Source organism: Atractosteus spatula, chromosome 5 (assembly GCF_055471065.1).
Source record: "Atractosteus spatula isolate fAtrSpa1 chromosome 5, fAtrSpa1.hap1, whole genome shotgun sequence".
NCBI classification, from domain to species: domain Eukaryota; kingdom Metazoa; phylum Chordata; class Actinopteri; order Semionotiformes; family Lepisosteidae; genus Atractosteus; species Atractosteus spatula.
In genome coordinates, this window is record NC_142710.1 from 17,737,717 (window position 1) to 17,881,895 (window position 144,179).

A 144,179-nucleotide genomic window follows, 5' to 3' on the forward strand; every position below is an offset into this window, starting at 1 on the left:
GCATATTTACATCTCACATATAGTATCACTGTAGTTATGAACTTCAAAATATTGTTTGTATGTATTGCATACAGTATGTCTAAGATTTATTTTCTGATGGAAAATTATGATTTCCAATTGAATAGCCAATGAAAACGAGAGCTGTAGAGCATGCTCTAGAAAAGGCACTTCAGGTTTCCAACTCAGTAATTCTACTGACACCAGATTTACGCAGTTGTGGGGCAAATATGGTAGGATTATTTTTAATGATGACTTTAAGTAAAGCCTTTTGGATAAGAACTCAAGGATTGCAGGGATTTTCAAACAAACCAAGAAACTGCCAATTTAGCGTTAAACTGTGTCTGAAACATCTCATTTTGCAATACCAGAGAATTAAATGGCTGGTGGAGGGCACACAACGATATATTTAGTGCACATTTGCGGATACTGACATGGTGATCTGAAAGCAACATCTCAGCATTGTGTTCAACAGAGAACAGAAGCAAAAATAGTCAATTCTGAAGTACAGTTTATGAATAGTGAAGAACAAAGTCTCGGTCAGCCTTATTGCCAAACCAACCTTTGGTTTGTTTTTGTGGTCTGCTTGAAATAAAAGAAGATGCAAGAAAAGAAAGAAAATCATAAATGTCACATACTGTATATACCAAATAAAGTATGATTCTACAGTACAATGAAGATAGGATCCTCAAATGTAGTTACCAATCAATACTTCAATAAATACGTTTATAACAGTGTTGAGTTAAGAGACCGAATAGACTCAGGATAGGTGCTATTCTGGAGCTGCTCTGCTCTAGATTTGAACTATCTTAACCTTCCTCCCGAGGGAAGGATTTCAAACAAGGGAGAAGGTGACTGGGAGTGCTCACTGATAACCTTTCGAATTTAAACGTGTTGCGTATATGGAAGCAACAGGTGGTCAGTCACAGCCAATAATTTTAAAAGCAGAGTGGACCAATCTCTTCAGCTGTTTCCTTTCCTGAGTGAGTTCCCCAACCAGACTGTCATAGAGAAAGTTAATATGCTTTCAGCTCTCAATTGTTGTCCTGTTTGTTGCCATGGTTAAGGATGGCAAAATGAACAACAAAAACTGCTTAATGAACGTAATTAAATTACTCCCCTCCCACGTTTTATTAACTTATCTATTATGTACTGTTTTTATGCTTTATTTAATTAAGCCAGCAGCCATATCACCCTGCTACTTACAAATGGTAGCCCACTGAAGCTAAGCAGGTGTGAGCCTGGCCAGTACCTGGATGGGAGACCTCCTGGGAAAAACGAAGGTTGCTGCTGGACGAGGTGTTAGTGGGGCCAGCAGGGGGCGCTCACCCTGCAGTCCATGTGGGTCCTAATGTCCCAGTATAGTGATGGGGACACTATACTGTAAACAGGTGCCGTCCCTCGGATGAGATGTAAAACCGAGGTCCTGACTCTCTGTGGTCATTAAAAATCCCAGGGTGTTTCCCAAAAGGAGTAGGGGTGTAACCCCAGTGTCCTGGCCAAATTTCCCATTGGCCTTTACCAATCATGGCCTCCTAATAATCCCCATTTATGAATTGGCTTCATTCTCTCTGCTCTCCTCCCCACTGATAGCTGATGTGTGGTGAGCGTTCTGGTGCACTATGGCTGCTGTCACATCATCCAGGTGGGGCTGCACACTGGTGGTGGTGGAGGGGAGTCCCCATTACCTGTAAAGCGCTTTGAGTGGAATGTCCAGAAAAGCACTATATAAGTGTAAGCAATTATTATTATTAATGCACCTGTATGTGATTTTATGTGATTTTTATGTTTTGCTTTGTGTGTGTCTGTTTGATGTACTGTACTTCTTATGGGCAAAGCCAAAGACAAATTTTCACAGTTGTGGATAATAAAATATCTATCTAAATGCAGTTCCAAATAAAACAAAACAATAGCTGTCCTGTGAAAATGGACCACAGCTTCCTGGGACACACCAATCTTTCTCAGCTGCCTGATGTGCCAAGAAATATAAAGGTCCAGTTCCTACCCCCTCCACTACCTGACCAGCAATCATGAGAGGTTGTAATTCCTTCCTGTCACATCTGAAATCAAACATTACCTCTTTGGTTTTAATAACATCAAGCTGGAGAATGTTGTGACTGCACCAGCTCACCAAAGCAGTGACTTCCTTCCTGTAGAGCGATTTGTCTTTTTTTGTTATTAGCCCTGCCAGAGTGGTATCATCTGCAAACTGAATTCATTTCACAGATTTAATAGCAGATACACAGTCATTAGTTTTCAAAGGGGTACAGAAGTAGTGACAGAAACCTTGGGGGGCACCTATATTTAGAACCAGTGGCTGTAAGACCTTCTGATGTACTTTGACCACATGACTACATTGCCTCCTGCCTGATATAAAATCTAGAAACATATTGATTGATTGATTTACAACCTTGTCAATTAGCTTATAAAAACGTCTCTGGGGGACTACTGTGTTAAAGGCAGAGCTGTAATCTACGAACAAGATATGTGCTAAGGACCTCAAGGTGCTGAAAGATGGAGTGAAGGCACAGAAAGACTGTGTCCTTAACAAACCTGTTAGCTCTGTACCTAAATTGGTGTGTATCTTCCTGGATGCTGGACAGATACTTACAAAATAGCTTCTCAAACAGTTTCATAATGGCTGATTATGAAACTTCTGGCCTGTAATCATCTAAATTTGTTATGTTCAATTTCTTTGGCGCTGGGATAATAACAGCAGACCTAAAATAAGCAGGAACCCCAGACTGTTGTAGTGACACATTATAAATCTTAGTAAGAGTGGGTGCCAGCTGATCTACACAAGATTTTAAAGTTGCACCTGAAACATGATCTGGGCTCCCAGCTTTCCTGCCATTTTGTTTGCAAAGCAGAAGTCTATCCTTCTGTCCACAGATGATAATGGGAGTACGTAGGTGGTTCTAGAGGTGTGTTAACTGTTTGTTGATGGCAGTTCTGTACCCCATATCTACCACAGAAATTATTCAGTTTATCTGGGAGCTCTGGATTATCATCAAGAGCTACTTCTGTTTCCTTATAGTCTGTAACAACGTGCATTCTTTGGCTGAGGGACCAAATATACACCAGATATCTTTCACACAGAGCTCACACATACAGTGCTGTGCATGCCAGAGACTGAGTGCTTCACACCTTCAATTTTGATCTGTCATGTACATGATTCATGACAGCCTTTACATCTCAGACACTGTTATAGCAGGTATTTGGTCAAAAAATAAAAAAAAAGTTGAATGCCATTCTAATTTTTTAACTTGAAATAATTCTTTGCATCCATACTAGTCTCCCCAGAGTTATTGCCCTCTGACTCCAATACAGAAGTCTGAAAATACCTTTGTAATACAATGGAGGTCTCCTGTGTCTTGTTCTCTGCTGAAGAGAAGATTGCCGTATAGCAATATATATTAAAAAATCAACAAATCACCTTGTTGTTTCACATGAGACTCCTGTATCTTGGCAACGTCTCCTTTTTGCTGTGCAATTAAACATTCACTTGTTCCACTGCAGCCAATGCAAACTGACATAGCTCTCCACTATAACAACTAGCTTTTTCCTTCTTCTAAACTTAATCCTTTAAAGTATACCACCACCCCACCTCTCCTCCCCACAGGAACAGAGAGACTCTACCCAAACAAAAACCCCAAAGAGACGCCACACCCCATGACATCACTGCCCCACTCTTACAATCATTAAAACATCACAACAAAACATTCCTCATTTGTTTCAGCACAAAAGGCTTAGGACAGATGCTTAGCTACAAGATATTAATGCTAAAATAGCATTTATTAGGAGGCCATGATTGGTAAAGGCCAGGAAGGAAATTTGGCCTGGCCAGGGGGGTTAATGGAATAGTGGCAGCTCAGACAGCAAGTGTGTCTAGCTCCTAACCAGAAGGTCCCAGGTTCGATCCCAGGTAGGGGCAAGCAATGTAATTTGTTCTAATTCCTTCCAGATGGCTCCCAGGTCCACTCAGCCTGCTTTCCCAATGAGTACCAGGGGTTAATCCTTCTGGGGGTAATAGGCCAGCCGGAGCGTGATGCTGACCACATCACCTCCACCTCCAGTGTCGGATGGTCAAGAAAAATGGTGGCACTTGCCCCCCATTCCTCATGTGCCTTTATGGCCTGAAAAGGGGACCTACCCTAACTACCTAATGGGGTTAACACCCCTACTCTTGTCTAAAAACACACTGGGATTGAAGAATAGCCCCTTTTTTACAGTATGGTGTACTATACTGGGGCATTAGGACCCACAAGATGAGTGCTCCCTACTGGTCCCACTAACACATCTTCCAGCAGCTACCTTAGCTTTCCCAGGAGGTCTGGCCAGGCATTCAAAGTGTAAGTGAGCCAAAGGAAAAAAAAGGACTTTTAGATCAGGACTTGCATTTACTTTCTTAACTGAAATGTAGTTCATCGTACATTTGAAAAGAGACATGAGTGACATTTCATAAATGAAAAATCTGAATGGCACCTAATAGGCTGAATAGATGTGTCAACACCCCTGAAGAAGGCTCCACAGCCGAAACGTTGTGTTGCTTTTCTTCTCTTTCGAGCACGGAATAAATCTTTATTTGTTCCATGTCACCTAATATCCTAGCAGCTGCTGTGAGTGCAGTACCATGAGTGACATGGTGGGAGGGCAGACAAGGACTGAGAGCAGACAAGATGGAATGAAGGCCTGGGCTGACATGACTGCCAGCTGGAGAAGGGCAAGGACAGGCTCTGGCAGTGCAGTAAGTGTTGCAAGTGCTAAGTGATAGATTTCACCACTGTGTAAACATGGGGATTGTGGCAATATTTTGTGCAAAGTCAGCAATAAAAGAAAAAAAACTGCTTCTAACAGATACTTGAAACTAGTGACTCCAACATGCTCACATTAAGACAGAATTCATTTTTTCCAATTGTTTGCCTCAGTATCAGCAAGGGCAGTACAACAGCAATGGAGGAAGATTTAAAGACCTTTTGAAAATACTGTAATGTTAGCAATAATATGATAATATTTCATAGATGGGAAGCATCCAGGTGATAAGGGTAGTGCCTGGTTAACGGACACCACTGGCCACAAGTCATCAAACACTGCAACTTAAGAAAGAGAAACACTGACGGAGACCAGTGCAAAAAGATGAGAGTAATAAGGGGGAAAAATGCTTCTAAGGGTCAAGTAAAGCTTTCATGTTGCAGAGGACGAACCCTTCCTACTGTTATAGGACTGTAACAGAAGCGTATATAATACGTTTTTTACTAATTGTATCTTGTAAACTCCTATATATATAAACACACACCAAATATATAGTATTCCTGCACAGAACACATCCCGCATAGAGTCTAAATATTAATGCTCTCTCAGTTCACAATTCAATAGTGTCTTATGCTTTTAATTACAGCCTCCTTTTTCACCTCAGGACCTTGGTTAACAGCTCAGGGTTACTGCACTTTAAACCACACAGAATTCGTTCTCATTGAAGGTAATTTATTTGGCAATTGGGAACAGAGGCTGTGCTACTGTCTGCAGGAGGAATCCAGACGTTTTGCCAATGTATGTCTCTGAGGAAGAAAATGCTTTTGAGAAATAAAACATTGTGCAAGATTCTTTACAAAGATCCCCCTTTTAAATAAAACTATAGACCAGGATGGGGTTTTAAACATTGTTTAAAATTAAATTTCATAGTCATTTTCTATGAATATTCTAAGAAAATAACTTTTTAGACAAATGTATGTATTATCAGTATTTTCTGTGTTCCTTGCTCCAATATTAATGCTACATGTTTTAGCTGAATGTCTTCTCCTTAAAGGGCAGACTTAAAAACCAGTTCTCTTTCAAAATGCCTCAGTTTTTGAGTGTAGTTTTACGACCACTGTGTGTGAGGAGAAGAGCAACACCTCAGGTTTAATTGTGGCATGGGTGAAAATGTGGCATTTCTTTATATGTTAATACTTAATAATACTACATAATTATGAGGGACTTCTCATCCCACGGGATCCCTACACACTTTTTACACAGGGGGGAATCGACCTCTTCCACTACTTAAGTGCAGCCTCTCCTGGGTGACACGCAGCAGCCGTTCTGAGCCAGCGGGCCAGGCAGAGCAGTGGGAATGTGCTTCTTCATTCAGAGAGAACTTTAGGACAGACTATATAAGCCCAGAGTGAAGATCAGCCAGGACACAGTGGCTAATCCTGCTCTGAGGAGCAGTGCCATGGGAGTGCTGATGACAGAGCAGTCAGGATTTAACCTCTCATCTGAAGGAGTGCGCTCCCTACAGCACACGATCCCACCAACTACTGGTCCACCAACATCCTCTACAGTGTCCAACAATACCTCTTAGTGACAATATGTACCTGTAACTTGGCTTTCTGTGTATTGTTTTTTTTTTCTTTAAATTCCAGTTAAGTACAAAACCGGACACAACATAACATTCAGACCAATACAGATCTGTACATATGTAATGCATTTTGTTTTAGAAATAATGTAGTAATAGATCCCCCCCCCCCCCCCTTATATGCAGCATGGTGCATACGCAGTACTAGGAACAGAATAGCTCGCTGTCTGCATTGTGAAGGATAACAAATGAACTGCTGATGTGGCAGACACAAACAAAACTCTCGCGCTGTGCCATTGTGGAGGAGCCAGGACTAGAATTCCAGGGGCTGTCAGCGCGCCGCTGAAACGTCAGTTCTGCACATCCCCTAGAAAAGGTAACCACAGCACTTGCTGCACATACTGTATTAACAACATGCAGAGCAAACCAGCTGTGTAATATTTAAACTTGTCGTACGACGAAATATGTGTGTTGTAAGCTAAGCCTACGTGCAACAGTGCATGCTTGGTACGACGTAAACTTAAATAGGAAATGAATATCCTTTCTCTTATTGGGTGATATTTACGCCTTTTGCATTGCTTTTTTACAGGAACATCATGGGATGTTTGCCGCCGTGCACGTTACTCACCACATCACGCACCAAGACCTTTGCAAACATTTTTTTTTTGTCATCATCATTTATTTGTGCACCGTGGAAGAGGTCTACTTTTCTAGACCCCCACACCTCTGTGCTAAAGAAAGTCGGAGCCTAACGAACACACCCACCTGGCGAGGCGACAGCGGGAAATTGTTATTGGCTTTTGAGCTGTCCTGCCCCCTCTTCTCTTCCTCTAGCTCTCCCACTGCTGGCCTGACGTCACCTGCGACTGTTAAGAGGTTACTATGAGTCACAACTCCCCTTGGAAGTTCACCAGCCGCACAACAGCCTATAACTTCTGATCACAACAGAACCAATCAGTTACTGGGCTAGTACTTGTGTGATTCACTCTCGTCCAATCCGGTGCTCGGTAATTTTAGAGAGCCAGATGCGAATACCACTATGTAAATGACTCTCTTCACACTTGGTCGCTTTTGTGACAAGCATCCTTTCATAATACACAGACGCGTCGTGAAACGGCGCTGGCAGTCCGGCAGGAATCATTAGTTTTAATTCAGGTGCAAGCAGTTCTGGGAAAACTCGTCAGGGCGTTTGAGGTGCCCAGACTGAAAACGGCTGCCAGTGCAGCTTCATACCCGCTGCTAAGTAACAGTAAAATACAAACTGGAGATTCACTGCATCCCTTGACCATTTAAACGTTAGTTAAAAAAATATAGGTATTAAGCCTTGATTTGGAGACGCTTTCCAGGCAACATGGAAATTACGAGAGAAAAACACTCTCTATTAAACTATTCACGGACAGTTTCGTTCTTATGAAGTTTTCAAGTTTGGAATAAATGAAAAGGCAAGGGAATTTTTCTTTGTGTGTGTGTGCCAGATCTTTAATTTTCATTAAATGTTAAACGAAGTTCGGATTTTTTTCTCCTTGAAGCATGTGAAATAAGTAACGCGTTTTTCCCACACCAAAACACTTAACAGAACATTGCAGAAGTATTCAGACCCTTGAACTGTTTTGACACCTTGTTGCTGTCAAGATGCTAATATTAAAATCTGTTACATACACAACCTACTACACATATTCAGACCAAAAATAAGAAAACTGATTAATGATAATGGGGTATGCAAAAGTGTATCTTGAATGCTATAGTTGTTACTAGAGTTGCTTTCTTTAGTGGGATTATTTTAATCTTAGAGGAGTAACAGAGTGAGCGCAGGTCTGTCTCCCAGGTATTCTAGGTAAACCTGCAATTCTGTAAACTGGCATTCATAAAGTCTAAAAAGCAAATAACAATAATAATAATAATAATAATAATAATAATAATAATAATAATAATAATAATAATAAACTGTCATGAACTGTATAAAACATTATTATGAAAGGTCTTAATTCTCTGAAAAACCAGTGCTCACGTTTTATCTAGAATCTTGTATATCTTTTCCGAACGAAAAGGTTTGCAGGGTCATACCTGGTCAAGACTTTGTTTACATTAAACACTACTGCAGCAATGAACATTATGTTATGCATATCAGATGATTTCTTTATTAAAAGTCCAATGTACTCAGTTTGGAGCACTAATACTTTTCGGAGAAGCCTTTTAATTTCGGAGACCCACGGGTTTCTCGTTTCCTCAACTTTTAAATGTTTCAGCATGTTACAAGTTCCTTCTGACCTAGGAAAGGCTTTACACCCCTCCTCTCGTGCAGTTTAAGGTGGACCGCTCCACATCATGAGAGGGTGCACTTCCCTTTAATTTAGGCTGTATGGTAAAGGCAGCTGAAGACACACCCTGTAATTTCTGCTGCTGCAGATTAAAAAATATCAGTGGGTAGAGCGAAGTGTTGATTCCTGACTGATTAAATGTGCAATGAGGCGCTGTAGGGAGCCTCAAAATAAATAAGCCCTTATCCCGGATAGTCTGATTGCAAACCAGAAGTCTTTTAATACTGTGAAAGATGAAACAATTTAATTGCTGTTTGATGTTTTCTGGAGGCATACATTCGTTTTAATCTTACTTGTGTGAATACAAGAATGGGTGAAAACAAAAAAATGGTCCTTTTATGTACTACGGAGAAGGTGAAAACTATCCTGAGAAGGAAACAACTACAAATTGCCAAATGCAATAAGACTCTCAAGAACTTAAGAAAGGTTGCTAATAGGAGGTCATTCAAACCTATTTGTTTGCTAGGACCTACTTCATCTGAGAATCTATTTCAGCTATTTCTTGAAAGAGGTCAAGACATCAGCCTCTACCAGCATGGCTGGGTAGTTTCATACAAACTCCTACCATTTCTGTGCAGAGTAGTGTCCCCTTTAAGGCCACTTCCCATTATTTTCCACTCATATCCTCTGGTTCATGTTTCACTGTTCTTGTTCAGCTTCATGTGAGAAAGTAGATATATGAAACTAAAGAAATATGAAAATGTGAAAAAATAAAGTAACAAAAACTGAGCTATGGACTACATACGTGTCATAAATTCACTGCTGCTTTGTGATAGAAATAATGACATTGACCGAATTATGGGAGATTATACAGCCACTCAACTAATCTATACTGTTATCAAGTGTGCCGAGAACCAGGAGGAGTGACGGTTTTGAAAGCGGAAAGATAAATCAGTTGCACACAAGTCAACAAGTCAGATGGAAATTAGTGGAAAGCTCTTTCTTCAGACAAAAGCTTCCTGAATCACAAAAAGAAACAAACGCTTACAGTGCAAGAAGTAAACGCACGGTATTGACTGTCATCGGTGAGACAAACAGTACGATATCTTGCCTCTTCCTTGACAATTACAAAATCAGAATTGACTGATTTGCTTGTTTTTTGTAGACTTGCAAATTACATGATATTCCCCCTGTGTTAAAGATTCAGAAGATTTTCAGTGCTTTTGAGCAACTGTACCCTTTGTTATGGTTTTGCCATTGATTTTGCTTTGGCTCGGTACTTGTGCTTAAAACGATGAAAAAGAATCAATGCAGAAAAGACGGTCTGCATGTAATTATAATAACGTTTTAGCATTTTCTTTACCTTTTACTTCTTTTGCTTTCACAACATAGTTTTCTCCTTTAAATCATTGATTCAAGAACTGGAGATCCATATACAGTACGTAAGTGAACGACAGACCATTTTCCTCTGATTGCTGCATTTAATCTTTCACCTCTGTTCCTTATCGCTTTGATTATGAACAAATTATTTGTATCATCTTATGGAAGTGTTAATTCAATTGTGATGATTATATTCCAGGGAGGTACTCAATTCTGGTTTTAATGATAAAAAACACTGCCTGCACCAGCACACTGTTTACCCATACACGGATGCAGTGGTCTGTGTCTCCACCTGCTGTTCGTCTTTTAGTACAGCAGGACAAGGCATTGCGTCAACATTCAATCGAACCACGAGCCTAACGAGCATGCGGATAAATGGTGATTATCACCACTAGTCTGATGCCTTCCTACCAGATTATTTTTCTTTACTTTATGGTATCTGTTATTAACTATTTCGGATCCTATTTTTTGTATATTAAAATTCTGGAAATGTTCGTCTGCAGTACTACCCTTCTAAGGTATGATCGACTTATAGATTGCATTTATATATTGCTTTTATGAAAGACTTAGCCATGCCTTGTTACCCCTTTCCAGGGCCACCTTACTTTGACAACGGACCATAAACTGGACCTGCTTCTACGGCGATGGACCAGGACCTACGAGGGTACTGATACAAGTATTCCAGATCCTAGGTAACAGTCTCTCCAGTGGAAACACGGACACATGTGGAAATTACGTGGTATTGTATTTAAAGGAAAGAACAGGAAATACTTTACCCCAGGGGGTGTGGGACTGTGGAACAATCTACCCAGCATGTCGTTAAAATTGTTACCCCAGCTTCCTTCGAGAAAGACCTAGATGAGCTCTTGGGAGCAATAGGCAACTCACTACCAAATGGCGCGGGAAGAACGGTCGTTTGTAGCCGTTCTTCTATTATTACACGGTGGATTTCATTATTATAGTTTTGTTGGTGTTGCCTGAATGACAGGAAATTGACCCTCCAACTACATACAGTATGTTGAAGTCGGCGACTATTGTGATTTAATGACGCGGAGCTTGTTCTTTTGCCAAGAGTAGTGAGGCGCAAATTAATCTTATTTCGGTCTGTCGTATTACCTACTATTTTTGGTCATTTTCATTGCGTTTTAATATTTACCCCTTTCAGTAGATTTGTGATTGCACTGTCCAATTCTAATTCCCAGGCAGTATGTTTTAGAACAGTTCAATTCAGCTGGTGGTACCAGTTTTCCGCGAGCTTGCTAGAGTGTGCGCCATGTAGCTCTTGCTATCTTTACGGTTTTGAGTGGAAGAACCTCAACAAGTTTATGAGTGTGCGTTCTTTCCCTAATGCTCTAGGTCATGTTGTTCACTGGCTCCTCCTGGTGGTGGGTTTGTCGAGTCAGTGCCGCGAGTTACCCACCCTTGCTGTAGAAATTAAGAATAAGGAGAGTAGCCTGAACTTCGCTGGGGGTGCTGTTAGTACAAGGAGCTCTCTGCATAGGAGCGGAGTGACAAAATGTAATGGAAAAGGAACAGCCAACAGCGGGAGGATGGAAGGAGGGACTCACGGGAGGTGTCTAGAGCTGGGATCTTGGTCCTGGGGAGCCGCAAACCAGTTTTATAGATCACACCGAATCACCTGCTTGTTAAAGATTAGGTCATCTGCACAGCTAATGGAATTCTGGTTATGTAGTACTGAAGTGTCTTCAGATTTGTTCCAAATGATGCCTAATTTATGTAATTAGATAAAAGGAATGCCCATTTAACTGATCCCAGTCGAAGTTTCCCAGGTCCAGGTTTGCCTTTGCTTATTACGATCTGCATAGAAAAGGAGTTGTTTGTATCGGAGTTTCGGTGTAATTAACGCGTTTTCCATGGATTAGAGTAATATAAAAAATTGCCGCCGCCATATGAATGAAAGCATAAATTACCGTTACACACGACAGGGAACCCGAAAGAAATCATACACAGACTATGTGCAACTTTCATCCTGTTGTCTTACATATAAACCTTTTTATATAGAGAGGATGAGAAAAATAACATGCCGCTGAGATAAACGCGTGTTTCAGAGGGGGATACAGATTTCCAGGAGATACCGAGTTGGACGAGACGCCGCGCCTCAGGGGAATGAGGTCCCGTCACCTTCTTAAAGCGAAATGCTAAAAAATGCTAAAAAAGTTTCGAACTTGACTTAACAGACTGAACATTTTTACAGTATGGATCAAAAAAGGTAGAAGAAACAAAAAGTCAACTTTTTTGATTTGATAAATTAAAGTCGATGTAATACCTTTCCGCTTTGAGTCCTTTTCACCTGGGCAACCAAGGGATATTTTTAAAACTCTTTAAACTCTTTAAACAGCAAAAACCAAGATTGTCCTGGATAATGTATCTGTTAGTTACTTAATTATTTAAGAAACCGAATGTCAAGCCGGATAGAAAACCAGCAGACGAGGTTACCGACAAAAGAAAGGATTGTATTGGTTCTCAGTACAGTAACAGGTACTGAGCTCTAACCCTGTTTCATATTAGCACAACTTTATATCGTTGGCAAAACCCGCACTCAGCTCATTGATTATTATATTGATGATGATAGGTTATTTTAAGCATTTGAGTACTAAACATCTATGCTCGCTTCATACATGAAAAAAGAACATCAACAGATACCGATCTTAGTTTACAGTCATTCGTATAACAGTGTCACAAAGCGTTAAGGCCTATGACTATATGAGTATACACATTTAAAGGTAAATTATATTTATTGTGCTGCTGTTATTGCATCTAAAGTAATAAAAAAACGTTTTCCAAAATATTGGTCTCCCTTTGCTCAAAAGCTTAGTTATATACGGGTATGTTGAAAAAGTGGGCACGTCTTCTTGTAGTTTTTCAAAACCGTCTCCTGCGTGACTACTTTTCACCACTAGAGGTCCATCTACTTACATGTGTGGAACCTGAGGGAATGGACCGGGCTTGGCAGAAGTTGTAAATGAGCACATCAAAGAAGAGCAGCCTGCACGTGATTTATTGATCGGCTGTCTTTCCGCAGCCGATTCCACGAGCTTGCTTTGCGGGTCTTTCTGATCGTTTTAAAGGTTCATCTTTCAGAAACCGTCAAACTGCTTGGGGTAGCTTCAAAGTTTATAGTGGTAATTGACTTTCTGGGCTATGCTCGATCTGTGCTTTCATTTGTCAATGTATGTATCTGTTCTCAATATTATTTTTAGGAGGAAGATATTATTCCACCCCAGTCTCTGGCCTCCCTGTCTATACAATTACCTGTATGGTGTCTATACACACTGTACACTTTCAACAGTGGGCAGATCTGTTACAACACTCACTGTTTTTGTAGTTTTTATTAGCTGTGCCACCAGTTTTTTAAAGAAAACCCCAGGAGAAATATCATAAAAGGAAAACATCGAATGAGAGTTTTATGGTTTATCATAACATAAAACACGTATAAACATTAAGAAAATACAAGAAATAAAATAACACTGAGTCAAGAATCCTCAAATAAAGGCTATCTGCATCAGATAATATAGGGCCAACGCGGGGTGAAGACGGAAAGAACAGTTTTCGATTTCACGAGAGATGCCAGACTTCGTTTTTCATTTAGCAAGATGCATTTAGGGAAAATAACCTTGAATTATAGAAATAATCTTTTTTTTTTCCTTCTTGCCGGGCTCAATAAAAGACAATCTTGACAATAGTATACTAATGAATTTGCACCCTACGGTATAATGGGCGCTCAAATGACTTTGTGCTAATCCTTATTTGCACACAACAAATCAAAGCGAATGGAGCCTTTAGCTGCTTAAAAGGTCACCCGAGGGTCTCACGAGAAAGGAGCCCGGGTAACAGTGAGTTAAAGAAGCGCGCTAAGACTTCAGGTGGGACTGAAACTTGAAACACGACCAAGCTCACCTTTTTAACACATAGAAGTTTTTATAATAATTTTGTAAATATTTTTAAAAATTACTCCTAATAAAATACATCCCTTCATTTACTATTTATAGAAGTCTTTCGACGCTGCAATCGTTTATCTGATCTCACAATTCGCCGGCCGACACACATTGAGTCCATTACTAGTCTATTGATATTATTATCTAACTGGATCAGTACTAAAAATAAACAGCTGGCTCTATTTGATTTTGATATTGCTTTTTCATAGTTTGTTCACATTTAGGGTCTATTTGTGTTTTCATTCGCGCGTTGCCATCACCGTACATATTTAATTAAAAAACAATATCCTAGACATGTAAGCTATTTCCACTTAGAAGCATACTTTCCACAAAGTAGCGTTCATGTAGTTTTCACGTCTAAATTAATTACCCTAACGAATTAATAGCCCTAAATTAACTACGTTTGTTTAAAATAATCTCAAGAGCTTTTTAGTCATAAAATGTTAAAGATTCATCGACATGTTTCGCACTTCACAAAAACTTCCTTTCTTTCTTATTCTCACTGACTGATTCTCCAAAGACTGTAGCGGACGTGAGTAACTTAATGCTACCTTCATCAAGAAGAGAGATCTGTACCTTGTATTTAAATACGATTTCTTTCAGTAATCGCCTTTCCCAGCTGCTTTAATAGTCGAACTTAGTTAACCGATAGTTAATTGTGTAATTGTTTCAATTACAGAAAAAATATATCCATCGAGATAGAAGCAAAATATTGCTCTAAGAAATACAGGATTTTTGCTATTTATCTACGAATTCATTACAAGCATACAGTTAATCACGATTAAAAACAAGTATTTTTCTCATTATGAGACTCATATATAAAATGTGATTTATTCGGAGAAACCACACTTATTTTTTGATAGAATATTTAATTGAATGGGAGAAAAGCCGCTGATATATTACTTACTGGAGAGAAAGAGAAAAGCAAAACGCAGGAGAATGTTACTTTAGCTATAGACTAAAACACCTTACTGCTTAAATCAATTTTATATTTTCTGACCCCATATAGCTTTAGTGAGATATTTCGCTGTGGTTTACGACGTTTTGTCCGATATGACACAACTCTTTACGTCTTGCTGTCTGTAATTATTGGTACAGCACTGAAAATATGTTAGTTATTTTTCCATGAAAAGAAGAATTCCTAATATATTCCTACAATATATTGTTTTCTATTGTTTTTTTCAATGAGACAAAGATTCAGGTCACAAAAAGCAATCTCACTAAAAGAAAGCCAGCCAAAAAGGTATTGACATGAACTCTTCTCGATCAGCTTAAAAGAGATAAGCCACCCTATGGATAACTAAGCGTCATGGGAGAGATTTGACAGCTTAAAGTCATGCTGCTGCGCTACTCTCACCATATTTTCTACTTGCTCCATTTATTATTCCCCTTTAAAGGTTTTGCCTGCCTTGATCGATCCATTTTGACTTTTAAGTCATTTGGAGACTAAAATGAAAGATACAGGTCTGTTAGTTCTTTAGGTGTCGGATGTTCAAAATTTTCTTAAAATCTGTTGTTTATGTCAATGGTGAGGGAAGACCTAGAAATATAGGCTTTATAGTGGCTCAACACTGCCTCAGCCTTTTCGATGTTGAGCCTGGTGAGGGAGTTACACCCAGACGCCTCGATATCCAAACAAACAGCGATGAGCTGTTTTGCATTCAAGATTTTTGTTGACGGTCAACTATCAGTTGTAAAGTCGATCCTATTCCCTCTATCCTGAAAACTACTGTACAACCGCTGATCCAAAATGACATTGGTGCATCTAAATAAAAAAAATCTTTTGTGTATTCTCTCATCGTTATCTGCTAGAACCATACACAACCCTTTGGGGACTTTGTGTATTGTGTAGGCGAACTTTTAAACCAGGGCTCGGGGAGACCAGTTATCCTGTTTTGATTTCTTAGTAGTTTACTTTGGCTGTTAGAGGCTGCCGTGCGGAGAGGCTCTTCTCGGGGTTTGGTGTTTTTTGCCTCCAAGGAGCCCAGGGTGCCCTTCTGATCAATTCAATCTCTCTTTGGTAGTTTAGCCCTGATTGGCTGGAAGACTTAGAAGGAGAAAATCTTTAATTAAGCAGATAATCTCTTGTTGGGATAAGAGGAGCTCCATTTCATAACCCCCCTCGGCTCTCACATAAACCCTTCAACCTCCTAAGTAGTGAATGTAGGTAGACATCCCCTCAGCGAGACAGCCACCGGGTTTCCACATAGACTCCTGGGATACTCTCTCTTCAGGATGTTTCTACATTTGGATTTGTATTATTACATGTTTATTTTGATGGCCCACATGAAGACATGTTGCAGTTGGTAAGAATGTTTTGTTTTCTCACCCTTTTGGGGATTTTGGATTCAGACATAATGGAAATGAAATGAACACACCCAAATGTTCAAATTGGCTTTAAACAGTACTGCGCATCAAAATATCGAATTGATTTTAATACTTTATATAGAGGTTCCCTTCTTTAACTCCCTTCCAATTGCGTTTGCGCATAAAGGTTCATGGATTTTTTTCACTTAAAGGACATGCCACAGACGTGTTAAATGTAAGATACTTATTGATGTTGCGTTAAACGACTGTACAGTACGTAGCCTGCTTCAGAAACAACTGGGTAGAAGAACGACGGATAAGAAAAACGAGTCACAATATTTCATTTTCCTGAAAGTCTTCTTCACGTCAGTAACGTCGCCTTTCACTTTGGTTCATTAGTATTTTGATTTATTTGAGAGGCCAAAGCACAGATGATATTCTTTCTTAGTTGAATCAAACCCTGTTAGACTTTCAAAATAATTTTGCTTATATCAACACCTCGAAGTTTAACGATTAAGGAGAAACTCGATTTGTGAGCGAGATTCGGAAACATGAACCATTCCTTTCCGCTGTGATTCGGATTGCTTTTAATCTTATTAAATAATTTCCGTTTTTTGGTCCCTCAGAAAGCTGTTATTTGGGTTTCACATTGCTAAAACGAAAAAAGAAAAACTTTTTAAAATAGGGAATCAGTAAACGTATTAATAATTGTGGAATTAAAAATAACCTTCAGTCCACCAGTAACAGAGTTACATAAATTTCTTATATATAATATAGAAAAATATATATAATTTTATATAAGGCTTATAAATTGGAAATTTTACTTGCAAAAAATTTCACTTTGATAAGAACATCTTAGGAGTCACATGCTGCTAAAATATAAAATGGTAACTTTTGGTTATGTGCTATTGTTTTGCTTTCACATCCCAGATGATGCTACTGGAATAAATATATTAAACAGTGTAGTCAACGAAGCTGTGAAATTAAAACCTATACCTTATACCTATTTAAATTAAATATAATGAAACGCAACAAGTGTTAGGACCAGCAGCGCTTGTCTCGCTGTCTGGCTGATGACGGTTTAGCCTGGCGTTTATTTATGGGATGCTCTTCTATTGAAGTCCAAATCTAGGAGGAAATTTCCAAAGGTAATGAAATCTGTAACTTCCGCGAATTTGATCGATGTATTCGATAGAGACTGAGACTGTCATCTTTGCTTAGCGTATTTTTTTTAAACACTGAATATTTCAAATTGTTCAAAAAAATCCCCGAAAGCAGAAAACGTTAAAATGTAGCTACAGTATGCTACTTTCCTTGCAAAGAATATTTGCACGGCAAGTAGCACATAGTGGTTACATCTTGGAATTTTCTACTTTCATGCCCTCCACGAAATATGCCTTTTAACCTAAATTGAGTCATTAGTGAATATGTATTACATTGTGTTAGCTTTTATAAAGTTGACAAAATCTTATGTTCTTAAATTCCAGTGCTCATATTAAATAACAATGAGACCACAGAACACCAACTACATAGAAGCAACGTCAGACTTAGTGCTTTCCGTTTTTGTCTGTTTTATATTGGCTGTTGCACATACCACTACAAAAATCTGTTCCCGCAAAAAATAAATACATTTCAAATATATCAATTATTATTCCTTGAAACTCCAAATGCATTTTGATTTTAATATTTTTAGTGAAAATTGTGTAGGTAAGAATCCATTCATATCTTCACATTTTTTTGTCCTAAGAACATCACAGAGAACAGAATTATCCAGAGTTTTTCAGGTGCAGATATACTGGGGTTACATTGACAAAAAAAAAGAGTAAAGGTGAAATTGCACAGGATTGGTGAAGGACAAATTTAGCTTCTGCAAAATAATCGGTTGTTTCTTGTCTTCCAGGTCAGTGAATAATTTTCTGATGACGGGCCCAAAGGTGAGCCATTATTCTTTTGATCTTTAGTTTTCTAATTCATCAAAAAACAGAAGATAGTTCACAGAGAGTGGAAAACGTTAACATTTGCATATTCTATATTCTTTCTAAAGGGAACAGTAATGTTTAAGGTGGTCTATCTCGATTTTAAGACCTTAAGATATACTCCTTTTCTGGGCTGTACTGAAGAAGAGACTGATGAGATGGTTTGGCATTATTTTAATCCTGGTCTTTGTTCCAGATTGTTACACGTAATGCCAAGTGACTTCTTCTTGGGAACTTAACATACATCACTTGAAGAACCTACATCTACTTGGGATTAGTGATCGTTTTGAAGTGACGCCTTTAATTGCATGCTTGGTTAGAGCTCTCCCAGCAATGTAAAACAGTGAGGGCTTTACACATTTTCCAGTTGAAAAGCGAAATTTCTAGTGCCTAGGAAAATCTTTCTAATTGTACACATCCAAGATAGGAATGGACACGGTGGTTTTGGTGGGTGGTCATCATTAGCACGCGGATTCCTGTGAGAGGAGGAGCTGCTCTGTCTCGCTGGGGCTACTTGAGACTTATTAGCACGTATCGCTTGCTCTCTCATTGTCAAAGGCGAGGTTCAACCGGCAAGGGAGAGCCAAGTTAAAAAGCAACCGGTTTAATCAGTAACACAGCACCAGCTACTGCCTACAGCACCAGTTACTTAATAAAATTCAACTGGCAAAATGTAACTAAGCTCTCAATGGAGATACTTATGACTTACAGGCTTATATTTTCTGTTCCTGGGTCATTCAACACAAAACACATGGTTATTTTAGGTGGTTCGCTCATTGTTTGCACTTACTGTTCACAGCTTTATGAGCCTTTCTTTTTCTCATGTACTTCTGTTTCCAAAATCACATTTTGCTTACCCATCAGTAAGGAATAATAGGGGTGTCAGGCTCAATCCCCTGAGTGCTTTCTGGGTTTTGTTCCACCCACATTCTCAGTTACATAGTTTTTATTAATGAGTATTTAATTAGTTATATCATTGCAATACTTATAATTAGGCTCTGAGGTGATATATGGGTAACTGTCTTATTGAATAAGGGTGTCTTACTGAATTAGGGTGGCACAGTGGTGCCATGCAACACAGGGGTCCTCCTGAGATCAGTGCTATCTGTGTGGAGTTAGTATGTCCTCCAAGTGTTTATGTGGGAGTCCTCCAGGTGCTCTGGTTTCTTCCCACAATCCAAAAACATATTGGTGGCTTAATTGAACTCTGGGAAAATTGGCCCTGGTGTTTGTGTATGCCAACATGTGTCTGGGTCTCTGTGTGCGCTGTGATGGACTGGCATCCCGTCCAGGGTGTAGCCTGCCTTGTGCCTGTTGCTTGCCGGGTTAGGCTCTAGTTGTCCTGTGAGCAAGTGTTGTACAAAGCTGTTAGAAATTAATGGATAGATGTACTGAAATAATTAACCAAATGCCTTGTATAATCAACTATAAAAGACCTTAAAAAATCCTATATATGTCTTCATTAGAAAATAATTAGGTTAATTATTTAATTGAAACATCAGGTTGCAAAAAAAAAGATGCTAGGCCCTCCAGGAACTGAGTTTGAGACTTCTACTCTAAACTGAACCTAGCTGAAAGCCTAGAATTAATAATACAGTCAAAGGGCATTCAGAAAATCTCTGAGATTATTTTATTTTCTAAAATAAAAAGAAGTGAAGTTACTTTTCTAGGTTTATTTCCTGGAAATAATTTACAAATCCTGCAGTTAGGGGTAGAATGCTGGCCTCAGATACATGAGAAATTATTTTGTAGAGGCACACCTAATATTCTACAACTGAAGAACTGAATTCGCACGGATTTAAAGTGATTTCATTATTAAGGCTAATGTGAAATATCGGTTCCAACATCAAGGAAGCTTCTGGGAACGGGTCTTTGTCCGTGCATGCATCATTGACCTGGACTGGTCTCTTCCTCTTCGTGTTTTGTCTGTTCTAGCTGTTCAAGATGGGCTTCGTTCAAGGCTGAATCACTGCCACACTGCCAGAGCAGGAAGGACTTTGTGATTCACAAAGTCTGGCATGCATGCTGGTCTTCTTATGAAGAAACTTGATCAGGTCTGTGCCCTGTGACTCAGGTGTTGAAAGCACAGAGGCTGTGACTGTGGAAGTGGCTCATTGTCTGATAGAAAGTGGGATTGAAACTGGGATTGACTCCACCTGCTGCTCCCTCTCAATCTCCCCTCAAGCACCTGCAACAACTGTGACCACCAATTCACTTCCTCCAACCAGCTCCTTTCAGTTTTTAGGATGTATGGATCACAGCAGAATCTCAAGGTTAACGTCTGTGTTTCTTTCGGCTTCCAGGCTTATCTGATCTACTCGAGCAGCGTGGCAGCTGGAGCTCAGAGTGGCATCGAGGAGTGCAAGTATCAGTTTGCCTGGGACCGCTGGAACTGTCCGGAGAGGGCCTTGCAGCTGTCCACACACAGTGGCCTCAGGAGTGGTAAGAGGAGAGAGGGCTGTGCTGGGAAAAAGTCCAGATGTGTACAAAACACCAAGGATAATTAGTTCAGGCTCACAAATGACATATCTTGCTGAGTTTTGATGTGGTGACCAACTAAACGTCAACAGGCAACTAATTTATACGATTACATTGAGATTTTTGTTCAATCCAAATGTTTTTTTTAAGTACAGTTTCTATTGACTTCTGCTTCTCTTGAGACCTGGAAGGCTTGTTAGGCTACGACAAACTGTACTAGAGCAACGCACCAGCCAGACACACATCAGCATTAAACTGCTCACATTCACAGTGTGCTGTGTTGGACAAGCACAACAAGCTGAAAGTGTATTTGCAGCCTACCCATGGTCCTTTTCAGAGTAGGTACTGTACACACATTTATCTTGTTCAGTTAAGATACTATATTTCTGTTTAAGAACAGGAAGGAAAGAACAGGTCGGTCCTCAGACTGATTTTATTATTTTGAAAATGAACTTTTATTCGTCCTGAAAGAATGAACCATTACTGGATGTTTTCTCAAATTAAGGGTATCTATTGCTTATGTGAGTATGCAGAGCACTGGAATAAACCTTTGTTTGATTTCCTGTGCAGATTTCTGAAATTCTGACCAGGTAATACAATATAGAGACACGAAGAAGCACTATGCTTTGTATCTGTTGAATGTAGTGAGCCCAAAACCACTATGAATGATTTGGACATTCTGACCCTTGCTTGCTTGTATTCATGAGTATCCACATACTGTAAAGAATTAACTGATCTAACAGGGATAAGAGTCGGTAACTCATCCCTTTTCTTGTCTTGAAAAAAGATTGATGTAAAGGGGAAAATATGCCATTTTTTAACTTCATGACCATCACCCATGACTGTCAAATCAGTCAATAAAATGTAAGATAACCTTGAAGCCAGAAGCAGCTTAAGGTGGATATTCACGCTGTGAATGGTCACGTCTGAAAAAGTAAAAGACTTTTTTAAGGTTAACCTATGAAAGTGCTCTATCGTCGGATCTTCTGTTAACTGCACTGCAGCTCATTGTCCTGGTCCGGCTTGCCCCACCTTACACAGTGACTTTGCTCCCAGCCAACAGAGAAACAGCTTTTGTCCACGCAATCAGCTCTGCTGGAGTCATGTACACCTTGACCAGGAACTGCAGTTTAGGAGACTTCGACAACTGCGGATGTGACGACACTAGGAATGGCCAGCTTGGTGAGAGACACGCCTGTCCTGTCAATAATTGAGAACACTGTGCCACTATATTAACATATCATAAGCTTAAAGCAAAAACTAAAAATGTGACAAGGGTCATGTGAAGAGTCTTGACATCTTGACAACCGATATCCTTGTAAACTACTCAAAGGATGTGTTCGCTGAAATCTGTAGTGTAGGCAAGTCCTGAGAGCTGACTACTTGGGGAAGACAGATGCTGACACGTGCTTTTCAAGTGAAATGAGAATAAGTATAGATGGAATGAATAAGAGATAGCGATGTAAAGGCCACACATAAAAGGTTGCAGCTGTACAGCACAGATCAGCGTAGTAAAAAGCACAGTGACATGGCAAAATCATCCATGGAAGGTTAGGACATACTATTATGTACATCATGGGGAACAACGACCAGGTAAGTGCAAAGCACAGGCATAGTAAAACCATAGGAAAACTGTACATTTACCATACATGAAACATGATGAACGTCTGTACGGGCAATTCAGAAACACCAAGTGTTTTAAAACTTGTAACAGTACCAGTGCTGTCGTTTGACCCGGTGATCGGGCCTGTTCCTGGAAAGAAGGTGTGTTTTTTCCTGTCCTCTGCAGGGGGCCAGGGATGGCTGTGGGGGGGATGCAGTGACAACGTTGGCTTTGGGGAGGCTATCTCGAAGCAGTTTGTCGATGCCCTGGAAACAGGACAAGACGCCAGGGCTGCCATGAACTTGCACAACAATGAAGCCGGGCGCAAGGTAGATTCCAGTTTCTTGGCCGCAAAAGAGGTGGTTGTCCAACAGCATGGGGGGAGACCGCAGATAGGCAGGTCTTCTGGGTATGTGCTACAGCAATTCCCCATTGCACAGAGAAGCCCTTCAAAAGTTCCAAGGAACTGAACTGTGCGCATTCTGATGCACTGTCATTAAGATTTAAAAATAAGAGATAAAAATTCACAAGGCCACCTACACATCATTGAAGAGAAAGTTCCTTTTATTGTTTTCTTCCCTCAACAAACACTATGTACCACCCAAGAATCCTATTCAGACTCTTATTAGTAAGGTGCCACTCTTACCCACAACACTGTGTGCGCTGTACCAGAAGGGCCTATTACTAGTATTGAATGTCTTTTATGACAAGATTTCAACTCAAGATTCTTGGGCCCAGTGGTGCAAGTCTTAATTAGGAGACCCAGGGAGCCATACATTAGAAAGCTTCTTTATTATCTGGGGTTTAAATAAGTGTTTATTTTCACTCTTGCAATAAGGATCTTACATTTTATATTGGTCTTTGTGACACTTAAGAAAGCCATGGTGATCACTGCCATGGTACTTAAGTGCTCTTTGTTTTTACTGCCAGTGCTCTCCCCTCCAGTCCTGTATGATTCCCATGGCACCTGGGGCATCATTGGAGGAGAAAATGTACCAAAGAAACCCTTTTTAACTTCCTCCTCAAAAGAGCTTCTATTTAGTCTTCTCATAGCAGAAACATATTGACAATGGCCATGCTAAATAAATTCTCCTTTTTTCACAAGCAGAACAATCTTTCTCAATGTGAAATTCAGATCCCCTCCGCCCGACCCCCCCCCCCCCCAACTCTTCTCCTTAGAAAGCACTGTGACAAAAAGAGAACGTCTCCTTTTCAAAAGACCAGCTGTTTGTTTCGGCTGAAGTCAAGAAATATCCAGGAAGTGTAAAGAGTGAGACGGACCTCAGACTGAACCCTGACTCTGCTCTGCTTTCTTTTATTTCATTCACTTCTCTTTTTTTTTAAAAAAAAAGCACAGAACAATTCCCCACCTGACTGAAGAATGTGCAAATTCAAGAACCAGTGTTGCCATCATGAAATAACAGGCTGAAAAGCTTTGCTTCCCAGGGACAGTTTCTTTCAAGTTCACCATTAAACACAAGCACCACATCTATTAATTCCTTATCCTGGATTTCCACTTCTAGATGGGTGACAGAAAAAGCACCTCTGGGGCTCAGCTGTCGTTAAATAGCGTGTTTTTCTATGGGCGACACTGGGGTCTATGCTGTCCGTGATTGTGGCTGAGGCTGTGTTAATCAGAGACGTCCCCCCCACCTCCGTCCCATCCCATTCCTCCTGCAGGCAGTGAAAGGGACGATGAAGAGGACCTGCAAATGTCACGGCGTCTCCGGGAGCTGTACCACCCAGACCTGCTGGCTGCAGCTGCCGGAGTTCAGAGAGGTGGGCAACTACCTGAAGGAGAAATACCACAAGGGCCTGAAAGTGGACCTCCTCAAGGGGGCGGGGAACAGCGCCGCCAGCCGGGGGGCCATCGCCGAGACCTTCAGCTCCATCTCCAAGAAGGAGCTGGTCCACCTGGAGGACTCGCCCGACTACTGCCTGGAGAACCGGACGCTGGGCCTGCCGGGCACGGAGGGCCGGGAGTGTCTCCGCAAGGGCAAGGGCCTGAGCAAGTGGGAGAAGCGCAGCTGCAAGCGGCTGTGCGGCCAGTGCGGGCTGGCCGTGGAGGAGCGGGAGGCCGAGACGGTGTCCAGCTGCAACTGCAAGTTCCACTGGTGCTGCGCGGTGCGGTGCGAGCAGTGCCGCAAGACCGTCACCAAGTACTTCTGCGTCAAGAGGGAGAGGAGGGGTCGCAACGAGAGCGCCGGCCGGAGGAAGGGCGCGAGGCCCGGGAAGAAGCACTAGGCCCCGGCCGCTGCGGCGCTCCTATGGCGAGGCCCATGGGGGGGGAACCACGGCGACGACCCGCGGGGGGCTGCAGGGGGGCAGCGCTGCCCGCTGTGCCCCCGGGCCTCTGGCTGAAGGCAACAGCAGGGCGGCAGCGCGACGGCAGTGTGGGGCAGAGGTGGGGAAGGAGGCTCCCTACTCCCCCGTTTGTGTGGCGTCCGGGACTCAGGGAGGTCACGCAAACGACAGCGGTGTAGAAATAAAGGCCCCGTGTGTAAATTTTTGTTTTTGCAAATGTAATTGCTCTGGGAAACTGATGGAAACCAACTAAGTTACAAAAGTGGGTAAAGCCAATATTAAATGCATTTTTTGCATGCGTTACACAGAACTGGCTTTGCTTTGCTTAGCGATCTACGGTCTGTCAGCTTCCTTTCTGTAAGTAGTGAGAAAATCTGTAGAGGAGTATCGGACCGTCTGATAATTATGCTAAGACGTCTATGAAGCAGGTACTCTAACAAGAACCTGAATGCACTGTGTAGAGTAGTAACTAGCAGTAGACAAGCTCAATTCTGAAAGCCAGCAGGAGGCCAAGAAAGGAAACCTTAGAGTGAACACTAACATCTGTTGTTTTTTAACTGTTTGTGTTTCCCTTAAAGCGCACACACATATATATATATATGCATACAGAATCTCCATTATAACTGCACATTCTCAAATAGTTACCAGAACGCAGCCTCTTTCTTATACTGTACATCACCTCATCATTTAGCTTCATGTTACTTAATGTATCTTCCACCGCAAGACTCTTTCACGTGTCTGCTGCTCAGCTATAAATTCAGATGTACAGTAACTTGAACATAATGCATTTTCTTAACCGGCAGACATGTTATGCAAACATGGATATGCTGTAAAGAATCAAAAAGCTTCCTGGTTTTTCACACTTCAACCTTTCAACAAAGAGGAGAGCAGGTCTGCAGATGCAAGCTAGCATATCACTCTGACTGACACCTACAGTAGAAAGGGGTTTAGGAGCAGTTTAACAAGATTTCACAATGACAAGTTGCAAACAGTGCACCCTCCTCTTTCCCATCAGAGTATTTAATTGTACATAAATTTAAGCACTTTGTACATTGTTAATTTATTGCAGTTATTCTGAAGTTTGTTTGTTTTATTTTTGTATTTTTTTTTGTAGTTGAACTTTTTCATTTGCTTGTAAGGGACACATATAATGGAATATTACCTCTTAAACGTCTGTTTCTTAGTAGCAAGTTGTATTCCCAGATGCGTATACTTTACCTGTAACAGTTAGAGGTCTATAAGACTAAAAGGTTGCCTGTTTTTCAATAAACAATTGTAAGTGATTGAACTGTAATCTGGATGTGCATTGTGTGGTGAGACAAACAGACAGGCACTATCAGCCAGTTAGAGGGGAGGTGAAGATCCTGACTTGTGTTCCATATCGCAACACAGGTATCAACATGTTCCATCCTCAAAAATTATATTCCAGAATAAATTTTTTTTGTTGTTGTTTTAGGTTGGTAGCTTTACAGAATATTTACAATTACCTATTGCGATTGTATTTACAATTGCCAATATTGTGGAAACCCAGTTAGTACATAATATAATTAAAAGGTCAAGAAGAGGATAATTCCACATAGAAAAGTATAGAGAGAGTAAAATGCATAATAGCTGTGGAGGTGCCTCAATACTGAGGCCTTGTGCATTTCACTCACAGATCCCTGCTCATCTGTGATGATACATTATAGTAGCACAAGAATAAAGAAATAATACTCCTTCCATTCTCTAAAGTCCAAATCCTCTAGTTACAACAAAATTGTTTTGTGTTCTGTAGGAACATTCTGAGTTATGTGCCTTTTCACCTATTGTTTGCAGGGACTATATTTTCACCTATAGTTTGCAAGAACAGGGTGTATCTTTACTATCAACAATTATTTCTTCTAGCAGAACATTTACATTTCGACAAAATACTTCATTGGGAATGAGTCTAAAATTGGTCAGTTGTAGTTTATGCAAATGCTTCAATAAAGGCATATTAAATAAAGAATAAGGACTCAAAACTTAACTCATAAAATCTGATGAATTACTGAAGAACTTGCTTGGCAAAAGTCAATGCACCAGAATTTGTACAATGAACGTGCAAACATTTTTTTCAAACTCTTACATTCTCACCAAAACTAATCTAAAACCTCATTTCAGTATTTATGGACACATCAGTTCCTTAATAGTAACTGTGATCGCACAGGATAGCTGCAGTTATATAATCAGGGTGAAAAGACTAACATTTTTATACCTATCCACCTTACTGTACCATACTACTGTTTAATATGAAAATAAAACAACCATCTGATATCCTATCCAAGGATATTTTTATTTATAGAATTTCTTTTTGGCTTTATGTAAAGAATTTAAATTTCAGGTAGTGGTCACTTTGGTATCAGATAACCCCGGGGCAAAGCAACAAGAAGAAGAAAAAAAAAAGCTTTAATAATGATCTTCCTTCCTTAGTGCCTTTCTCAATTTCGCCTATACAAATTCCTTCTCTTTGTCCCATCGTGGTAATCCTCAAAGAAGCCCTGACGCTTTGCTGATTGGAAGTTTCTTTACTGTTTAATACTGGTTTAATTAACTTTGTCGGGATAGAGAAGGGATCTGAAGGAAAACTTTAAACAAGTTACCCTTGAATCCTCCTGCCTCTTCATTTTGTATGCTAATCTCCTTTTTCACGCCACCGTCTAAAAAAAAAAATGTTGGGAAAACTTCTTCTTGCCTGCCTTGGGCTTCCTGTGGATTTCTTATTCCTGGCCCACCTAACTGGCTCTTGTCACTCCTCCAGGGCCTTCCTTTGCTCGATTTAACAATGAATGGCGAGCTAATCAGCCTCTCCGAAACCCACAGCCACTGAACAAGCTAATCCCCCTCTCCTCTTTTTTCAATGGGCCGTCGCCTTCAAAAGGACTTTGGGAAAAGACTTTGCACGGATTCACACTGTTTTGTGAATAGAAGTTAGTTCAAGTATTGTACCCAAACAAGTGGGTTTTATAAACAAATACTTGCCAACAACCGCCCCACCTGCAAAAGCGCCAACCCCACAGCAACACACCGAGACAAAACCCGGGCCCTTCAAATGTGATGTGATCTGAAAAGGAGATTAAAGTTCCATTGACTGAGGGCAGTGCATTTCAGCAAAGGCCTAGTGAAGTGACAAGGAAGTACCTTATTGACATCTTACTTACAAAAATACATTCAAAATCAAAACTTCCCTTCACAACAGCTCTTAACGACCGGGGTGAGGAATGTTTTTTTCCCTCCAAACTTGAAGTTGACCCTTGATGGCTCAGTGGGGGGGGGGGGAGGGTTGGTGCTTTTTCCAGGTGGGCTCAAAAGAACAAATGACATCGGAGCAAAAGTCCGGAACGTCAGCTAAAACTGCAGGTTCTGCTCTGAAACGTTCAGTAGAACCTGACCTAAAAGAGCTCAAAACTGAAGAAGGAACCCGTGCTTAAGTGCTAATGATCACTATCACATTTGTACCAGAACCGTTACAGCTGAGGCTCTTCTCAACACTAAAAAACCTCACACCCGCTCATTTCCACACATTACATACAAGGTGAACAATTAAATAAAAAAATAACATTTTTATATTCATTTTCTCTAGCACCCCACTACAAAGACATTTGAATGCAACAATCTTCACGCATGCTTTCATATACTGTTTCTTGTTAGAGGATTCATAGGCTCCTGAATTATAATTATTAGTTTTGATAAGAGCTCTTTCCAAGAAGTGGTTCACCACCAGCTCAAGAACAGTCTGCTAGTGACAGTGAAAAGAACCCCTAGTTGTACATCACACAGACTGGGGAAAAAAAATAATAATACGCCCTTATTTACGCCCTGTGAATGCTGACATTCATAATGTTGACATTACCAGGGACTTGTCCCTGTCTATTAAATGCGAACCTTATAATCAATTCATTAACACTCACTTTGTAATTGACCATATTTTGCGGTAAACACATCCAAACCTGCCCTTTGGGGAAAAAAATCCCTAATGTAGATGACCGCAGTGAATATTTTCCTTTGTATATGAAAGCATTTTTTTTTGTGTCATGAACAGCACTTAAGAGGTTCGAGTGAGAGATCAGTTCCTCAGAATAACAGCTTGGGTTCAGTTCAGCAATACAAAACAATCCCTGAACAACCTAGGCTTAACCTCATACCACCTAAAAGCAGCAAGGCAAAAACGACTCGTTCACATAGCCGTCTGAGACAATGCTTTATTTGAAAAAAAAAGTTCCATTACATCACTGAATGACAATATTGGTGGAAATCTGGTCGTACAAATAAGGGCGCAGAAGAGGGAGCATGGAGGCACTTGTTTGCCTTCAATAACTGTAACTGTACTCTCCAACAAGTGACTGCCCAGCTAACATTGACCTAATAGCTGGACTGCATCTATTTTTTAACTCAGTGCCAGATTTCTGAAGAGCAGAAGAATCTGAAAAAAGCAAAAGCTCTTCCACTGCATTTTAAAGGGGCAAGCAGTGAAATACTCCTTCTAGTAGGAAAGCAATACTGTTGTTACAAAAACAACAATTCTGTTACAGACAGAAGTTACCTCTTATTTTATCAAGCACTGACAAACTGCTTGGGATAACTCCTGAAACAAAGATGCTCAACACCATTGTAATTTTCCTCAAATTCTACATGGAACCAGAGCTAACCAGCTGACCAGGAGGAAGGGCTTGTGGTCACACTGTGGGCCATTCCGACAGCTCCTCGGTTTTTAGGTTAAATACAGGAACTTCACCAGGTGGACAAAAGCCTGATGTCAGGATTTTGTGCAACAGCTGCCTTTAACATTAATAAGTAAACTGTTGAATGCATTACAACATTCATTTGTAACAAGCTGTAACACACACTTCAGATGGGGAAAAGAATTAAACTGTAAAATTAATTTCATAAATATTTACTGCAGTTGATGCACAAAATTCCTAGGGCACATTTAAATAAATATGTTCTTAAATGGTGCTTGATATTTTCTTAAAGAAGGCCCAAATCTCACTGAAAATAATTTTCATTCTAACTTCCACTGGAATTTCAGCATTGTAAAGCCTAGCCTTGGAAACAGGTGTGAAATCCACAATGCATCAATACTTTTAAATTTCCTCAAATAATCTATATGTAGGAATGCACAAACAACATCTCAAGGTGCCCACTGCTGTTTCAGTGCTGCAGAGTGTCTCAAGGAGAAAAGATGTGACTGTACAGAAAGTATATAAGAGACCCCACAATAATAAACAGCTAATCAGGTCTCAGTGAAGCAACTTACTTTCACGTTCGTATCAAAACTAAATGAAAACAAAGGGGTTCACCTAACAGTTCTGATAACTGAAAACTGCAGAATCCAAAACTGGCAACATCTCTAAAGTTACTCTCCGAGTACATTAAACATACTATGAGAAACCCAGTTCTTTGACTGCGAATGCCTGTATACAGAATGTAATCTTTCAGGTTTTGCATTTCTGCTCTTTTTTAATATATCTGGAGAAGCTTAATTGCAAGTAAGGTCATTAGTTGTCAAAACCCTCAGTTAAAAAAATACAGTAAGTAAGCTTTTGTGATCTCTAGAGTACCAGGCCACCTCCCACAACAGTAAGCAAACAATTCACCTAAGAAAAGATGTCTACTATCTGGGTATACCACTGTGCACATTCATACACGATCGTTTTGTATTCCATTAATGTTATCTAGATTGTTTAGATTTGAGCAGCAAACCTCAGTAAAGCTCCCGACAGGAAATGGCACATTTATTTTTTCTTTAAAAAGTTTTTTAAAAGATTTTTTAATGCTATAAATCAATAACAATCAACTGGTCTTGTGCATGTAGGTATTCTTTGTATATTTTCAATAAGCAAATTCTGTATACCTTAATATCCCTCTCAGTTCGGAAATCTATTCTGCCACAAAACTGAACTCTTTGCCACAGCCCAGGCTCGGCTGGGGGGAAAGAAGACTAACATGGATCCTCTAGGATGAGCATCTCCATACCCTCCATCCTTCCATTCCCACGGATTGGAGGACTAAGGGCAGATTAAGTGGTGCTCAGTCTTGTTCGGATTCATCCTACACTGCCTGATCCTTTTCCTTCTTTTATCAAATTCATTAACCGACATCTGATTGCACTTCACTGAAACGCACGAGTCAAAAACCCAAAGGGTAGCTGGAAAACGACATGGAAGGATAAAGGCGGGGAACAGAATGGGTGCCCTCCTTCCCCCCACAAAAAACACACAAACTGGTAAACGCCACACACGTTTTTTTGCGTGAGACAACACTGCGGAAAACAGGAGTGGATATAATGAAGAGTCGGCACGGCATTGTTCAAAGCACATTTGTACAGGTCAAAAATATAGATAATTTAAGTATCTCTAACACTGGACTACTGTGAAGACGTCAGTGGCTTGCACTGGCTCGACCTGCTTCTCCGCGGTCAGACGCCGAGCTTGTTCGCGATGGTCATCACCACCTTGAGGACCGGCATGAAGGCGGAGATCTCGCTGAAGTTGCTGCTGCTGACGATCTGGGTGTGGACCGCCAGGGCCTGCTGATAGTTGCGGCCCTCGATGCAGCGGCCCACCTCGTGCAGCCCCGCCAGGATGCTGGGGGAGAGCTGGAGAAGGAGAAGGCGAGCGAGAAGTGAGGATTTCCAGGGCAGCGCTTCTCCCGGGGGACTACCAGTGGCGTACCAGCTGGGCTCAGTATTGGACTCGGCAGCGATATTATTAAGTACTTTGGGGGGGGGATTAAAAAAAAAGACACCACTCACGGCGTGCTCTCTCAGCTTGTCGTACAGGTACTCCAGGCGCTTTGAAGCATCGTCAAGTTTCCGTTTGGTTTGCTGCAACGCGAAGAAGGTTTCAAGTCAAAGTAATGTGATATTTCCATTCATTATGTGAGTTTTGGGCCTTCGATTCTGATCAGTTGCCTGTTCCGACATGAGCACCCCCGATTATTTCTGTTATTCCATCCCCAGCTGTTTGTTTGTACTCCCTGGTTACTTTCGTTTCCACTTAGTTCAATGGGGAAAAAATCCCCAAACTGATGGCACGTTATACTTTTCTCAGAAGAAACCTGTTTTAATAGGGGGCCAGTTCTGGCATGCTCACCAAAAAAGAATGAGATTTAAACACAAATTGGGTTTGGAAAAAAACACACCTTATAACCTAAAATTGCCCACTAGCTTCTTTACATTTGCATTATCTACGTTTCTCGAAACCCTCCTGGATTTGGAACGTGGCTCAGTGTCAATTGGTAGCTACGACAACTGCAAAGGAACAAGTAAAGGTTTATTCCAAACTGAAAAGACAAGAGACGCAACGTTTCTTTTCATTTCAGCATGGAATGAACCTTCACCTGCTCCACTGCTCAGTGTCCGCCTGCTCTCAAGACGGATGTGTGCTCATTCAAGTGGCCAGGGGGGCTGCAGGGGCGCCTGGTCACCCCGAAGCCGACCGAGCAGCAGGGTGAAGGACATACCGGGTCTCCTGCCGCCAGCAGGCAGCGCTGGACCAGGCTGTCGAAGGTGGTCTTCAGCACCAGGTGTTCTGGGGGGATCTCTCGTTTCTCAATCTTTTCCGCAGGCAGTTGATGGAGACTCTAGAGGGGAAGGCAACAGCAAAAAGGAATCAGCCTTGGGTCTCCACTCCACACCTTTCCGACAGGTGTGTCGTGTTAATTCAGTGGCTTGACATTTCAACTGATATGTTTCATGTTGTAACCGTTGAAGGTTGATCACAACCAATGCTTGTGAAGATTCTATCTGCTTTGGACCGTGGTACAGTCTTAAATGATCTATCGGGGGTTTTTCTGATATGAATAGACATGCTTGCCCGAAAAGTCTGAATTCTTAAACAATCTGCTCAAAAGCATCACGCACACCATTTCTCTCCACCTTGCTTCCTGGGGAGGCTTTTGAAATTTTGTTCAACTGGCTTGTTCAGTTGGCACTCTGCTCATAACATCCCCAAAGTCAGTTGGCATACACACTGAAGAGTGAAGTTCGTGGACACAATAAAATATTCCCTTCTTATAGTTACCCTCCACATAACAGGAAAAAAAAAATATATCTAAATGAACAAAATGAACCGTGCAAATCACAACAGCAAAAAAAGTTTGGGACAATCAACCCATTGTGTCCTCATAATGAGGAACTCCTGAATATGGAACTCCTGTTGATCCGCATTGTTCCCACAGGGGGAATTCTATGGCTGCACCTGGACGCTGGGCTCCTGCGGAGCTCCTGGAGGGGCCTGCACGCGCTCGTGAGGCGGAGAGACCTGGGGCTGCAGGGCGTGCTGCTCCACGGGGAATCCCATTACCGGAGCCGTGATCGGAGCAGGAGGAGTGTAGTTCTCTGGAAGCTACGAGACACAGGCAACGGAAAAAAATAAAGCAGGCCAAATTCCAGGGAGACTTCAGCCTGCTACTTGTTTTGAGCACCTCAACGGCCACACCGAAACACAGGGCCCCGGCACTGTTACTTTGACTTTCTTGATACAACTTGAGAAGAAGCCACATCTGTACGGAAATTCATGATAAGTATTAGTTTACACAGCTGATTAAAGAATATCATCACAATGAAATGTTTTCTGCTTTGATTACGCATTCTTTGCAACAGCTTCATTCCCACTAGTCTAACACTGACTTCAAAATGTTATGTTCATTTTTTCAAGTTGCTCAATAAGACTCAGCTAGACACACAGTAAAGTAAAACTGGGCAGCACTGTGCATCTCCAGTAGATGAACTCCTGCACACATATAGTACATCTACTTGTGCATACTGTTGAGTACATTTAGGAAGGACTATTGCACAAAATGGCATTTTAAATGAGTCTGCGTGGAAAATCGAAAATACAATTTCAAATACTTCCAAAAAAATACTCTCCAAAGTACCATTTTTTTAATTTTAATTAAAGCTGGTCTTGATGTAGTTGATCATAAATCCAATCACATGAATAGATGACAGAAAAGTATGGAACCCTTCAAAAAATAAGATATAAAATATATTTTTAAAGTCTTGTTTTTAACGATCCATACTTTTCCTTTTAGTCTTTGACTTTTCAAAAGCTAATTTGGCAAACACAGACTTTGATTAGTTCTGGGCCTCAGCCCATCTGCACATGCTGCTGCAAAGCGTACTGCTGTGACACCATTAACCCGTTCGGTCAAGACCAATTCCTTTAGGGATGAAGAGATGAAAGAAAACGACTTTAATGATGAACTAATCCGGCTCTAGTGAGCAGGATCTTTAGCTAATACCAAGCTTAACTCAAAATCTGAGGAGCTGTTTTCACGTTTTGATCTTTGGGTTTGTACAAGGATGATACATGCAGTGTGCTACAAATGGCAACTACTCTCACAATTTACTACACCCTGGTATCGACACAATCCCAAGAGGTTTGAGGTTACTCTGGAACCTTTAACAGTGGGGAAAAAGTTGGATACAACAATTTTGAAGAGGAGGATTCACACATTTGATAAAAACAGTACTTTTACTATTAACTCCTTAACAAACTAAACCTTCTCTTTGCATTTGTGATGTTACGCAGTGTCACACTCAGCTGAAAGGGAATTTGGTAAACGGAGGGGGAGAAGACATACAAAAACAACGTAGGTGAGCTAAGACTTAAAAACACCAGTTCCTCAAACTATCTTGACCTCTGACCTCTAAGCTGCACTTCCTTCTTTGACTGTCTGGACAAACTAAGGGTCAGGAAATGAAGCCTGCCCTTGCCATGTGCAATTTGTACAAGAGAACAAGTCAGAGGCACCTAAGAATTAAGGCCTTGCCTACAAGGGCTTACAGAAGAGACCAGCGTCGCCAAGTTCAGAATGCCATCATGGGGCTTAATCATCTCCTCTCCTACACAGGGAATGTACCAAACTACTACTGTTTCCAGTCTGTTTGTAATTTTTTCCAATTATTGTCCAGAATATCTAGATATCTTACTTCTGTATCATTAGAAGGTACTTTAGAAATCTGAAAAATTGTACCTCTTAATGTTGCCTTATGTTACTACGACCGGCAAATCTGCATTGTTTCATTCTTAATTCAGTCATGTTAATCTGCTTAAAAGAGGATAACAGCAATAAATATCTGTGAGTAAGGATACCCCCATGAATATATTACCCAAGTGGACTGACCAGATTTAACCAAATAAATCCATCGCTTTGGTCTTATGACAAAGATGATTGTAAGTGTAAATGACAAGTGATGATACAAGTGCTAGAACATGTGAAAATTACAACTAATGCTTCCAAGAATCCCTGACTAATAGGATTTGGGGCTTAGGCCTCCTGTACACAACATCAAGAGGGGGCCAGGGTCAGTAGGGATGAGAAAGTCACCAGGACAGCAGAGCTGCTGGGTAAAATGAGATTTAAGTTCTAATGTATTGGCCATTATTTACTATTTTAAAAAAATGAGGACGACAGCAAACAAATAGTTAAAAGTACTTCATAAAGGCATGCAAGATGTGAAAAAAACATGAGAGCGTTCCCCCAGCCAGTATTTTCCACCTTTGATACTTCATTTAGAAATTCTCCATCTGAAAACACTAGTAGGATATTCCCTTGCTTTTACAGAGAACTTAAAGTGTGTGACCTCCATGTAACCCCATTAGGTATCATAAAAAAACAAAACGAAGAAAAATAGAGAGGCTTTGTACGCAATTTTTTCAGGTTGGACCTGGATGTGCATTTTCAAATACTTTTGTCAAAGTGAGTTTAAAATGAAAACGACTCAACAAACGAATACAGAGTTTTTAAACAGCTCTGAGATCTTAACCACCTGTGTCTAATCTCATTACGCTACAAAGGTGAAACGCTTCTGGGTCTCTTTACTACACTGCACACAGATTACTAAAAAAAATGGGAAAAAAAATGAACCTAACAGATCTTAGTTGAAAGCTGTATTATATTATGTGGCTTCATAATAGCAGACTGTTATTGCAAGAGCTAAGCAGTGTCCATTGAGACAGCAGGACTGATTTAAGAGTGGAGGGAATACCTTCTTTTTCCTGGGCCCTCCTCGCACTGTCGGGGGATCATTCCAGCCGTCCTGAGGGCCTGGAGAAGGAGTAAACATGGACAAGCACAGTCAGACAAGCACACAGACGTGTTTCCTTGCCATCTGTCAGCATAGACACTTGCAAGTGCAAAAAGCAAGGGTAGCCCAAGCCAGGCCAAGACTGCACTTGAGTGTGAGCGCTGTGCTGAGAGTGCACATCCAAGTCATGCATTCAAGTCTGCCAGCTTGACCCTCAAACCCTCACTGTTGCCACCAGCTCCTCCTGGGACACACCAGGACACGTCTCCCTGTACTTCTCAGTTCTGTCTGGGTGTTTACTACCTTCATTCCCAGAAGCAGGGTTTTCGGTCACAACCACAAACTCAGCTGAATGACACAAACGGAAACTCAACTATATAAGAGCACGAGCTGTTAACCATTTTGCTGCTTGTGTTCCAGATGTACACGTGTACAGGGGTTATTTCTCTCTTGTCTGAGCAAAGATCAAAAACAAATTGCAGCCAATTAATTATTGCGTAGTTACAACAGATCTGATAATTACATTAAGGCTTCAAAATGAAACCTTAAATAAGGCAAGGATGCAAGCCGATCACCTCTACTTTTGATTAAAATTCTAAATTGTTATACGTGCAATTCACTGTAGGGCTGTTGAGTCAATCACGGCTTCATCCAAATCTCAGGAGCAAACATGAGAAATTCAAGTGACTATAGTTGTTTTTAGGTGAAATGCAAGGAAAAAAAACATCCTTTTACGAGCACAAAAAATCTTCAAACAAATTAGCTTAACACAGACTGAATATTCTTGCAATTATTATGCATTTAACATCAAAGAACACTTTGCTGCCACACGTACAACTATGTAACAAAGGACTATTTGAACTATTTGAAGGAGAATTTGCTGGCATCTCAAAATCACTATTTAACCACTATAATAAAGCTACAGCATATATAAAACCTTGAATGCATTATAGCCTTTTCTACATTGTTCCATCACTACACCTCAAGTCACAGCTAAATCTGCCTTGCAGTAATTCGTCCTTTTGAATCTTCCGTCTCAGAAAGCCAGCTGCTTGTGTCATGACCGTTCGAAACTGTGAATTCTTGTGAAATCAGTTAGAAAGATCTCCACACGTCTAACAGAACTAGAATTTGGAACTAGCATGAATGCAGGGTTTATGAAAAGGATTTTAAGTAATTTAGGAGGATAGTAGCTAAAAAGTATAAATGATCAGTCTGGGAAAAAAAGGCAGGTTAACGATTTAAAACAACCTGAGAATTCAAAAGCTTTAATTTACAAAGAAAATATGCCAAAGTCACCGAAAGATTTACTTCTGAAATTACAATTGTTCAGAATTTGAAATGAAAAAATGTCTGAATCCAGTTATGAAATTCACAATAACAAATCAAACCCTGCAAAGAATTAAGGTATATACATGTATAGTGTTAGTTAAAAAAACAACACAAAGAAGTTTAATGTTCAACCAGAAATGTCTCCACATTGTCAGTGCAGCAGATTGTGTTATGGGTCACAGGATTGCTCTTTAAGTCAGAATTAACCTGTATGTCTTGAAAAACAGAAAATTGTAACAAATCACTTTACATGCTACCCTTGCATTTATACTTTCACTCAGTTTTAAAGACTTGCTACTAAATATTACATACGTGTCTGCACACTTTCAGAGAAGACCTATTAGCCAGGATAGGTCAACGTTTTGTATCAAGATGTAGTTTATGTCACAAACAGAAAATGGTCTAATGTAATATATTTATATTTGTTAAGGGAAATGCATCATTTATATATAGTAAACGTTGGTTATGACAGGCTTCAGTATAAAGTGTTTAAAAATCACCTGATTCACCAAAAATGTGAAGACATTTCTTGCTAGCAAAACCAATGCAAAAGGTCAGTGGTATTCCAGAAATATAGGTCATTACTACAACTTTTAAATAAAAGGAAAAGGTAAATTCTGCAATGCAAACAATCTGAAGCTTTGAAGAGGAAAACAGAGTTAATTTCCTGGAAGAGACCAATGACAATGTTGCACAAAACGCAACGCACTGCACAAAACCACACAGTGACGTGACACGGCCTACAGCACAGCCCTTTTCCCTTCACCTTCATCATCACAATGGAACTGCAGCCATGGGAAGTATCCTGGAAATCAGACAACAGGGAGGTCTGTACAACAGCACGCCGATGAGCATCTCACAGAACAAAGCTCACGGCCCGATCGCCTAGATAATATGTGGAGTTAGAAAAGATCGCATGCTGTATATCACATTTCTTTCTAAAATTAAGATGTTCCCCATCATCATCCCCACCCTTTTTTCAGAGCCTGTTAATATTCACGCTGAATCAGCACCAGGCCGGTGCAGACCAGGAAAGGAGACAGCAGGGCCTGTGTGCCTGTGTGGGGACAGACAGATGTGGCAGTGGCAGGGGCCACTGCTTCACAGCCATCGCCACCCAAGCCTGCAGCTGCTCAGCCTGGCCGTCTGGCTACAGGGCCAGGTCTGCCCCTGGAGAAGGCACTGTCAGCAGGAGAGGGGCTCAGAACCCCCCGGCCAAATTCTAAGATATTTGCAACGTTTCTTTACTTCACTGGCATGAAATGTCCCCCCCCCCCATAATACAAAGTACAACCGCTAAATACACTTGTGGAAAAGTATAATGCTTCTACACTGAAGAGCAATCACACAGCTAAGACCCTGTTTCAGCTGTGGACATGTATGTACATACAGCTGTCACATCTGTTTAATGGTTTCATGCCAGATTAGGTTACAGACCAGAAGAGGCCATTCAGCCCATCTCGCCTGTTTGGTGTAGTTAGCAATTAATTGGATCTCATTCAGCCATTTCTTGAAAGAAGCCAGGGTATCAGCTTCAACAACATGGCACGATAACTTGTTCCACACTCCCACCACCCTTTGTGTAAGGGAGTGCCTCAGGTACTTGGTTTTAAAGGCACTTCCAGGTAGTTTCACCTTGCGCCCATTTAAAGAATGGCAGCCTGCACCACTGGCAGCGGACTTCCCGCTCCGTACCTGTGGGTGGAGGAGGAAGAGGAGCAGCAGAAAAGGACTGGGAGGCTGGGGCTCCGGGGCCGCCCTGCGAGTATCCCTGGACGGCGGGGCCGTAGGGGCCGGAAGGCTGCAGCGGTGCCACGGAGGCCTGGGGGTGATGACCACCAGGGTACATGTGAGGAGGCCCCCCTGCCTGGGATGAGGGTGGCACAGAAGCCGAGGGGCGGCCTGCCGCGGACATGAGGCTGGGCGGCGGGCCGGCAGGGCTGGGTGGCGCTGGTAGGGCTCCGGGGGCAGAGGAAGGAGGCAGGGAGGGTCCGGCCAGGCTGGAGGCTGGCATGGTGGGCTTGGAGGGATAGCCGCCACCGAGAGGCACTGCTGGCTGGCCGAAAGGCTGATGAGGGGGGAAACCTGAAAGACAGAAAGGAGTGTCTGGTGGTCACCCAGTTGAAAGTTTACCATGTTAAACCTGCAGGGTATTTTTTTTCAGACTTCACTGTGTTTATAAGAGCTTTATCTTGTGAGGGCATGGTTTGACTGTGCCCCTCTAGTCAATATCATGTTTTTCACAACACGTCACTGAGATTTTTCGATGGCAGACCTCTAAGCGATGAAGGCGTCTGTGCCAGCTTCGTTCTCTTTTTCTCCAAAAAAAAGCCAACACCTTGTAAACTGCAGAGCCAGACTGAAATCAAACACTGGGAATGCTTAGACTGCTGCAGTCCTAGGCCAACTCAGAGCTCACCTCCACCTTTGTCTCTAAAGACAAAAAAGATCTCTGGACCATTTACTGCAATGGTCATTTTCAACATAATGGAAGGATCTCAGGTGTGAACCATGTTACTGTAGGATGGGCACAAATATAAAGAACAACAGCATCTCCCTGTCGCAGACTGGGAATAAGACGGTCTTTCAGAATCTGAAGAAAAGGCCCTGGTCTACCTGAGGCGGTGGCAGGGTGATGAGGGTACGGCGCTCGTGGGCCACCTCGGGGCAGGCTCGTCAGGGGCACATGGGCAGAGTAGGAATGGGAGGGCATGGACTCGGCCGGCTGAGGAGGGAAAGCTGTGGGCACTGGGGGCTGCCCTGGAGGTACCATCGGAGCTGCAAAACCAGGCTGGTATATCCCCTGTAACGAGTAGCAACAGCCCGTCAGAACTCTCTCAATGTCTCTTTTCCACAGCCCACACCAAAAATGCCTCTGGCCTTAAAGGCACACTACGAAGAAAAAGTGCCACTTAACACATTATGCAATGCAAACAAGCCAAGACACCATGAAGAAACCTCACCTGATGAAGGAGTTTTAACATTTATAAATCTGGCTTGTAAACTAGGTTTCACAGGACAAGGAAATCAAGCCCTCTTCAACATTTTGAAGTCTTCTGTGAGTCTGGCTAGGCTGCACCACAAATGCAGAGAGTCCATCATGAGCAGATAAGTTTATCTGGTTGTGTCCTGGCTGCACTCATGCCTTACCGGTTGGTGCACTTTCTGGCCCAGAGGCTGTGCTGGAGCTGGGGCAGGAGCAGGGGCTAGCCCTCCCACGTGGACCCGGGTGTAAGGGAAGGGAGGAGGCTGCTGGCCCACGACAGCCTCTCCCTGGGCGTGAAACAGCCGGTCCCACAGCTTCATGATCAAGGGCTGCAGCAGGAGGGGGCAGACTCGGGTTAACACCTCTCGCCTTTAACTACCTTGAGTCACACCGTTCCACGCTTTCTAAAGCTTCAAAACAGAACCGATATGACTAGAAAAAGTGGCCACTGATTAGTGGCACTGATTGTACATTCTCATTCTATGGCTAGAAAAAGAGGCCCAGATTGCACATTCTTTGACGATTGTACATTCTCTCTTTCTCTAAATATTCTCTATACATTCCCTAATTAGACATCCTCTCATAATTATACATTATCTCTTTCGCTACATATTCTCTATGTACTCCCTGATTACTCATTCTGATGATTATACTGTACGTTCACTCTTTCGCTATAGATTCTCTCTGCATTCCCTGATCACACATCCGCTGACAATGATAAATTCTCTCTTGCGCTATAGGTTCTCTAAAAATTCCCCGATCACACATTCTCTCATGATTATACATTCTCTCTTCCACTATATATTCTCTCTTCATTCCCTGATTATACATTCTGTCACGGGAAGCAAGAAGATCCCTGAACGTTCTCGCACACGGCGATCATGAAGGCCCAGAGGAGGTCCTGAAATTTTAAAGCGCCTTACCCACCTGGTCAGAGCCCAGTGGCAGATAGCTCATTGCCGCGACCAGGCTGCCCTGTGCAGCCAGCAGGCTGGCATACTGGGTGAGCTTCTCCGCCAGGAGGGGGCTCTGGACCTCCACCTCCCCACCGCGCAGCTTCTCAATGGACCTGCGCAGTATCATCACCTTCTCCACAAGGTCCTGCGACACGACAAAGACCTCTTTTACCTGCAGGGCTTTCCTTTTGTCACCTATGTCTGCATTTACTTCTGCCTAATAATAAAATAAACATAACGATTAAGAATCAATGAAAAAGGCCTGACTTTGTTCTAGGCAAATTTACCCTTTAATTGTTAAACTATTTTACACGAGGACTCATTCGGCCTTAATAACCAGCACGAATTGAAGAATCTAAACCGACAGTGACAAGGGCTGATGAAAACAGTGAACCGCGAACTAATACTTCGCGATCACCCCTGGAAAACACACTCCAAACAAAAGCTAATGTGAGGTTATGCGTTTCCAAACACAGCTAAACTGATTTTTTAATAGTAAAATCATATAAACACACAGATTTAGAGCTGCTCAGAGCAGCGTGCCCCATGCTGGACACCAGAACAACAGAACACCCCTCCTTGCACAAGTCAGCAGGGCACAGACCTCCAATGCCAGAGGAGAGGAGCAGTCGTTTCTATGCACCCAACACTCCACCAGCTTCTCGACGTTTCCAGAGCAGATGTAACACAAGCAGGCCTGTAAGAAATACCTCTCCTCGCCCTCACACTCCAGACGGGCCCCGAGAGTATCTGAGGGAGGGGAGAATTTCAGTCAATTACGCCTGTGGCTGGACCTCTTCAGTTCACATTCAGGGCTTTGGTAACAAGGAGTTCTGCCAGACCCTTTGTTTCAGACAACAGCAAAACACTCTCGCTATGCACGCATCACCATCCTGTGTGGGGAGAATCTTATGTCTTACAATGAATACTCTGCTGTGGTCACGTGTAAATAATCTTCACAGTCGTAGGACCCCTCGAACTTGGAACGGGAATGTTTTAAAAGAGGGGACAACAGCCTCTCACACCGAATAGCGATGTTGTCAACTGGTCAGAACTACTTTCGAGTTGTAAAGCTACCTTTAGCGTTCAAGTGTACAACCCTCAAAGTCAATTATTCTGACGCCACAGGGCGGCCAGTATTGTGTTTGTTGTTGTGACTCTCTTACCACACAGTTTGGAGAAGTCCTCGGGCTGGGCGTAGGTCAGAAGGGCAGCTAATGCTTCTTTCCAGTTGTCCAGATCACACAACTGCACAATGTTAGTCCAGTTCCGGGTGACTATGGAAGATATGAGCTGAGGAACCAAATAAATGGACATTTCCAGGTTTATTTTGTAAATGCAAAAAAAAACACTGACCATGAATTTACCATGAGGGCTAGTTTAAAAACAATCGCAATATGTATTATTTCAGCTTTCAAAACTTGGTTGTAAACAATTCCTGTAATACCATAAATCTTTGAAAACTGCTAACCATGTTAAACTGCTAATCATTATTTTATTTTAATGGAACTGGTTAACTGCTAACCATGTTAAAAACACATGTCAGCTGTGTACAGTATGTACTGCACCTGTAATGGCAACCACGCCTTAAAGGATAATTAAAACAGCTATATGATACAGAGCATCATAAAAGGGGACTGTGGCTCCTGTCCACCCAGCTGTGTACTGTAAGTCAGCACCTGCAGTGCTGGGGGATCATTCCTGTGGTGAACTAGTGTCCCACTCAGGGGCGAGTCACTTTCACTGTGGTAACCAGGATGAGCTCTGGCCCAATGAGCCCCTGTGCTCTGGTATAGACTTTGTCTTGGTCTAAATCCACACATTTTTAAAAACAAAAAAACTCATATTCAATTCTCCACGTACCATTGAAATGCTGGTTCTCTGCTTGTCGAGGTATCTCTGCTGGGTCTTCCTCAGAAGCTCCTCTCCCCCACTGATCGCCAGGAGGATGGCCTCAGCGTAGCGGCTGTCACTGAGACACAGCTCCACCGCGCTCTCGAAGTTCCCCACCAGAAGAGCCTGACTGATCAGACCGTCAGTGTCTGAAAAGTCATACACATTCACAAGCAGTTACTGCAGTGAAGGCATTCGGCATTCATGCTTGTTATGATGTTATTTTACTACATTAAATCTGCAAACTCGGCAAGATCTGCATCTGTGCTCCAGACAACCTGGGTCTCATGGGCGACGGTGTGATTTTTGTATCTTGTGTCTGATTTAGCTCCATGAAGTGGGAAGAGGGACTTTGGCTCATTGCCCAAGGCTGACCACTGTCGTAAAAAATATGCAAACCGTCTAAAATATCTGATTTTGTACCATATATGGCAACAACCTGTTACGAACCAATCACTAGAATGTATGTTTTTGTATGGAAGTTTTGCGCGTCTCCAAAAATAAAAGCCTGTTGCTGCTCTTGAGAAAGTGAGGGAAAGGCAAGCTACTGGCTGCTCTGTCCTCCTTTCTTTACTGCAATCACAATGCAGAAATCTCCAGCTTGATCCACCAGAGTGGTTTTCTGAGAAGGGACCAACAATAGGAAAAAAATAACAACTCCCAGCACTCATGTTACTCCAGAATGTTTTAAATTGCCTGATATTTCCTAGGGTTTTGAGCTTGTTGAGCTGTGGTGTACTGTTTATTTTGCAAAAATAAACTGCACTCCAGTAAGATTTCATGGAGGATAAGGAGCACCTTTGACATTGAGAAGTGTGTCTTCCTATATCTCTGTGGAATTGGTTACCGGCAGTGACGGGGATCTGGAATTTGGGCTTTTCCTTGGGTAGGTGGCTGAAGAAGTCCGATGGCGAAGAGGAGGAGGGGGAGGAGGGGGTGTCTCCTGTAGCACTGGACTCATCTGACCTCTGTGCTTGGACAATGGAAGAATGCAGCTCAAAATGTCAGCAAAATATTGTATACATACAAATGTAGCTTACGTACAGGGAATAAAGTACCCTGAATTACCATACTCTACATGGGAAATGTAGAGTGTGCGTTAAATACACATTGAAATAAAAAATGAGATTTTTATCTGAGATTATTGTAAAAGTCTTATGGAAGTACAAGTTATTTCTCAGTTTCAGGCACTACATGAATTTTAACGACTGATTTTTTGGCTGACCTGAGCAGACAGGTGCTGCATCTTCTCTGCCAAATCGTTGGCATCAATGCCGAGTCCATTAGGGCGGAAGTTTCTTCCTAAACCTGAAGAAATCTGCAACAGGAAAAAGACCTCATCAGCACAAGCCTCCGGAGAATCAGACCTGCCTGAGAAACCCTACAACAGCTAAAAATGTGAACTAACATAACACTATGGTCCTTAGGTTTGAATGCATAACACTGAAATTGTACAAATATCTGCCTTTACCTTTTTTTCAAGTTCTTCTTTACTGAAACCCAAAAGTCTTAAAAACTTGACGCGAGCATCCTCTTCAAAGTTCACCTAGAAGGGAAGAAAGCAAGAATATAAATACAGCATCTCGCGTTAATCCACATTTTCAAACCACAGCCAACTTTAAAGCCCGAAAGCTCGATTTTGTGTAAAAGAAAAAGAAGTCCTCATATAACGGAGGCCACTATTCATATCTGGCTCTCTGGAAGACGAGCTCTAGCCAGTGTCCACTTTGATTCTTGTCTTGTCACTGCTCACTGACAACCCTCCCTTCCTCCCCTCTGAAGCCCAGAAACAGTTCATACTTTCAAGCCCAGAAAGGCCACAGGGGGTTACAGCCCACTTCATTACTGAAGTCGAAATCCTTGAACACAGTAAATGACAAGTCAGCAAAGACTGCACTGTGGCTACAAAGGCAAATCAAACTGGCGTTGACAAATTCTTTAAATGGGATGACAGCGAGCTCTAGTGGTCATATGCGGTACTACTAGTGTTGTGTTCTTACTGATCTTAGTGTGTAGCTCTGATCTCTGGAAAACAGAAACTCCTTTAAATAAAAGCTGTATATCCTTTTAAAGAGATTATCTTGTGCATTGGTAAACACTATCTCTTTATCTCTTTCTGTGCTTTCCACTTGCTCAGGCTTTTAGAAACTCACAGTCATAAAGAGATATGACCTAACAGTAGACCTAACCTACTGTAAAAAATGACACTGAACTATAAACTCCCCCATGAATCAATATTTTGATCAAGTCCTAACCATTGGTTTTTATCAACTTTTATTATGTGAAAAGTTGGTGCAATGCCAACAACGCATTACGCCAAAGGAATCAAACAAAGACATTGCACTGAAAATGTACGCCAGTTGTAAAAGCAGGGCTTAAGAGAATGTTCTAGAATCAAGACTGACGGGCTGAAGGAGCTGGACCTTTTTAGTCCTGAACAGAGAACACTATGAGGGGACTTGATACGAGGTGTTGACCATATCAGCCCTGTGGATTTCTTCTGAGAGAACACTGAAACATTTGAAACAGTGAAACCAGAGGACATGAGTGAAAAACGCATTTCAAACAGAGAACAAGAGAAACTTCTTTATCCAAATGGGCTGTGGGTGTCTTGGATACTCTACACACCTACTGTATGTTGATGAAGTCAATAATGTGGCTACTTCCCAGAAACGGCTGGATGAGATACTTGGATCAGTCAGTTACCGATGGCTTCAGTAACTACCAAACAAGCAAAGTAGGACGAAGGGCCACCTCTCGTTTGCAACTGTTCTTATGTTTTCTTAAGGGCTGCCAGCAGGGTCTGTACCTTGAGGAAGCTCCACATGTTCTGTTCGGAGTCTGTCGGAGAGCTGTGGATTTTGGCTTGGCAGTAGCTGGAGTAGCTGCCAGACTGCAGCGCGGCCTGCAGTTCGCTGGAGCGCTGCAGGAATTCTGTTTCTGTGGTGACCTGGCTGACAAAAACCTTCCTGGGGAGGGGGTGTGGCCCCTGTGGCTGAGGGGACTTAGGATTCTCGAAGGTGATTAACTTTCCTCCAAACTGCAAAGAAACAAGAACACGCGCCTGTGAGAGTGGGCAGTGACGCTGCCTTCTACTACATACAATACTGGAACTGTCCACGTATTCTCACACAGCGCTGACGACCCTGAGGGAATCAAAAATCAGGCCCCCTCCCCAGCCAGCAGCCATATCAACCTGCAGCTCACACTAAGCAGGTGAGAGCTTGGTCAGCACCTGGATAGGAGACCTCCTGGAAAAAAGGGCTGCTGCTGGAAGAGGTGTTAGTAGGGCCAGTAGGGGGCGCTCACCCCAAGGTTTGTGTGAGTCCTAATGCCCCAGTAAAGTGACAGGGACACTATACTGTAAAAAGGCGCCGTCCTTCAGATGAGACGTTAAACTGAGGTCCTAACTCTGTGTGGTCATTAAAAATCCCAGGGTGTTTCTCAAAAAAAGTAGGGGTGTTACCCCAGCGTCCTGGCCAAATTTCCCATTACTCTTTACTAATCATGGCCTCCTAATAATCCCCATCTATGAATCGGCTTTATCACTCTGTTCTCCTCCCCTCTGATAGCTGATGTGTGGTGAGCGTTCTGGCGCACTATGGCTGCCAGCTCTCCATCCAGGTGGGGCTGCGCATTGGTGGTGGTGGTGGAGGGGAGTCCCCATTACCTGTAAAGCGCTTTGAGTGGAGTGTCCAGAAAAGCGCTATATAAGTGTAAGCGATAAGCCGTTAGTTTAGATACGGAGTATTTATCTTCAAATTTGCTTTGCAAATAATTTAATTAATGCAAAATGCTTCACACATAAAAAAACAAAGCATTTAAGAGCCCCTTATACGGATATGCCTAGTGAAGTTTATTTGAATAAAGGCAAACTAGGCCCATTTTACTTACATGAGAGGCTCTGAACATGGCATGTCTGATGAAGGCTTTGGCTTACTCACAGCGAAGGAGGCGCCCACGTGTCTGCGGATCCACTTGGGGGGCTTCTTCAGGGGTGGGATCATTGTGGTCTGGGCCACCTTCTGAGGGACCTGTAGTGGGGGGAGGGCCTGTCCCGTTCCAAAAGAGTCCAGGGCACTGAAGGAAGAGGAGATCTGTGCACCACACAGTTCGCACAGAGAGGAAATATCTTTTACTTGAGAGAGTTTGCCACAAAGCAAAAAATAAATCAATCAGAAAAGCCAGCAGTGGGAGCGGAGGGGAAGTTAGGGATCTGGACTTGGAGGTGAAAAAGATTGTGGGTTCAAATCACAAGTGAGGTACTGCTGTCATACCCTTGAGCAAAGTACTTCAGTCAGATTGCTCCAGTCAAACACCCAGCTACAGGCATGGGTGCAAACTACACCGCTTTGGATAAAAGCATCAGACAAATAAACTAATAATAAACACTGAGAAAATATGGGTATAGGCTGTTTATTATTTTTATTTTGATCAAACTGTAAGCTGGAACTACTTACTCCCTTGTTAATATGTTACCCATGAGAAGACTGCATGGAAATAAATATTAATCAACAGGGATACGCGTGCGGTTTCTACGTAATGTCCTACAGCTCTTGTTTGACAGAGTTCCCTTTCTGTTTGCAGCTTTGTTACTGCATGAATTGTATGTGCATTGGGAGGTCACTTTGGTTCTGAAAAGAAAGCTGGAAATCATGGCCTTAAGCAGGAAATTGTTGTCATTAAGCTGGAGAAGCTGTATTTTTTCACATATAAAATTTGTAAATCAAATTTTTAAGCAATATAATTTTCAACAGAGTGTAAGTGTTAAATTCAATGTCACCTGAAAGTTTCTATCTCAACTCAATCTATCAGTCAAGCCTACTGAGTCAAGTCTTGCTTTGCTGGGACTTTCAGACACAAGACATTTTGTACATTCTCCTGTCAATTTAGCGCATTTTCACTTTGAGCATGATTATAAAAACTACAAAAATCACTCACAGAAAAGTAAATCTGTAACAAATGCCAGCAGAGGTCATGGCAGAACAAGTTATCAGAATTAAAGCAGGAAAGTTTTTCAGATTCCCAGAATTTCTAACCTTCTAAGAAGAAATCCAGTACAATTCACTCAGTAGAGAAATAGAATTCTAAACATTTAAAGCGCAGCAAAATCAGAATGCCGTAATATTTTCCAGATAAAATAAATTTAGACAGCGCATTCACAGAATCTGCAGTACTTGTTTGGGACTGAAACCAGTGCATGTCATCTTACAACCTTATCAGCACACATCTGCTGCTGAGCCTCCAGGCTGCCTCCCATGACTGAGTAAACACAGATCCGCCCATCAAAGGAAGCAGCAGAGAGAAGAGCAGGATTCCTGGGACACCACTGCACATCAAAGCACCACTGGCTACTGGTAGGCAGCTCATAGATCACCTGGGAAAGAAATCGCAGATAAACAGTTAGCAAAGCAGCTGGACTGCGTCAGCTGCTCCATGGATCTGTCTGTGTGAGCTGTGAGGACTGACTGTGTCTGACTTACCTCTCCTGTGGTTGGATTCCAGCACAGGATCCTGTTGTCTTTAGCACTGCTAAGGAGGAGCTCTGGATCTGCCTGACTCCAGGACACAGACAGAATTCCCCTGGAAGGAAGCCGCATTCAGACACTTTCACACCGGCAGCTACACATGGCCCTTCTAAATGAGAAGAACTGCATGGCTATTTAAACAAAGCACTTGACCAATCCTTTACATATCTTGAAAAGGTGTTACTGACTACAAGTACAGTACGTGGCCACTGTTATCTTCAAATGGACTGTTACAAAACTAAACAACAAGCAATGACAGACAGCAGCCAAGAAAATCCACACACCCACGCGAGTCCTTTTGAGTGCTGCAACAGCTTCGGACTTGTGCAAATGACGAGATCTACCCTTCAGTTCAAAAGTATCGATCGGTCTACGGTAATTATATTTCCGGTCATGAACGGGCATAAAAAAGCACCGACCTCGTGTGGTTCTCCAGAACCTTCAGAGGGGACGTAGCGAACCGCAGATCCCACATCTGGATGACGGGCAAGCGGTCGTCTTCGGACGCCAGCACCAGCTGAGTGGCCACCTCAGGGTGCCACAGCATCCCGGAGCAATGCATCTGCAGTCCGAAATCAAAGACGTGGTCATGTCACAAGGAGAGGCAGAGCAGGATCAGAAATACCGTGGACGCAGTTCGTCAATCAAGTCACCCAGAAATACGACCTCCGAGACAAACTTGGACAAATTTCCTAGCCGTTTCTTTATTACAATGTGACAATGCATGGGATCGGTTCTCAAGTCCAGACTGTGTGTTAACATGAATAGCAGAGGTGGTGAGACCAATCAAAAACAGCCCTGGACATTGTTGCCTTATTGGGAAATGCCTTCATACATGCACACTCACCCTGTTGCTGTGGTCACTGATTTTAATGATTGGCTCGTTTTTTCTCAGGTCCCAAACAACAGCCTTACCACTGGGGTGCGCTGAAGCCAGGATGTGCTGGACCTGCCTATTCCAGGCAACGACACTAATGTCTTCATGTGGCTGCAAATCAAACGACATGGAGGTGAGACAGGGGAAACTGTAAAGCTGAGGGTTTCCAACTCTGAACCTGCAGTGCCCCAGTCTAGCTGGTTTTATAGGCAGCCATTACAGTAACAACTGATAAGGGATTGGAAACATTTTGAATTGATTAAGGAGGCCATCTGCTAAATTAGGCGCTTTGGAGATCATTATGAACCAAAACCACAGAACCCTCAGGACCCGAGTTCTCCTATTTGAATCAAGTACATGCTGAATTGATTCATAATGTACAATTGTGCCCAAGCTTCAGAAACAGGTGACCTACAGGACTAATTGAATTAGGGCTCCCGTGACCCAGGGAGTGAGACCCCAGCCTTACAATATCTCAGTTACCATAGTGACGCCAAGCAACACTATGGGAAATAGGAAAGAATCCACTTTTATGTTATGTAGTTTTAGACTCTGTATTTCTAAACGTCCTTAAAGACTAATTTGAAAAACAAACTATCTCAAACAGACTTAGAACAAGCACTTTACTTATTACGTTGGCAAAAAAATGTTAAATGTCAATGTTAAAAAATAAAATGTAAATATGCTCCTGTCATTTCTGCTTCCTCAAAGAATCAAACCACATCATGGCAGATAACCGTGATACAATGTATCAGCCGTCCTTCCAGTTAAACATTAAACATTAAAGAAAGCAAGCAAGAAACTCCACCATCTGGTTTTGTGTACATACTGGTCACTCCACTGTTGTCGCTTATTTTCCTTATTGGGCATTGATCAAAAAGATTTTGAGAAAGGCTGTGCAATAAGATTCGAAGCACAAAAGAGCTACACATTTTTAAATTGTTAAAAAATTATCCTCCAGAATACAGCTTTTGGAAATATTCATATCAAACTATTTAGGAAGTAAGAAAAAAATCTAATACTACACGATTTTCATTATGAACCCTTTAAGAATTTCTAGAGCAAATCTTAACTACAGCATGTCCAGTTAGAACAGCCAGACTAGCAAAAGCAGCCTCATTGCATACCAAATTAAAAAAACAGCAAGAACGTTTTACAAGTAGAACCAAAAAACATTAAATCTACAGTCCAAAATACAAAACACAGGATGGTACTTGTGAATAGATTCACAACCATCTGCAAGCAGCAATTCATATAGTAACTATGATACTGCTGGTGGTGTTTACAGTATCTGCTATGTTGTATGAAAGAGGGTCCTGGTCCTGGAGGAACATTGTATCTGCTGGTTTTCATTCCAGCTGAGCTCTATATCTCCAGTGCTAATTAATGACTCACTTGATCGCCTTGCTTGTCTAGACTTTTACTTTAACTTGTTTCTTCTTTCAGTCCGAAAGGTGTCAACAACAGCCCATTTCAAGGGTGCTGTTTCTAACATCTTCAACGCACATAACTTTGTGTAGTGTGTCTGGCCCTTTGTTTTACATCTTACTGAAGGACAGTGCTTGTTTACAGTATAGTGTCCCCAACACTATACTGGGGCATTAGGACCTACACAGACTATGGGGTGAGCGCCCCCTACTGGCCCCACTAACACCTCTTCCAGCTGCAGCCTTAAGCTTTTCCAGGAGGTCTCCCATCCAGGTACTGGCCAGGCTCACACCTGCTGAGCTTCAGTGGGTTGATGTGGCAGAATGATATGGCTACTGGCTATAATGAAAACATGCCCCAGATGGGAAACTGCAGCCAATGAGCCTTTGATTAAGAACTCAGCTGGCGCAAAAACCAGAATACACAGTGTTTCTTCGGGACCAGGGCTGGGAACCACTCTCGTACGTTCTAGAAACTGCAGAACTAACTACTTAACTATTTTACAACAGACAGTAAAACCTTTGTGGCCGCAACACATCTCGTTTATTCAGTGAAAGAAGAGTGGAAGAGCCAAAAAAAAAATGTCACTATCCCCCCCCCCCGAGACCACACAGCTGTGATGCACCGTGCAGGAAACACACATGGACAGAGACCCTTTCAGTTCACGGAGGAGTGCTGCTATTCTTACCTCACACAGCTATAAAGTAAAAAAACACAAAGACCATTTTAAAACAAAAGGTTTGAATGCCACAGATAGCCCTAATAATAACTGCTGGGTATCAGCAACATATAGAAGAACAAATTAGGGCTGCCACTCCTAAATTTGGCTCCTAAGCAATTTACATTTCAGAGTGTGTCTTAATATCTGTATTCCCATATGGATTGAACTATATCACTTTACACAGGTCAATGAATGTACTCATCTAAATTAACCACATGGTTCTTGAAAAGCCCTCAGTTTAAAATTGCAAAGGTGTTCTTTTTTCACCTTACTCACGAAATACACCTGTGCATCAGTTTTATTACATTTTTGTTCTGAAAGTGTTTTTTAAGATAATGACAAAGTCTGTCAAATACTTTATAAGATTATATAAGCTATGTACTATATATGATATATTTATATGTAATATTGTCATGAACTTGAAGTAAGCAAAAACACAACTGAAAACAAACCAGTAGAAATATACCACACATTTCAGCACTACTCTATCCACAGGTCATTATATACATGCATATTTAATGTAAAAAAGATTAACATTGCTCAATGAAAACTGATCCTAACAAAGATATGGTTTGGATTTTGGACACACTGAACAGGTAATTTTATGTTCCTGAATGTTGTCTGAGAAAAAAACAGCAATTAAAAAAAGAAAAATGAATGCACAGAAGCAGATGCACAACTCTGAAAGTAAATTACCTGTGACTTTGTCCCTGGTGTCATTGGATTGCTAAAGTTATTCAAGTCCCAGATGTATATCTCTGAATCATTTGCTCCTGAAGCCAAAAGGTTGCTCTGAAACAGAATGCAAGTACTCAAACTTAGAACATCTTCAAAGGAATATAACAAGAAACAATACCAGCAAGAATAAACATAAATCATTTTTACAAAGAGAGAGAAAGCAGATAAGAGCACCAATTATTATTAATGCATTAAAAGGAAATGACAAGAGGACCTCCTGAGTCACTTAACCAGTAAAAGTGTCATATGTCCAAGCACAGGTAAAAGCTCTATGATCACAGGAGTATTCAAGCCTGGGTCATTACAGTCACTAGCTGACTGAGACTGGATTCCCCAAACTGTGGCGCACAGTTGGCTGAGCACCGCAGAGGGTGGGGGTGGGATTGGTCAGCCTGGGTCTCTCATCTCTGAGGGACACACTCCTCACCTAAAATCAGCACAACTCAATGCACTCTCCCTTGTGAATCAGTTTAGCTCCTCCCGGCAAGCTCATCCAGATAAACTACCATTCTGTTCAGGACTACGGGAAACCTACCTGAAAAGGGTTGAAGTCAAGAGCCCGGACAGGGCCGGTGTGCTTCTCACACTGTCCTATAATTGCCTCTTTTCCCGACGCCAGTATCTCCTCCGGACTGTAAACTGTGACGACTCCATTTTCGCCTCCTCCCACGAGCCTCCCGGAGGATCCGTCCACGCCCATGCCGAAATTCACCCAGATCAGGCTGTGGAACCTGGGAGGGGAGGAAGACCATGTGCGCAAACGGCTCTCTTCACCCTGATGCAATACACTGTGGGAACTATGATAAATGTCTGCGCCCTTCTCCGCTGTCAAGCTGAGAGTCTTAAGAAGGCCAGGTCCATTCTCAAGGACCCCAGTCATCCCAGTCACAAACTGTTTTCCCTCCTACCGTCCGGTATACGGTACCGAAGCATTCGGTCCAAGTCCAACAGACTACGGAACAGCTTCTACCTCCAGGCAATAAGACTGCTAAATGGCCAACCTGCAGCTCCTTTAGCAAATCACCTGTAATGGCTACATGGACACACAGTTTTCACTGTATTCAGCATAACTGCACTACATGTATATATTGCACACACCATGGACACATAACAGCTCTACTCACATTGAGTTTTATTCAATTTCTATTACATCTATTATGATATAACCTTATTTTCGTAACCTTAATTTTGTGATTTTTGGGATTCTTGTGAGCTCGCAGAAAAGACATTTCATTGCCAGCAACTACTGCTGCACGCAGTATTGTTGTGCATTTGATAAATAAACTTTGATTGATTTTAATTTGATTTGAGTCTGGCTTTCAGAGGTGAATCCCCATTAAGTTAACCGGGTCTGCTCTGGCACAACAGTATTACAAGACAAGACCTGCTGGAGAAGCCAGGCTTCACGTACAATACTGCCACCCGTGCCACCTTAAGCAGCACTCAAACAAAAACAACAAGGCTTGGGAGGACGGAGGCTTCTTGTTTACCTGTTGGAGGTAGGAAGAGTGCCTCGGAGTTTCATGTCCTGTGAAGGATCTGCAAAGTCCATTTCAAAAATCTCCAGGGCTGCGCTGGTACTGAAAGACGCGTCCAGCTGCTGTGCCGAGGTGCCTGTAAGAGCACGGCCACAAGCAGACGTGAGCAGTTACACCAGAAAGTGTTTTGGGAGGGCTGACCCCCTGCAGTAACCATCTGTTGAAAGAGCTGACAATCTGCATGCCAAGTGGACTGATATTATAAAATAAATATTTCAGACAGGGGGTGTTTAAGTATGACTTCAGAAGAATTAAAGGTGCTTAAAAAAATACACACAGGGTTTCTTGCTAATCAGTGGAAGTGCCAGTCCAGATCTTGTCCCGGCACTGCAGCTGTAAACCGCGCTACTCTGATAGCGGCCCAGCTGTTAGACAAGCAGCGACTCGGATTCCCAGTGAGTGTGGGGAGGGGTCGTACCTGTGGCCAGGTAGGCCGGGTGAAGAGAGGCCGGACTCCACGCCTGCTGCGCGGTCCTCTGGATTTCTTTCAGCTTCATTGTTCCTCCAGATGCCAGAAAGGCGTCACTTCGCACAAAAAAAATCTGTCTTCAATGCGTACAAAAGACAATAATAAACTTAATGACAACAGCAACAATAGCAGGGTGCAGTTAACCATCTCTCACTCTCACGCGCTAAGTGGAGTATGAGCAAACATGTCCCGTATTTCTATGACTGTAATTTATCATTTGAAAATAATTTATAGTTATGTACAGATCATACAGAATGACAGGAGCTGGAAATACGGACTTCTCACGCTGATGTACAGTATAACGGTAATGGCATCTAGTAAAACTGTTTTCAGTGTGGTTTTCAATTTAATGAATATTAGAGGCTAATTAATTGCACTTATCGTAGACCTGCATCATTCTCATAAATCTGTTATTAATAAACGTTTCAGTATGAAATAATAACTGCATGACAGATACAATTAATACAAAAATGGCCCACACAGATAAGATAAAAAATACAGTTTTGTTCTCTATTTCTTAACAAATGACGCGAGCAAAAATGCGATCAAACTTATGTTAACATTTGCGGATCTAAAATGTATATTTCTTTCAAAATCTGTGCAATGTTGCAAAGGGTAACGTGGGCCTGCCATTCCCTTTCGGCTACACAGACTACAGACAGTTCCATTAATTACTGGGCACATCTACCCTCTAATACAGTCCATTCTAAAGCCAACAAGGGTGTCAAGGTTTCAGGCAATTAGAGTATACTCACAGTTGATATCAATGCGTCTTCTATCGCTGTTCCTGTCTATTTCAAGCCCGAAAGGTGCCTTGTCCGCCGAACACTCCCTGCATCTGCATCGGGATGTGTAGTTTTTTTCCCTCGGAAGCCTCACGCTACGGAGGCCGAGAGGGACAAAACTGCTTGACAAAAAAAAACCCAACTGAAAATCGCCCGAAGCGAAGAGATTCACGAGAAGTCTTTTGCCCCATCTAGCGCGTATAGTAGTTAGTATATAATTGTTCCAAGGATTTTATCTAGCCTTTTCTTGAAAGTAACCTGGGGTACAGGCTTTGATAACAGGTTGGGCAGCTTGTTCTCTACTCTAATTCCACTTTGGATAAAAAGGTTGTAAATGCATATACCTGTCGTTTCTACTCGTTTCCTTCAGTTCGTGTTTCAGCTCTTTATTCTGAATAGGCCCACTGGGTTAACTTTGTCAATGGTTTTGAGTATTTTTCCAAGATTGTTATCAGGGGAATCAGGTCCTCTTGCAGTCTTCTCTGTTCAATAGTAAAAATAAAAGATTGTTTACAAAGAACTCATCACTACAGTTGGTGCTTACAAGTTACCTTTACTATTATAGTTTTTTATTATATTATTCTTATTGTGTGGTGCTAACAGATACAAGTGGGTAGGTAAATGTTCAGAGAAAACAATCACTCCAATGATGCTGGAACTTATATTTATATTATATACAGTATAATTATAGAAATAGTTATGTATTTCTTGTACTGTGGTGCAACAACAAAAAATGTCCATTCTTCTAAAAATGGCAAACACCTTTTATGGTTACATATAGCATAGCTACATATAAAGAGACAGGTAAAGTTTATTCCATGCTGAAAAGAAAAGATAAGAGACATGGTGTTTTGGTTGTGGAGCCTTCTTCAGGTGTCTTCTTCTTCAGGACACCTGGAGAAGACTCTACAAATGAAACGTTGCATCACTCCTTTTTCTTTTCAGCACAGAATGCTGTTACTTGTTCCTTTGCAGCTTATGCATGCTGACGCAGCTCCCTACTCAAACTCCTATAACTACATATGTGCAGAAGCTTCAGTACATACAAGTGACACAGGTACTGTACTCAAAGTTTACTTTCCTGGCAGATACTGACAAAGACATTCTTATAAAGCCAGGACAGGGATTTGTGTTCAGTGCACATCCAGCTCTTCCTTTTTTCTTTCTGGGAGTTAAGGTTTTGGTGCACTCGAGCAATTACAAAATAACCCATTTTACAGCTGAACCAAAATTTTACTCTAACAAATACCTGTGCTGTGCGACTGTGTCATACCTACTGTAGAGTGAACCACACAGGAATTGAACTTAACAGGACTGATGCAGGCACATATAATTGTGCTTTCAATTGAATGGGGTTTTGGAAGACAGCTTCATCATGTTTTTGTATTTATTTACATGATATACAGTATTAGAACACACTAGGAGAACATCGAGGAGGCGTAATTTCAGCTTCTTGGTCCATCCATCTTTAGAAAGCTCCTTATTTCCGGTCATTGTCCCAGAAACCAGGAGCCCACTGTATCCCCAGAAGAGCAGGGCACAAGGCAGGACTACCTGCTGGAAGGAATGCCAGTTGATTACAGGGCATGTGCACACGCTCAGGGACAATTCAGAGACACCTATTAACCTCTCCAGTATGTCGCTGAAGGCGGAAAGAAACCGGAGCCATTGAAAAAACCCAGGAGAACATGAAACTAACCTGCAAACTCCACACACAAGCCCGAGCTAAATGTATACAGTTAAAGCAAACATAACCATAACATTGTTCATACTGTAAAGTTTATTAGAATAACAGCCATAATAAGATTCTATACAACGGAAACACTCAGTTTAAACACTAGATTTCATAATGTTTCACTTCTTCTGGCTCCTTGCTGGGGTCCCCACCCCTTTCCAGATAGAGGTTATTGTAAGGATACTGCTTGGGAGCCTGAAAAAGCAGAAAACAGCTGAATTACTAAACATATGACGACAATTTGTAAACAAGGTATACACCTTCTTGTGTAGAATTTAAATTGTTAAAGGGGTGTTATTTTAAACCGAATCATGCAGTGGCAAGACTTTATCTAGAATACTGTAAGCACTTCTGGCCACTATCAGTCCACAGCAGGACAAGTAGATACATTCCCCAGCTTCAAGGAAAGCCCTACACTGACTCATCTTTTTATAATAGTTGTGGACAGTGCCTCTCCCTCAAAGGCATCGACAAAGTCAGCCCAACAGAATCAAAAGTATAAATGATGAATCCAAGGATCTTTTTCAGCCATTTCTAGAAAGAAAGGATTTCGGCTTCAACATCGTGGCTTGTTCCACACTCCCACAACCCTTTAGGTGAAGAATAACCCTGTGTTCTCTGTTTTAAATGCATTCTCACATAGTTCCTGCCTGTGTCCTGCGGTTCGTCTTTCACTTCTGAAGATTTCTGAAGATGTCCACTGAGTTGATTTTGTCAATGCCTTTGAGGATTTTGAATACTTGTATATAAAGTCCCCCTGCAGTCTTCTCTGTTCAAGACTAAACTCCAAGATTCAACTCCTTCATCTTCTGAGTGTAGGACATTCCCATAAGATTTCATTAAAAGATCATAAAGCCAACCTCCTATATATAACTCCTGTATATGAACCCTAGTAAATCCTAAAGAAAATTAGTTTTGATCATCTCATTTTTTTAGCTCCTCCAGAGCGAACTTACCACAGGTTGGTAACAGGGAAATTTCTCTCCAACCCAGAACATGAAGAGCATGAAGCCAACAAATCCTAAGAGGTGTTTACACATTGTATGCCAGGGGACCGGGAAGGGGGATGTATCCACTCGGTTCCGGGTGAACATGTCAAAATCCCAGTGCATCTGGTAAGGAAGCACACACACCCTTAGTGGCCTCAAAGAAACAGATCATCACGAAAATAAAAAAGACTGCATTATAAGTAAATCTGCTTTCACATGGAATATTTTTACCTAAACTAAATATAGTTTTACACTTAAGGCATTTACTTCTTGGTCAAAACTAAAAAGAGAGCAATGAACAGTAAAAAGGGAGCTGTGTGTGCTGCAAATTTATGGTCCTTATAGTTTTGTTTCATTACATTCCTTGAAATCTTAACAAGATGTCATGATTTTTTTTTTTCCCCCAGTTAAGAACATTAAAACAGCAATCAAGACCCGAGCTGCTTTTCGCTTATTGTCACAGGGACTGAGTGTTTCACCTGAATCTCTCAAGCAGAATTTAGAGGCGATGGTGAGGTCATCACTAATCCCAGAGTCCATTTATCTCACATTTCAGTCCTGCGGTTTAGGGATATGCTGGATATTTAATTGCCCATTTGTTTTCAACAGTTTTTAAAAGGTAACATTATTTTCAACAAAACAGATTGTTAATAATGTTTACAATAATCATGATTAATAACAAAAAATGCTAGATTTCAGAGGGCAAGGAGTACACTGCTTACTACACAGAGATAGAGTGAAGAGGCAAGGACTTGAAATTCACAAGGTATTTCAATGTAAAATAAACACTGAAAATGCAAACCATTCACTGTATCCTTTGGGTAACTCGTTAAATCATAATAAGAGTGAACAATCTGGCACAAGGTTTTATGCTGCTAACACAAACCTAAACCACAGGTACACACAAAATTTTACAAAAAATAGCAACAAGATAAAACTATCATGACGACTTCAAGAAGAGAAAAACTTTTCTCAATATTGCCATGGACAATTAAGTTTTTAAGTGTTCCTAAAATCTTCCTTTCGCCAGAACACATCAGGTTTTAAACACCCCTCTGGGAGTTCTCACCAGCTGGAGGCTGAGTGACACACACTCCTTACCGGCTCTCCCCAGTTCCTCCTAAAGTCAGGGTTGTCCCAGGTGTAATAGGGATCTCTCTCGTGCTGAGATCTGTCGGGAAGCTTGGGATAATCGCCAAACCTACACAGAAGGCAAAACAAACACCATTACATCGGAATGAGGGCCTGCAACTAAACAAATCAAGCCACACTCAGAAAAATGATTTGCAATAATGGTCCTTTGCTCTCCAGCAACATTTCTATGAGCTTACAGAGTATTTTCCTGAACATGCTCCTAAGAATGGAGAAACCTGCATGCACTCTGTTTCAACTGTTCTGCATTTAACAAAGTTACCCTATAGAAAGCAAACATCTTCACACCTTGAGGTGGGTATCCAGTTTTGGTCTTTTTAATGTCATAAAACTGAACCACAAAAATTAACGTTTGAAACTGTGTGGAAAAAATAACTTGAAAAAACTACAGCACTTTTTTTTACTGTAGTTACAATCACACAGTGCCATCTCAGGCTCCAAGGTTGCGGAACAGCTAAGTTATGTCATACTGCTTTGTCAAAATACCGCAGGTTAATTAATGCCAGCCTATGATATTTAGAACTCGAGTTGCTTACAGAAAGTTAGCTCCATGATTACTTTAGTTTTTAGGAAAGCTGGTTATGGTAACGGTCAAGCTTAGTTGATAATAAATGCAGGTGAATGGTCATCGACCACCACCTCTGACTTGGGCAAAGTAGCATTTCCCCATTTAGTGGATAAAGAGGGACCACAGTACCCCATGCCATCATCGGGGTACGGCTTGTAATCCTCCACCCGCATGTTGTACTTCTTGGCCGCAGCGGCCCTCTCCTCAGGGGTTTTGGGGTACGGTCCAGGCAGCATATCCTTAGATACACCAGAGGCTGTCAAACGGTAAACAGCAGAAAGGTTTCAACACAGAATGGAAAGTCAAGGGTTTCCCTCAATTGCTAACTTCATAACGTCTTCTAAAAATCTGGGGTTTTATGTTGGAATGGAAATATACGAGAACATCGGTATAGTTCAAGAAAACGTCCTTAACACTCATGCAGGTCTCACCCCGTATCATCATGTCTACCCAGACAAATGTCAGTATTTTTTATAAGGTACATTTACCACTAGATTGAAAAGATGAAATACTATTAAACCCTAACAGTTCAATACTACTTATATTTGAAGGTGTACCCAAATTATTCTCAACAGCCAAAACTTGCATTTACAACACTTTTATTTTTGAGACTTAGAAGGAAATACTTTCCCTTTCTAAAAAAAAAAAAGGTAAAGCATCGCCAATGTAAACAGAGCGAAGCGATGAACTTGGAAAGGTTGGAACACGTCGTCATCAGAAACGCGACATTAAAGATGTAAGATAGAACACATTTCTGTTCGTGACCTTAAACCTCCCGCAAACTCACACAAAAGTGACCACCGAAAATCTGAAGATTAGTGCATCTATACCAAACTGAGCTATTTTCGATGATTCAATTATTTCCCAAGGTTAGATGTTTTCTTCCTTTCTACCCAAGCAATGCCCTTTTGTATATTTCTGAGCGTCCAAACAACACCCCCATTCCAGGAGTTATTCAGATGCAGGATATGTAAGCGGAAAGCCCACCTGCCCTGGCCCCGGACACAAGCGCACTCACGCCCGTCCATTTCCCCTTGGACAGGGTGCGGACCCAGCGGACACCCTGCGCCGCCATGTTGCCTGATCAGCTCGGAAACACCGATTACGCATGCGCGAGCTCTGAGGCTACGGAACCTGAGAGGGACGGAAGATTTAAAAAAACCCAGTACTGAAGATCACTGGGGAGAGAGTTCATAGCAGGTTGACTTTTATTGGGAGATATTGTTTATCAGCAATTCCCCTGCCTATCTGGAATTATATTTAATTAAAATGTGTGTTTGCAAATGTTAACACTGTAGAGAAGTACTGCTTGACTAAACTTCAGTCAACTGTAAATGTACTACTGTGTGTGTTATTGTTACAGTATTTCTGCTCTCCTGATAATCAAATCTGCGTAATAAAGAATATTATTATTCTTGTGGCCAGAGTTATTAATTTGAGTGAAAGGATGATGCTTAATATATAACTGCACTTACAATGCAGACAAATGACAGATGATGACAGTTTATTAAATGTACAGTATGATCTCCAGATACCAACTCAAGATAACAATAGATCAAATCAAATCAAAGTTTATTTATCTAGTGCACAACAATACGGCGTGCAGCAGTAGTTGCTGGCAATGAAATGTCTTTTTCTGTGAGCTCACAAGAATCACAAAAATCACAAAAATTCACAAAAACACAAAAATCACAAAATTGAGGTTACATTTTTGAAATTGAATAAAACTCAATGTGAGTAGAGCTGCTATGTGTCCATGGTGTGTGCAATATATACAAGTAGTGCAGTTATGCTGAATACAGTGAAAACTGTGTGTCCATGTAGCCATTACAGGTGATTTGCTAAAGGAGCTGCAGGTTGGCTATTTAGCAGTCTTATTGCCTGGAGGTAGAAGCTGTTCCGTAGTCTGTTGGACTTGGACCGAATGCTTTGGTACCGTTTACCGGACGGTAGGAGGGAAAACAGTTTGTGACTGGGATGACTGGGGTCCTTGAGAATGGACCTGGCCTTCTTCAGACATCTAGCTGAGTAGATATCCTGGATGTTTGGTAGCTCACAACCGGTGATGAGCTGTGCTGACTTCTCCATCCTCTGCAGCACTTTGCAATCCCGTGCGGAGCAGCTCCCATACCAGGCAGTGATGCAACCAGTCAGGATGCTCTCAATAGTGCACCTGTAGAAGTTGGCCTGGATATGCGATGGCATGCCGAACTTCTTTAGCCTGCGGAGAAAGAATAGGTGCTGCCGTGCTGTCTTGACCACGATGTTGGTGTGGTGGGTCCAGGTTAAATCCTCTGAGATGTTAACTCCCAGGAACTTAAAGCTGCTGACCCTCTCCACTGCAGTCCCATTGATGTGAATAGGTGTGTGGTCTCCACCCTGATGTTTCCTACAGTCCACAATCATCTCCTTAGTCTTACTGATGTTCAGAGAGAGGTTGTTCTCCTGGCACCATACTGGCACCACTCCTCAGATGGTGCTATTACTCAAAACACTTGAGGTAATCCTACAGTCAATAAAAATATCGAAGAAGTGGTATTTCCATTCGATCACAATTTCTGTGCCCTAGACGATTTTATTTTTTTAAAAAAGAAACGTACTATATTCCAAACTAGAAATGACAACAACTATCACAATGCGGGGAAGCAGGATCAGTGTATGTTTTCCCTCCCGCCGGTAGGCGGCGCTGTCCAGCTGGCGCGCCCCTCGCAGAGCGGCCTATCTTACAGGTTTCAAATTCTTTGGCAGCCAGTGTGTGTGTTTACAGTCTCCCTGCCTGGCGCTGCGGCGGTGGAAACACCTTCTGCATGTAGCAGTTATTGTCGTGCGGTTTGAAATGACTACGCATTAAGTAACAGAGTCCGATATCATCTGGTTTTGTTGTATTTTCTACGGAAAGAACGGGTGTCAGAGTGAAAAAAAAACTTAATCTCCGGAGCTCAGAAATGGCAGCAGCAACTGCCGTGGCTGAAGCAGATCCTGCGGGTACCGAGAATGGTACCGGATTCTCCGGGATCCAGACTTCGGGCTGGAGTGAGTCTCAGCTCCGCAAGTACCCCTTCCCAACCCAGCCCATACCCAGGCTGTCCCACACAGACCCCAGGGCTGAGATTCTAATAGACAACGAGGTAAGGAGACTTTGTTGTGGTTTCATTTTTGCCTGCTATTGTCTTTAATGTAGAATGTTGTTTCCTGCTTCACCAAGCGTGCGGCGGTTTTCGTGCCTGCTGTGTTCCAGCTGAGTGTTAATTCGACACTGACGTCCTTGCCTGACGAAGACAGTCTATATCCAAAATTAAGAACTGTTTTTTTAGAAAATGCGATACGACTGACTGTTAAACGTGGGGTGTCGTTCTACAAATGGTACTCTTAAGTGTTTTAGAGCTCCTTAAGACAATACAACTATTAACAAGCATTTATTTTGAAGTGTTATATGGCATTTGTTATAAAAGATTAGAAAAATAATTTAAAGCCATTAATGCATTTAAGTCATAACAATGTATAACCCATTATTTACGATCTTGAAGAGTGTTTAATGTTTAAAATCTTGGAGATCTTACATATGACAATTCTCACAGTGTTACTTGGAGACTAAGCACATAATATAGAAGAAACTCTCAGGAGTTTTTGTTGACCGTTTTGTCCTGGGGGAAAAGTACATATTGATTGAGTCAGCTGAAGTTACTTCAATTGTATTTTGTGTCAAATAGAAAAATATATTTTCCTTGTATGCCAAGGAAATCCCAATTTAAATATATGAGAAAAGACTGGAGAGAGAAAACGAGCTTGTGTTTTCTGAGACAGACACATCAGTCACCATTAGTGCAGGAGACATTCATCAGAATAGACAGGTTTTGGAGCTCACTTCTAAATACTTTTTAATTGATCCTCTATCAGCTTCAGGGAACACACTCTAGATAAAACAGTGTAGAAGTGCAGAAGAGAAACCTGAAACTGGATCAGAATATTTTACAATACGTAGATGAAAAACAAAATAGCGTTTGTGCTGTATTTAATAATGATAATTGGAAGGTAACTGGTAGAAACCTTGGTCTTCTTCATACAACTGTAGTAACTATGATACTGTAAATGCAGTACACCATAAGAATCTAATGGTAATCTCATAATCACAATAATATTCTCAAAATCTCAATGTCTTTTTGGTGCCAGTGTTTCTAAGAAATTAGAGGCACTGTAGGGGCTATAGGCACAATATTGTGTAAGTGGTCACCTTTTACCTACATACTCAAATGTGATTCTCTTCATATTAGATTTGGACAAATGTGCCATCTCTCATAACATTAGTAGAAGATGTAGGTGAAAAAAATGATATTTACTAAATGTCTTCTTCCTCTGTTGCATTGTTAACTTCTTAGTCTCACTCCTCTAATTCCTAAAAGAAAATGCGATGGTGCTTCTGCACAGCCTTGTGGCTCCATTATTGGGTCTTTCATTTTGAATTAACCTGTGGGAAAGCTGTAAAGTGCCTTAAAATGTGGGGGGCTGGTTCTATGGAGTTTTATGTTTGCAAGTTAGGAGGAGCTGCTGTAAAAAGGACAGCTGGGGACTCTCCCACCTTTTGACACTCCGGGACTTCCACTGGGACGATGGCTTCTGTGTATAGCCTCATCTGCAAAATGCCTGGGATCGGGATGCGCTGTAATGGCTTCAGTGAGTTGTCCTGGGCATCGCAGAAAACAGGCAAACCATTCTGCACCAGCATCTTCTCAGCGTGATTTAAAATTGCTAAGACCCAAAGAAGGGCTTCTGGTTCCTGGTTCTGTAGCCTTTGTGTATGTTGCCCTGCTATGCTAGTACCTGCACTGATATCCCAGTTTTTGTACACATCCTTTTCTGGCAGGGCTTCTTTTTTTAAATTGAATTCCATTTTTTGAGCTGTTGTGGTGGGAGCAGACCTGACATCCACAAGTGAATGTTGGAGTGTTTGTGTTTTTATTGACTGCTGTGTTTGCAGTGCTAGCAAAGTTCCTGTTTGTTTATTGCGGCTGCTATAGTCCGTTCAAAATGGAGTTTGCTGTGCCTGGGCTTTGCATACACATGACCTCACATACACAAGACGTCTTTACCTCGTCTTTGCAATTTAAGAAGTGCATACCTGTGTGTGCGCTGTTACACATAGGTAAATTATGGCTGGAGAGGCAAGTGTGTAATTTCTGCCTTAAGGGTAATTGGATTCTACTATAATGGCCTTAGTGAGGTTTTCGGTGATTAACTGCATTCTCAAATAAGATGTTAGTTGTCGACGAGAGGCGTTTTTAACACTTTGAGAAATGTATAAATGTTCATAAGAGAAATTGTGTATCTCATTATAATGTCTTATTAGGATTTCAACACAAGATTTTTTTTTTTCCTTTTGGGTACAACAGCGTGACACGTTAATATTGCGTTACACCGTCGGAATCAGTTTTAAAGCTGGGCTGTGTCGAAAAAAAAACTATTTCGCCATCTTGGCGAGTTGCCTGGTCCTTATGATCTGGAGGAGCCTGAATGAACTGCTACACTTTAACCGATAACAGGCTTCGTTGGAAAGGCGTTATTTGGCAAGCCGTGATTTTTTTTCATGCAAGCCTGCGCGTTACATTTTCTGCACGCGAAGATTATGTTCATATTTTTTTTTCCTGCGTCCTACTCAGTCTCGCAACTACCCTGCAGGTCTGCGGTTGGAGCTGATAGTTTCGAGTGCGCAGCAGGCTGTACTCGGAGGTGCCCCACGTGCTCAGATTGAGTACGCTCCTTCTGTCACGTAGCACAGTGCTCGAGAAAGCATCATCCCCGCCGCGTGCCAGAATGGTTACTTATTCATGGTGCGCGCGGGGCCAGCCTTCTCCAGTTGCTAGTTTAGGTCACAACAGGTGCGCGGGAGTTGTTCTAAACGTAAAGGGCTGTTATTTTCTAAAGGACGCGGCTTCTTAAACAAAGCAGCCTATCAAAATGGTTCGCCTGATTCTCAAATCTGGAAACAAAAACGCAAGCATTAAATCGTATCCCAGAGGTTCTGTTACCGTATTGCTAATTCGGGGTTTCTTTTTCATGAATGTAAACGACGATGTTTGAATACAGACTGAAAAGTGTCTTTGGGAATCTGAAGGGGTATTACTGTTGAATGAGCTGGCAGTGGGGTTCTTCAATACGGGCTGAAAGAGAATTTTATTCTGTAAAAAAATCTGGTCTCAGACTGCTTTTAGGAAGAATTTTGATTTGAAATGTCTGTTTTATTTCTCTCCATCCCTAAATGACTTATTCCTACAGTACTATAAAGTAGGACTGAATAATAAAATAAAATCCCACTCTTTGAAAAACGTTTTTTTTTCTACAGCCCTCACTTGTTTGTCTTAAGATCTTTGATCCCAGAAGACGTGTTGTGTAGTAATGTGTGACACGTTTTGTTTGGTGAGGAGGAAACTAATGTCATTAACGTTTATCCCGGGAAAGGGGATTTTTTTTAGAAATCCTCAAAGGCAGCTTTACAAATGTCACTTTCCATTCACAGAGGAGTGAAGATGCTTGCTGCTGAGGGTTGAGAAACACGTAGGAGTTTCACTGTCCCTGGCCTTCCCTGAGTTTCCCCTCACACACACTGTTGAGAGTAGGCCATTCAGCTCATCTAGCCTCACGGCAGTTAGTAGTTAGATCTCATCCAGCCGTTTCCTGAAAGAAACCAGGGTATGGGCTTCAACAACATGGCCGGGCAGCTTCTTCCTATAAAAAGATGCCTGTCAGGGATGCTGCAGGTAAAAGCAGCCCTGGACGCTTGTTGATTTTTAGCTTGCTCTGAAGATATGCAATTGCAATTTGTAAACCGGAGCAAAGAAAGTCAGACTGGCGAGATCTGCTGCTCCGCGCCCTGTTCAGGCACCACTTTGGGCGATGTACGCGGTGACACACAGATGGCAGCATCCATAGGTGTGGAAGGGCTTTTGATGACGTGAGGCTGCAGCGCCCTAGCAGCTGAATGTGGGGAGCGTGAGTCATGCGCCGGTCTTCCATACACTGCTCTCCCAGCTCACCTGTGAGGCTCTAATTGAACTCGGGCGGAACAGTCTCGTCCTGCGTCGTGTGTGTGGGTCCTCCGGGGACCCTGTAGGAGGCTGAGCAGTAGCCATTGACCCCCCCCCCCCCCACCTTGTACCCCTTTTCTTCTGCTCCCCAGTCAAGATCTAGTAAGGAGTTAGGAGGCTGTTCCCAAATGTAAGAAATAGGAAAATTAAAGCAAAACGTTATTTTATGCCCAAAATATTGTGCTAGTTTTTGGATCCATTTCAAAATGTGAATTTGGATTTTTCTTAAGTGGCAACGAGTTTGACAAACCGTAAGCAAGAAACAAAAGTGACGGCCTTTTCAGTATTGTTTGGTAAGCTGTTTTGTTTCTCATGTTTAGGGAGCTTTCCTGTAGTTTTCTTTAGTCATTGATTAGTACTTTCATAAATCTGGTACAACGTTTCTGCATTCGTGAAAATCTATAGATTCACCTTATTCTAAAATGAGAAAGAGGTCCTTGTTAATTGGAGTGAAGCAAAGACGTTTATGACTCTAAAATTACTGATTACTTTACAGTGGCTAGTATATTTAATTTCTTGTTGGTTTCCCTTTTGCTTTTTTGAATTTAAACAAAAAATGTTCTCTCACAGGAACCAGTTGTGCTAACAGACACCAACCTTGTCTATCCGGCACTCAAATGGGACTTAAACTACCTGCAGGAGAACATTGGAGGGGGAGATTTTTCTGTGTATATCGCGCAAACCCACAAGTTCCTGTACTACGACGAAAAGAAAATGTCAAACTTTGAGAACTTCGCTCCCAAGTCGAGACGCGTGGAAATGAAATTTCAAGAGTTTGTGGACAAGATGCATGAGCTGGAAAAGGCTGGAGGAGATGAAAGGTAATTTACCAGTGAGTGGAACTGAAAATTATTCTTGGTATTCCTTCATTTTATTCCCTTGAATTACCGGAGGTGGCAGGGAAATGTTCCACTAGCATGGCCCTCTCCTGCCACAGCGGAGCACTTCTGCTAAAACTGTACCACACGTTGATGGGTAAGAGACCATTAATGTTGCATTTTCAGTCCGCTGTGCTTTAAAACCATTCAATGTGAGAAGCTGAACAATTGTTTTTTTGTTGCTTTTAATTAAAAACATTAAGAGAGTTAACAGCTGGGGGGGAAAGTGCTGTGGATTATTTTGAAGAGCTTTGCAGTTCTAGAAGTCAAGAATCAAAGTTCAATACATAAACAGCACAAACATTCCTGGTCAAGGAACATTGTATGAAGTGAGGATCTAAGCAGACCAATATGCAAAAGTATCATGAGGGTTTTTCTGCAGATGTGTCAGTAGAAGGCGTTTGGTCATATTTTGTGAATTGAAAATGCTTTTGGACATGATCATGTCTTCAAGCAGTTTGGATAGCTACTCTGGGTCCCAGCCACCACGCCATACACACGGTCCCCCCCCCCCCAATACTGACTCCTCAGCCTTGCCAATTATCTTGAATTATTTGTATGGGTCTTTGTTTAAGTACTTTAAGTATGGGAAATGGCTGATGCTGAAAACTCTTAGATAAAATATCTGGAGAATGCATTTATGAAAATCCAGCAATAGAGCAAAAACAAGTTTGCTCATCTTGTGAATAAAGCAATGGGCAGTAAGCAGAGGGAAGGGTCAGTGAAGATCCGTTTGGAGGAGGTTGAAAGCCAGCTGTGATGGAGAGTGGGACAAGAACTGTAGCTCTATGCATTAGCTTTTATGATCATTATATAAACATAAGTGGTCCAGTCATTAAATAAAATAGTTGCAGTAGAAAGCTTGAATGCTGAGTTGTAACCTTTCTTAATTTCAGGGTCTATTTGCAGCAGACGCTGAACGACACAGTAGGACGGAAAATAGTGGTGGATTTCCTGGGCTTTAACTGGAATTGGATCAACAAGCAGCAAGCCAAGCGAAACTGGGGGCAGTTGACATCAAACTTGCTTCTCATAGGCATGGAAGGTAGTGATGGGGCTTCCTGCCACTTTGGGTGCAGCATGGTCCTTTTGGTGTTGTCTTATCATGTTTCTCTATTTTTACATACAAGTGGTCATTAATCGCTAAGGACCTAGATGTATCAAGAATGCATGGTTCCTCATGTTTTCTGGACTGTAGCGATCTGCTTCATAAAACGGCAGGGCTTGCATTTTGTCACTTCCGTGTGAATTTTGAATGGCACGTTTCTAAATTGTATTGAAGAATGAGCCATCTTTTATAATTACATTTTTTTCTTGTGGACATTCTACTGAGAAAACGAGTACAGTAATTTGATCATTTACTCTGATCCAGCTTATCAGGATATTTATTTGTTGGGTCCAGATGTGCTGAACATTACATCATTAAAAGTGAATACTGTAAATTCTACACCCTGGTGCATGTAAGGAGTTGGGTTGTAATTTTCTCTCTTGTTCTTTGTAGGAAATGTGACCCCAGCCCATTATGATGAGCAACAGAACTTTTTTGCACAAATTAAGGGTTACAAGAGATGCATACTCTTCCCTCCTGATCAGTTCGACAGGCTATACCCATTCCCCGTTCATCACCCATGTGACCGACAGAGCCAGGTGAGCTCTCGGGCGGGATGGGGCCTGGATCAAACCTGCCAGTTGCCAGTGTCAACCCCAGACCTTCGCAGGAGGCCTCCCCCAGCTGCCGGAAGACAATCTTTCAGCACGCGACACATGTTCTTTGGGATTAACAGGCATGCTGTGTGTGCTGTTGTGGTCCAGGCTTAATACTAAGATTACAGTGCAAATCCAAGAGAAGAATTTTTCATTTAAATCTAAATAACATCAAAGTGATGTTCAAAGGTCCACTGAGTTGTCACTTTTTGCATAAGAAGCCTGGGCCATGTAGTTTTAAATAATCTAAGCATGAGTGCTTAAAATAATGCAACAGTTAGAAAAAGCAACATTATTGCTTTAATATTGTTTTTGTCTTTCTAGGTTGATTTTGAAAACCCTGACTATGAAAAGTTTCCTAATTTCAAAAATGTCATTGGCTACGAGACTGTAGTTGGCCCAGGAGATGTGCTGTATATCCCAATGTACTGGTGAGAGAACAGTTCTAATGTGGTTTAATTTTGTATTTAATTGATTACTTTTGTAATATGTGGCATGGTAGTACAGTGGTTAGCAGTGCTGCCTTGCAAGCCCCAGGATTCAATTCCTGTGTGGAGTTTGGATGTTCTCCCAGTGCTTGCATGGGTTTTCTCCAGGTGCTCTGGTTTCCTCCCACAGTATGAAGACATACTGGTAGGTTAACTGGCTTCTGTAAGACTGGCCCTGGTGTGAGTGTGTAAGTTTGTGTCTGTGTGTTCATTGTGGACTGGTGACCTGTCTAGGGTGTCTCCTGCCTTGTGTCCGTTGCTTGCTGAGATGGGCTCTCCTGTGCCCCTGAATTGTATAAAGCAGGTTGAAGAATGATGGATAGAAACTTCGTCACTTACAGCTCTCAGAAAAAGGCTGTTTGAGTTTTCACTATTGGCCCATCTAATAGCGCAGTGACTGTGGGAGATGAGGTGCTTAAAAACAGTACTAGTCTTCAGGATTAGCCACTTAGTGCCACCCAGAACAAGGGAGGCAATTTTTATAGTCTGTGCTAATATATACATATAGCCTATAAGAATAAATCCACAAAATGTCATTTACAATTTTCTGTTTCAGGTTTAAAACAATCATGCCTTTAATGAATGAATCTTTAAAAGAAACGTTTTCCTGACATTTCTGCTTTGTGGCCTATTACGCATTGTTTCAGAGCTTTTTAGATATTTACAAATGTTCTGGATCAGCTCGTGCAACCTGCTGTATTCTGCACAGGATAATGCGGCCATAACAGCAGTACTAAACCTAATGGACTCCAACGGAATATATAGGCTCAGGATATAGAAACACTCGGTGGGGTGGCTGTCTGCCAATGGAGCAGCAACACTGCTGTGCCAACTGACAAGTCTCCCCTGCCTCCCACTCTTGCTACGAGGCTGTCAGACTGATCCAGCTGTGACAACCCCTTCTTCCAGACCAATAGCTCTCGACTTCTTCAGCAAATAGAAGAGAGGATGTTGCCAACCAGCTGCTTAATATTTAGAAGTTCATACTGAGATGCCGTTTCTTCCTGTTCTCCATGGCTGCTCGTGTGTTCATTTAGATTCTGTTTCTCTCTTTGTTGACCTGAGAGGGGCTGTGCTCACAGTGGGAGCTCTTGCAGATTATGATCAGCACATGTAGCCTGAAATTAAAAAGTAAATTATTTTTTTTTAAATAAGGGTCTGTTACAACTTGACTGATTTCTGTTGGGCTAGGATATCACCTAGAACTTGGCTGCATTTGTTAGTCTGTTCATCACAGAACTATTTCTGATCTGCTTTTTTTTGAATAGCCAAGGAATACCTATTAGTTCAATTCTTCAGAACAGAGGGGTGCACAATATTTATCGTAATGTACAAGTCATTCTGTTTTAACAATAATCATTGTTTTTTAATGTTTTAGGTGGCATCACATTGAGTCCCTGCTAAATGGAGGAACAACCATCACAGTAAACTTCTGGTACAAGGTATGAAGCAAAATAATAAAGTAATGAAATATTTAATTTTACAAGCCTCGTTTGTTTTGTCAATCCAAGCGTGTTAATCCACATGTACAGCTGTGTTTCATCCTTTGCAGAGTTAGTTATGAAAACATTTCCAGTAAGACTATTTTGATGTATCGCATGGGATTTGATTTGGGGAGAATGAGCATAGGTGCTCATGTCATGCACAGACTGTGTGCATATTTACTTTTCATATCTGCAGTGTACAAATTGTCACAACTAAACAAGACCATGTACTGTACTTCTTTGAAGAGAAAAGCTTAACTATACATATGAAATGAAAAAATACTGATATTTGTGAGTTGGGAGTTTTTAGTTTAGACTCCTAGAACTTTTACTGGTTTTGTTTTTCTTAGGGTGCACCTACCCCAAAAAGGATAGAGTATCCACTGAAGGCTCATCAGAAGGTGGCTATCATGAGGAATATAGAGAAGATGCTGGGAGAAGCTCTGGGGGATCCTCATGAGGTACAGCTGACATGTCCAAGAAATAGAAGGATTTACATATGCAAAAGGTCTAGTTAACTGACCTGTACTAGTGGTTTATAAGATCAAGTTCAAGCACGTTTTACAGGAACAGCTAAGCTGTGCAAATCAGGCGGCCTTCATTCAAATTAACCTAGGGTTCTGTACATGTTTAATTAATGCTAACTTTCTAAGCCAGGGGTATCAACCTGATCTGCTGATCTGATGTCAGCCTAAATTTCATTTAAATGTAATTTATGCAAGCCAGACATACCATAAATGATCAAAATAGCAGGCACATTCATTACAAGGTATTATGTATTTGCAGTGTTTTGGTATTCTCAACAAAATATCTCCTTTGAATTGCATCTCCACTAGATTACAATGTAGAAGGACGTTACCATCTGAGTGTGGTATGTTGTTTTAGTATTTTTAACCATGGAGATTTAAAATATATAATAGATTATATCATATATATCATTGTTTTATTTATATTTTGTTTATTCTATAAAAGTATAATACTGTAGTTGTGGTTATTGTGCATTTTGTAAATCTGCCAGGCAAAATTAAATGAGCAACTATATACATCTGCACCTCACAAATGCTTGATTTATGAATTTGTGCTACACTAAAGCATGTATTTTAATACCTGTTTTTCATCTGAATGAAGTAATGTTCACTACAAAGATGATGCATCCTTGTATTAAACATAATATTGTCAAAAAGCAAAGAAAATAATGAAAACATTTCTCTTGTCTGTAAAATGTGACTGTAAAGGACTGAAGAAGAAGCAGTTGAGAGACATTTGTGTTGTCTTCTGTTGCCTTCAACTTGCTTGCAATGTGCAATTCACCAATGTACAATTTGTACATATTTTGTTGTAAGCTACTGTACTATGTTAAATGTTCTAAATATTATTGATAAAAATACAGTAATGTTTTTATTTTGAAAATTAATCCCCTTATGGTAACTGAATAGTATTGGGAGATTTTCAGGATCTTGTGTATGAGTTATGAATTTTACATAGAAAGTAATGGGAACTTAATTTTCATTGTGCAACATTTCTCATTCTGAATAGTTTCTGAGGAATGAATTACCTTTGTAGATTGAGGGAGGGGTCTATATCAGTTGGTAAATTGCAGACTGAAATGTACAAAGTGTAGAATTAGTTACCACAATCATCTGCTTGAAGGACTAGCAAAGCCCTTTGATAAATGAGGAGCAGCTCACCTTGTTTCATAATCAGCAGAAGTTGTGTATTTTACTGGAAAACAGAACTGGCAAAATCTAAGATGAATATTGTGTAACAAAAATAGAAAATGCGGAACAGTGCTTGAGATCAGTGTAAAAACAGCAGAAAATTTACGAATACAGCTATTGCTCTTTGGCAACGGCTACATATTATACAAAGAAAGTATGTTTTACTTTATATAGAAGTATAAACATTTCTAATTCATATAAATGAATATAAAGTTGAATTCCTCCCTATAAACCTCACAAGTACTAAGGCCTCATTACTATATTTAAGAATTGTCTATCGCAATCATGAAGTAGTTACTGTTTCAGTGAGATTGCTCCAAAATTTGGAGAAGACGTTTGGGTGACTTGTGTGAACAGGTCAGGTGATGTCAGTTTCACGCCAAGAAACATCCCTCACATGCTAATTCTGTGGCCTCATCAAACAAGTGCATGACAACTGATTAAATGAGTCAGACCGTAGAGAACACAGTGAATGCAAGACATTTATAGTAATGCCACCAAATGTACCTGTTTTGTGCATGTGGTGTACAGGCTCAAACAAGGCTTCAACAGAATACTTGTTGAGGTCTCTTAACCGCAACTGGCCTGTGGGCTCAACAAATGTACTTGACAGCGTTTGACAGCTTTGTTCTAGAACTTAAAGTCAAACCCCAATATTTTGCAAATGTGAAAAAGATAATAGATCATGCAAAAGAAACTAAAAGGGTGTGCTATATTGAAATAAATCTTAGACCATGTTTTTTCAAATAAAGAAATGTGGCATTTATACACTGTGGATTTCTACATATTTTGAGATCAATAAAATTGTTTTTTTATTTTTTTTCTTCAGGTTGGCCCTCTGTTAAACCTCATGATAAAAGGACGATACGATCATGTTTTCAGTTAGTGGCTTCTTGAAGGGACTTTTTGGATGTGTTTTCTGCAGGAGAGACTGAAGTCGGCAGTATCTGTGTGAACTACGGAGCCAGTATTGCATGGAAGTGCTCTGACACCTTGGAATCTTTTGTCTGTCCTCCAGTTTGCCTTCATTGTCAGAACTTAATTGTTACTGTGGATTCTCCTACCTGTTTCTGTTTCCATAAAATGATTTTGGCAGAATGAAAAGGTTTCCAATCTTTGAGACATTTAATATTGAACATTGCATATATGAAGAAATTAAACCCAGGGTGATGGGAATAATTTAATCACTACAGCTAAAGATGGGTAGTACTGAATTGAAGAACTAAAGTATATCAGCAGTTGAGTAAAATATTCCAAATTGGAAACACACTTGCCAGATTGAGTGGGGGCATTATCATGGAAAAGTGTTTCCAACATAATGAAATCATTTTATTGTTCTCAGATTTGGTAGAATGAGTGATCTCCATTCTTGCTCTTTAAGACTCTGTACCTCAAATTGCACCTTATTTAGGCTGTTGTTTTCCTCCTCTTCGTGAGCTGTTAATGATGTGACAAAATAGTAAACAGCACAATTGTAGCCATCAAGGAGTGAGGTCAGGGACGTCTGTCTTAGAGTCCTTGCACAAAACATGGGCCTCTTACTTGATTTCATAGCTGAAGACCATTAAGCAGTTTTGACCAAACCAAAAAATCAGTTCTGTTGAGTTGGAACCCAGTTGTAACTTGGTATTCTACAGCCTGTGTAATTCATATGGTCTCTTTTAGTCTTTTTAAGGTCATTAAGGACATTTTTGATTTTGGCAAAAAATGTCCAAAGTAACAAATACAAGTCCAATTTTCCCCCCAGATTATTTAATGTTACCCTACAACATGTGAAAGGTTTTAGGTCATTCATGGTCTTTGTATAATGTAATGCTGATTTGGAAGTCTTCCCTGACTGTGTGGATGTGTTGGCACAGCATTATGCCTTTGATATACAGCAGTGGTGCATTTGTACACCTACAGCTCCCTGATAATAATTAAGCGTGAGAGTTCTTCGCTCCAGGTACACAAAGATGTTAACTTTCTACTCATTAAATAAATATACTCAGCTGGTTGCTCCAGAGTGGTCAGACATCTTGAGGTATGTACAGATTATATTACAGCTGCTGAATGTTAGATACTACATTTCTTTACAGGTATTCCTTGATTCACAAAAGGGAAATTAATGCATCCCCTTTTCCTCTTCCGTATCCTCTTTGCTTGTGTCCAGCTTCTTGTCACATTGCAGGGCACTCTTTATTATGTGTGAACAGTTAATGCTGTGTTCCGTATTTGGGATGTCTGTAACTTATTCAGCTGAGTTAAAATACCTTTTGAGTTTGTTTGGTATAGATGTAAATTGTTTAAATGAAAATTGACTGTCACCCTGTCAGGATTCTGTGATGTAGTCATGGATGGATAACGGACCCAGGGTAGGCTGTCATTAAAGCAGCTGATAAATGCATTGGAATTTGCTGAAACCAATTACTTATTAATCTGGGGATACCTGTACTGTTTTTTTCTGTGTTATTCTCTTATTACATAGAGATTTTAGTCTAAAGCAAAGAAGGCTTATTGGAAACAGAACACAAATATACAGTATATTTGTATGTGATGCACTGAGCAGAGATTACTGAAAATGCTTGTATATATGAGTGTTTTATTACTGAAGGAAAGTTTGTGGCATTTTGAATTTTTCGGGGGCTTAATAGGTTTAAGTTAAATTATTGCTGATTAATTCTAGGATATGCGTTTTTGTTAATTGGTATTTTGTAACATTTATATACCGTCTTATGGCATGCCCTCATCGTTCACGTCTGGGCTTTTTTAAAACTTTATTACACTCTATATGGTACAGCTTAACTTGTAAATTGATATTGTTAGAATGCGCATAAGCGTTACGACAAGTTTGATGTCTTTTATGTTGAAAGTCTAACTGTAAAGTTTGCTTATGATTTCAGTAGAGTTCAGTTTCAGGAAAAAAGCTAAATGTATTCATGCTCCTCAGTTAAATTAATTTAACATACAATAGTTTGTAGATGACAGGTCTTTATTTCACTGCTTTATCTTTTAGCCTTTGTATGAGCTAAGGGAACAGTGAGAGGAGGCCTGCAAAGCCCTCAGAAGGAAGAGTGGATGTTTATACTGTAGGTCCTCCAGTCCATAACTCAGTTGTGTCCTAAACCCGACTGAATGGGTACCCTAGGTATTATCATACCCTCACTCTAGGTACACTCCAGTCCTGGTCCTGGATGCGCACACACCTGCTGGGGTTTATTTCAGTTCTCAGTTAAGTAATTAAGCACGTAATTGACATAACAATAGGATGAATTTAAACTGTTTCTCAGCTCTTAAACTTGTTGGAAACTATTGCCTTTCATAAGAATATAAAAATCCAGAGCAAATGCTCCAATCAAGCGTCCACTTAAGTAACTAAAATCATCTGTAATGAAAACCAGCAGGTATGAGGGCTTCGAAGACCATTCACGGTGCTAAATTACATCCCTAGATTTTTTTCAGCATTGGTGTATTTTTGGGAATCCAGTGCCACATAGAATTTTGTGACTTTTCTAAAAATATTAGCATTGTGAATTCTGCCGTTATTCATTTTTATTAAATTAAATTCATTATATAATTTGACACAAGTGCAGTTGTTTTCTAGAATCTTTTTCAGTTATGTGAGAACAGGATCATTGGATTTAAGTTTAGAGTGCCTATTTGTACTGAAGATCTTAAAAATACTCTAATTTCTGAAACATTCAGTAATAATATGGTCCTTCTAGAATACATAAGCATTTCTTGACCCGATATTTTGAGGGTTTAAGTAGTCCTTTGCCACACCTTCATTGCCAGTAGATCTTGGAGATGGCTAAGGAGTTAGTAGTGATGTTGAAAATAATTTTCAAGACTCCTCTATTTTCTAGAGATGTCTTTATATTGGCCAATTCAGCATTTCTTGTGAAACGTATGAACAGTAAGTGAAATTAACTTACTTTCACAAGCTTTAAAGATCCCATTTTTATATTTTGGTGTTTATTCAACATTGGATAAACCTAACATTTGGATTAGTTTTCGATCATTCAGTATGGAGTTGCATTAAAGTTTTTTTCACTTCATTATATTTTTTCATTTTAATGTAGTTGTCTTCTAGGAATTTGCTTAATGTTATTTTTAAGAGCAAAGGCAGTTGCTGATAAGAATGCATGCCTTCATTTTTGTATAAAATGCAATAAAGTTACCAATGCTTAGGGAGAGAACCATTATTTCCTATGTTAATAAGCACAAATGTCAAAGTATAACTGGTGGCTTGCTCACATGGTGTCTCATTTCAACATAGAAAGCAAATTGAAGTGTTATTGTGCATTAATACCAAAAGACATTTACTGTAGAAACTAGCAATCCTTTTAAACGGTTGTTTTCATGTATAGCTGGAGCATGATCTTATGTAAAAACCTAGCAAAGGACACAGGGAAAGGTTTCCTTATCCTTTAATGATAGCTCTTCCGTAGCTTCAATTACTTGCCTGTCACAATAGGAAATCTAAGGTTTAAACTGGAACAAGCAAAGCACCCTATCTTGTGGTTTGAGAATTTGACTCCCTTGTCAGGTTTAGGTAGAGATCACTTTATTGGCCATATACAATTTCTTGTATTAGGAATTTGTCTTTTTGCATACCCCAGCTTGCTCTCCATGAGACACACAGACAGGGAGAGAGAAGCTTGGGGTCAGAGCACAGGGTCAGCCATTTATACAGCACCCCTGGAGCAGTTGGGGTAGTGCAAAACAGCTTGGACTTTAACAAGAAACATTTTAACAAACTAAATTCCTAATGTTTTACTGTGCCAACCACTGTGTTTTATTTCTGTACAGCACTGGCATCCTATCTATTGATGCTGCTCTTTGACTGTTGAATGCTGTTTAAGACAGGCTGCTGCTGTTTGTTTAAAAATACATTTTCAGCAAAACAGGGAGGCTGTATTTATTAAACACTGGGCCCTGTTCTTTACCGTAGTGGGCATAACTAAATTAAATTGCATTCGTGACTTGCTGAATATTGACTGAACAAATATAAATGCTGCATGTAAAAATGTACATTTGACATAATTAAAGTTAATGCTTTGCCTTTTGGTTTTCTATTGGTCATCTTATTAGTGTCTTTGTTCCATCCGGTCATTTATTTCCTTCTTAGTATATGTTTTTTTTTCTTACTGATTTTATAAAAGTAAGTGGTTTAACATAATGTATGCTTTAGTCTGTGTTAGCATCGGCAAATTGATCTGTTATACTGCGTAATATGTAATTTTGTGTGTCAACTGATACTCTTTGAAGAATTGAAGAATCCTTACAAGAAATGCTGTTCAGCATGGGTAGTTTTCCACTCCATTCTGATACTGGATTTTGGCACAATCTTCTTATTAATTGATTAATTGTTTGATAATGTAGACATAATTAATAAGCTTGTTGTACGAAAGACCTGCACTGGAATGGATTTAAATATCCAGTTTGTGGCTACCTCTGGATTACAACATAACTGCAAGAATAGGGGCAATACGTAGAGGACAGTTCTGTACACACTTACACATTTAGGATGAGAGGAGTTAAATAGCAAGTCCTGATGCCATCAAAACATTGGGGATGCAGTCCTTCTAGGTTTGCTGGATTTGCTTTGTAGATGGGTTTTTATTTTGTTTTGTTTCTTACAAAAGGGAAGCTACTGCTCATGTTTTTATTTTTGCTGTGATGTGCACTGATTGTGAATTTGGAGTCACGCTTGGAAAAACATGTCAAAATAACTGTACATACAGTTCTTAAATAAAATGTAAGAAACTACTACATTTCAATACTATGAGCTTTGTATAGAACGTAACTTGTACTGTCATGTCTGGAAGTATTGACACCCTTATTTACCAGCAAAACATGAATACTATTCCTTAAATACTTTATTAAAACGTAAATATGCTGTACATAGGCATATACATTCTTGTTGTATGAATTGAAGAATTTAGAGTCGTGGAGCAACATTTGGAATAAAAGCTAACACTCTACGAAACAGTCTACAAGTTGTGCTAAGCCCAAACATTAACGTATTATTAAGTATATAACTGTAAAGTGTAATTAATGACTAATTTACTTGATCTTTTTTATTTCAAACTCTGGCTGTACAGTATGTTGAGTGATGTTACATTTAGACACATTTGCTTGTAAAAAGTCTATAAATGTCCATATTCCTAATCACTGAAGATTCTTTGCTTTGGAAAGACTCACGGGAGAGCTAAGCAAAATTACAACGAAGATACTTCTCACCTGATTTTGTGAACACCTAACTATTTAACACTGTTAATTTCTGATCTACACAATACTGAGCTACTTCAATGGAACACATTAATTTCACCAAACCATTGTTTCTAAGAAGTACCAGAACAAAAATGCTTTAAGGACAAAATGAATGAACAATGCTTTGAGATTTATTAAGTTCAACGTGGAACACCTGTTTTTTTTTTCCTGTGGGTCCAGTGAACAGCAGGAGCACAGTGGCCTCCTGAGTCACTACAGCCAGCCAGCACGAGACCAGTAGGTGACGACACCTCTGCGTGAATGCACTGAAACACAGAGTGTTCTCTCCTACCACTTCAGATACATCTCAGGTGCAAGTCCACATTTACTAAGAGATCTTCACACTGTCTCTGTGTGTGCAAAGGGCTGACCTTTCACGTCTCTGCTCCACTGAGGATGTTGCTGATTTCACTGGAATTAACGCAGGATTTTCAAGAGACCTGCAATGTCTCTCTCCACTTCTTTAATGGGAGTGTTTAGCTCATACCTAGAATATAAGGACTGTTTTAGGATTATGATGATTATTTTTATTTGCTCCATATCGAGGTGGTTAGCACTGAAAAATAACTTACCACTTAACACCTTAGGAACTTAAAAAAAAATCATTTTAAATATACACTAACATTTTTATCTTCACCATTATGTGTTAAACAACTATATGGAATTCAATGATTTGCTAATTACCTATAATGAATAGAGATAGTAGGTATAGTGGTGGGTTGTATGGGGATATTTTCAGTTATTTGAATTTTATGTACGAAACATTGGCCACTGAAAACCGTTTCAAGCAGCTCACCTCTTATAAGGTACTCCATTAGCCAGGACCAGGAATTTTTCAAAGTTCCAGCGGATATCGTTCACTTTGATGGGAGACCAATAGAATTTTTTGGGTTCGCCAATAACTGGGTTGACACAGGGGCAGGAATCCTGCAGCACATCCATATGGAAATATAAAAGAAGGAAAACAATTTACAGCATAGGTTCTCATCTTTCTGCATTTTGGAATTGATTTCATTATTCTGGCAAATAAGATATGGAGTTTTGCTACCAAGCAACACTTTTGTTACAGTAATTTATAATATAGCAGCTTTACTTGATTCATTCGTGGATGTTTGTAGGTCTACATTTAGAAAGCTGTCTTCCGAGGGTAATTCTAAAAATATTAATGTGTAGCATTAAAATATGTGAAATGGCTTACTGTACCTTTAAAAATGTGAAGAGAGCATCCTCATCTACTCCATTCACTTCCACCTTGCTAAACACTGGGAACTTTGGCATAAATCCGCCACCTGGTCTTACGTACTTTAGCACATTCAATGTTTCATGATCTTCCTCTGAGAAGAGCAACAGAATATTGTGAAAAACACAGATGAAGCTTTCATTTAATACTCTTTAAACATTATTCTGCCACGTTATCCCTGAACATTCCAAGCTGAAATTTATTTATGATTCTTGTAAGCTTCTTGTACAAGGTTTGACACCCAATTACCTCTGCCAGCTATATGCATAACTATTGGAGATGGGCTGTATGTTAGCCATCAGGCTGTTCAAACCTGTTTCACATTCATATTAATGAATGAGAACATACACTCTTACTATATACTCTATTCAGTCACAAAAAAGGGTTTAATAGAACAGAGGCTACATCTTCAAAGGCAAATCAGCACTATAAACAGAATTATCAGTTGAGCTACTCTAGCAGGAACCAAGTACATGGACCATCGGAATATTTTTTGTAATACAAATTATTTCTTTCTTGCGTTCTTGGAACTGATGAAAAAATCTATTCAGTGCTGCTTTTGAAGTTGGATGACCTTTTTTTTTTACCATTTGTGTCAACCTCAAAACATCAAATCAGAACTACATTGACATTTTCCAGATTTGCACAAAACAGAAGGTATTCTGGAGCATGGAATGTACTTTAATGAAAACTGTTATTGTCTCTATACAAAACGTGAGACAGATCTTACCGGGCTCCTGCAGACCAAACTGGTTACAGGGGAATCCCAAAACAGTGAACAGGGTGTCAGCAAATATTTCCATGAGTGCATTCAATGCGTGATACTGTAGAATAAGCCAAAATATCAAAACAGAATTAAAGTGCACTCCATTCTGGGATACTAGGCAGGGAGGGTTCCTCAAAATAAAGACGACAAAATCAATGAATGTACCAAAAATAATTTACTAAAAGTAAACGTTAACTAAATGTACAATTAAGCAGAAAACAGACTGAATACCAGTGAACATAGTGCTGCATTTTCACCAAGCTAGCTAAGCAGAAATTGACTGAGTTGTAATGCTCTTCTGTTTTGGCACGAAGCTACAAAGACCTTAATTTTCTGGTTCCCATACTCACATGGGAAACAGAAGACATAATTACCTCAGCCACAGTTGACCCTCAGAAAGTGGCCACGTTGACGATGAGCAGCACCTTGCCCTCATAATTCCTGAGAGACAGCTGCTGGCCCTGGAGGGTCTGCACACTGAAATCGTACACGGATTGGCTTGCAGTCGTGGGGCACGGAGTCGGAGCCCTTGCTGGGAGAGACATCTCGCCCAGGAGAAAGCGCCCAGTGATCCATCGAGCTCCCCTCTCTTTATTTTTAGGTTTGTATCTGTCTGGTCAGCAGTTGCTCCGCATGACTGGCCCCATTATGCGTGTAGACAGAGGTGATTTGCCTGAGCCGTTATTTGTCCAAGCGTTTGTGTAGGCACGCGAATTTTATATGTCACATGCTCCAGTGTCTGTCTATGGACAGGTACTATGAATCTGTTCCTCTCGTAAATAAATAATTACCCATGGTCAGTGGTACAAATTATAGCATGGAACAAGGTCTTACCACTGGAATAACCCACACACGACCAGCAAAGCTAATTTCTTGTTTCAGCATACTGGTTTACGTGATTTTATCTTCATTGCATTACTACTTCTGTAAATATATATATAATACTTCGCTGAGTGCAGATTATCTGCATGCAGCCAAGCTACTGTGCATGTTCGTTTCTCACTCGTCAAAATACATATCATGGAGTACATGTGTGCAGTGGAAATAGAAATATTAAATTATGCTACGCTTGCATCTATTCCTTTCGAGTATCCCATAACATATGTCAACAGAACAAACTCTACGTAACTTTTGCGAACTTTTAATAAACCAATAAATATTGAATATCTGTGATTTATGAAAACACTTTAGAAAGAGGAACTATTAGCGTCAGAGGGTGTTTCCTCGAAATTACGGGAACAAAAACAGAGGAACACAGGAACCCGGAACGCTGTGCTTGCGGTTTCATTGTGCAACTGTGCGAAAGCCAAAGGTCCAGGCAGCAGGGGCGGCTTACAGAAATGGAAGGAGAGGAGGGTTGCAGGTAATTAGTAACCGACATTTTGGCAGTAGCTGTTGAATTTTTAGTGCACTCGTAACAACATAAACGATGTTTTTAATTCTGGATCGCAGCTTTGGAAAATTTTAAACGTTTAAGTTGAATACAAAATGTACAAGAATTATTTTTGATAGTGCTATGTATTGTGCTGTACGGATACACAAGTATAAAATATGTTTCTGTGTATTTCAAGTGCGATTGCTCGCAGCATTAATTGCATACTTTAAATAAGTCCATGGGAAAAACCAACAGGGATATCAGCTGCTGACACTGAAGCGATAAACATGGCTATAGACTTTTCCTTCGTCAGAGCACCTGAGGGAAATGTCTGTATTGATTTAGACGTTTCAAACAAACAAGAAAGAGTGAGAAAGTCGGAAGTGAGAGAACCATTAGTATACTTTATCTCAACGGGTAGTAGTGCCCATTCTTAAAAAGGGTGACAAGACTCAACAAAGTAATTACAGATCAATACGTCTTAATTTTATTACTTGTTAGGTCAAAGTCAAAACCAGTGGACCTCTTCAAAATGAGGCAGAGAACACGAATGGAAACTACAGGAAAGTACACTCAGAGGTGTCTTTGCCATGAATGTGAGCTTTGACACAGAGCACAAAGGAATAACCGTGCTGGCAGTTAGCGAGAGGGTGGGGCGATGGGGTGGGAGAATCAGGCAGGTCACAGATGACAACTGCCTCCGAACCAGCTGCTGCTCTGGGCACAGTGTCGAGGTGATATTTCTGTGTTGCCTCTCTTCTGAAGTGGAGGACCTCTCTCAGGGGCTGTCCTTTCACTGTTTAAGTCAGGAGTGTCTGATCCTGGTTCTCAAGCACCAGTCTGTATTATGAATCTTCTCACTTTACCTGCATTTTGAAGATTAGGAACACATGGAACACATGCAAGTTCTTGATGGATTAAACAAGTGATTTGTTCAATCAAGGGAACTTGGGTCCTTGAGGGCCAGAAAGTCTTCGGCCTTTTTCTTTTGAATTAATCTTGTTCGGTTTATCTCGGAAATTCAGAGATGACTGATTCAATGGTTATAAACCTATAAACCTGCTGGACAGGGCAGCTCCAGGAGCAGGGTTATTAAACAATCCAGGCCAAATGAAGCATTCAGGAGACATCATTGTAACACCCTAAGCTTCACAGTGTGTTAAGGAATTGGGTCTGTGCAGGTTCCTTCTGCTCAGCTGGGGAATGGGCCTGCTTCAGGTTAGTGGGGTTAAGCCCAAATCAACTCCAAACAAGCCAAGACAGGCTCCCCAGTGCAAAATATACACTAGTGCAGCAGTCCACTGTGGAGCCTAAAGGGGAGGCAGGAGAGTGACAACCCTCTGTCTTAAGTGGGGGGGACCTCATGGCTGAGCTATAACACTAATCCGAATGTTGGTGGGCAGAATGAATTGATCTCTCTCTCTGCAGGTGTCATCTCCTAGATTTGCCCTGGGAGGATGTGTTGGTCCCTCACATCTTTTGCTACCTTCCCCTGCGTCAGATAGTCAGACTGCAGAGAGTGAGCAAGCAGTTCCAAGCTCTCGTCCAGGTCCACCTGGCCAACTGTCGCACATTTGACCTCTCTCAGGTAAAGCCTTTGTGGATTTGGATTTTTGTAATGTGAAGGCGGGGCACTTTCGCAGTGGTCGCTGCTCTTCATATACGATTGTGTTTTAAGATTTAGCCTTTATTCTCAATTCTGGAAACAAAATAATATTGCTTTTAAAAAATGATATGTGATTATAAAGTGCCTTACGATATATATTGTAACATCTGTGCACATTTTATTTTGTCTACAAAATGAACAGCTCCAAATCTAGTGCAATTTTTAGACAACTAAACTTAAAGAGCACACTTTTTGATTGTTTAGAGGAACTTTAAATACTAACTCCTGTGATGTTTTGCTCCCTGACGTTTTCAGGTTGGACCTTCTATACCCAAGGAAGTGTTTTATACCATGCTCAGGGACAACAAAGTCCTGCAGAACCTGGCACTCCAGAACTGCTCTGGTTGGCTGACCGATAAGGAGCTGCTGCCAGTGATTGGCCAGAATCAGCACTTGCTACGGGTCGATCTGAGTGGCTGTGCCCGGCTGAGCCGCCACTCCCTGGTGGCCGTGTCCCTCACCTGCAGCCACTTGCAGCACCTGGGCCTGGCGCACTGTGAGTGGGTGGACAGTCTTTCCCTGCGCAGCCTTGCCGATCACTGTGGGGGATTGCAGTCCATAGACCTGACGGCTTGCCGGCAACTCAAAGATGAAGCCATCTGCTACCTGGCCAAAAAGTGTCCAAAGATAAGGTCGCTGTCAGTAGCGGTCAATGCCAACATCAGCGACATTTCTGTGCAGGAGGTGGCGAAGAACTGCAGAGAACTGGTACAGCTGGACCTTACAGGCTGTCTTCGGGTTAGGAATGACTCCATCAGGTACTAGAGATTTTACAGGATATTTCAACATTTATTAATACATATGCAATATAGTGATGGTTTTAAATCAGTATTCAATCCTGATTGGTATGTGCATATAAACCTGATAACACTATCGGTAAAGAGTAATGCATGGTTTGAAGTATTGGTCCAGAGAAGTGCCATCTTGGATAACGCTAATGATGTATAGTTGAATATTTACAGGTATACACAGGGAGTTCTCCTCGATTTCAGCTTGCTTGATTTTGTGTTTTCTATTTGGTCTCCGCCTGCCTGTTTAAACACCTTTCAAAAAGTTTCTACTGCTCAGACATCTCATGCTGCCCCAGGTTTACAACCTGAGAACTTGAGAACTGCTAAAACCTATTACAAAAGACTCTGTAGGGAAGCGGGTTTATTATAGTTAAAGAAAGCAGACCAACCTTACTGAATTTGAATGACTTAATCTTACATCACTATAAAGGTGTAGTTGCTTGCAAGCTGTAGCAATCTTGCATTAGCTGTTGCATGTTCTTTAAACTGGTCCTAAGCTAGAATTCCTTTTGCGAAAGGCAAGGTGTTATGTGAGGGATTTTGGGGGAAGTTGAAATACAGCAGTAAAGGTGGCGCTTGAAATAGCCTTTTCTTTTTCTGGACGCTGAGGAGAAACACTGTGGAAAGGTCTTGTGTTGTGCCTGCAGGATGGTTGCAGAATACTGTCCGAAGCTGCAGTCTCTGAAGGTGAACCACTGCCACAATGTGACGGAGTCCAGTTTAGGCCTCCTGCGGAATAGGAATGTGCAGATCGATGTGGAGCCGCCCCTGCAGAGAGCTCTGGTTCTGCTGCAAGATGTAGTTGGATTTGCACCTTTCGTCAATCCTCAAATCTAGGCAAAGATCTCCAGCACCATTCAGCTTTTCAATCTCCAGATAGTGCACAGGTATGATTTACACTACATGAACCCTAAAGATGTACGCTGCCTGGTGCTTGTAAGATACAGAATCTGTGGTCAGTGCCATAACATTGGTTGCTTTTAATCTGTATAAAAGAGGAGAAACCACAAGCTTAAAAATAGGCACAGCACCATGCAAGTATTGTCACTTTCATGACTTTGTGGGTTTGCGCATTAATTTATATTTCTTAAGAGGTGACACAATATATATTTTTATTACAGGGCACAAAATTCACTCACATGTTGGTACACCACAAAAAAAATCCACATTATAATAAGTTTAAAAAATACAAAATAGAGAAATTAACTCAAATACTTGTGCTGCAGTTAATATGACTCAATTTTAAACTAAGGATCACTGTTTAAAAACATGCAAAACAATTGAATATTAAGCAGTGCAACTGTACTTAATACTACTGAAACATGTCAAAAAAACAAATCTACTGTAGTAAGGAGAGGATGCAGGATAAACACACTACACTGAAAGGAAACAGTAAAAGTAACATTATTAACATGAAGAAAAAAATCTCAAGAACAAAAGTTGTTTTTTTTAAATGAAAATCTGTCTGGTACCCCAAATGTCTGAGTTATTCAATATTGTTACAGAGACTGTTTTACACAAATGGAAAAATGGCATAATAATGTTTTGTGTTTCAGCAGGACCTTACTTTGGATTATCAATCATAAATTACAGTATTAATTGCTATAGAAGTCTTTGATGTCTAACTGCTTAGTGTGGTACTAGCAGAAATTGTGCCTTTTGGTAACTTCGTAAGCTGTGCTTATCTGTTGAGTTAATGGCATTGACAAGAGCTACAGAGTTATTTTTGTCACTGAGAAATGTAATATTGCCATATACTATTGTGCAGTAGTGCAGGTCGGTAAAAAAAAAATTGTGATGCGTTTCACAAAGGCATCAAAAGATTTACTTAAAACTAATGTAAACAGGTCAGTTACACAAAACCCCAGCTCCCCCAGTCACACATAATAGACAGTACTTGGTGGGTTTTCCCTTGGCTGACAGAGAAAAGGGGAAATGTCCATTCAAAATGACAGGGACGGAACAGGCCAAGTGGTCCAAGTCTTGGCATTGCCTAGGCCTTGGCCTGACCCCAACTGGATGAGTCAAAGACCAGCCAATAATACTGCAATATAAAGTAAAAAAATGACTCCTGTAAGCTATACGGAGCGGATGTCGGAAAATGAGCCATTCCCTGGGACTGGGAATTGCTATGCTGGAGTAGACCTGGATCTGCTACCCTGTCTTGTGCTCAGGACAAATCCTTTCAAACTGTTTCAGTGTATGACTTGATTAAAAAAATAGACACCGTGCACTTTTCCAGTATTTTAGAAGAACCGTGCACACTTGGTGAAAGGCATTTCCTTCCCACAGTACAGAGTCCTGAGAAATGACTTTCCTCAGAGGACTACAGTGAGAAGATCACTTTTTTGAATACCAGAGTCATGTAATATATATGGTATGATCTACCACAGAATGAAGTATTGGATGCCCGGTGTGTTCTGTGATTCCACATTGATGCATGTCAGGAGATAGTCGGCCACCTTCATTAGCGATGTAAGAATGTAGAGAGGATAAGACGTTTGAAAATTGCAGACAGGCCTGCATGGAAGACAATGTTCAGAAGACAAGGTGACAGCGTCCCTAGGATCCTCAGGGCCATTGAGCTGCTAGTAACTAAACAAGCATGCAGGTTTAATTACCTCCTCTCTGTTATAGTACAAGATATTGGACTTATATGATGTAGCCATTTTCCTTCACGATCTGGGAGATTGACATCCTCTCATGTACACCCTGCTAACTGCCTTTACACATGTTCAATGCTTCTACCCAGTAGAAATGTATTATACTTTATTAAGATTAATGATCAAATTCTATTTTTTTATTTTAAATTATTTGAGTAAAGTATAAAATTCAGTTTACCCTGAAAAACCCTTAGCACTGTTTTGGGGACATCTAGTAGTAAAACATGAATTTAAATGCACGGCAGTGCCAAAGATATCTGCAGTAGATATCTCAAACTTAAACCTAAAAATGAACCGTAAGGATCTAAATGCATCAGTGTAAAAAACTGACCTCAGTGAAAACATAAAACAAGAAGAGAGCCAGCTCATCCCTTCAGGAGTGCGGTCTTGGTCCAGGTTTTGTGGTTTTGGTTGCTGTATGGACACTTTCAGACCTTAGCTGACCCCCTCAATTCAGACGAAGCAAAACAACGTGGAAAAACCAGACTGCTACCTAACTTCTACAGGACCCACCTGGGGACACCTGGAAATGCTACACAAAAGCATCACTTTTTGTTTTCTTCGGGATATGGAGCTACAGTCGAGGAGGCCGGGGCAGAGTCAGTGGAATCTGTATTTACGGGCAGGTTTGAGGCTGATATAGGTTTTCTTCATTTCCTCACTCTCCTCTTTCTTGACTTGCTGGTATCGCTCGCCCTTGGTGGTCACCACCTGGTTACCATGGTATCGAATCAGCTTCTTCGGAGCCTGTACACAGGAGACACCGAGATGATCTGGTGCAGAACAGTGTACACTTTGAAAGACTTGCCAAGCTGAAATGTTGAGTTTTTTTCTATGTATAAAGAAGGTACAAACTCACATTCATTTTGATCCTAAAACATCACCTGGAGTTTCTACAATTCAAGGTCTACATATCAGCCAAACAAAAACCTGCACAATTCACAGAGGTGTCAGAACAACTAACTAAACAGTTTTCAACACAAGGACCTACTGATCAGTAGCACAACACGTACCACACATAACAGCTTTTCTGTGTAACAGCACAAATACCAATGCCAGATTACTCTTTTTCTGCATATTTACTTTCTATGAAAGTCTATTGCCCTTTGTTTTTTCAAATTAAGTATCAGTGTACTATAGTTAAATGTTAAACATATCAATACAGAATAACCACAGCCGTCTTTCACTATGAGAAGATATTTTATAATTTGCCGGTAGCTTCCACGTAGATTACTTAATTATCCCTTGGAGAAGACTGATTGACATCTTGAGGTTTTTGGAATGAAAACCAAGCTATTAAACTTCACATTCACCCTTGAATTACAGAGAGCCTTAATCGTGATTTATGAGATGTCTCTTATGCTTAAATTCAAAAAACGCCATCTTTGTTTTTTTTTCTTTCCAGACAGCAAATGGGCTTACCTCCTTAGGTGTAACAGGCCTGTGAATTTTCTTATCTTCCTCACTGTCCACTAACATATACCTAAAAGAGGAACAGTAAGAGCTTTCTGAATATATACAGGCTGCAAAGACATCATTCTAGATACAAAACAACGATCACAGAAAACACTTTTTTTTCCACATTAGGTCTATTTCTCCAGTGGATGTCTACACCTTCCTCCACCAGGGATGAAAAGATACATGGTCTCCAGCCAAATCTTAAAAGGAGCGCAAAATACATTTAGATGTAGGCAGTTTAAAACAAATTGTGTTTTGGAATCAGAATAAAGACAAGATGCCCGAGATACAAGTCTAAACTAAACTGATATTGTATTTGCATCGCTGTTTAAATATTTTCTTGTTATCCAATCATCACTCTAATCCGTGAAATCAATTTCATATAAACTTTAGAGTGAAAATACATGGTTGAACTGGGACTCACTTCTCCAGAATGCTTGCTTTCAGCTTCTCATCAGGTTGTGGAGGAGCCGTTTTACAACGGTTTACCTGCAAATATAAAAAGGGTGAATGCTACTCACAAAACTGCAGTTTTAAAATGTTTTTTTTTCTCTGTTTCCAGGTTATCTGAAGATCTGTAAATGAATCCATTTCAAAGATGAGAAACACCGTGTGCTGGCACATTCGTAGAGCACTTCTGTGTTGAAGATACTTTTCCAGAGTATTGTCAAACCTTTTGAGCACTCAGTCTTAGAAGTTAAATATACTGACTTCTAAACTAAACTGACTGAATTATGATAAAGTATGTACCTTGTACAGCGGCTTATATTAGAGGACTGCAGCACTCTTACACAGCGGGTACAATGTGTTTCTGTACCAAAATGAACATTTCCATGGCTCATCACACACTAATATTGTTGTACTTTGAGTTTCATATAATTAGCTTTTAGTTCTAAAGTTTACAAGCTGAGCTAGGGACAAGCTCATGTAAGCTTAACTCTTGGAACTACGTCTTGACAGTTATTTCTGCCATGAAGGAAGAGGCTTCTGAAAAAACTAGAAGCTGACATTTTATGAAACAAGCATGCACATGATATGTGCTCCACAACTTTTTAACTCCAGACAGAATCTGTTTCTCTAAAGGTGTTACAAAGTTAATTATTTATAAACTGCTGAAATTCAAATAAAAAGAAATTGTTTGCATTTCCACACATGATACGTTTGTGTCAAGAAAGCAGACAGCCTTACACCTTTCTCTCTTCACTGAAAATGTTACAAATGCAAATTTAACTATGATTTTTCTTTAAAACTTAATTTCCATTACCCTGGATGGCTATATCTCGACAGAACTTATTATAATGAATCCTCTCATTGCTGTAAAATTAAGTAAAGGTCACAATACCCATATTAAATAGCAAGCTTGCATCTGTAAGTGTTTGAACTGTATGGATTCTGAAAGTGAGTTTTCAGTTATTGACAATCACACATGCTTTTAGGTTTTAGTAAAAATATATATATACTTATTTATAGTACAAAAACAGTGGCATATTTAGCATGTATTAATAACTTAAGTGGTTAAAACCTTATTCTTATTTGGTAAAGGTGCAAAGTGGTCCATTTAAAAAAATAACTGTTTTGTATGGTTTGTAGATAATTAGAAAACTAAGTACAAATCTAAATTGCTATGTAAGAATGAGCTCTACAAGGGAAAAAAAATATTTTTTTTGAACAGAAAGCACATTAATGACTTAGGATGACAATTAAGCCTTTTTAAAATGACACAAATGACTAATTATTTAAAAAACTTCCCACTGCAGAGAAGCAATGCATCTAATTTATGCTTGAAACATCTTATACAATAATGAGATCACCGGCTTAGAATGATGATCATTACATTCACAAGGCAAGCTGAAAAAAAGTAATGTGCTTAGAAAGGGTTCTGCTCAGCCATGACAAAACTTCAGTAAAGAACAAAAGGAGAGTGAATTTCTAAAAATTAGCAAAGGACAAATGTTTGTTTGATAAAAATAACAGAAGGAGATTTCGGTCTTCATGCACTTCATCATACGCAGTAGAAGAGTGAAAAGGGGGGATTTGCTTTAAGAGTTTTGTTTTTAAAAACACATTGAATGCCAAATGGGAGGAGCTGTTGAAGATGTGGCCTCTGTACCTGCTTTACCTTGAGAGGAGGAGTCTGGCTGAGCTGCACATCACCCTCTACGATGAGCCGGACAGCCTCCTCCATGTCCCACTTGGCGATGGACAGGGCGCTCCTGGCTTCGGTCACGCTGCACTTTGGGAACATCTCCACAAGGAGGCGCACTTGGCTGTCCCCGTCGTTCATGGAATCCTGAACGCCAAAGAGTACAAAACTGCATCCGCTGCTGCACAGGTTTGTGTCTTCACCTTTGGACTACTTAAATACTTTAAGGACTTAAGGGACATTTTAAATCCACTAGCTAGTTGTCTGTATTTTTCTGTAGTCCAGCACATGGAAGTTTTGATTTTATCCAGGTGTAAATTCTTTTGTTTTTTAGTGTTTCCTTTTCAGTATTTAATGGTAGTTAATCTGAAAAAATAAAGAGATACCGTGGCTGTAGCGCCCTCTGCTGGTGCTGAGAAGTAGTGTTCGCTGCTCGAAGCTGTGTCTTTACTGCAAGGGCTGTCTTGAGATGATGAAGCCCCTCCTGGAGTCTTTGGGGGGCTGTTAGCTTTTTCATGGCAAGGAAAATACACAGAGAAAAAATATGTAAAGGATCAATTACACAAATTCCATTCCTTTTTAAAAACAATGACCATTTCTTCCACGGAAAGCAAGGTGAGAACTCTGTGTTGCTTTTCAAGTTGTTTTGAAGAGCACTGCATTTATTTATAACACTGCTCAGATTTAAAACCACAGAGCACAGGCCTTAATGACTCCCAGTCTCAGTTTTACTACAGGAGAATTTAAGATGCATTTTGTGGCATGCTTAACAGACTACACCCCTTGATTATGTACTTAATGTACCATGTTTTCACCTTGAAATTATTAAAGCCGGGGTTTCAATCATTACAAAAATCCTAAAGTGTACAGCCTTTAGTCTTCACTGTAGTAGATACTGCATAATTCAGCAGACCCCTTTACCAGCACCATTTAATTAGCTTTAAGAAAGCATTAAAGTCTCCTTAACAAAATTGCAAAGTAATTGTATTTACAAATTGGCTTTGAAACAACACATAGGTAATTTTAACACTTACACTTTGCTTTATGAATTTACTTCTTTTAATTATAGCTCCCATCATTTTGATGAAAAAAACAACAAAATTCTATTAGGCATATGTTGTAACATGTACCCAAGAAAATATATAGCTGTATTTTCACCTTTAAAAGGTGCTAATGTAATTGTCCGGAACTGCATAACATATGTAAAAGGACTGTGGTTTTAATGTTCAGTGGAAATTCTCAACAGTTCATTAACAGCTTAACAATAAAACAGTTCAATACCTCGGTTCCGGGCTGTAGCTAGACGTGTTGCCAGGCTAAACATCATCTCACAGACTTTCACACTACAGAAAGAATGAGGGGGAAATATGCTAATGTTAACTGGATAATAATATTCACCTTTATTGACAAAAATGAGTTGGCATGCTGCCTGATTGATTTCTGGGAAGCAGTATGACCTTAAAACTCAAGACCCCGCAGGTCTGGAGCTCCAGCTGTGCTCTTTGACAGCTGAGGCCAAGGTTACCTTGCCTCACAACACTGGGTTCGCAGACACGACGTTCAGGCCTGGAGCCGTGTTGGGGTGGCCCTTTAGACCTGCTGTGTGAAAATGTGAAAATGTCTTCTTTTTTTTACTCTTTTGAAAACCCTGCTTCCAGACCAGCACCAACATGAACGCCAAGAGAAGCAGAAGTAGAAACGAAGAGATGAACACTGCAGGCGAATCCTTTACATAGTGGCTGATGCCGGTATACTTCTAGGAATGGACGGATGAAGTTCGTGGTCCAGTCTACTATGAGCGACCACACAAGCAAGTTGGGCTTAATGGCTTCCCTTCTAAACTCATTATGCCTGGCAGCAGTGAACATATGAAGAGTTGAGAGAATGGGAGAAGGCCATTAATCCCACAGAGCCTGCCTGGTAGTAGTTATCTAAGGACCTCGTCCAGCCATTTCTTGAAAGAGCACCGGGTAGCTTATTCCATCCTCCCACAACCCTAAACTGCATGAAGAAGTGCCTTCTGTTCTTGGTGTTAAATGGTACTTCCAGCGTATTCACAGTGTAATGCAGGATGCTGCACGTGAAAGTCTACATTCACCAGTCGAAATGATTACCAGTGAAGAGAATTAACAGCAGGGATAGAAAAGGACAAAGCTGCAGGTCCCACATTGGTAGAAAACAAGCAAATGACCACAAAGGCTGTATATTACACTTTCTGAGGCAAAGACCATTCCGATACATCTCAGAGAAGAAACTGTGAGGAAATGGGTCACTCTTTGCCTTATGCCATTTTTAGAAAGCAAAACAAGATCATAAACAGACTGTTGTTCTGTTCTTGAGCCACTAAAAGACAGTTTGCCAAACCTTTCTCCTAACAGCAAGCATGTGTGATGTACTACAAATGGAGAATCAGTGTCCATTCAATGGCTGTATGATGCATTACTGAATTAGCTGTACTGTAATAAGTCTTGGCAGAGCTTAGCTAGATGTAACACATCATCACAACTGCATGCACAACAACATGTTCAAGTTTAAAGATGACAAAGTTTCGGTTTTCAGATCAACTGCAGAGCCGACAGAGAACGTTCTCTAGGGCTCCCCCTACCTGTCCACCTCGGCAAAGCCAGGAATGTACGCCTCCAGCATTTCCACAAAGACCTCTACGTCGAAGTTCTCCTCCACACTCTCCTGAGAGCCCAGGTCTTCCAGGACCCCCGTGATGTAGGAGAGAATGACATCATCCAGCGTGCTGAGGATGACGGGAGGCAAAAAAAAGAAAAGCCTGAGTTTGAGACATTCTGTCAGACTAAACCAACAGTGCACCTGAAGCACAGTTTTTCCTGTTGTGCTATCTGACAAAGTAACATTTTCAGCTTTAGAAGTTAATGCAAAGATTACACAGTACAGTACTCTGCCACAGTCAGGACATACTACTATTACATACTTTGGTCTGGAATAGTAGTAATGCTGGAAAAGTCTGTGAAGATCCCAGAGCGCAATGCTTACCTCAGGTCAGCATTGGGGATGTGGGACTGGATGAACTCGTACAGGGCCTCTTCAATTATTTTATTGGCATCCATTTCACACCCTCCAAACTGCAAACAAACACACAAATGGCTGACTTGCTCCTCTGCTTTGATCAATTTCTCCAGTGTAAAGACATCCTCATTTACAGCAGTTTCCATCACCTGAATTCCCAGAATTACAAACCTGTGCTTAGATGTTATATATTTAAAGAGCTTGTTTATGGGGAGGGTGGGAAGTATTTCTGGTGTCCAGTCTCTGAATTACAGTACTCTGCACAGCACTTACATGGGTTAAAGCACTGTAACATACTGCACACCACAAAAACTCTCTGAAGTCTTTTTTTGGAATGAAATGAAATCTAAAACCCTACTCAATAATTCTCCAAATACTAATATTAGCATTAATGTTATACACTAGATGGACTGGTGCCCTTCCATGAAAAGTGAATCTCACTCCCAAGTTCAGATTTACGCGTTTCTCTTTTTTTGTACTCAAATACACCATCATGCAACTTCATAGACAACAAGTACAAGACACGTATTCATTGTTAAAAAAGCAAAAGGGCAGAGTTATCATTTCCAATGCATGTCATGGGAATTTCAGGTAACTTGAGATGACAAAAATCACGAAAGGCGCTATATAACATAAAGATTAGCTTTCTGTACTTCCTTGCAATGCCTCTGACGAAATCCGCTGCAGATAATTCAGGAGAAGATGATAATATCGACGTGTCTGTAAAACTGCCGAGTAATCTATGATAGATAATTGTGCTTAAAAAACAGAACACTAAAAATGAAAAGAGGCGATGGTATATTTTGCACCAAGTAACAACCTTTCCTATGTTTGATATCAACCTCACATATTGAAGAGAGTTAATTGTGTAGCTAAACGGTGCATTTTAGCATTCGAAACGTGCAAACTGAGCATGAGAGGCAGAACTCATTCTCAATGGACACTTAATCATGCGTGAAAATAAAACCGGATCCCTACAAACGATTGTCCAAATATAACATTTCAGAGAAACAAACGACAGCTATAGAAAACAATTCTAGGTTATTAAACAGACTGAGCAAATGGTGCTTGTTTAGTTGCTAAGACCAAGATAAATTATCTATAAATTTCCTTATGCGCCTCCTGCAACAGAGGCATCTACATTGCAAATACTCGCCTCGTTGCTACGAATCCACACGCTCGGAAAAAATGTAAACAACTCACTTAAAAAAGAAGGCGATATTGTTGTTGTTGTTTTTTTAATCCACCTTATAAAACAAAATTAATATGTTAAAATCAATTATCGTTTATCATTTTTTACGGCCAAATTATCCGTGCCATCAGGAAAAAAATGCGTGTTTACAGCAAAGACCTAGCCCGCCGTCTTCCTTGTTTAAAACGTCTGACATCACTTCCCTCCCTAGTACCAGCATCTCGACTGCCATAGCCATGTGTCAGAGGGCGCCCCCTGTCGGTAATGTGCTTGTTTGTTGTTGTTGTTGTTGTTGTCCCAGTCCTGTCGGTCGCCGGTTGTGGCAAGATGAATTCACTATCAAGGACGCACAAGCTAACAATCAGTCGTAATGCATGCGTATCCTTTAAAAATAAATATGAAAATACGCATTTGCAGAAAAATATCACATTCCTGCCGATTCTAAAACGAACTAGTCTAATGCAATGCTGGAAAAGGCATTTTGAGACTCAAAGTACATGAAAAAAACTATCAGTTCCTACCCTGCCGCAAAAGCACTACAGATATTTGTTTTTCACCAAATAGCTTGTATTATTCTCTCTGCACACAAAAAATAAAAAATAAAACAGGAAGAAAACATTTTTGGCAAAGCTTTGAATGAACAGACATGGACTGAAGCTAGGGAGGGAGGAGGGCCTATTTAAAAACCTGGCAGTGCTGGCTTTAAATCTTCCCATTCAAATATTTATAATGGCCTGGATGTTCATACAGATAAGACAGCCACAGTATCATTTACGTGCTGTGTTGTGTGACAACCTAATATGGAAAGAAACATGGCTGATAAGGGTAGATTAGATTTTAGACTTGGATTTCATGGGTTTGAGATGAGAATCTTGGATCATTTGCTCATTATGTATTAGCTTACGTTTATGTGTTTTTGATGACTGCTGTTCAAAGCCAAGACAGAGGAGCCATGTGATTAAATCAACCACTGCCTTGGGTAATTGGAACTCTCCATTGATTGTTTATTTTACACTGTTTAATCTTGCATATGTATTGCCTCATTTTAACTGTCCTATAACAGGCTCGACTCTGTATAGATCTTAGAAATAATTTCCCTTGATAACTGTACAGTCAGGTGAAGTACAAACTGTTAGGGGAAGAGGAATATATTGTGGTTAAATATACTGTACTTATACAGCAGTAGATATGCAAACACTTCACTGTATACAATATGTGCGTATTTATCCTGATGTACAATACAATTTAAACAATTATTATGTATTCTGCATCAATAGCTTACTAGGTAAAGTCGTACTGCTGTTTACAACTTTAAATACTGAGCAGGTAGAAACAATATGTTGATTTGAGCAGCATTGTGCCTTTAGAGAACACAACACTGAACCCAAGTCATTTGGTTTCCGATAAACACAAGGTGCTTGGTGTTTAGTATTTAATGCGAGTTAAAATTGCCAATGTGAGTTTAGGATCCTTATAGATAGCCATTCAAAAAGATGCAATTTGAATGAATACAAGAACAGCATACAATATGGTCAAACCCAACTTTATAATGAAGATCCCCGGGGCGGCTAACTGCAAGATTGAGCATCACCTGTGAAAATATCAGTTTGCTTTAACAGACTTGCAGACAAGTCCAGAAAAACCAGGGAACTGATCCATCTTCATTTTCAGACAGCAGTGCCAGAAATGAGGGAAGGTTTAGGAAGAAATAAACTATACATCAGTAGAATGACATGAGCTTGCCATCTTCTGCGGCCAGGGGATAGAGGTAGCAGGGCAAGTTGTGGAGTCTTTTCTTCCCAGATTTATGCTACTTCAAGAAGGCCTTGTGGAAGCTAATGGGAGTGGCGATGTCATACTGAGCGTTAGGCTAACAGTTGTCTTGTGCTAAACAGGCTTTAAAGCCAGAACGTCTTTGATTCCAACTAAAGCCAACTTTACTGCTCAGTGATACATTGATAAAGCCAACAGTTTTTCCATTTCTACAGTTTGGAAGTGTCAATTTTCCAGCAGGACAATGCGAGACCACACAATGCAAGGATTACAATGGCACAAGGTCAAGAAAACAATGCCATGATCCTAGCAAAGGCATTTTCTGGCCTCTCATTTGAACATTTTTTTCTGATGTTCCTATGTGTTGCATTTATCGTATTACTCAGTGGCACTGAACATGTTAAAGAGGTGATATTGCCCCCCAGGAAACCTAGAGAGGTGATATCACACCTGTAATTTAAAATGGACTTGTAAATAACAACTTGATAATTTGTAATTTACTTGTAATTTAACCTGTAAAATACAAGTGTAATTTAAAATACGCTTTTTAAAATATCACAGCATTCTATGTTTATCATAGGCTTCCACATACTTCACCTTTATAACTTTGTCCAAGGAGTGAGTTTCATCATAACCCTTAGCTATCAAATGCAGCAGCATTGAACAACATGGATACAGCTCTCATTTGTATTTAATGGAAGAGTAAAACAATTTCTTAAATCTAAGGCTGTTCACCCATTATTCATTTTGTCTTTAAAATTTTGAATAATAACTTTTTAATGGCCATGGGAATTTTTTACTTATTTGCATAAATATGATGTTTACTTAATTTTTAGCTGATCACAAAATCAAATCACAAGGCCATTGTAGTGATAACGATTTCCTGGGACAGAACATTTGAAAATCTTCCATTTAAAAAAAATAAAGTTCTTAAATTCTTACACGTATATCTCAAAGGACACCCTCTCCCCAAAACACCTTGAAATCCACTCATTCGTTCAATCGCATCAAAGCAATGAATGATATTGATCTTGAATGAAAAATCAAGCTTCCCAAAGTTTGGATCTAATTTGTTTATTTAGCATTGAGCATGCTTACTGTCACTTTCTAGGCTTAGTCATTCCATAGGCCTTCCAATACAATTGTATCAGTTACGGTCTAATTACCCAAGTTTTGTTAGCAGTGGAATTAGAACTACAAGATTCTAACAGGTGCCAGTTTTTACAGAATAAACAGAGGCCTTTAAATTGAGTTTGCCAGACAGCTGAAAAGAGGAAAAGACAGTGTTCAGCAAGTACATGTCCACTTCCTGTCAATGTGGGCATTTGAATTGCACAAGAAGCTTTCACGGTTTTTTCATCTAGTCAACTTCATTGACAAAGCACTCAATATCATTAAGTCCTGGCAGAAGAAGTGCTGGTTTGGTAGGCCAAGAAGAAAAAAAATCTTTACATCACTGTCTTGTGATTTTCCTCTTCATGAGTACTGTCATGTCCTGCACTAAGAATTGAAGAGAACCTCAGCCATATCTCCCACTGTTCTTGAGATTCAACATTCCCCCCCACATCATGCTAATTAACTGTTATTTAATCTAATTCTTTTAGCTTTACAACTGTCTCTTTTCTTTACGTGGATACATATGGTGAAGGAAGTATAATTAAAATGAAAGCAGAAAAAAAATGATTAATGATTACTGTCTTCAATTATTTTCCACTACCCAAGAGATGGTTTAATAACTTGTGCCAGTTATACCTTTTTATCAAACACTGATAAATGTTGCTGATCTGTTATACCCATGAGAACGTGTTTCAGCTTGGATGGACTGGAGTCACGGGTACAAGCAGTGGTAAGGTAGTGGGAGAAATCCAATCTCAGTTTATCAAAGCAGATTGCCCTCTGCCATCACCTGTGGGGAGACACACCTTATCTTATTGCATATTCATGCAACATATTGTAGCTGGTTAAAATCCCTCTAGATCACTAGATAGGCAAGTGGGATATTGATGTCCAAAGAATATTTACGCTGAAAAGGTAACTGACCAGGAAACTTCGCTGCTGAGCCTGGAAAACCACTTCCCTGAATTTTTTTATGGAGAACTCAAATGCTTGACAAAAGAATTAGAAACAGTGGTAATTAAGACCAATTAAGTCAATAATTTATTCAATTATGTCATTAGGAGCTCAGGCAGAATGAAAGCCAGATGACCTTGTAGCTCTCCAGGAGAACAGATAACTGAAATAGTATTCTCAGCTCCACCGTGTGAAAATAGTGCTCTTTGCAATTAAAGGAGTTATTTAAGCAATAAAAAAACGAGATGGCAGTAATTTAAAAAAATAGACTAAAGTACAAATACCAAGTAACTATATTTAGACACTTAAAATAAAAAAAAATTGTATTGCTAAACATTTTTAGCTACTGGCAAGTAGTGATTCTTTTGAGGTGGGAAAAAGTTCCTATTACAAACAACATGGTGTGGTCACAATAATCCCTAAAACCTAAAATCTTTAAGTACGTAACAGTTCCCATTTTAAATAATTTTAAATCATTAAAGAAGAAAGAGACTCCTCGGTCTGGATTGTAGTGAGCCTTTAACTAACAAAACAGATGCGGAATAAACATAATCTTTTTTAAGAATTTTTTTCAGAGCTGCACATGCTTGTATGTTGAGCATAGTTAAACGTCATTAAAATATGACAGGTTTTTCAGTAGGCAGCTCACATGTAGAACTCCAAAATGAGTTATCTAGCAGCTGCAGCGTAACATAAAAAATGTAGTGGTGGTTACAATGTCCTGCAAGGGGTCTTTCTACGTTGTAGCTTTTCAGCTCTTCAACAAATCTACAAATACATTAGTAAGGTCAGGTAAAACATAAATGAAATAGTGTGTAAAATTCCATTAGGCTGTTAAAAGTAACAAGTGTACACTATTTGCAGGGGTTTACAAATAACCCCTAGGGCAGGCCATGGTGCTCCTTGTCTGTACATCAGTTTGTGACTTGAGAAAATAAAACCAAAGCCTCTTGTTCATATGTTTTTACTCTTTATTTAAAATGAGATGTCCTAAACGGGGCAGGCCGGAGAGATCTTTAATGGACCTTCTGTGAAAATGTGTGCACTGTTGCCACTGAAATTTCTGCAAAACAACCCAGCACAACTAGAGTGACCTGCCCAGATATTGACTTATTTGTAAGTTGTCAAAGATTTGTTTGGCCACATGTTCATGAAGGGGAGAATTGATGTTCCCTGAGATGTCTCTTAGCTGAAATAGATGAATAAACTCTGATGCCCTTGTTTTCCTGCCAGCAGGATTCTGGGGTGCCCAGCTGAAGCCTTAATATAGTTAAATATGTAAGGTACCGACCCTTCTGTTGCTCCATGCTCCTAAAAGGTTGTGTTTTTCAAGTTACTTATGAATATTCAGATGTAAATTTCAAATCACTTAGGATTGCAGGGCTAAAAATGATGCAGAAATGTCTAGGAACAATTAAATGTGGGGTTTAGTTAACCAAGATCTCAGCTGGAACAAAAACAGAAGGTATTGGGTCACCTTTGACTTGGATTGTGAATCCCTGCTTAAGAACTTGTCTCTGTTTTTACAGGTTAGACAGCTTCATTGAAAGCAGAGTCACTGTTCTGGTCTTAACAAAAAACATGAGAAAAGTACAGTCATTTTTAATGCGGTGACACACATGCATCCTAGTCCTGTTCACATTTAGGCAATATAATGATTAAAACTGGGAATTGACTGGAAGTATTATTTGAGCCTAGATAATGGTCTAAATAAACATTACAGGTGACCCATTGTGTTTGTTTGTCTTGACAAGTTTACACATATGTAGCACATGGAGTCAAGCCTCTCACTTGCATGGCCTTGAACATTTCACTTTTAAAAGACGCACAATCTCAATGTACGAAGTATTTTGGTGAATTGTCTAAGCAAACAGTTAATTTTAGCTTCTATATCACAGCCAAAGTTCAAGACTCTTTAGACCAAGGCAATACCGTCATCAAATTCAGTAGTTTGGTCAGATTTTAGTGGTGAATTCTAGTGATGATTCTATTAGTGATGAATAATCACAAGCTAATGATTATGAAGGGAGGGCATCCTTAATACTTTGGCATTAACATGCCTGGCTAAGGAAACGACTGCGCTGGCCAAAGATCAGTGCTGTCAGCACAAACCCCCTCACTTACGATGTTGAATTGGGGAGGCAGCTACAAGGGTGAGGATAGGATAGAGAGAGAAGGGTGCAAAGGTGTGATTCTGACTATTGGAATTTCAATAATTTCTGATGTAACTTATTTATTTAGTTTCATGATGTTCTTCATATAATGTGTTACATCAGCACTGGGTATAACACAAGTGTTACATCAGCACTGGATACATTTTTGATTAAGTATGTACATTATTTTCCAGTATATGTCTGGACCATGTAGGGAAGAAGATGGAACCTTTACTGGACCTCCCACAAACCAACTCCTCCATTGAAAATACTTTTCAGTTCCATGACATCTTGTCAAAGACAAGAAAGCTCAAAGACTTCCAGCCTTTGCATCTGCTTTTTTTGTTGGTACATACAGGTTAATTATAAGGTTGCTAGTTTCATTCCAGTATGCAGGAGACAAACAGGTTCATGCCAGATACACACTGAGCTTTTCTGATTACACCAGCTGAGCACTGACTTCAGTGCCAAAGAAAAACTTCCCAAATGCTAGTGGATCTTGGATTTCAAACAACAATGACAAAACCATTTGCAAGCAGTTCTCTAAGTAAGTGGTGCAACTTAATTGTATTTGTTTCAGGACAAAAGCTTTCTCTTGGCCAGTTAGCTATGCATTTCCAAACTGAAGTGACGCTTAATTATGCTAAAAGCATTGAGCATGGTGCTTTGAAGAGTCACTATTCTGCCACAGCAGCCCCTTTAAACATAACAGGTCTCGCTACATGGAGGCTCTGTGTGTATGAGTATGATATATACAGCGTGAAATGGCTTTTCTGTAACTGAAGTTAGCTCTATGCAATGCGATAAAAAACTGCAAGCTGTAGTCCTGAAAACAGAACGCTAGATGTCAGCCTTGAGATACAATGCAGTTCATTGAAAAATTTAACTTTTCACTTTGTTTTTAAGATGGCCTGTGTACTGCAGGTTGCAGCAGCAAACAGGCGGAGGTGGTTATTTCTGACGAAAAAACTCTGAAAACGAAAATTTATTTTTATTGTTCTCAGAGGGAGTGTAGCGAAATTCAAATGATATTCAATGAAAACCACTGAAACCAATAAAACTTCACATGAAACATTTCTAACAAGTATATGAGGGACAGGTGATCCATTCTAAAACTACCAGAATTTATGTTTTGAATTTTTATACACCAAATATTTGTAAAAACTATACGCCCTTTGTGAAGTCTCAGACTGAAACCGTAAATCACACCTGGTTTCATCAGGGGAAAATAAAATAGGCTGCAAATAAAATTTGTAGTGCTTTATGTCAATACTGTTTATTGATTCAAACATTAGCATCTGGCTTTAATTAAATAATGTTCATTTGTTATTTTTTAATATGCCACAAAAAATCGGAGTATTTAGGAATAGACGATACAGTCCTTTCCAGCAGCAGACACTGTCACTGGTAAGCAAGACTTCACTTCTGGAACTTTGGCAGACAGTGCAGTCTTGCTTCAAGTCTTCTTCTATGCCATTACAAACACAAGAGATCTATTTTCCACTTCATGGCACTGTGTGCCCCATCTGCCAATGTGATGGAGACCAGGAACTCAAGGTGTACCTACAGAGATTTTAATATTAAGGCTGCTGGGAACCTAATCCCACTGTGGAAATTGTGATTCTGTGAAGCCGGTTCTTTAAAATAAAATACTGTACATGAGATTGGTGTCCTGTACAAAACATTTTTAGTTCTGTTATCAGATGTGAATTTTCAGAGTGTATTTTTACAAATGTACAAAACCTTGGCATTTAGTTAAGCAACTGACAGCAGTTTCACATTTCTTTAAAGGGCTGTTTAAAAAATGTCTCTCTTCTTAGGCAAATTGTAACTTGCGTGAGAAATATTTGTTTGGAATGCTCGCCCAAAGAGAGCTGCTGAAAGATCACAGCACTACTGGAATAATAAATGGAATCCATGCAATGAATAAATATTTTGTAGAGAATGAGAAATAATAAATTATAAGGAGCCTTGATCTACATTTAAATTCCATGGTATATTAAAATCAACTTTCATAAGTAAAATTCATTGTATCCTCATTAATGATAAATTATTCCAAATGTTTTTAAAGGAAGCAAAATTGTGAAACATTAAATACGTGATCATTTTTAAAAATAATTTATACCTAACCTTTCAATGAAGTATTTTTGTTCAGAGAACTAATATCTAGTAATTTTCTATCAGTTAATGTTCCAGTAAAGTTCTTGGATGTAATTTTGAGAATTATAAAGTCAAAAATAGGCAGCTGAATACAATATAAAATGTTTTCACTTATGGTTTTGAGAAAAAAAAATGCTTTCTACATATTCAAAGCTTCTGTTTAATAAAATAGCTTTCCATTTCATATAAATGTAAACTAATTAAAATCAGATTAAAGTGTAGTATTTTATGCATTATTGAAATCAAATACAGTACATTAATGAAAATCACTCTATTGACTGTACTAGAAGCTGTTACACCTTCACAAATTGTTGACGTTCCTTTAATTGTTCTGAAGCCTGCAAATTATAGTTCTGAGACAGTTTGTAATGAATATTTTAGAGATTTTGATTGTAATGGAAAACTATTATTACTTTTTCCTATAGGGGAAATGGAGATGGTGGTTAGAATTTCTAAATTAGAACAAAGAACTTGAGTGCGGAATATTCATGTGTCTGAGTTCTGAAACCCATGCATGAGGGAAGCTAAAGGAAAAAAAATGTGTGTGAACCCACTTCATGTATTTGAAGGAAATTTTGATCATGCATGACATTAATCAAATTGAGAATCCAGATATACAATATTTATATTGTGTTTTTTAATAGTTAAATAAAATAATAGTTTTCATTATTTCGAACGTGTCAGTGGAGCGAGGGAGGGACCTGATTCTTAATTTCTTTTCTCTTGTAAGGTTCCCCAAACACATTTTCCAGAGCGATAATTATTTATTTTGCCTTGGCCGTGAATACCTTTTTACTGAACGTTTTCACAGTAATATTATTTTATTTTCTCGAAACAAATTTAAAAATACATTTGTATTAAAATTTGTTTTGTCAGTTCTGGCATGGCATGTCATTCTGTTAAATATGAATATGATATTGTACAAAAATTTAATTGCACATTTGATTTTAACATTACAGATTAGTGAGGAATCAACAGTGCTATTTGTTATTCTAAGTTGCAGATGGCGAGGAAGTGATACTGCTGTATGTGTATGCTATATACTACATACATATATAGCTTCTGACATTAAAAAAAATCTTCATATTTAATATGAATATGATGGTCTAATTAGGTCCAATCAATTCATTGTATATTAGGTGTAATCAGAAAAAACATTTACCATATAAATCATATAATAACTTATACATATATTTTTTTACTACATGCATTGTAGTAATACTTTACAAGGGATTTATGCCACATATTTAAGAAGATTTAGGAACATCATATAACTTTTCCTGAAATATGTATTGTTCATCATAAATCATTCATTTAACACTACTGCATTATTTTCATTTAGCCCAGCAATAACCAGTTAGCTCTAAAAGGCTGTTCACAGAGCAAAATTGTTTTCTGTCAGTGTCTGTACATCCATGGCAGTGAAAGATCTTAAATATTCAGCTTGTAAGATATACGGTATATACTGTATGTACAGTACAACAGCTTTAAAAGACGGGTTAGTAATGTTTTCTTTTTGTAAACATCAGAAGCAAAAATCCATATTTTTACAAATGTGATGTACATGTTTTGTCTTTCAAAAGTTGTTGCACATCTGACTAATTAAATGGACTTCATTGATTAAATAAGGATCAGCGAAGAACTCATGATGAAAAGGTGAAAATGTTCCCCCTGCTTAATGCTCACTTAACATCAGATACTGAAAGGTGACACCACAAAGACCCTAACTATGCCATGTTAGATTATTTTTATAGTGGTGTGATTAATAAGAGCTATCATCTTAATAAAATGATTTACTGGAAATAAGATTGATTAAATTGCCTCACAGAAAATCAAATTTTTACACCTATTTAATAATCCTTCTTTGCGTAAAAGGCCCATTTAAACTGGACCATTGATTATTTAAGGTTACAGGGTATGGGCCTCTGTGGAGTTACCTACAGGAAGCTAGCAGTGTGAGCATTAAATAAGACAATGTTCAACCTCAAGGGACACTAACCCTATTGCTCCTCTCCGAAGAACAAATAAGTGATCTAAAGAAAGCAAAAAATAAACGTGGACATGTGAGGAACTATATTTTACTATTTTGTCTGTAAACCTTGGAATTATGAACTGTTTTCTGCCTCATGTTCACCACAGTTAAACTCAAACCTGGGGTGATTCTCGAATTATATCCAGTATTACTGATAATCTAGTGAGTACAAAGCTTCGGTCTCAAAAGGACCCCAACACTTTCAGAAGGATGTTAATGAATATTTATTTTATTGAAAACAGAACACAGCTGTGGCATGCTTCATGATCAGAATTTAAAAGAAATAAATGAAAAAGGCACATCCCACCATGGCTTTATGAGTGCTTCAGCGATGCCTTGGCCTGATTTACTAAGCCAGGGTGTCAAGTGTGGGCCTGGAGCTGTATCAAGCCATCAGAGCAGTTTTATCTGGCCTCCTATGAAGCTGATTTGCCTTTCCGTCTGGCTCCAGATTATGTCCTTTGTCTCACATAAATTTCATTTGGAGGGACTTCTGTTCTGTCAAGATGTGGGAAAGCAGGAGAAGGTGGCACCAAAGAGAAAGCAGTGGTTGATGCGCACAGGAGGCTATCCGGTAGTATTTGCGATTTATTACATAATTTACCAGCATCCATATCTGGCTAATAAATTCCCCGCAGAATAGACAGTAGATACACACAATGGAAAAAATACAATGGATTTAAATTCCAGAGTGTCCATTGTTAAAATTAATTTTAATTAATCTGCCTTAAGTCAGACATACCACAGTATTTTTTTCATAGATTTACAGAACAGGTAGGTAAAGCTGTCTTGAATAAGGGTATCGTCTTTTTACCAAATAGTTAATATTGGATAAATACAACGAGGTAAGTTTGCTCACATCGAATCAATGCTCTGGAAGGTGTTTCAATGGCTTTGTAGAGATGGAGCACAGAAGAACAGCGCTAGTAACACGGTACACAAGACAGAACTGAAAGATTGAGATTTTCACGGACCCGTGCTGGTGATCAACAATGTGTTTGTGTGGGACACATTCAGAATGTGCAGTCCACCTCTCTTTGCTCTGTATTTAAGGGGTTAAATTTGTTGCAGACCACATCAATCTTCTGGGGCCCTCGTCACATTAGCATTGATCTACGGGGAAAATAAAGAACACGGTTCTGTTATTATATACAGTGGAGCAATTTCTGTTTCAGTGATTGAGTGTACAGGCAGAATTTTTGAAACATGGCCGCTCTAACATATTTTGTCTTCCTGTCAATAACGTGGCACTTGTCCAAATTATGGATCAATAGCAGCTGATCTTTTTATGTTAAGGCATAATGAAGTTGGCTTTTTTATTGGAGATGTAATTTTGCTCCTGGCACTTTTTTATTTATTTATTTTTTACTTCTTTTTAACAGAATAAGAGAGGGTTTAATGCATAGTGTTCTGGAGGAGGGGTGGAAGGTGGAAGGGGAAGTATTTAAATTTGGGGGACATTTTTCTAAGCCCAATAACTTCCCATCATGCCAGTGACTGCTCAGTAGAAAGAGGACTCCCCTCAGAAATAACATCTGTCCCAATTGTGAAGCTGTCCGATTTCGCCTTTGTGGGCTGCTATGTGTCCTTTCAGTTATTCTAGTTTTCTAAAGACTGTTGTCTGTTTTAATGAGGGAGAGTAATTTGCAGAAAGAATATCTACAGTAGCTAAATTTGAAGGTTACCATCATTAAGGGTAACATCTTGAAAATCCAGCTGAACTGAGTGTAGTGTGCTTTTTCTTGTTCCGTTTACTCACCAAACGTAGCAAAGATAACTTTTTGCTGCAGTGTGTCACTTTTATAAAAAGTGTGATATCACGTTTTCTGGGCGGCTTTGTGCCTTCTTTGGAAGTTGCAATGCAGCCCTACGATATCTCTGGAGGACCGAATGTGTCAGTGGCATTAAGGCGAGGTAATATGTATTATTCCCGACTCATGCTTGAGTCAGAAAATTCCCTTTTCTTGAAAGCTTTTGTGAGTTTGCACAAAGAGCGACTCCCTAGAAGGCTTTTCACTTCCTCCTGGTTTAATTTTATTCGGAAGGTTTGATTTAAAGATTAGGAGAACAACTAAAAGAGAAAAAGCTATTGGTTTTCCAGATTGTTAGTCATAATAAGGCTAGAGCAAGTACCAGCACTGAAAACTAAGCACTGAAAAGATTTGCACCTGTTTGTGCTCCCCTATCATTTCAAATAACATAACCGTTTTTATCCACAAATCCAAAAATTTACCCTTGGATTTGAAACATACCTGCTAAGGAGCTGATAGGAAAACTAGTAGCAAGACTTCAAAAAGTCAGTAAATTTAGAACGACTAAGTAAGTCTTAAAAAGGCTACCACAGATTCACTTGGAAAGAACTTTACAGGTCTGTCTGTCATACTTACAGTATTAAACAAATGTATTACAAACAGAGCTAATTGCTGGTCTTAGTATTGTGCAAGACAATCGGTTAAGGATTTCAGAAAGATGCTTAGCTGGCTTGCAGGTGGCTTTGAAGTGTATTGTTCAGATTTTTTATATTATCTTAACAGAAGATTTAATTAAAAGATCTCTTCTTCTTGAAAACCTAATAGTGATTCTGAGGTATAAAAATATAGTTGTATTTTTTATAGTTACTTGTTCACATTTTCATTTTTTCTGTTGTTTGAGATCAATGCCTATTCTTTGGCGTTCATCCCTATCTGAAAACTTTGGTGAACTTTTTGACTTTAGCCAGTGCTTTCTAGCCAATAATGCATGGAGCTTTCTTTATGAGATACACAGGAAATGTCTCAGGAGCAACTTTCTGCAATGCCAAAAGGCTGCTCACCTTTCTGTGTCTTCAGGTCAGTTGCCATTTGTCTTCTGTCATAGAGCACCTCTGAGTAATTCTTCATCTACACAAGACATTAGTGTCCAGTCAAAACAAGGGAATAGTCAACTTCACTTCAGGGAATCCATAAATAAGGCCCCATCACTGTAGGCTAACAGACATCCAAAACACAAAACAATTCAATCTGTACATGCAGTTATTACTTTAATGAAACTTTCAGTATCCCTTTTTTTGGCAGACAAATAAGCTCTGGGCAAATTGGGTTGGTTTAAAGATACAGTATCCCTTTATATGGTAACAGCCACTCCATCTAGGAAGAACCCCTGTACTGTGCAATGACAGATTTGGCCTATTTTGGGATCTTACAGATAGGACATTTTAATAAATTCTTTTGAGGGATCTGAAATTAAAGTATAGAACAGTCATTTTTCTCACTTCATTTGTTGGCATCATTTTATGGTAGATTTTAAACAAGCTGTGTTGTGTTTCATATGATTATTAGGTACACATGTGGTAATATTACTTGAAATTCTTGCTATTTTGGGGTTTTGTGGGAGTTTTATTAAGAGGAGACTACCTACTCTTTTTCAGTTGTTACTAGATTATTCTGATTTTGTTCCTTTGATATAGTTACCCCATGTTATGTAAAATGTTATAGATCACAACAATACATTTTCATTGACCTGTAAAGTATATGTTGTTAAAAAAGAGTATTAAAGCTTGCTTTCAGTTTTGTTTATTCGAGGAACCCCTTTACCAGAAACAAATGAACAGCACACTTTTGTTGTGTTAAAACTGGAACCTTCCTGTTAGTGTCTGTGTCTTCTTGAAGGTACTTTTCTGGCACTGAAAACAATAATCACTAGAAAGATCTGATATCTGTGACTTGTTCAGCAACAAAAACTCTGCAAAAGACATTCACGTCCAGAGTGAGGGATTCTTTTTACGATTTGTAATTTTTTGGGTGTCTAGGCTAATTTGTTTTTGGTAAAATCCTTTATACTGGTCGAGTAAGGACAAAGGTGGCACAGTAAATATAAAAATTGGCATTTTGGTAAGAGACACTTCAGGTCATCATTAATCCCTTTAGTTTGAGAGTATGCCCTGTTGTCCCATTAGATTGACACCTAATAAAATGCCTGATTACATGTTCCTGTCCCTTATCTGTGTCTGCCCCCCCTCCCCACCTCTTGTTTCCCCCTCAACCAATTATCAGATCACATTTCCAGCTCCTTTCACAAAGACAAACGCACCTGCTCATAAAAGTTTTTTTATTACTTAAAGCTGGAAGGGAGCTTAATTAAAGACACCATATTGCCAATTTTATGTGATTATAGAGACACTGTTCTGCAGTTATTTCAATAGTCATTTCAGTTTATACTAAGCTAACTTAATAGATGTATAGATAATAGTATTTGGTGATTTAAAGAAAAGCGGCTATGCTTTGACAGTGCGAAAATAAAACATGTTCGTCCTTCGTGTGATGGTGGAATTATATTTTTGCAAAGCCTTAAAGAGTTATTACTGCTGCAGTCCTGCACAGAGAGGCTGCAAAATGGTTTAAGATTCCAGTTCTCTTGTGTTAAGAAAGACTGAATACAATGCTCTAACAACCTTCCTATTTTTTAAAAATACAACTGCACTTGCTCCCATAAAAGAAGCTGTACAAGATGTTTTCAGTTCAAACACTGGTGTTTATTGGTTTGGATGATTGTTTTTGAAAATCCTTATTTTAATATTGTGTGAATAGTTTATTAAATTCCACAAGCAACTTGGTGCTGTTTATTTAAACAGTGGCCATTCAAATTTCAATATTTAATGCAATTGTTTAAATAATGACACAACTACTTGAGATGAATTGTAACAGAGTGGTCATTGATTAGGCTTTTTAAAAAGTTTGTATTAAGTAAGTGAAAGTTATGCAGAATTTGATATAAACAGTACCACATGGTGGTAGCATCTCTTTGTTAAATATCAATAAAAACACAAAGGGTTTAATTTTTTGCATTTTTTTTGCAGCATGGTATGGTTGTATATTACACTTCATCTGTTCTTAATAATGTGGTTTTCTATTAAAAGACTACACCTGTTTTGTGATTGAGCTGTTTTGTGCATCCAATTACTGTAAGCCATATTTATTAATGCGTATTTATTATTGGATATTTTTTGCTTGTTTCCTAATATGTTCCAATTTGGTCGCTTTAAGTGAATTGGCTTGAACATTTTCCATGTATGTTTTCAGAGTGCACAGCTATGCCAGTGCCATTGTGTGTCCAGCAGGAATTATGACCCTTTACACAATGAGTAGTGATGCATTAGGGCTCCAGGGGAACTGTAGCGTTGAGTAAATAAATATCCAACTGAACAGGCTTGTTGACTGCCAGGTGGAGGAGATTTTTTAGCATATATATTTCAAAATAAAGAAACTGACAAGTGCAGCCATTCTGGTATTTCTACTTATTTGCTCGTCTTATGTCTTAGTTAAATACAGTTTTGACAGCATAAACGTTTTACAAAATAGCATGTACTTGGGCTAAAACTGCTCGACAAAGGGACACCCCCATCTGGCATATTTGCTTTCTTTTCCTGAAAGATCTTCACAGTATCAGATAATTTTAATTTTCATTCTAGTCCTTCAGAACATTCATAGGTTTAGATTTAAAAAAACATTAACTTCAACACACTGACCTCTTGACAGTAATTAGCAAACACACAACAAATAACGTCTGTTCTCTACAAAGTATTGTATTTAGAGACTCAAAAACAAAGTTAAGCTTTGAAAACAACACAGAGGTGTGTTAAGTTCTGATCTAAGTAGAAAACCTTTGTGATTACATCATGAAAGTTTCACCGAGTTATTCATCTTATGTGATGACAAAGTGAATTTTTGTTTTAATGAGTAATTATTAATGAGTAAAAACATTATTGTGTTATCGATAGTCCTCTTCATCAAGAAAACTGGAAATCTTTCATTTAAATGCCTATAACTATTATAACAATGCCTATTTAGAAATTCTTAAAGTATTAAACAGTAGGCTGAGGTTTATAAACAGAAGGATTTCACAGAGGGTGTTGTACAAATGTTGTGTGTTATATGAATTTTTATTTCAAATGTAATTTCCATTTTTATCTTTTAAGTGTCTCTTTTCATTAGGTTTGCAGGAGTCGGTGTCTTTTTCTTGATGTCGCGTATTTAATTTCGCTTGTACATTTAAGGGATTCTGGGACTTTAGGATCAGTCTTTTGGCCACCAGAGAAGCATAACTAATGACAATATCAGAGTGGCTTTGTGAACGCTGGTGACCGGATGTAGGTTAACCAAGCAAGAAATAATCTAGGATTTTATATTCTGCATGAATAAGCATGAGATATGTTTAGAGTGATTCTGTCCAAAAATTGTTTCGCTGGGGGGGAGGGGTAGTTTTTGTGGCCTAATTGTTTTGTGAGCTTTTTTGTCTAAAAGCTGATAATTGCACTCAGTTGTGTGGTTCTTCGGGGTCAGATCAGCTGCTTCAGAGCTAGGGCCTGGACTGGCTTTTCTTGCAGACTGACTCTTTGTGTACATTGACGACTTGCACCACTTTTCCTCTTGTGCCCAAACAGAGCTTTAGAGAATGGGTGACACAGGCATACAAGCCCTCTTTGGAATCCTCCTTAATTAAACTGACATTTGAAGCTTTTTGCTGGACACTAATAACCTTCAAAACCATTACGATCTTCCTAATTACTCCATTTAGCAGGGAAGAAAGAGCCAGGGCTTGAAACACATGGACAGCCAGGACAGGGGCAGGCCTGCTGGAATTTGGCCCCATAAGCTGAGTGCCTCACAAAAGGAACTGTCCTGTGGGTTACCCATCCCTCTTCAGGGAGTTTTTTTTTCCCTTGTTGTCTTTTTTTATGAATGAAACTTTATGACAGTTGAGGCTGACAGTCCCTATTCACAGAACCAGAGAATGTGTGAATGCAGGCTTTAATTAGAGAGAGGCCCCAGCCAGTCACCTGATTTGTCATTAAGTTTGCTTTATAGTGGTCTCTTGTTTTAATACGGGGTAGGAAGGAACATCTCTTTGTTTATGATGCCCCATCTTAGATCCCTCATAGAACAGCCACCCAGGAGGCCAAAGTAGGAGAAAGGTATTATCTGGGCTTATACACATTTAATTAGAAATTTTATTTTTTTTCTCCCGACATGTTTTGTTTTGCTGATTTAAACAAATGTTTCATCAAAAGGAATTATGTTTGACATATATGAGCTAGTGTTCAGAATAGTGCATGCCAGTTGGCACTGATTGGGAGCAGACAAAACTCCTCCAAGCCACCAGCCTGCAATGTGTAGGATACCTTTGATTTTTTGGAACTGCTAACTCATGTTCTGCAGTCTTATGGCGGGGCAAAGGTAATTCTGTTTTTCTTTTCACAGATGATTATTTTAAATTGGTAAGGAAACTTACATGTTCACAGATTCGGAGGCCTTGCCTTAAACATCGTAATCATTCTACAGTCAGAGTAAGTTTACAACTTATGTTGCCCCCTGATTTCTCTTTTCTGTTAGAGCCAGTCTTTTTAGCGTTCAGTTTCTTATTTTCCCTAAATGCTGTATTATTTTGTGCATCTACATAAAGTGAAAATAATTGCAGATCATACTGCTGTGATGGTCAATACGGTCTATTTCTCAAATCCATAATTATGCATTTCTCAAAATCACTGTCAAATACACACAGAATTCACCATGCTTGTTGATGGGATAATAACACTAGTGGGCTTAAAAATAGGCAGAAAGCCAAGGTCAGTTGAATCCCAGATAGTCCAATTGTCATTTTGCATTACAATAACATATTTCAAGAATTTATTGACCTAAGCTCTATTTCCTTTTACTATATACCAATTGATTATTGCAGTGAACCATTTTTTGTTACATTTGTGATAAACTAGTGCCTTATTTTAAGGTAAGCTTTATTAGTGTTGTGCCCAAATGTAGATATTGTATACAGAAATGTGAAACTGAAAATGTTGGATATATATATATGAAATAGGATAATAATCTAAATTATACACAAAAAAGCATCACAAGACCCTGCGCCAAGGCACCATTTAAAGTGGGTACTTGTAGCTCTTGAAAGTAAATTCATCCTGAATCAGGCTCATGTTTTCAATAAGAGATTAGTACTCTCCAGATGGCTACTTTTCTACCACTTCTTCTTTGATAAACCCTTAGTGCTTTGGGGTAGCCTAAACTTCTCAGTAGACCTGTCAGTGAATCTGAGTTAAATGACACTTGAGTGACATTTTGTGGCATTAAGAGTTTGAATGTTTAAATAGATACTTTAAAACTTCATGCTTCAGGTACTTCAGAGCTGTGTAAACACTTAAAATGTGATGTGCAGTTCAGTAGACCCATTTTGAAAGAAAAATGCAAGAATTCTATCCTGAAAGCATTTTTGTTCAAAGGCACATTTTGTGACATTTTCCCCCTTATGTTTAGTAAGTTTAGTATAAGTTATTTATTGGATAAATAACAATTTGCTTTTGGTAAGAAGGATGCAGAGTGTTTACTCTGTACAGCACCTTATGGTTTTTCTAATAACTATTAAAATAATACATTGTTAAGAGTTGTTTTCCATTCATAAATTGCTACTTTACTATTAATATTGCCCAGTCGAAGATTTGCAAAAATATGATTTCAGGGGGAAAAGGTATACTCTTTGGTTTAGGATATTATTATAAGAAGTAAGCACTGAACTATACACTGAGCTATGAACTTCATTGAAATACACTGTAGCAGCTAGCAATACGGATTCAGATTAGTTAAAAAAGATGCTTACTAGCACAATATGCTTAATTCTGTTGAATGCAAAATTAGAAATTCCATCTTTGAAATGGTATGTTTGCTGCAGCATGTTCTGGAAGGGGAAAGAAGATGGCACCCCTTGGTTTGATAATTGTCATTGAAGTGTTGCACATCCCAAAGCTTAATATAGTGCTTTGGATGATGATCAATGTATACACTCTGCAAAAACAAAGGTACTGCTAATTAAATGGATTAAATGCAAAAAAGGAATGTGTTTTTGGGAAGGTCTTGGGCCTTACATTAAAGATAATCTGTGATCATGAAGTGTTAGAGCTTAATCCCAAGTCCCTCATGTCTTCCACAGCGTTTCTGAGTGATGAGGATTAGAATGTGCAGGAGAATTCTGCTTTGCTGGGCCAGAAGGAATACATACTGAACTTGTGTCCCCCAGCAAGCAAGGATCAGAGTTCAGCAGCAAGGCGTTTGCACTAGGCTTTTGGTATTATGTACACAGACCTCTTCGTTTTTGCATTTTAAATGGAAGCCTTCAGTAAATTGCAGCAGGAAGGTGACTTTAACTGAGCTCAATTATAATACAATTACTTTTTCAGCTTTCCCAAGATTTTTAACATAAACACTCCAGCTGTAGCTTCTCCAGCAGAACAGGGAATAATTGACACCTGCTTTGTGATTTGTTTCTGTACCAGGTTCATATTAGGGTAATAGTGTATTAATTGGAGGATAGACCATGACCCAGGTCTAAGTGCAGGTCAGAATTAATCCTTACTTTTACTCACATGCCTGCCAAGGCTTGTGTTGACAGGTGAAATTTTGCTTTGTACTACCGTACAGGAAGGAAATATTCCTCCAGTATATCAGTATATGTCCTGATAATTTAAACACAATGATGCGTGATGTGTATGATACTTCAGTAATCATGCAAAGAGAAATTTATTCCGGTAACAAATGCTTTAGCATCTGTCCTCACTAGTGTGTGCATGATACTTTACATAAATTATTGAACAGGAATTTTGCTAGAGCATGTGTTTTCAGCATTTTTTTGTTCCAAATGAACAAAACAGGTTTTTATGGAAAGATAGTAGGGGTCAGTTCATTGTGGTTCTCCTAGCCTTAATCATCGCTTGAGGTAGAGTTCCCATTCACATTGGTACGTCCTAGAAAGAGAATCTTCCAGCACTGCTGAATTTTTGTTTTTAGGATTATATCAGCAGGGTTGGGCTATTTACAGGTGTTTTGCAATCAAATCCCTTTTCATCTAAAGTCTATGTATACATTTACCTGTTATTTAGACTTTCTTTACACTGTAAAAAAATAAAACTTTCTAAATTGAAAGCGATTGTAGAAAAAAAAAATCCATCTGGTTTTGCTGTACACCTCACTGCACTCTCACTGTCCTGTTTCTGAGTCTGACCATGCTATGGCAGTATTCTTTGTAATCATTTCACAGTTGTCCACTGAGGTCTGTACCGATGACGTTTGTACATGCTGATTGTGGTTGGCCTGAATACATCCAAAAACACTGGAGTCGTATTGAATTGTATACGTTTTTACTGTGTTATGAGATTAAATTTTGGCACGGTTAATGTCTCATATTGAGAATTTGTGAATATTCTCTTCATACCCTTTTCCACAATCTATTTGTTTTTTACAGGGACTGGCAGTTGTTGGTCTTTACAGCAGTTTACCTATTTGCTTTTACTGATTCCAATGACTTTTTTTCATATTTTAATGTTTCAGAATGCATACCTAATTGTGTTTAAGCAGTATAACCCAAGTAGCAAGTAAATGAGGAAAAACCATCTGTGATAGAGGAAGAACTATTCTTCCATAGACGTTCAATGCATGATGCTGCCCCAAAAGTCCTGTCTCTTGGTAAAGGCAATGGACACTCATTAGGGCCATGCTTTCCAAAAACACTATGACTCTAAACAGCTCCTGGCATTTTTCCCTAAAGCCAGCACAAACAGCCCAATGTGTGTTTAGTACATGTCCTGGTCTGCAGATTAATGACATTAACGAAGTTTCCATTAGCACGGCGATGGGGGGAGACAGAGGCGTCCATGCGGAAAGCCACATGACTGAAGCACTGATAAGAGAAAATGAAACACATCTCCACGGGCCAAGAGGGCCCAGGAAATGCCACTACAAATTAGCCGCAGGCCCAGTTTGTTGTTACTTCATTAGCCCAACAGCTCCGGGAAAAATGAAGAGGGAGGTTGCGACCCCTCTTGTGTCCAAACAGGAGGCCCAGAGGAGTAGCTTTCCAAACTTTGCTTTCTGTGTGTGCGCAGACAGGTGGCTGGGGAAGGATTGGTCTGGCACCAAACCAAGGATGACAAGGACTTCAATGCACAGCAAATTTGTTTTGTTCTTAGACAGAAGCTTAGAGACAGTCTTCAGGTGGTGCCCCCGCTGCTGTCCGGGAATCTCAAGTATGGCATTTCGGCCTGTTTGCAGACCTACAGTTTATTTTGTTGTTATTGTTAATCTGGCTTCTTTTTGAGGTGGGAGACTTAATGCTTTGTAGTAACAGTGGAATATGTTTGCCATTTGTTCTCATTTCTCCATCCCCGTTTTTTAAGCCTTGTGCATGTCAATTACTCCCCTTTAATTAGTATTAACTTCAAAGGTTTGGGTTTTCATCTTTCGAGCTGCTGGTTTAGTTCCCTCTGTGTGAAATCTTCATTTGATTAATGCTTTTAGCCTCTACATAGGAGACCATGTGAAATGCCACATCCTTCTGCATTTTAAGGCCTGGTATATGCTTGTCTTTGATGATCCTGGAAACTGGTTTTATTTTACAATAGCTGTATCTTCATTATTCTGGGCTGAAAGCTCTGATATTTTTGAATGCTCTAACGTAATACAGAAACATTTTCTAATGAGAGAAAATGTCGCTTATCTTTGTTACGTTCTGACAGTTCAGTTGCACTGCAGAGTCTTCCAGTATAGTGGTTTACATGTGGGAACTCTGTAATGAGAACAACAAATAAAAACCCTTGTTTCAAAGAAATATTGATATTGTAAATATATGAGTGAGCGTCATTTGTGGCCAAATGTACTGTTAGAAGTAGTTGTTTGAAAATATATCAATGTGTAAATCAGTTAGCCAGATTTGTACTTCAAACTCTAAAGGGAGTTTGGCCCAGTGCATCTTGTTAAATGACCCTCTTAAGATGATAGAAATTTGTTTTCTGACCTTTCAGTTTTCAATGTCTTGTTTATTAAATGCTGTCATATGCACCTCCTTTTAATTTACTGTACCAGAGTGCTTTTTTTAAAAAAAGCAGCCTGAAGTATAATAAGCCCTTTGTTGTTGGTAACTTGACACAGAAGGCAACTCCTTATTTGCTGTCAGTGGTTTTATTAAAGTCTACAGTTTCAGACCCCAGAACCTGAGCTATTGTATTCTCACCCTGCACAGGCATGGTTAACTCCTCCACTCCCTGAGCATTTCGAAAATATCTTATTCACGGCACAAGGAGGCAGAATATTACTATTATTTATGTTCTTAGCAGACAACCCTTTTCATATTTTCACAGAAACTTATAACATTTACAATAATACCTTCAGTAAATCTTAAAATGAATCACTCAAAAATAGGTGAAGAATGTAAAAAATGTGTGATGATAGGCCCTTTGTAACAGCTTTGCTCCTGTACCTATATATTTTAGACTGCCTATACCTGAGCGATTGGGCAGTGGAGAAACTGCAGGTGAGATAATCATCTCATTACTTTCTCTCTGTTAAGAATCAGACATAGTTCCTATTTCTTCTTTATCATATATCTGTAACTTTATGAAGTAACTTTAAGGCGTATAAGAAAATCTGTATTACTTTATTATGATTTATTACATTCTCCTATGAACTTGCCTAAACTCGTCTCATAGTGTTAGGAAATCTGTCCATTTGAACATAGTAAAAATGTCCATGTTAGCATACACTCTTAAAATTATTTTTAAAATGTTATTTTTTGTTTTGAAATGGAAGATTTTGTAAAATAGACAAATACATATTTTTATATTTATTGTATTCCCTTTTGCATACTGGAATAAGCTGATACGATTGTAATGAATTAAAATTTACATTGAAATACATTTTAAAACCAGTAGTTTTATTTACAATCTGATCCTTTTTTTTGCATTAATAATGAAATCTGTTGTGATTTCAGCTAGGATATGGTGTTGAAATGATTACTTTCGTTTTTTGCATTTAATTTTTTTTCTGCTGTAGAGACAGTGAGTCTAAAGTGTCATCATCAGGGTGGGTACAGTATGTGCGTTTTATCTGTACTAAACACCTGTACTAAAACAGCAGTTTCACAGCAGCCCATTCAATCAGGTGCACCTGAGCACTCTGACCCTGGAGGTCCCCTCATTGCTGCTCCATACTCCCTCAGCTTTGGCTCAGTATCAGTACGGGCAGCTCATACCACAGACGAACTGTGGCTGAGGAGTATGGAGAGGGCCAGACAGTTAATTCCCCTCCACTGTGTCATTCAGCTGCAGATCGCTGTTTGAAAGCATTTATCATTTAAAACACAACGGCAAATATTAGGAATGAACCATTGTACCAAAAAGCTAAAAGAACTGACACAGTCCTGAAAAACAGTGCAGAAAACTTAATTTAGCTTATTTGTTATGTTATGTTTTAGTAATGATAATTGCATTACGTGGAGCCATATGTGTCAAAGGCAAATACTTTATCCGCATTTATTTTAGACAGTAACACCTTTGCAGTTACCCTACCAGCAGATGTGGAGCAGGGTACCCTTTGAGCTTACCTCTTTGTGCAAATTCGCTTAAATGCCATTATTTTATATTAGTGGTGTTTCCAATGCAAATTAAATATATATCGTTTTATACATCTGGACATTTTGCTGAAGCAGTAAATTTCTCAGTTCAAGAGAACGGCAACAATGTCCCACCTGGGGAATTGGACCCACAACTGTTTCGTTTTGAGGACAAAGCCTTGATCACACCTCCCTTTTGGATTTTCAGAATGAGCTGGCTTTCTGATCCAACAGGCACATTTAGCAACTGATCCAGCAGTTGCTAAATGGGTGTTGATTTGTCTCTAACAAATGCTTTTTTCACTTTGTCCATAAGTTCTGAGGAACCCAATAGTCTTGATCAATATTGAATTGAGCCTGTTTCATTGATCACTTTGGCTAGCTGCTTTAATTTTACTCAGTGGTGCATGTATCAGTTCAAAACATGTCACAGGTTTTCGACAAGAGAGCTGAGTTGTGCGTCTTTGGCTGTTAAAAATAATTTTATAATATTGAACTTCCCAAGAACAGCTGATAAATGCTATGGATTTGTGAGTAAGTATGCATGTTTGAGAGAAAACTTTTTCTTTAGTTTTTTAACTGTAGTCCTGCAAATAGTTTAGGTTTTATGATGCACTCAACTTCATTGACAGAGCTCTCAGCAGGCCAGGATCATTGGTTCTGTTTGTTAATCTGAGGCTACACTGCTAATTAACAGACTAACACAAACCAGGGACCCTCTGAACGTGCTTGCTTTCAGCGGCAATTATAAAAAATAAAATTTTTAAGACATTAATCCTCCATGTGAAATTGCCCATTTCTTGCTTTTATTTTTAATTCTGAAAAAATGACAGTCTTACAAGAAGATATAAGCTGCATTTCTAGAAAATCAGACAGAGACTTTTAGGAAAGCTAGGCATAATATATTAAGAATTAGTTCAGCAATCACCATTGATAATATTTTGTCTTCCCCCACATTATTGGATTAACTCGGGACAACACAATCAGATGAAAACTGGACTGTTTTGCTATTGTGGTCACCAGCAGGGTCCAGTAAGTTTTCATTGAAAGAAGTGGTCAGCTTGATTTCAGGTGGTAACTGAGCATGTAATATTCATCACAGGGCTGAAATGCTATCAGCTGCCAGCGGTTGGCAAATTACTCTTCATAAGCGGAGCCGTGGAGAAGGGATCGTTTACATTCTTCTCGAAGAGGGGATCTGTGAATGAAAGGAGGCCTGTGCCAGCGCTTCACACGCATGCTCACGGATTGAGTCGTAACGACGGTGGATGCTAACTTCGCCGCTAGAGCTCAGTCGTACTGCTGTGTCCAGTGGACCTCATGCTGTTGCCCCCCCAGCTTGGGATTTTTGTGGACAGTGTCGCCCCGAGAGCTTTAATTCACATGTGACAGAGACAATGTGTACCCTGCTGCCAGCAGTTGAACAAAGACAGAATTAACTGTAAATTTCTTTCAAGAAGTTACTGGTTTGGTGACTTGCTTTTGCTCTGACCAGCCCTATGTGGCGTCTGGATACCTTTGACAGCGGTGAGCTTTGTATTCCTTGTCTGGGGTCCGTCTATCTTCTTTTGCTAGTGAGGTCTCAGGTGGGGTTCCTACTCGGCTCCAGCTCCATGCTGTTTGGAATGAGCTGTTATGATGCCATCGTCCCCTGGAGTTTCAAAGCCTAGTAAACCCACCAGCGCCACATGACCTGTTTGGTGGCCCAGAAGATTTGCTTGTTGGCCTCTGGGGCCTGTCTAGCTTCATAAGAACATAAGAAAGTTTACAGATGAGAGGAGGTCATTCACCCCATCTAGCCTGTTTGGTAGTGAGCAGATTGTTGAACAATTCTCATACAGCTGTTTCTAGAAAGAAACCAGAGTATTGAAATCAACAACACGGCTGGGTAAATTGTTAATAATAATAATAATAATAATAATTGCTTACGCTTATATAGCGCTTTTCTGGATACTCCACTCAAAGCGCTTTACAGGTAATGGGGACTCCCCTCCACCACCACCAATGTGCAGCCCCACCTGGATGATGTGACGGCAACCATAGTGCGCAGAATGCTCACCACACACCAGCTATTAGTGAGGAGGAGAACAGAGTAATTAAGCCAATTCATAGATGGGGATTACTAGGAGGCCATGATTGGTAAGGGCCAATGGGAAATTTGGCCAGGATGCTGGGGTTACACCCCTACTCTTTTCAAGAAAAGACCTGGGACTTTTAATGAGTACAGAGAGTCAGGATCTCAGTTTTACATCTCATCCGAAGGACAGCGCTTGTTTACAGTATAGTGTCCCCATCACTATACTGGGGCATTAGGACCCACATGGGCCGCAGGGTGAGCGCCCCCTGCTGGCCCCACTAACACCTCTTCCATCAGCAACCTGTTTCATACTTTTACAACCCTTTAGATAAAGAAGTGTCTGGTGTTTCCCCCTGTTCATTCTGAGGAAATCCACTGGGTTGATTTTGCTAAGGACTTTGTTCTGACAGTTCTCTTTGCAAAGGAGAGGATTTTGAATACTAGTAACATGTAACAGGTCCTCTCATAATCCCCTCTGTACAGTTCCTTCATCTGTCAGTGTTGGACATGCCCTTAAGCCCCAGACATCATTGGTAGGGAGTGAATACTTTTACAAAGCACTGGAAGTAAAACTTTGGGTTTTACTGATGAGGTTGTGTTAGGTACATTTTACTCGGTTAATAGTATCTCGGTGTTTTACAATTTCTTAATTCATCTTTTATTTGCTTTGAGATTTTTTTTAATTTTGAAAAGTGGTATCTAGGGAAATTGCACGCTTTTGCATTGTGAATTAATTTCAGGAGAGTTTCAAAAGTTTCAGAAAATAATTCACGAAGAGGCATCTTAATGGTCACTGAAGCTCATACCAGATCCATATAAAAGTTCCACCTTTCTTTAGTTTAGGAAAGGTCTGTGTAATATAAACTTTATTTCTGAGTCAAACTATAGACCCCTAAGTTTATAGTTATAGTAAATTAGGACTATGCATAATAATCATGACACTACTAAGTAAATACAGTCAAACCTCAAAAATATTTTTAACAAAAGGGGCTTAGTAGTGATAACACAGTAAGTTCTCTGAAAACATATTTTCACCCAAGAGTAGGAGTTCTGACAATTCCCAAAACTATCAAATATCAAAAATCTTTTTGGGTGGCATCTAATAGGACTTTAAAAAAGGTTTAAAAAAATCAGAAAGTTTAAACAAAAGATTTTCTCTTCTCAATGGAGGTGGGTATTTGCTTTTGACATTTAGTTTATTGTAAGCCTTTTAAAATGAGAAATAACTTCCTAGTCTTATATCATCTTAAAGTGGTGCTATTTTCAAGGTAAACATATATTTTGTGTTTTCTCAGAAAAAGACAATATAACATGGAACATATTGTTACTTTATTTGATTAACATATGCCAGGATCCATAATGAAACAAATGGGAGAAAACATTTTGTCTTCAGAGTGCAGTCTGTGACCTCCTAGGTAGTTTATTCTGTGTATTCCTGGGCACACAATAACATTTTATGTTCTTGAGACAAGAGTCACTTTTCTAATCTTGTTTCAGGAGCATAAAGAGAGGTCTTTAATGCCTCTTGTTTTCCCCAGTGCTCACAGAAGAGCTATTGACTTCCTCAGATTGAAAGCAGGGCTTTCAGCTGTGCTTTTCTCCTCCCTCTATAAGGAACTCAGAGAGCAGCCATAAAGAAAACAAGCAAACTAATCAAAACACCACTGTCGCTTCAGGTCCTTGGTGTGCTGCTTTCCGTACATGCTAAAAACACGAAGCCGCTTCCACAGAATCTCACTGGTTTGCAGAACATCAACTGATAAAACAAATCTTCTATTGATAAGTCCCTCGTGTTTGTCTAGTAAATTTGGATCAATACCCAGAAGCCCATATGCACTAAGGCTCATCTTGAACTAAAATTTGCAATGACCTGGCACTTCACTGGGCTGGTTTTTGTGTTGTGGTAAAGTTCACTTTCTTCAGGTTTTTGTTTTTGACAAACCTCTTCTTTGTTTTTTTTCTATAATTATTTTGACAGTTTGTCTCCCCTGAGGATGTTTCATTTCCATCCTGCATCGGTATTTTTTGTTTCATTTACATTTAGGCAGCAGCACTCTTATAAGTTTCTATCAATTTGAAAGAATCTAGAAGCAGTCTATTCATTTCAATGAAATATGCCCTGACTTGATCATGGTTTAGTGTGTGTGAACACCATGATTAGAGAATGTACAGTAACTGGGGCTAACTGAAAGATCCTAAACAAGAGAAGAAAAGAAATGAGAAAGATGGATGGATTAGATTAAAGAAAGTGTCAGATCTGACTTCAGACATGCAGTTCCTGTTCTGTAAATGGCAACACTTTTACAATGGAAGAGCATTTCTCATTTTGTCTTATTTAGTGTTAGAGCTCACCTGCCCTTCATATGTAGATGTAACTTATTGACCTGGTCTCAGGCTAAGTTGCTGTGGTATGCTTATTTTCATTCACAGGTAATAAACACCTGATTCCTGTGAACAAATAGGTAGGAGAGACCCCCTCCCCCTCTCCCTCCTTCCCCCATGCATTCACAGCCATGTGTTATTTACCTTTTTGTTATATGGAAATCCCTGTTAACAAACAGTCTGCTTTACTGCCCCTTTTACAGTGCTTCCTTTGGTAGGCAAAGTGTTGGATCAAGGTCATCTGTGCTGAGGATGAGAGTGATGAGGCATCAAAGGGAGCTGAAAGACTCCTGACAGACAGAAGAGGGTTTTTATTGACTCTAAAAGCTCTTATCAAATAGCAGTATTGCTGGAGTAAGATGGGAAGTCACTTATCTGCCTGGAACCTCCCAGCCTGCAATACAAAGGGCCTTGCAGGTGAGGGGAGGCAGAGTGAGCTGCCCCTTCTGATCCCAGAACAAGGGCTGGATGATAAAGGAACACTGATATCTGATGTAAACTGATGCAACAGATACCTTCCTGCCCTCCACTCCCTCCTGAAAAACATCCTGCGAGGGCCCTGTCTGAGATCAAGAGCCACAACAGTAAACAACAGCCTTGCACCTGGACTTACCTCAGAGTCCCAGTTTTACATAATCAACATCAGTGTTTCTAAAGCAACGGAAAAGGTTAATTAATGTCAAAAGAGGCCATAGTTGAATTGTAAGAATCTGTTGTTTCGTCTGAGTTGGAACAGGTTCCGATGCAGGTGAAATCTGAAAGTTTAGTAACCCTCTCTTTTGACAGAATTTGGCTTATTTATTATTCAGCAAGGGAGTTTTCCCCACAGGCAATGACGCTGGTTGCTGTGTATGGGTGTGGTTTGAGCCCAGTGCACAAGGTGCCCGTAGCTGCTGTAGATGAGTCCACAGCATCTGTGCTGTGTGATGTTTAATGTGCGCCGTCACAGTTTGGATTGGAGACCAGTTTGTGATGGTAGAGAAGAGTGAACTAAAGGAGATTTATGAAAGAGTGTTTTCAAGAGTACATCTGGTGATCATTTGGTGATGATCAGCATCCTGTGAAATTTGGGACGTTCGCCGTGTTCTGCTGAAACACCCAACGGTCCGCGGCGCTGTGATTTGGTCCATTGGTCATGCCGCTCAAGCCCCGCTACTCACAGTAAAACCCGCTGGCAGTGTCTGTGGCCTCTGAGTCCGCCTTCTGAGTCAGCCGAGTTAGCCCTGAGTCATACCAAGAAATAGGAAAATAAGGATCTGAATTAAGATTACTTTCAGTTTTGATTAATATAAGATTAATTCCTGTTTGACACTTAATTTCCTTGCCGATATTCAGCCTAGTAAGGATAAAAGGTATTTTTGGGGTAAAACGTCTTTTGCCAGTTGAAGACCTGATTTCCTTCTTACTGGGCCGATGCGATAGCTGTTAACCTTTTTACTTTTATGTTGTTGCAAAAACACTATTCTTTAGGAGTTAAATGAGTGTTTGTCAAGGCTTGTATTTAAACTGACCCCTGGGTTTTGTGTTTTAATTCATCCTGTCTCAAATCCGTGATGCTTTGAGTAGTACAGTATAGGGTAAAGTGATCCTTTTCACTAGACGTGGGCTTAAGACACTATCGCTTTCTTTTTTCTTGTAACAAAACAATCTCCCGAACGTGGCGCTGTTTAGGACTGTATTGTAGCCAAGGTCTTAGATTGCGTTGGTGAAATTAAATCATTTTCAGGGCAGGATGGTCAGCTGCCTTTCTTCCCTGAGAGACCAGGACAGTGCCTTCAGCTTGCCTGCGAGTGAGGCGTGGAACACGTCTTCGCCGTTGTGGACTGGGTGGAGGTCATGACTATCTGTACAGTTCCTCCTGAAAAAAAAGAGAAGGGGCAGAAGGGAGAGCTGTTCATGAAGTGGATTGGAGACAATTTTCCTGCTGAAAGGTGGTCTACCTGCGAGGCCGGGGCCCAAGCCAGCTGCATGTCATTTCTGTCAAACCCGGCCAGGGTCTGTCAATTAAGGAAACACAGGGCAATCTGTGGCCGCTGAAAGAGATCCCTTCACCCTGCTCTGTGGCTGAGAGACGGGCCTTTGTTCACAGGCATGTCTCACATACTTTCAGAGGCCAGATAAGCTCGGGCTCCATGAAAACCCACATTATATTTGGCCACTGTAATGTCTCTGTGGGGGCAGAGCGTATCTAGGTAGGCGCAGTCAGTGAAAAGGTAATATTCCCCCCCTCATTACGGGGTCAGCAATAAAAGCCACAGGTTAGGTGGTCCTGAAGCCTGCCTAGGAACACTCGCTGAATGATGCCCCCACCCCTGTCTGCCTTCGCAGCAGTGTAAAAATAAGCTGGGAAGCTAGAGGGCGGCTTTGGCTGTTTCCTGAAATCGGATTAACAGCTACTCTACACTTGGATCTGTGGGGAAAGGGCCTTTATGCTTAGAAAGGCCCAAGACCACCCAGTGTCAGGTAAACAGGTACGTTAAGGTGGTCCTGAAAGGAAAAGAGAGGGAGCAGGAGGAGGGAGGCAGGCTGGCTGGCGGATTGCGATCCCTGTGTGGTGCACTGCTCTGCTGGATGGGGAAATTTATCTGCGTGTTCTGTGGAAGAACAAGAGTCTAAATTCAATCGAATGCCAGAAATTCCACCCTGGACACTTCAGGTGTATCAAGTTTGTCACCTGACCAGCATGGGACAGTGATTATAACCGAAATTCGGGCCTTTGTCTATTATTGTGCAATTTAAATCTGTATTAGAAAATACCATCAAGTGCTCAAGTACTCAATTTGTGGCATATTATAGCCTCTCAGACTTTCAGTACATTTTCAATTTTCTATTAACATCATAAATGAATAGCTTTGTAGCCTTAGAAATCAGACTGGTTTAATTTGACACTTGAATAAAGTAATTTAAACCCAATTACTGTTGAGCATAATTTGTATTTATTTTCTTTTGTAGGAGTCACACATAATCTAAATTTAATAACTTAAATTTTCATGTATAATATACATTAAAAATATTTTACTAGAATGCACAGAAAGCACAAGCTTTTTTAAAAATAAAAGTGATAGTAAGTAGCTATAGATGCATTTATCCATTCTATTTAAAAATTAACTAATAAATTGTATTTCTAGAGGTTAAATCTCTATATATTTATAAAAGCTATATTTTCAAAAAAACAAATAACAGTTTTGTGTCATTTAAAAAATGCACAGTAAGGGCTTTATTTCTGTTGCCACGTTGCTGTGTATTATAAGGAGAATATATTTACGGAATGTTTCAAATAACAAGCTGTTAATGAAAAGAGATTTGACGAGAAGGAGAAACCAAGAGAAAACAGCTAGAGCAGCAAATAAAACATTTGTTTGCATTACACTTTCTTCTGAAATATTTATTTATGCAATAATCAGTTGATTGATCCTGCTGAAGGTGCAAGTGGAGACTACCATCACACAATGGCCCAGTTATAATGTGCTAGTACTTTAGCTGAAGCCTGTTTCGTTGAGAATATCACTTTTAAGGAAACCCATCTATGAGTACTCTTGAAAATGAGTTTTTGGCAACTTCGCGGGATGCAGACTCTCTGCACGTCACCATGGCTTTGTTAACATTGCTAGTTTAAGCCCGTAGTCTTTCAAGCCACCCATTATGCTTAACTCAGTGGGGCAGAAAGCAAAAGAGCCTTTTCTCCAGTCATGTGGGCACACTGGCATTATTCACTGTTCAGTATTAGATATTTGTGAGTCGTATAAACAGAGCAGAGGGCTGTGAGGCTGCTCTGAGAAGTTTTGATAATTGGGAGTTATATAAGTGCCTAAATCCTCAGTGGAGGATTTAAAATTTTTTCCTATTGTGTATTTTGAAAAGCTGAGAAGACCTCACAGCAGAGGCGACAAATCCTTTGACACAGACCATTCTGCAAAGGTTAGGAAAAAGTGAAGTCCTGAGTAAGAAATCCGGCTAATTGCCTCCTACAGTGAAGGTTTTGTGCAAGGTGTTTTGTGAATTAAACTTAAGCAGTGATTCGCTGCAGATTAAAATGATATATACATGTATTACGTTTTAGAGATGTTACGGCATGTGAGTGGGGCAAACAGAATTATAAGATTTTTGCTTGACTAGGCAATCAGCCATTTTATTAACCAATGATAGGCAACTGCAATATGGCCAGCCCATTAAGTCAAAGCATACAAAGCAGTTCTTATTTGCAAGATTTTGTTGATACAACATCGCACTTGGGGACATTTATATTTGAAATGCAGGAATGTGTAAACCCCCTGTGTGTTAATGCATGAACTGTTAGAAAACCTAAAACCTTACAGTGCTTTATATGTTAATAAGATGCAGATAGGGAAAAGAATACAGATGTAATGTAAAGTCAAGATCAGTAGTTTTATGATACGCTATTGAGGGCGAGGCAGCTGGTACGTTTCAGAATCTTTGTAAGGAATTCCTAGAACTGCATGCAAGCTATTCACCCACACGTGAGGCGATAAGGGAGAAAAACAGGTTGTGTTGGGTTATTTTTCTGCAAAAGGAAGAATTCGATATAAAGTATAGAATTATCAATACATTGAATGGCAGTTTTCAGTTCCAGGAATTTCAAAGTATGCCACCTCATTGAAGGCTTCTCATCATTTTTTAAATTATATCGGTGGTTTTCAAAAGAATTATCAGATACAGGAGGTGTTCAAAAGTGGTCCCCATCTGCACAGAATTTGCAATATTCTACAGCTTGGAGTTACAACCCATTATCAAAATATTTTCTTGATCAAATGCTTTTTAGATCTGCAGTATGTTTACAGTCAACTTCAATATTTTTTATTAGATATATTTGTTCTTCAGAAACAAATGTTGTGGAACATGTTTCTCCTAATGGAATGGCTATGTATGGTATCTCATCACATACAGTTCAATCATTTAACTCTACTGTAGTTAAGTTCTAAGGTATCTGGAATTAATGTCAACTCCACTATAACAATTGTTTCCTTGTTATTAATCTTATATTTGGTTTATTGAGTTTATTTAGTTTGGACGCCCTGTGGTTTATTCCTGGAAAATATCTGGAAAATAATTTCAAGGAGAAGTGTTAGCATTAGTTCAAGTAACCACCTTGGAATTGGAGTTTTAAGATGTATTTTTTAGTATTTTATAAAGAATTAGAATAGAAAATAATATGTAGGAAAAAATAATGGTGGAATTATAGTCAGAAGAAAATTTTACATCAATTTTACATCACAGAAAAGCTTGTGTATCATTTCTAAGATAGGTCTGTTTTCCCTTTGTGTTTTTGCAACCTTTTCTAATTATTAATAATGCAATTGCGGTTGCACATCATTAACCCCATGGCAATATTCTTGACCTTCTTGTAAAATATATTAGCTACAATTTAAATATTAATTTAATGTTATACTTAATATACCTTTAATTTCAATTGGATATTTTATAACAAAATATTTCATATTTCTAAAATTGACTTTCACATTATAGGTATTGCCATTTATTGAATAAGCAAGATGTCATACATTTTTAAAAAGCTGTAAATGCATGATAACAACAAGCAAATATAATACCTTTGATGTACTAGAATCTCTTGAAATACAATTAGACTGAAATAAAAACCGGGACATTACAGTACATGCTTCAAAATATGGCTTGAGTTCTTTTTTTTAACTGCAGCCAAATCAAAGGTGGAAAAAAACGCTTTTGTCGCACTTTTGTTTAATCAGTCAGAAAGATGCTGTGCTGTAGGTATACTTAAACATCCGAAGAATGTTAACAGAGGTTGAAAAAAAAATATATGCAGTTATTTCTAACACCACAGTCTACACTATTGCTCACTTTAAAAACCGTTCAGCTTAATGTAACCCTTGTGGAAGATTTGTGAAGATTCTTTTAATCCTTTTTCAGTTTTTTTTTCCTCGCCAATTATAAATTGTATGAATTTTGTATTTCCCCCCAGCAAGTGCATTCTTTTCCAATCTACAGTTGGGAAGTGTGCATTTTCTTTCTGGCTGCCTGGCTCCAGCCGCCCCAGCTGTGCGAGTGTGTGCTGTGTAAATCTGAGGCAAGCTCAGGCAGTCGGGCATGACCCCAACTGTGTCAGCGCCTGTGTGCTGAGGCCACAGAAGAAAACCGCCTCCAGCTGGGGTTTCCACAGAACTTTCAAAGCCGCCAGCCAGGCTGGACGGGAACTTCACTTTCCGTCTCTTTTTCCTTCAGAGAAGTTTCTTTTTGAAAATTGTTTTATCCTCTGTGCCTTTTCCTTTCATTCTTGTGATGAACCCTTACTACTACTACTACTACTACTTTTTAATGGGTGAAATCAGGCGATATGTGTTCGGTAAACGACAGCAAGGGGTGGAAAAAAGACGATTTAGTGCTTAGTGACATCTACACTTTGAAAAAGGAAATTCCGAGACTTTGTGGTCTGCCGAAATGAGAACAAAGATTAGGAGCCACACTTACATATAAATATTTTAAGATCTGAAGAACTTTTACATTTCAAAGGCGTTCATTTTAAACCTAATTTCTGACTGTAATTAGCATACATTAAAGTGTTGCAAAATCCCATACTGGGAACCTGGTGTAAAAAGCCCTCTCCTGTTGGATTGTCAGGGCCAGTTTCCTTAGTCCTGAGTGGCAGGCAGCTGCAGGGAAGGTAAAAAACCAGCTTGTGAAAGAGGCTGCCGTTTAAGCATTTTCATGGTGGATTTGAAATCAGATTATATACGGGTTCGCTCAATTGACTTAATGGATTTTAAGAGACTAGATCCTATTAATGAAGTGGATGCCCTGAGGCGCTGCTCCTACCAGAGACAGGCTAATCTGGCATGCAAATTAAATCCTGCCTCAATATGCCAGCCTGGTTAATGTGATCCATTACACACTTTTACTTGTTTATATCTAATATTGTAACAGAAATAGGCTTATAAGCGCCTGGGCCCTGCAGAATAGAAAAGTAATTACTTAGGAAGATGAGGATTGTTTGGGGCTGGGTGTTCTGGTTTCCCTGCAGAGTGGCCCCGACTCCAGTGGAGGGAGCAGCGATATGTCTTTTTTCACTGAGGCTCGTAGTCCGTGACTCTGTTTACTAACTCCCACTGTCAGGGTTATTTTTTCTTTCTGGTTTATGAACAGGGAGAGATCTTAAGAGTGCCTCTGCCCAATCAGTAGCAGGATGTATCCAACTTTTTTTAGACATGTTTATATTACACCTCAGTGGAGTTTTTTTGTTTTGTTTGACTGTGTATGAATATCAGAAGCTGAGCTTGACGTACACAGTATGTTAATGCTGCCAAATACTAACCTATGTTAGCAACAATAGTTAGTCACAAAACACTGATTTTGCGAGTTAACACTACCAAGATATTCACATGCAAAGTTACGAGAGGTTTTGTCTTTTTGCTGTTATTCCTCTGGTCTGGCCTCAGCAATATAATAGCACTGAATTCTCACCTATATCTAGAGAACAAAATACAGGCTTCGTTAAACAATGTCCACATAAAATAACATAAAGTATAAATAAAAATGAAGTGGGTATTCAATTTGAAGGTATGTTTCTGTACGATTGCTCTGGGCACGAGGCTGATCTGTGGTTTAATCGGGAACAGCAGAGTGCTATGGGAACACTCATCCCAGCGAGCCCAGGACCCTGGCAACATTCTGCCCATGCGCCTTTCTGCTGGTCTTTCCATGCCTGGTTAACTCCGGACTTTCACCGTTAACAGCAAGGGGAAGGAGGTCGTCAGAGGTCTGAGTTCTCGCTCCTGAAACACTTGGGCACGCACATTGCTTTGTGTGCGGAAAGTGCCGACCACCTTCTGTACTCCAGATTGACAAGTTCACATCCCAGCAAGGGAATTTAAAACTCAGGAGGAGAATGTGGCAACTTTCCAGAGTGGATGGCATTGTGCCTTTAAATGGTGTCTCACATGTCTGGTAGTGATGGAAAAAACACAATGCTCTGATGGTAACACATGAAAGACCTGTCTGCAAAGTCGAATACAAAAAAACACATGGAAACAGCTCTAAAATAATACAAATCACATGCCAAAAATATCAATCTCTACAGAAAAATATATTTTTGCTCAGTTTGGAGAACAGTCACTTCTCCAGTAGAGGGTCTGGCTGTTTAGATCAAGGAATTTACTGCTGAAAGATGTCAAATGACAGGTGTGAGATGTACTGTATTAGTGCTTAAATGAATTCAACTTTTGTGCACTTTTCTGGATCAGTTATTTTTCTCTATAGCATCATGTTAAGGTAAAATGTTACCTGGTTAATGTTGCTGCCTCACAGCTCTGGGGTCCTGGGTTTGATTCCAGTCTGATTCCTTCCGTCTGGAACTGGAGTGTCTAAATTGTCTCTGCGTGTGCGTGTGGACTGCAATGGACTGGCTCCAGTCAGTGGTCCTGCCTTACACCCTGTGTTTCTATAATATGCTCTGGGTTGCCACAAGATTTTCCAAGAATAAGCGTTTTTCTGATAAGTGCTGAATGAGGCATGCTTTTAGACATTTTGAGATAGTGACATAAGGACTGTAGTTGTCTTTGAGATGACTCTCCTGATGTGCTGACACAGAAGTTAAAGCTGGGGCACTATACACATTCGGTATGAACTAGACATCTGTGTGTAAGAAAAGCTTCACACTGGTGGAAATTCATTATGCCTTGAAACAGAGAACGGCAATAGACATTGGCATTATTATCCGTTTCCCATTCCTTTATGAGCACTTTATTGGATTAGTAGGCCACAGTGCATGGTGTGTGGAACCTGTCAGTAGAATTGGGCCTGGAACCAACTTGTGATGAGCAACCTTTAATAGCTATGGGCATTAAGCCAGTCAATTATTTTTCTTCACAGTCTATACCTTCCACAAGTGAATTTATTGGTTAAGTTTTTTCCCTCTCTATGTCTGAAGTTGTAGCAGTCAGTTTGTTTTTAAAGTGCTTTTTAACTATACATTTTAATTAAGGAAAGCCTAAGAAATAAATTAATAGACACACTTCCATGTTGAGATACATATGTTCTTTGAGTACTAGTAATAGCTATTTAAAAATATGTCCTATTAAACAGTTTTTGTCTGAAACCAAAACAGGCTCACACTAGAAGGGTTAAGGATCAGTAGTAGGTACTGTATGTATAATACATTTGCCTGAACTGAAGAGGTATCATCTTTAGGAAGTTTTATTAAATTGAAATGAATTCACTACACATATGATGTTTGATTATTGAACTATGTTCCAACTCTTTTTTTATCAGGAAAAGCTAACTGAATTACGGTCAGGAGAAGATAGATTTGTGTACAAATGTTAAATAAATGCCTAAAACTCCAGTTTTATTAAATGAGAATGGAAACATTTCTTTTCTTTAGAAAAAAGTATTTACTGTATTTGAGATGTGTAACTGAAATAAAAATATCTACACTACCAGCGTAAGCTACCTTTTTAGGAAGTGCACCTCAAATGTATTTATGTTTTAAATTAAACTTGAGAAATCAAATAATAAGTTTAGATGTAGATTAATGTTGTTCCAACGTAATGTTTTGACTTGCACCATATGTGGCGTCATTACATAGTGACACAAAGCTTATTGATCCAAAATCAAGTTGTGAAACTAAGGATGACGCTTATTGGAAAAATTACCAGCAAAGCCTGCTCAAGGCCTTTATTCTCTAATATAACAGTCTTTAGCAGAAACCCTATTTAATTGGAGATTGACATGGTTAGAGGTTATTGCTTAAAAAAGTTCCTGATGAAAATCTGGTGACGCTGCGTTATTGCCCTGGGATGAATATACCACCAGGGTCCTGTATAAGGATTCTGCGGCACACGTGGACTTGGGCTCAGGCATAGGCTGCCAGACGCAGGACCTGCATGTGTAGATTGACTACTATTACACATCAGCAGAATTCAGACGTTGCTCTTGAAAATTAAATACAAAACCAAATGCGAATGGAATATTTTCTGTTTATCTTACATCAACAGTCTGGAAAATATAAATAAATAATACCCCGTTACCAAAGCAGGTATGCCTGAGAGTGTGCACCTCATTTCAAGCACAATTAACTTGAAATGGAGTGCTGCAGGATCAATAGTCCCTAGTTGATCCAGAGGGGCTGTCACTCTATGGAAATGGCACACATATGGTATTACCCCCAGCTTAACAACAACTTAGAGGATTTACTGTTGCCGTTTTCAGACCAACATGAATAACAAATAGTGGCCACCCCCTGGGAGTCATCTTCTTTTATTTTGGCTTCAATTAATCTTTAGGGGGGAGGATACCATTTAAAATAGATGGTGGTGGTTGGGGGGGGGGGGGGGGGTTGGATAGGATTATTAACAAAAAAATGGACTATGTTAATCACAGGAATCAGCTTTGTTTTTACCCCTGTATGTAAATTGTATGCAGTGGCAAGATGAGTGCCGATTGCTTAGGTCATGTATCAGCCACGTCAGATGCTTTTGCACAGTTTGATGCGCAGATTCTCGTGAGCTCCATCCTGAGTGTGTTAGGGAACCATACTCTGGGCATGGCTTGTACGGTATGCGTTCCATAAACTATGCACAAGTAACAGTTTCAGTTTATTGGATAAATGTAGCAGGTACTTTCCATAAAACAAATGCCTATAACCCATAAGAAAGAGCTCTAGATATTGATGTTTTGTTGGGACTGTCATTCCTATAGGAACAAACTGGATATTATTGTGGGAGAACTGGGGAATGTTCTTGAAGGCTGTTGCTTTTTGCTATGTACTGTATGCTGCATTAGTGCTTCCCTTTTACTACCCTGGCTTCTCAGTCTCTAGGAAGATGTCTTTGTCATTGAGATTTGATTTATGATTATAGAAAGGGTTTGGACTTGAAGAAGAACTTCCTGAAGGTAACGGCTGTTGAAAAACCAGTTGGACTGATGGTTTTGATTTTTGCATTTTTTTTTGCAGGAGGGGTGATCATTTGGAAGTATTGATTGTTTGGATCAGCTAGTGGGTGGGGTTTCCAAGGGCTCGGCCATTCACATTCACAGCTGAAACACATGTTCTATGATGAGCTTGGTTGGGAAAGCCTACTCACAGTGGACATGCAGATTGAAGATCTGGTCAACCCACTCAGGATAATTCTAAGCTGACTAAGGAGATGATGCAGTACAGCTTTCCAGGAGTCTGGGGTGACTTTTTAAACGATTAATTTCTCAGGTTGATGATCTTTGACAAAGTGACTTGCGTGTGTGTCTCTTTATTCAGCAGGCTATTTTTTTAAGTGAGTGAATATCCTTTCTCAAGGGTGAAAGGATTTGATCACACAACCTAGTGCAAGGCTCTAATGTCCTAATCACTCCTCCATACCCCTGCTGGTTTAACAAGAGGTGTGAACTAAACAAAATGAAGAGAATAGAAGGCCTATACCACTAATTTGGGACTTTCAATGAGCCCTACATCTCAGTGTTCAAAGTGTTGCCAATGAAAATACAAGGATAATTTTTATCCTCCTAATGAAATAACCATTTCTTGAAAAATGTATGCCACATGGATGTTGACCGATACTGTATACCCTTTTCAATATCAAGAATAGTAACACAAACATTTGTCCTTTATCCAGTTTGGGATAACCCAAACAAGCAAATGAACTCCACATATGAGCAAAATTGTTCTTATTTAGTGAGAAGACATTTTAATTTCATGTAGTATTCCAGCCAATTATTCCAGTAAATATTACAAATTACAACTGGAATAATTATAAAATATTAATACTAATACCAGTAACTGCAATTATTCATGATTTTAGGTTCAACAGTAAAAAGGGAGATCAGTTAGTAGTTTTTAACATGCATTAAAACTACCTATGCTTCATTGCTTAATTTCAACTGCTATTTCTGTTCAGTAATTAGATAAATGTCTAAAAAATATTTGTAAATAAATGTTTTACAAACGCAAGGATAATACAATCAAGTTATAGTACTGGATGGAAAATCTGAAGGGTATCTTCGATTAGGTTACTGCAGTCTTAAACAGAAAGGTTGAGAAGAGTAATTATTATTTTGATTAGCAAAGTATGTCACAGTTTTGTTCTAAATAAAGCTTGGTATGTAAACAAGGTACAACTGTTGAGTTAGAAGTCAGACTGTATTTATACATAGTGACAAAATAACTTGTTTCAAAGGGTCCTAAAGACATGCATGCACAAAGGGTATTAGTCTTACCTTAGTACTAGATAATGTGGAATTAGACAGGCCACCTGACCCTATAAGAAATCTGTGTAACATGACATCCTGCCAAAACTCCTACTCCAGCAACCTGCCCCTTATGGAAAGTACCCTATTTATGGACCGGGAATGGTGCAAAACATGACACGAAAGCTGCCTTCTGGCAAGAGCCAATGCTGAACTGGAAACATGCCTTTATTTCTTCAATGAAGCACCCGTTGTGCCAGCTTGCACAGATCTCAAACTGTACTGTTTCCCAGACCCCAAATCTCAGTCTCCCATGGATCCCGGCCAGGGTATGAGACTACATCTATATAAATATATACAGTATATAACTTTTCAACATCACTAAACAGGGCAAGGAAGGAAGCTGGTGAGTCCACACTGGAAAGTTGAATTGGTACAAGATTGCTTGTGTGGAAAGAGGTAGAGTGATTCAGGTGAAGATCACACACTTTAAAGGTAATCAACTCTATGCTCACCTAGCAATGAGTGTCCCATAGCTATTTGAGATGAATATGCAATTCCACAAAGCTTCTGATTGATTCCAATGTAGTAGAGCACTGTATGGGTTAAAGATGATTTGAATACACTCTGTAACAGATACTCGTCTTCTGGAATGGCAAATGTTAAGAAAAATATGTCATTTCTCAATTTAAAAAACAAATAGGAAGCTGTGTTTAATAGAATTAGTGTGTAATGATCAGAAAAGATGTCGAATTTCAAGAGGCACTGCATACCTGCCATTATAGTGAATGTAATGAAGACTAACAGGAGCTCTGCGATATTTGTATTGGCATCAATGATTTGCTCTGTGGCAATGCTCTTCAGAAAAGGTGATAAAATCTGCAGGTAGTGTGTGAGAGTCTGAGCTTAAGCCAATTCCCCTCCTTTTTTCCTTGGAGTGCTTTTGTTAGGCCTGACATAAATTGCTCTTATGATTTTCCTTAGCTGGCTCTGATTGAAGCAGAGTAATGTTAGTAAAGAAATGAATAAACGAAAGCAGCATGGCTCCAAGCCTTGTCCCTAAGCCTCTGCCTTTATCATGCAAATAACAAGAATAAATGGAGGGAATTCCCAAGCCAGCACTTGAGTGAAATGCAACTTTCCTGCATCTCAGGCCCACGAAGAAGAATTTATTTGGAGAACTCAGTTCTAATTTAAAAGGAATGGCAGTTGAAGGAGGCACCAGGGACCATGTCTCATCGTCTCCACTTACCTCTCACATAGGAAGCCAGGGAGACAGGGAAACCTCAGCTGGCTGCTACATTTTAATGTGAAAGACCTCTTCCAGTCGATGTAATATGTGTAATACTCTGCTGACTGACTCGAGCCTGGCTGCTGTTTTTCTTCAGTTCTCAGATTCTTTCATGGACATTTTGTTTTAAACCATGCATTGGTTTTGCTATTCTGTTTTTAAAATCCTCACATTATCCCCGAGAGTAAAAAAAAAAGGAAGAAAAAAATCAACTCGTGAGGCAGTACCTTGAAATTGACAGCTGTTACTGCGTTCTGATGCGCTCTGCCATCTGGTATGGATGCCAGCAAGCAGGAGGGGTTAATTTTCTGTGATGTATTCTGCTGGTACTGTCTGTGCAACAGCACCGAATCAGTCAAAATGCAGTTTGAGGTGTGGTAGACGTTGAATTACACATTTATCTGTGAACACAGCAATATTATATGGCCATATTGCAGCATTCAGGATGTATTTAATGGAGGACAGAAAATACTGGAGTTGACAACTCAAAACACAAATGTTGTGTGTCCCCGCCTTTTCCATGACTGTTATCTGACTGGCAGAATACACAGATGTGTTTTCTTGAAGAAATGTATGGCATTTGTGTAGCACTGATATTATTAATATGAGTGATAGTATTTACATACAGAATGTTAACTTGTTTTGTTGTCTATTTTCTCCTGATACTTTCAATGACAATTTCAATACTTTGTATTACAAATTCAGTGTTTACAAAGTAAACCTTAGGGGAGTAAACTTTAAAGAACATTGGTTTGACAGTCTCGAAAGCCTTTGTCACTACTGTAAAATCAAAACTAACATAATACCCTTACATTAACATTTGTCAAAAGCCGCATGGGAGACTTCCTATAAACGCAGTTTACAATGAATAATGGGAGCAGTTGATTGATATCACTTTACAAGCAGTTACATGGGGAAAAGGTTGCTTTAAGACCAAAAAAGTGCAAGAAAAGAATGTGCTCTGAACAGTGCTAATAAATGTAACACTTGAAGATGTGAACAGCAAGCTGCTTGTTCATTATTAGGAAACTAATTGAAATAGGTTTGGCCAAGTAGGAGAAGTTGACAATCTTACACAATCTTAGGCAATAGCAATTTGTTGTTCAAACTAAAGACTCACTTCCAAAACTCCAGTGCAAGTGCATTTTATTTTAAAAAATCCCTTTAACAATGTGATGAATTTTACTTAAATAAAACAATATTTTTTTTAAATGTTTTATTTCTCTGTAAATCAAAACTGAACACTATTTTATATATAATCTTGTCTTTCCATATTTAGCATAACTGTCTTTGTAAGGCATAGGCTCAACCAGAGAATATTTGCCTCCTTACTGGAGCCTGAATACCTGACAGATTTATTTCCCAAGATACTGGTGATGTTAAGGATGCTGAGAGGAACAAGAGAGATTTTTTTGCTCCCAGCATCAGGTCAAACCCTAACAGTTTTTTTTTCTTTGAATAGCAATTTAGTTTTTAATATTTGATAAAACTGTGTTCTTAATTCATTGAGTGCAGACATTCAATGTCAGAATTGTTTCTGTGTAGTTTTATAATTATCTCAACCTCTTGAACTTTTTCCCCTGTTGAAGGTTTTCGTTAATGAAAATGTGAGACAGACTGTAAGTAATTACTTATTGGGAAAAAAAGTTGGGTAGACACTAGTGGTTGTTTGTGACTTCTCCCCCAAAACAGACTGTTTCATGTTACTTCTCAAAGTTGTTATTCAAGATTTGAAAGACAGCTATGTCCATCATTTTTGTCTTTATTAATTTTCCAGATATTGCCTTAATCCAGTCAAGATATTTGTAGGACCAATTTTGCCGTAAGCAAACACTCAGTCTTGACCCTTGCAACTGATTCTGAAAGTAACTGGGTTTGGTAAATTTCTGGAGACCATTAATTGCTTTTCACAGAGCCTTTTTGGCCTAATTTCACAGAGCTTTTTTTTTGGCCTAAGAAAGGGAAGTTTAATAATGTTGGGACACTTAATGGGTCCAACATTTCACATCTGGTAGCTAATGGTTGATCAAACCCATTTTGAAAACAAATCACTTAAAATCCTACTCACGGGATTTTTACTACAGCTGGTTAAAAAAGAAACAGCTATTGAATATAAGGATACATATATTGAAGCTAATTAGGACACTAATACTTCAGGACACCAGTGTGTGTGTGCACGCACGCTTGTATTTCAGGCTTACCAAAGTGCCGTCATTATTCTTTGACTACAGATGTAAATATATCTAAACAATGGGACACACGCTGTATATTGATAGCCTCTAGAGAGGACAGACTCTGTTGAAATTAATAGGCTTCCTGCGGCTAAATAAGCAATGGTGTAAAATAATACTAAACGTCCCAGAATTATTTGACAGACAGGGCGGAAGAATCAGAACAGCAGGTAGTTATTATGTGAAGTGGTGGAGTGGGACGTGTCGCAGAGCTGGTGTTCTTCTGCAGAAACAACGGTCTGAGCCGGATTATAAAAAGCCGGCCGGGGAACGCATCTTTAGAAACGAAACAAGTTTGATCAATCCATCTGCATCGTCGCGATAGCTGCTAATGTCAAGCTTTGTTTTTAATATGAATCGCTCGTTAAACCAATGATTCCGTTTCAGATAGGAATAATTCAGATTTGTATCAATCGTACAGTACTTGCAATAATAAAATGTTATAAATGACATTCTTTCGTTTGACTTTTCGAAAGAAACGCTAATCCCGCACAACATATAGAATTTAAAAAAGATACATGTAATTTTTAGCAAGTCTCATTAACATTTTAGTTCTGGTTAGAATTGTTGTAGGTTACAGCGCAATAGCACAGCGGAAACCATGCTCAAGGCCCACAGCTCAGGCGTAATGAAAGCGTGGGGGGCAGTCGTTTCTCAACTAGGAGCAGCAGAAGCTCTCCAGAGTTGTGGTTCTTCAGCGCACCGAATAAGCACGCAACTCTGATGATGTGATTTACTCTTTCTAGGGAACACGAATAAGAACAATTTTACTGCGTTAAAAGTGAAGTAATGTTATCTCCCATTGCGCTGTGGTGTTCATGACCAGCCATCTGAGCTCCAAGGCGGGGTCCTGTAAAATTCATGGTAAAATCCCAAAGCCGTTTACCTCCCTTTTTCTTGTTTTTAGGGATTATTTGTTTCGAGCCTTTTGAAAATGCGTATTTGACCGCTGAGATTTATAGGTGGTGTTGTACCTATAAAACAAAACCGAGACTTGATGTGGTGTTAAAAACAACCTTTTCTGAAATTTCCGTATTTCTGAAAATTCTGTATATTTTAGAATTTCCGCAACTTTGACCAGGTATTTAACAGACTTAATATGCTATTTTTAGGTCTGTTTCGATGCCTATTTTTTAACTTTTGATTTATCACTTTCTACCATAAAACGATGATTTATATTACATATCATAATATCCAGGTGGATGCTGCACATTGGTGGTGGTGGAGGGGAGTCCCTATTACCTGTAAAGCGCTTTGAGTGGAGTGTTAAAAGAAGGGTTAAAAGAAGCAGGCTGTGAATACTGTACATGCGAATTACAGTACAACATCACGTCCACCAGGTCGTATAGACGGTATTTTAACCTCTCAAAATGCCACTGTTATACTGGAAAATAGCAAGAATGCTGTGTCTTCCAACAAATCTCTCGCTCAAAATAAAATGCACAGAAAAATCAATGCATAGTCTTCACTTGATGGTGATCAAGTAATACTATATATCAATATATTGAACACATCTACTTCAGAGCAATACAAGGTACAATTTCAGTGGTCACTGCCTCTGTTTCTGATAAATATCTATTATGTACTGATACAGAAAATTATTTTCCTTCTGTTTATCTGTGATCTCATAGGCATCGATCCCTTTGAATTATTATTGTTACTATTTAAGAACAATGTAGGCTTATATATTCAGTAGATACAAGTATGTACGTTATTCGAATTTGGTCATGTTGTGCTGAAGTCAAAAAGTGTCTTGTGCCTAAAATGTGTCTTTTGGATGGCTTTTTTCACTTTGAAGGCTAAGAAAACACTATAAATTTCTTATACGGTCAAAAACATCCCATATGGGCACTAATTTACCTAAGGGGTTAATGTTGAAGAAAAGACAAACAAATATGTCCATAAATAGGTGCTTTAGCTGGAAGAAAGGCCTTTTTTAACACCAGCTCATTTAGAATTCTGTGGAATGTTTCACAAAATGGTACGACACACAAAGATAACGGCAGGGGGTAAATTAGAGCTCCGAGATGAATTATCATACAATTAAAAATCCCAGACTGTGCCAAAAATAAAACACAAAATGTTTATCAGTTCTGTAGATATTTTCTTAAAACATTTTTGGAAACTCTGACATTTTAGACATCTTTTGCATTTTAGTGATTTTCTTAATTTTCTTTTTTTTCCAGTCAAAATGTCTAATTTACTTTGCTTCTCTATTTGTGATTAAGGTGCCAGATTGGTACTGCAATCTAAAAAGGTTCATTTGCCTTTGTTACCATATGGACTCAAAAAAAGGGAAACAGCATCTAACTGACTAAATCAAGTATGTCGACAAAATGTTGACAAAATGTTATGAACTGACATTATGCCTATATAATTTTATACCATTTGTTGCCATCTGTTTAACTGACTCTTAAAATACGCCATTTTTGGCTTTATGCACTTTATGCTGGTGTTCTTGTTGTTTTCATTAAAATATAATGTGATCCTTTGATCCTGGGTAAAAAACCTAATTGTTCTTAATTAACCAACTTACTGGCGATTATAACTATGAAGTTAATGCCTACAAATGCTGTTGTTTTCCTTCCCCGCTAAACTTTTTCTGCTAACGTCATCTACGAATCATTCACATCCAAGACTTTGAGGATTCTTTAAGTCCTGCAATGAAAATATTTTTTACTTACAAACTCTGTCCACCTTGTGCTACTTATTCCTTTTGTAATGTTTTATATGTAGGATAAAAAAGAATCGTTGTTTTTTTGGGAGAACATACACATTAAAGTTCCATGCGTGACTGAATCAATATGATATACTGTAGAATATCCAATATATTTGTAATTATTTGTGTAATTTATGTATCATTTTTGATACCAGTTTCAGTATTGGAAATGGTGGGACAGACATTAGTAGCCTGTCTTGTCGAATACGTGGTGGTTTTTCCATTTGTGATAAAGTAGCCTATAGGAATTGGACCACATAGTACGCTGAGGCTGCACTGGGCTGGTCAATAATCTATTACCACAGATGGCCTCGACAGAGTGACAAATGCCTATCACAGAAAAGAGCCTTCAGAGGTCAGTGCTGGCCTGATGACCCTGGCTACTTTCTACAAATACTGTAGTCACTTGACATCCTGATCTGATGTGCCCGTTTTACTTCACAGCCATGAGAAATCTCCAGGGCCTCTGTGTAACCTGTTCAGAGCCTCAGTGGCTTTTCCATTTAGTTATTAGTTTTAGCAGCAGCAGGCCCAGGACTGGAGTTTCTTAAGATGCCTGCCATGTCAGAAAGTAAAATGATGTTCAATGAAAACATGTGCAGTTTTTCATCTCGGACAAATGACTCTAATTTAGATTTTAGAAACGAGTAGGTGGGTGATTTGACAAAAAGCAGGGTGAAAAAAGTACAGTAATATGTGTTAATACATTAGCCACTATGCCATATGACTTAACTAGCTTTTGTCTTTTTTACTGTGCTTGGAAACTACAGTAACCGAGTTGAAGTTTCTCCTGTGGGTGTGTTTATCTCATTCAAGGAGAAAATTTAAAGAGTTGGTACCTTCTGGTGACTCAGCGGGGGTTGCTAGCCGAGGCTGTGGCATATTTCCTTGTTGCAGGTTTTCCCTAGGCTAAAGTGGAGTGTTTCCAATCCTCTCCTTTTCTACAGCTTCTAGCGGGTGTACAGAGGTGTGTTCTTGTATGGAACCAGATCTCCAGGCAGTCTCAAATTTTTAGGATTTCACTATTTTTATGATAGCCACTAAAAAAAGCTTTAACTTCCTTACAGAGCACATTGCTACTTACTCCAATATAGAAGCAACTCTATATTAGCACTCAATAGTGAGTTTCAGTTATATTATGTTGAATTCCACTTTGGTTGAGATGTTTTGCTTGGTCAACAGCTGTCACAATTTTAGAGACTTCCATCAGTGCCATGAGTCAATATTGCTAGGCTTAGGTGGCAATATTCTATAGTCATAAAAGGTAAATTTCTAAAATACATATATTTTTAGGTATACAAGCATTGCAATTACTTCAAAATGCAGTAACTTCCATTTTAACAAAGGAATAAACTTTTGTACTTTCTCCAAAATAAAAAGTACTCTACATAATTAAATATAGACATACAACACTGGGAAAAATCCTAGTATTTATGGAGTCAAGGAGGTATCCTTTTTTTCTTGGGCAGTGTCAAAGTCTTTTTAGATCAGAAAACGAGATTCATTTAGTATATGAGACACTCCTCCACCAATGACTTTAAGTGTGCAGTATGTACAGTATATACACGTGTGCATGTATATACATACGTGGGTCATCTGCATTAATATTTGCTTTCAAAGTGATCACTGCCCATACCTGAGTCTTGAATGAAAGACAGTGTTAGTGCACCAGTACAACCTGAGATCAACCAGTGGGCCTCATTCAAAGAAAGAGACAATTATTGCACAGTGAACAAACATTTTGGGAAACATTGAGCTTGAAGAGGCTACTTATGAAAACAGTGTTTTTGTTCACACATCATTTTCATCTTCTAGGGGAAGCAATAAAAAAGGCTAACAGCTTGTTATGATATATAGTTAAAAACATAGTTTAAATCAGAGGACATAATGGTAAAAATTGCACAATGCACTAGTAAGATGTCATTACAGGGGCAGGGCAGTGGCTCTGTGGCTCAGGATCTGCACCTGTGGCAGGAAGGATGCTGGTTCGTATCCTGCGGCCGGCAGAGGAATCCTACTCTGTTGGGCCCCTGAGCAAGGCCCTTAACCCCAACTGCTCCAGGGACGCCGTATAAATGGCTGACCCTGCGCTCTGACCCCAAGCTTCTCTCCCTGTCTGTGTGTCTCATGGAGAGCAAGTTGGGGTATGTGAAAAGACAAATTCCTAATACAAGTAATTGGCCAATAAAGTGATCTTATTTTATTTAGAATATCAAGTACAATTATGGTGACCATGTAATAAAAAAAGATAATTCAGCTCTGAAGTCAGTCCAGAGAAGAGCAACAAGATACATACTGTACCTTTTCAGTCTTGAACAGAGAATGCTGTGAGGGCACCTAATCCCAGGATATAAAATCTTCAAAAGCATTGATTACGTTGTCAGTGGAGTTTTTCAGAATCAACAGTGAAATAAAAACCCAAGCAAAAAA

General features: G+C 39.7%; 7 protein-coding genes across 18 annotated transcripts; 3 read left to right on the forward strand and 4 right to left on the reverse strand.

Annotated features, from left to right (window-relative positions):
* Window positions 1–16,151: 16,151 nt before the first annotated feature.
* On the forward strand, window positions 16,152–25,875 carry wnt8b (wingless-type MMTV integration site family, member 8b). The gene is made up of 6 exons (XM_088916563.1): window positions 16,152–16,231; window positions 18,133–18,166; window positions 20,512–20,650; window positions 21,743–21,868; window positions 22,476–22,618; window positions 23,970–25,875. Exons 1-6 carry the CDS (start codon window positions 16,161–16,163, stop codon window positions 24,531–24,533), a joined length of 1,077 nt encoding a protein of 358 aa, XP_088772689.1. The 5' UTR covers window positions 16,152–16,160; the 3' UTR covers window positions 24,534–25,875.
* A 2,921-nt stretch (window positions 25,876–28,796) lies between these two features.
* sec31b (SEC31 homolog B, COPII coat complex component) lies at window positions 28,797–54,980 on the reverse strand. Of its 10 annotated transcripts, none has more exons than XM_088916206.1 (27): window positions 54,865–54,980; window positions 54,059–54,186; window positions 53,593–53,716; window positions 52,638–52,833; window positions 52,061–52,156; window positions 49,186–49,326; window positions 48,758–48,900; window positions 48,294–48,393; window positions 48,026–48,187; window positions 46,755–46,907; window positions 45,620–45,850; window positions 44,282–44,356; window positions 44,036–44,128; window positions 43,658–43,778; window positions 42,781–42,959; window positions 42,084–42,210; window positions 41,522–41,667; window positions 40,889–41,062; window positions 40,126–40,290; window positions 39,592–39,778; window positions 38,671–39,060; window positions 37,742–37,780; window positions 35,605–35,663; window positions 32,810–32,956; window positions 32,073–32,192; window positions 31,363–31,434; window positions 28,797–31,206 (listed from the first exon to the last, which is right to left on the reverse strand). In XM_088916206.1, exons 2-27 carry the CDS (start codon window positions 54,135–54,137, stop codon window positions 31,027–31,029), a joined length of 3,699 nt encoding a protein of 1,232 aa, XP_088772332.1. In that variant the 5' UTR covers window positions 54,138–54,186; window positions 54,865–54,980; the 3' UTR covers window positions 28,797–31,026. The 10 variants fall into 10 exon arrangements, with proteins under 10 accessions (XP_088772332.1, XP_088772329.1, XP_088772331.1 ...); XM_088916203.1 differs by having other exon boundaries at window positions 40,889–41,134; XM_088916205.1 differs by having other exon boundaries at window positions 48,023–48,187.
* A 1,676-nt stretch (window positions 54,981–56,656) lies between these two features.
* ndufb8 (NADH:ubiquinone oxidoreductase subunit B8) lies at window positions 56,657–60,451 on the reverse strand. Its single transcript, XM_088916564.1, has 5 exons — window positions 60,326–60,451; window positions 59,468–59,594; window positions 58,720–58,819; window positions 57,586–57,741; window positions 56,657–56,824 (listed from the first exon to the last, which is right to left on the reverse strand). Exons 1-5 carry the CDS (start codon window positions 60,411–60,413, stop codon window positions 56,732–56,734), a joined length of 564 nt encoding a protein of 187 aa, XP_088772690.1. The 5' UTR covers window positions 60,414–60,451; the 3' UTR covers window positions 56,657–56,731.
* Window positions 60,452–62,077: 1,626 nt separating this feature from the next.
* hif1an (hypoxia inducible factor 1 subunit alpha inhibitor) lies at window positions 62,078–77,746 on the forward strand. The gene is made up of 8 exons (XM_088917492.1): window positions 62,078–62,466; window positions 66,988–67,238; window positions 68,192–68,340; window positions 68,797–68,942; window positions 69,324–69,430; window positions 70,866–70,929; window positions 71,322–71,432; window positions 73,519–77,746. The coding sequence occupies exons 1-8, from the start codon at window positions 62,284–62,286 to the stop codon at window positions 73,573–73,575; spliced, it is 1,068 nt and encodes a 355-aa protein (XP_088773618.1). The 5' UTR covers window positions 62,078–62,283; the 3' UTR covers window positions 73,576–77,746.
* A 780-nt stretch (window positions 77,747–78,526) lies between these two features.
* gpx9 (glutathione peroxidase 9) lies at window positions 78,527–81,523 on the reverse strand. Its single transcript, XM_088917493.1, has 5 exons — window positions 81,325–81,523; window positions 80,915–81,008; window positions 80,148–80,278; window positions 79,741–79,871; window positions 78,527–79,431 (listed from the first exon to the last, which is right to left on the reverse strand). Exons 1-5 carry the CDS (start codon window positions 81,493–81,495, stop codon window positions 79,362–79,364), a joined length of 597 nt encoding a protein of 198 aa, XP_088773619.1. The 5' UTR covers window positions 81,496–81,523; the 3' UTR covers window positions 78,527–79,361.
* Window positions 81,524–82,242: 719 nt separating this feature from the next.
* fbxl15 (F-box and leucine-rich repeat protein 15) lies at window positions 82,243–90,052 on the forward strand. The gene is made up of 5 exons (XM_088917128.1): window positions 82,243–82,313; window positions 83,754–83,913; window positions 84,247–84,749; window positions 85,430–85,669; window positions 89,466–90,052. The coding sequence occupies exons 1-4, from the start codon at window positions 82,291–82,293 to the stop codon at window positions 85,617–85,619; spliced, it is 876 nt and encodes a 291-aa protein (XP_088773254.1). The 5' UTR covers window positions 82,243–82,290; the 3' UTR covers window positions 85,620–85,669; window positions 89,466–90,052.
* Window positions 85,845–95,485, reverse strand: cuedc2 (CUE domain containing 2). Of its 3 annotated transcripts, none has more exons than XM_088917131.1 (9): window positions 95,289–95,485; window positions 94,053–94,141; window positions 93,652–93,795; window positions 92,328–92,389; window positions 91,433–91,554; window positions 91,023–91,193; window positions 89,328–89,392; window positions 88,868–88,928; window positions 85,845–88,192 (listed from the first exon to the last, which is right to left on the reverse strand). In XM_088917131.1, exons 2-9 carry the CDS (start codon window positions 94,124–94,126, stop codon window positions 88,046–88,048), a joined length of 846 nt encoding a protein of 281 aa, XP_088773257.1. In that variant the 5' UTR covers window positions 94,127–94,141; window positions 95,289–95,485; the 3' UTR covers window positions 85,845–88,045. The 3 variants fall into 3 exon arrangements, with proteins under 3 accessions (XP_088773257.1, XP_088773255.1, XP_088773256.1); XM_088917129.1 differs by having other exon boundaries at window positions 91,014–91,193; XM_088917130.1 differs by lacking the exon at window positions 95,289–95,485 and adding an exon at window positions 94,739–94,777 and having other exon boundaries at window positions 91,014–91,193.
* Window positions 95,486–144,179: the final 48,694 nt, after the last annotated feature.

Coding starts and splice junctions, on each gene's coding strand:
- wnt8b (XM_088916563.1), top strand. CDS start 16,161: ATGTTTCTACATTTGGATTTGTATTATTACATGTTTATTTTGATGGCC. Junction 16,232..18,132: donor ATGAAGACATGTTGCAGTTG/GTAAGAATGTTT, acceptor CTTGTCTTCCAG/GTCAGTGAATAATTTTCTGA. Junction 22,619..23,969: donor ACAATGAAGCCGGGCGCAAG/GTAGATTCCAGT, acceptor TTCCTCCTGCAG/GCAGTGAAAGGGACGATGAA.
- sec31b (XM_088916200.1), bottom strand. CDS start 54,137: ATGAAGCTGAAAGAAATCCAGAGGACCGCGCAGCAGGCGTGGAGTCCG. Junction 52,834..53,592: donor ACTCTTCCTACCTCCAACAG/GTAAACAAGAAG, acceptor CTCCCCTCCCAG/GTTCCACAGCCTGATCTGGG. Junction 39,779..40,125: donor GCCAGAAAGTGCACCAACCG/GTAAGGCATGAG, acceptor TACTCGTTACAG/GGGATATACCAGCCTGGTTT.
- ndufb8 (XM_088916564.1), bottom strand. CDS start 60,413: ATGGCGGCGCAGGGTGTCCGCTGGGTCCGCACCCTGTCCAAGGGGAAA. Junction 59,595..60,325: donor TGTGTCCGGGGCCAGGGCAG/GTGGGCTTTCCG, acceptor ACCGTTTGACAG/CCTCTGGTGTATCTAAGGAT. Junction 56,825..57,585: donor TTCCCTGTTACCAACCTGTG/GTAAGTTCGCTC, acceptor CTGCTTTTTCAG/GCTCCCAAGCAGTATCCTTA.
- hif1an (XM_088917492.1), top strand. CDS start 62,284: ATGGCAGCAGCAACTGCCGTGGCTGAAGCAGATCCTGCGGGTACCGAG. Junction 69,431..70,865: donor CTGTATATCCCAATGTACTG/GTGAGAGAACAG, acceptor TTAATGTTTTAG/GTGGCATCACATTGAGTCCC. Junction 70,930..71,321: donor CAGTAAACTTCTGGTACAAG/GTATGAAGCAAA, acceptor TGTTTTTCTTAG/GGTGCACCTACCCCAAAAAG.
- fbxl15 (XM_088917128.1), top strand. CDS start 82,291: ATGGAAGGAGAGGAGGGTTGCAG. Junction 83,914..84,246: donor GCACATTTGACCTCTCTCAG/GTAAAGCCTTTG, acceptor TGACGTTTTCAG/GTTGGACCTTCTATACCCAA. Junction 84,750..85,429: donor GTTAGGAATGACTCCATCAG/GTACTAGAGATT, acceptor TTGTGCCTGCAG/GATGGTTGCAGAATACTGTC.
- cuedc2 (XM_088917129.1), bottom strand. CDS start 94,126: ATGGATGCCAATAAAATAATTGAAGAGGCCCTGTACGAGTTCATCCAG. Junction 92,390..93,651: donor GGCTTTGCCGAGGTGGACAG/GTAGGGGGAGCC, acceptor TTCTTTCTGTAG/TGTGAAAGTCTGTGAGATGA. Junction 91,555..92,327: donor AGCTACAGCCCGGAACCGAG/GTATTGAACTGT, acceptor GCCATGAAAAAG/CTAACAGCCCCCCAAAGACT.